This window comes from Pongo abelii, chromosome 23 (genome assembly GCF_028885655.2).
Source record: "Pongo abelii isolate AG06213 chromosome 23, NHGRI_mPonAbe1-v2.0_pri, whole genome shotgun sequence".
NCBI classification, from domain to species: domain Eukaryota; kingdom Metazoa; phylum Chordata; class Mammalia; order Primates; family Hominidae; genus Pongo; species Pongo abelii.
The window spans coordinates 46,056,371-46,197,556 of record NC_085929.1 but is presented as its reverse complement, the minus strand read 5'-3'; the positions used below and the strand labels follow the sequence as shown (position 1 = coordinate 46,197,556).

Genomic DNA, 141,186 nt, shown 5'->3' with positions numbered 1-141,186 from the left:
GTGTGCGAAAACACAGTAGCGACTCCAGAACTCTTCACTGAATATATTCAATCCAACCAAGCCCGCCCAGCAAAGGAGTATGAAGGCTGACCGCTCCTGCTCGAGCACATGGCAGCGTCACTGGGGCAGGGATAGGGGTGGAGGACAGCAGAGGGAAGGGGACGGCCCCGCAGTGCTTGGACAGGAACTCGCGAAGGCCCTGAAGAATAAGCTGTACTCAGGTTTATACTGCTTTGCAGCTACTTTTATTTTATTTTATTTTGAGATGGAGTCTCCCTCTGTCACCCAGGCTGGAGTGCAGTGGTGCGATCTCGGCTCACACTTCACAGCTACTTTTATTAAAAATCATGAATTCTGGTCAGGGACACTGTCTGCCTCAAATCCTAAAAAGCTGCCAAGCACAGTGGCTCACTCCTATTATCTTAGCACTTTGGGAGGCCGAGGCAAGAAGATCACATGAGACCAGGAGTGTGAGACAAGCCTGGGCAACAGAGTAAGAACCCCATCTCTATAGAAAATTTTAAAAATAAAAATAAAAGATTTAGCCAGTCATGGCAGTGCTCACCTGTAGCCTCAGCTATTTGGGAGGCTGGAGCGGTAGAATTGCTGGAGTCCAGGAGTTCAAAGCTGCAGTGAGCCATGATCGCACCACTACAGTCCAGCCTGGGCAGCAGAGCAAGACCTTGCCTCAAAATTAAATAAACGTCACGAATTTACAAAGTTCTTTGAAATTAATCCAGTCCTGCCAGTGTACGCACTGCTCCTCTTCCACAGCAGGGAAGGGGTGGTCTCTGAACAGCTGAGCCCACCCCTAAATGCCCAGCTGAGGAGTGCAGCCCCCAGCCTCTCGGCTACACCCTTTCTAAGCCCACTTCTGCGACCTTGTCTACGGGACAGGTGGGGAAATGTCCATGCTTCCCACGGGCCCAGCTGGGGTGGGGGTCGGTATTTCACAGAAATACAGAGAGAACAGCCAGGCCTGGCCCCACCCCTCCACCCTTGTTTCCTCGGGACACCTCCCTTCTCAAGGGCATGCAATGATCAAATGCATAATGCCCTGTGCCTCCGCCTGGCAAAGACACCTTTAGAGGAAACAGCACATCTTTCTACAGCGCTACCATCTCCCAGGTGTACAGGGCATTCCCTTAGGCTCAGGCTGAGCAGGACACAGACCCCACTAAGCAGGCCTGAGCGGGCATCAGGGGCAGCCTGCTCTTCGCTGCTCAGTCACAGAGGTGCCAGTGAGGGCTCATGGCCCCAGAAGCCTCACTGGTATCCACAGTGAGTCTAGGGCTCTCAGCCACCCTGAAGAATAGCATGGACAGGGACTACACAGTCCTGAGCCCAAACTCCCCTCTGCTACTACCAGCTGGATCACCTGGACTTGCTTGAACCTGAGCTTCCTCATCTGTAAGATGGGATCATCGCGGTGCTCGTGGCGCACGATCTTTAGAGGTGTCGTTGAGAGTCAGTGGAAAAGGCCTCGCACCGAGCCAGGTAAGCCAGGGCTATGCCACACACTGCAGGACTCACAGCCTTTATGCTGCTATATTCTGGCTGCCCTGTGAACCTGCAATGATTTCTGTTGCAGTGCCCTGGCCTGGGGAACCCAGGCCTCAGCTGAACCCCTGTGGCCCTGACCCTGTCTGGCTCTCCCAGGCCCGGACTCAGCCTGGTCCATCTCCTGCCGTCCCTCAGCCCCTGCCCCAACTCTCTTCCGGTGGCATCAGCCAGGACCACCCGCCCACCTGTGGATCCAGCCTCTCACCTCCCCCAGAGCCAGCCTCGGCCCTGCTCTAAACCAAGGTCCTCCTGCCTCTATGTTTGGGGAACACTTTTTAAAGATTGATCACATTTTTAGCAAGCAACTTGCTCCTTCCTGCCAGAAAGGTGCTAAATAAGTTTCGTGTTATTATTTTCTATTTTTAGTCATACTTTTAAAACTGAGACAGAAATAAAAAGGGCAAAAGCAGGAGGCTTGATGATAAGTTGGTCTCCATCTCCAGCCCCACCTCTTCCTCTCAGACAGCCATGGCTGTCCCTTCTGCACGCAGGAAAGGACCCAGCCCACCCGCCTCGCCCCATCCCATTCCCAATTTGTGTTTTACACAGCTGATCCTGTACCTGCTGTTTAGCCAAGCATCTTGCAGATCTTCTTTTATCAGATGGACTTGATTCTCTCTAAAGGCTTCCTGGAATTCCATTGTGTGAATGATCCCCGGTGCAGAGTGTCTGGATCCCTTTTTGATGGAACGTCAGTCTGCTTCCGCGCTGTAGTAAATAGTCATTCTGCGGAATACGCTCCTAAAGTTGGAATTGCTGGGTCGAAGGTCACAAGGCCTCCCTGTGTGCCGCTTACTAGCTCAGCCCGACAGTCTGCGGGGTGTCCTGCACTGGTCCTGCCTGGCCCTGTCCACCTCCAATGCCGACCTCACAGCCAAGCCCATTCATGTTTTGACTGTCATTCATTCATTCACTCATTCATCATTCATTCATCATCTCCCCTGGGCCAGGCCCCAGGTGCTGGGGATTCACACAAGACCTAGCCCAGCCTTCAGAAGCCTCCAGCCTGGGGCTGAATCTTCCTCTTCTGTGAAATCTCCTGGGATCCCCCCAAGCAGGGCCTCTGCCCCCTCCTCTGGGCTCCCGTTGCAGTGGGTGAATAGCTTACACAGGTTTTCATCTGTGATAGAGACTCACATGGGCACCTTCCAAAGAGACTTTGTTCTACCTCCAGTGACAAGGGTGTGCTCCCTCCCTCCAGGAGACCGCCCCCTGTCCACCACTGATCAGACCAGGGCTAATTGGACTCCTGTCCTGGGAAATCGGAGCAGCTGAGTGTCAGGCAGGCAGTGCTGGGCTTGGGAGTTGTAGAAGCAGAGGTAAGAGAAGCTGTAGGGCCCCACACACAACAAAGCTATGGGACAGCCAAAAGGGCCTTGTCAGGGAAGCCTGCCTGTAGCGTGGAGGATGGAGCTGGCAGATAGAAAGGGGCTGGGAGAGACCCTCCCTAACTGCAATTAAGTGTTGGGAGATCCCCCTAGAGCCTGATTCAAACTCACCTTATTTAAACAGGCTTGAGAGGGATTTGCTCCTTCCCATCCAACAAACCCTGAGAGCTTCCATCCTCAGCTGGGGAGAGTCTTCAGGGAAGGAAGCCAGGTTCATCCCCTTCTGCATCCTCTGCACCCAGCATGTGGCTGGAAAAAGGGAGGCTTAGAGCAGCAGCCAGTGGGCACTGACTGGGCACTTGCCTGTGTCAGGTGCTAGGCTGGGCATGTCATCCCTCTGAATCCCATCTCAGACCCATGAGGAGGCACCACCATGTGCCCTCTTTGCACTGCAGCTGCTTCTAACATCAATGTGATTGACTTCAACACCTCCACCTCCATCATCTCCACTTTCTTCACAACCACTACTCTCACCTCCACTTCCATCACCTCCACCACTGTCACCTCCACTTCCATTATCCCCACTGCTGTCACCTCCACCTCCATCACCTCCACCGTCACCTCCACTTCCATTATCCCCACTGCTGTCACCTCCACCTCCATACCTCCATTTCCATCACCTCCACCGCTGTCACCTCCACTTCCATCACCTCCACCACTGTCACCTCCACTTCCATTATCCCCACTGCTGTCACCTCCACCTCCATCACCTCCATTTCCATCACCTCCACGGCTGTCACCTCCACTTCCATCACCTCCACCATTGTCACCTCCACTTCCATCACCTCCACCGTCACCTCCACTTCCATTATCCCCACTGCTGTCACCTCCACCTCCATCACTTCCATTTCCATCACCTCCACCACTGTCATCTCCACTTCCATCACCCCCACCACTGTCACCTCCACTTCCATCACCCCCACCACTGTCACCTCCACTTCCATCACCCCCACCACTGTCACCTCCACTTCATCACCCCCACCGCTGTCACCTCCACTTCCATCACTCCCACCGCTGTCACCTCCACTTCCATCACCCCCACCGCTGTCACCTCCACTTCCATCACCTCCACCGCTGTCGCCTCCACTTCCATCACCTCCACCGCTGTCGCTTCCACTTCCATCACCTCCACCGCTGTCACCTCCACTTCCATTACCTCCACTTTCTTCACAACCACTACTCTCACCTCCACTTCCATCACCTCCACCGTCACCTCCACTTCCATTATCCCCACTGCTGTCACCTCCATCTCCATCACCTCCACTTCCATCACCCCCACCACTGTCACCTCCACTTCCATCCCCTCCACTGCTGTCACTTCCACCACCCCCACTGCTGTCACCTCCACTTCCATCACCTCCACTGCTGTCACCTCCGCTTCCCTCACCCCCACCACTGTCACCTCCACTTCCATCCCCTCCACTGCTGTCACCACCACTGTCACCTCCATTTCCATCACCTCCACTGCCATCACCTCCACTTCCATCACCTCCACTGCTGTCATCTCCACCTCCATCACCTCCACTTCCATCCCCTCCACTGCTATCAAAGCTGTGCTCAGCCTGCCTGACCTAGGCTTGAATCCTAAATCCCTCTGTTTCTTACTTCACAGAAAGGTTTGATTTGCATCAGTAGCATTTCTGAGGAACGGAAGGAATGTAAAAGCATATAAGCAAGGCCAATACCAAGGTCTGGAAAGAAGCAGGCTGGGCAGCCTTGTGCTACCCGTAACGGCTGAGCCTGGATGCCCCCTGAGCCTGTAAGGCGGGGGCTGTAAGCACATTTTCTGCTGCACACAGAGCCTTGCTGGGCCCTTGAGACTATGGGGTAATGAGGAAGACATGATGGAAACCAGCCTGTTCCAGAATGAGCAGGAAGTTTATTGTCCTTCTGAGGCTCCTGCAGTATGGGCACAGGGAACACTGCGTCTCAAAGGAGCGCACTGTGGCTACAGCTTATATAAGCTGAAGAATAAAAAAGCTCTCTCCCAGCGAGACATTTCCCACTCTCGCCCCGCTCCCCCCACCCCCTGAGGAGCAGGGACACTTCCTGCAAAGCAGGTTTCAAGGCACAGGCGGCCCTGTCCTCATCTTGACAAGGACCATCTGGGTCCTTGCCAGGTCCTCCTCTTGGGCTCCTAGAATCGGGGACCCACTTGTCCAAGCACCTGAGGGATTTCCGGATGGATCCGATCCTGGCGCCACTGGGGCCCACCCCAGGTCCTCCCAGTGAGAGCATGTGATGAAAACTAAAACGTTGCGAGTCTGCAGTGAGTGAGCTGAGAGCATGGGGACCCTAAGAGCTGCGTGGCCCCCTGCCATGGATGTGACATGTCAACCTAACAAACTGGAAGAGGCTTTCTACAAAAAATGAGGTTCATTTGGGAACGGGCGCTACGTGGGAATATGTGTGCCGTGGCAAACTGCGTGTGCGTCCAGGGAGGTCAAGGAATGCAAAGGGTTTTAAAGGAAAATGAAGAGGATTAGGTCATCATTTTGAGATAAGTATCCTTGGCTACTAGAATCAGGAACAAGGGTGGCACCAATCCAAGGCTGGACAGGCAGCTGCTGGGCCGATGTCCTCCAGGAGCGGTTTTCTGTGTAAGGTTGCAATGGCCTTTGTGCAAAGTGGTGGTTTTTAAAGAGACTTTTATGATAGTTCTTGGTATCAGGCATTCATGCATGAGAACCCTCCCTTTGTAGCCTTCTCTGGCTCTGTTTGTCAGGGTTTTAAACACAAGTGACTCCATTTTTACCCTGACAACTTTCACAAAAGACACGGTGAGAGCAGCTGTGCCTGAGCAGAATCTGGGAGAAAAGGCAGCTGGCCGAGCAGCTTTGGCCTCAGAGCTCTTTGCCCCGGAGCAGAAATCCCAGGTGGCACCTCCATGCCCTCAGGGCAGGGCACCTGGTGCCAAGGAGAGAGAGAGCAGAGCGGGTGCCAGGAGCTGAGGGGCATGTAACCTGGGCGCCCGGAGGCTGGCCGCCTTCTTTCAGGACCCAGCTGCTGCTGGTGCGGCAGCCTCTGCTGGTTCTGGGCAAGCTTCTCCTCTGTTCTGGGGGCTCCATCTGGGTGGAAGTTTCTGATCTATAGCAGGGGTCCCGGGAGTGGCAGAGTCGGGCAATCTCATGGGCTGGAATTTGGGACAGAGCTAGTGTTCTGGAGGAGATGGGACACTGGGGACAGACGAGTCCCAGACAGGCAGTGGCATTACCTTGTGCAGTGAGAGGGGAAGCGTTTTGCAGCTCGGGGAGGGCTTCCTGCAGAAGGCAATGCCACTGGAGCATCTTAAAAATTAGAAGTTCTTCTAAGACTCATAGGAATTCTTTGGCAAAACACAGGAGGTTGGGAGGGGAAGGACATTCGGGCCACCTGGGTGTGGGGTGGAGGACAACATAAGACCCAGAGCTGTAGTCAGCATGGTATTTAGAGGGGAGCCAGTTATCATCCCAAAAGACTTAGTCCCGGACAACTTCATCCTGAATGTTGAAATCCCAAAGCTATCACTTCTGGAAAAAATAATTTAAAAGTCTTTAAAAGACATTTATTTACAATTTTAAAAGGAGATTTATTTAAGAAACATATAAAAGCATGACAGAACACTTCACAGCCAGTTTACACCATAAAATAGGCAATAACACCATACATATTTTTGCAAGCAGAAACACCCAGGTATGCTAATGATGGTCGCATGGGTATAAAAATTATGAGCAGACAAAGCTTATTCATAAAGAAATAGGTCAAAAAGGAAAGTGTACATGCACATCACCAAGTATAACAATTATAAGCAGACAAACCGTATTCATAAAGAAGTGAGTCAAAAAGGGACAGGGTACACGCACATCACCAAGGGAGTGTGTGCACTCGGCTTCATAACTGTGGTCATCTGAAATATTACATGACGGACAACCTAAGCCTTTTGACGAAATTGACCAAAACCCACAATGGGTCGTCACGGCGTGTGCAGGCGCCCAAACTGCTGAGATCTCGAGAAATTTTATTTCACAAATGAAGGTGTACATAAAGGACATCTCTTCATCCATTGAGGAGGGTTCAATGTTTCTGTGTTGAAAACCAGGAAAGCCGATGGTCTATATCTCAGGCCGAGGCCAAAAGCCTCAAGGCACTGGGGCAGGGGGATGCTGGTTAAGTCCTGGAGTCCAAAGGTTAAGAGCCTGGCATTCTGATGTCGAAGGCAGCAGAAGGCAAGCCTGTTCCGGCTCTCGGAGATTCGACTTCGGCATTTGTTCTCTCCCACCCCTGGCTGCTTGGATGGCGCCCGCCAACATTGAGGACAGAGCTTCCTACCCAGCCTACTGGGACCCACACACTGGTCTCCCCTGGAGACCCCCTCACAAACACATCCAACACAGTCCTTCACCCGATCCTTCCTCCGGGCAAGGGGACACCTAAAATTCATCCACAAATCTACCCGTGTCAACCTGGCAACCGTACGCATGTCCTGAAGCCACACTTAATTTCCAAATAAAGACAATAGCAAGAGCATAGTTCTGCCTAACATGATGCAATAGCCTGTGACTGTGATTTTCGGGATTTAGAATTTAAGGATTTTAGACAATCGGGATTTAGACTTTAGGGATTTTGATCTTCGGGGATTTTGACCTTTTGGGATTTTGATGTCCAGGATTATGGCATTTGGAATTGTGTCTTTCAGGATTAGGATCCAAATCCCCTTTTGAGAGAAGCTTGAAAGAGCAGGCAGGGGGTGGCCGGTGTGAAGGAGCAGGAGCCTCCTTCAGAAAGCCCTGAGGCCACCAAAGGTGAGGGGCTGGGGGCTGCACTCATTCACACTTAACATGGATCCGGGGTGTGGGGCAGAGGGTAGGGTGAGGGGGGACCCGTGGGGGTGAGGGCCGACTCAGGACAGTGGTCTTGTCAGCAGAGACATTTAGGAGGCAAAGTTCTCTGTACTTGAACTTTGAGCCTCAGCCTGCAAATGGCAATGAGTGGTAATAAAACAGTCAAGGGTGGCCAGACGCAGTGGCTCACGCCTGTAATCTCAGCACTTTGGGAGGCCTAGGCCGGCGGATTACTTGAGTTTAGGAGTTCAAGACCAGCCTGGCCAATATGGTGAATCCCATCTCTATTAAAAATACAAAAATTAGCCAGGCGTGGTGGTGCTCGCCCCTAATCCTAGCTACTAGGGAGGCTGAGGGAGGAGAATTGCTTGAATCTGGGAGGTGGAGATTATAATGAACTGAGATCTCGCCACTGCACTCTAGCCTGGGCAACAGAGCGAGACTCCATCTCAAAAAAAAAAAAAAAAAAAAAAAAACAGAAAAGAAACAGTCAAGGGCAAGAGGTCTCAGGAGGCGACCAGGGCCACCATCACACCATCACACTGAGAGCCCAGGGGAGGAAGAGGCCCCACAGCTGTTAAAGCTGGCCATTAATCTAAGAGCATGTGGAATCTTCTCTAATGAGAGCCACAGGCTGTCCCCAGAGGCCTTGCTTCTGGAAGCAGGGTGCTGTTGCCAGCTCCCGTAACAGAAATTCCATTAACATATTATAGCTGCAGTCCTGAGAACCTGCTTTTATGTTCCAAAGACAGAGGATAAATGGCCTTTATCATTTTTATGTGGCTGGTGTCACCGCAGAAGCTATGCGTGGAAGGATCTGAGCTGCATTTGCTGCGTTTGTACCTTGTTTATTAGGTGTTTCAAGATCTTTTTCCAGGAAGAAGTTGCATCTGGGCTGAGAAATGGCTCGGCCCATCCCAGAGCTGGATTACACAGGCCTCATTCGACATGGTCCAACTCCATGGGGCCCATGTAGAGACACTCGTCACCTCCAGTTAAAACTGAAGGGGAAGTCTGTGTAGGGGTTGCCTGGGCCCGTCTGCAGTGACTGTGTCCACTCCTGGCCTGAAGCCTCGCTGAGTGTGGAAAGCCAGGCCCCTGGGCTCAGTCATTGTCTTTGCTGGGCAGACAGCCTCTCTCACCAGATGACCAGGTCAGGTGTCGCCAGGGCAGGAAGGCAAGATGCTGCAGAGGCATCTTGGTGGGAAGGCAATCACCAGCCAACAGTGACACTGAGACCTGGAGAAACAGAGTCACAGCCCAACGCCACAGCCCTAGAGCAGACATGGCCCCTCCAACCAGCATCCTCTCCTCCTCTCAGGCTTTGGTGAGCCTGGGAGGGCCAGGGACTTGGCCTTATGAGAATTTTTCTATTTCATTTTTCTTTATTTTTGAGACAAGTTCTCGCTCTGTTGCCCAGGCTGGAGTGCAGTAGCACGATCATGGCTCACTACAGCCTCAACCTCCTGGGCTCAAGTGATCCTCCCGCCTCAGCTCCCTGAGTAGCTGGGATTACAGGCATATGCCACGACACTGGGCTGATTTTTGTATTTTTTTGTAGAGACAGAGTTTCGCCATATTGCCTGGGCTGGTCTCGAACCCTTAGGCTCAAGAGACCCGCCCCCCTCGGCCTCCCAAAGTGCTGGCATTACAGGCTTGAACCACCGTGCCCCGCCAGATGAGAATCTTAAAGTCACCCCAAACTGGGCAGGGCCCCGCTGGGTTTGAAGCTGGGTGTATTCTGAGACGTCTGTCAAGGTCAGAACCAGAGCCACAGCGCCGTCTCCAAGTTCCAGACTACTTAGTCAGGGCACAATCCATTTTCTTCATTAAAGAGCAGGTTCCTTGTCCATCTTTCAAACTAATGAGAAATCTTGCTTGGGCGTGTTGAGCTGCTCCCTCCCCCGATTTTTTATTACTTTTCCCCAAAGCCTTCCCTGAATACAAATCTACACGGGGTGTGACTGCTCATGAGCTGTGAAGCCGAATTTAAGCCCAGGTCTGCTGAGCATCACCCCAGGAATCCAGGGCAGGGTCTGCTAGGTGGGGGCGGGGAGGACGCTCTCACTTTTGTCTACGGCTGCACAGAGATGCCACTCCTGTCTGTCAAGCACCGAGTTTCATGGGGAAATAAGAACCCTACAGATGAATCCTTTGTGTGCCCGAAACATGCTGTCTGCCAGCGGGAAGGGAGAGTCACTACAGCAAGGCTGCTGCAAAGCAGAGTGCCCCGAGGGGGTGGGGAGGGACAGGCTCCGGCTGCAGGACCTCGTGGACCACCAGGTCCACGATGGCCACACTAAGCTGTCCCAGGAGACGGAGATCAGAGCAGGATGCTGCCAGTGTGCGTGGCCCATCAGAGCCTACCCTGGGAGAGCTGTTTTGCATGAGGAGGGGACATCATCCCCATTGACAATGCAGGGGCCTCCGCAGGGCCCAGGGAAGCAGCACGCACTGGCCCTCAGAAGGCAGGGAACGGACACCGGCACCTGCACAGGGCTGAGCTGACTCAGTTTTATAGGCTTGGCTCCCTACTCGCCTGCCTCCCTCCCACCACCACCAAAGTGGGTAACAGCTCCTGCCCCTTTTTCTGGGAGAGGCTGGGGGTGGTGATACTGTTCATTCAAGTTTACGTAACTAAGAACAGAGCCTGTCTGAGCCAGGCAGGGTCTGCACACACAGCACGGCCATCTCAGCCCTCTTCCTAGAGAGGTTCACCCTCCCTGCAGAGGTCTGGGGAGCAGCAGGATGGACTGGGTCAGAGCAAGGGCCCTGGAGTCAGATAAACCTGGTTCAAACCCACCTGGCAACTGTGTGGCCTTGAGCAAGGCATGGACTTTTCCAGCATTCACCTTCTCACCTGCAAAACAGGGAGAAACACTTCCTGCCTCCCAGGCCACAAGAGGCCAAGTAGGTGCCCAGGAAAGCCATGCTGCCCAGAGCTGCCCTGTGGGGCCGTGCCCACACTCCCGGGGCACCCACACCTCCAGGAAGAGTACCCTGGCCAGCACGGCCTATGCCCACCTAGCTGGCGCTGACTCGGAGCCTGAGTCACGGGGCCGCTTCCTCCAGCACAGGAGCTTGCATGGGCACAGATGGATGGGCCCTGCCTGGGGGTGGCATCTGCAGGCTGTGGCGGACTCGAGCTGCGTGAAGCCTGGTCATCAGTTTAGGAAATTTCAAACGTCCCACTCACGCTCCTGTGGACGAGGCCCAAGACGCAGCAGACTTCCCCAGGGGGGCTTTGGATCCCAGAACGTGTCTCAGGGAGCTCACAAAATGCTTTCATGAGCATGGGGAAGTGGTGAGGTCAGCCTTCCTGGTCTTCCAGAACTTTCCCCATAGGTCCTTTGCCAGGCAGGAAGCAGAGCTCCTCTTGAAATTTACTTTGCGGCTCCTGAACAGAAATGGAATTCGCTTCAAGAATCCTAAACAGGCCAAGCGCAGTGGCTCATGCCTGTAATCCCAGCACTTTGGGAGGCCGAGGTGGGCGGATCATGAGGTCAGGAGATCGAGACCATCCTGGCCAACATGCTGAAACCCTGTCTCTACTAAAAATACAAAAATTAGCCGGGTGTGGTGGCACACGCCTGTAGTCCCAGCTACTCAGGAGGCTGAAGCAGGAGAATTGCTTGAACCCGGGAGGTGGAGGTTGCAGTGCACCGAGATCGCGCCTCTGTACTCCACCCTGGGCCACAGAGCGAGACTTTGTCTCAAAAAAAAAAAAAAAAAAAAATCCTAAACAGAAGTCTGGGCTCTGGAACTGGCCCTTGTGGCGCTGGCATCCCTGGCCTGCACACTGTGGCCTCAGGTGCCCCACTGTGCAATGGGGTCTCAGCCTGCCTGGAGCCCAGGGCCCAGGCCACACCTGCAGCTTTCCTCCTCCAGCCAGTCACTCTTTGGGGCCCCAACCCCTCCTGGCCACTCCGGGCCCACAGGCAGCCTGCAGGTGCCCCACTCGAGTGGGAACATAGGCCAACTTCTGACCCACCTGAGTTAGGCAGTCCAGGGACAGCAGGGTGACCGCACAGCCCAAGGTGGCTGCAGACGAATAGTCTTGGGCCAAATCCCATTCTGCCTCCCACGCCTGGTCCAGTCAGGTTCCGCATGATTCAGGATCATGGCCCTATCCCTCGCTGCCAGCGCCAGCTTCCAGCTCATGCAGACTTCACAGCCAAGCCAGCTTTCCTGGTATCCGGCTCCGTTTCAGCCCATTATTCCTCATTACTCTCCCAAACCGCTGTCTACAAAGCCTCTCCCTCCTCCACCTTCGTGCCCTTCAACGGTGTGCAACAGGACTCATTTCTTGGCTAAGGGACAGGCCATCAGTCTTCTTAATCTGGCCTCATAAATCAGCCACCTGAGTACCCCCAGGCGCCTCCACTGCCCACCCCCCCCCCCGAATTCCTGAATCCTCTGGCACCTCTTGGGGCAGCCCCAGGACCCCCAGCTCCCTCCTGGTGGGGGCAGCCATGACCCTAATATACCCAGCACTGTCCTTCTCCCCTCCCCTCCCAGGGCCTGTCCCCCAGGACAGGCTGAGGGCTCACAGCTGCTCCTGCAGGATCCCTGCCAGCAGCCTCAGCAGCTGCCTCCCCTGTCAGCAGGGCCTTCTCCTGGAACGGGACATCTTAAGCTTGTTGGGATCAATTGCCCGTGGCGTTCCAGTTAATCCCCCTGGCAGGCGACTGTCAGCTTTAGCGAGAGGAGGCGCGAGGACTTGTCAGGACGTGGCCTTCCCTTAGGGTATGGAGAGCAGAAAGGGGCCAGCGGGATCTGAAGCAGTTGGGGGCTAGTGGAAGCACCCCAGGGCCCATGATCCCATCTTTACAAAAGGCCCCTGGGCTTTAGCCCCCACTTATCCAGAGCAAAGGGCAGGAGGATGAACCAGAGTCCAGCACCTGGCCTGGTGCAGCAGGCACTCAGGAAGGCTGGTAAAAGGCTGTGTGGACCTAGGTGAAAGCTCCAGTGAAGAGAAAAGGGTGTGTAGGGGGGGAGCGCTGTGGGTGTGGGTGTGGGGTGTGTGTGTGGGGGCATGTGTGGGGGTGTGTGTGTTTCCTGGTGGGGGAGAGGGCCTAGAGGTATCCTTAGCCTCTAACCCCATCCAAAGATCCCCAGCCAGACGTGCCCTTCAAGAATCGCTTGAACCCAGGAGGCGGAGGTTGCAGTTAGCAGAGATCGCACCATTGCACTCCAGCCTGGGCAACAAGAGCGAAACTCCATCTCAAAAAAAAAAGATTCACACAGCCAGTCATTCAGCTGCAACTGATTCCGCATCTGCTCCGTTCTTAGCAGACCATGATAGAAACGCAGAGCTTGCCTGCTGAGGTGTTTCTGCCAGAAGGCTTCCTGGAGGAGGGGTGTTAACCCTGCAACAGGCTGAGGAGACGAGGGGGTCATCAGCTACAGCAGCGCTTCTCAGACTGGTCTGGGACCAGCACCTGGGAGCTTGTAGAAACGCAGATTCTCAGCAGGGATCAGCCACTCTGGGGCAGGGCCCAGCACCCGAGTCTTAAGTGACCAGGTGTTTCTGGGGAGACCCACTGGGCTGGGGCATGGGAGACTGGGTCCCAAGGGAACCAGCATCCAGGGAATTCTCTCCTTCGGCCAAGAGTTTGCGGCCTGACAGTGTTTTCTGCACCGTGGTCAAGGTGCTCGTAGGTGGACAAAGTGTGTACTCGGAGCACTGGCAAAGCAGAAAACAGTTCTAGAAGAATCTGGTATTTAGTATTTTTCCAGAAAGCATCAACATAAGCATCATGGGAAACACTAGTATCCTGATGGATGTTCAGCCTCTTTTATCCCCCAAATTAGGCATTAGGACAATTGTTCTAGGAAGTGAATGTGTGTTCAGGTTCTCCTGCACAGTTGGCCATTTCTTTGCCCTCTCACTCTTGCCTCTTGGGACCTTCCTTCTGGAAATATTTTCCTTTAGAAATGGCTCAAGGGAGGCTCCAAGCTCACTTGGGATTTGTCCGAAGATGCCGACATCTTGTTCTTGAAAGATATTTTTACTCAGTACAAATGCGAGGTGGACAGTTATTTAACCTGTTCATACCAGTGTTTGGTGACGTTGTTTTCCAGGCCTCTAGTCTCTATTAGTGCGGTCAGAAAGTTGGTCTGCCGCCTAATTGCCATGCATTTGTAGGTAATTAGTCTCCTCAGCAGCTTCTTTTGAAACCGTCTCTTTGCTATTGTATATCACTGTGTTGGGTCCAAGCATGGATTTTTTGTTTAATCCCTTGCTCAGGCTTTATCATGTTCTCTGAACTGAAATTCGTGTCTTTTAACAATTCTGGAAAATCCTCAGCCATTACCTCTTTGAACAGCAAGTCTCGCCCCTCTCCCTCTTAGCGCTTTCTGGAGCTGCGAGCGGATGAGCATTCTCGCTTCCCACTCTGACCTTCCCTCTGAGCTTCCACCTCGCTCATCCTGTCCTGCATTGTACATTCTGGCAGTTGCTTCAGCTCCATCTTCTAGTCCACTGATTCCCTTCTGCACTGAGTCCATTTGCTGTTCAGCCGATGCACTGAGTTTCTCATTTCACTTATTACATTTTGCATTTCAAGAAGTTCTATTTGACTCTTTTTTTCATATCTCCCTGAACACTTTTGTAGTCTGTTTTTCCTTGTCTATGCTCTCCATTTTTTAAATGTCTTTAGAGATGGAGTCTCGCTCTGTTGCCCAGGTTGGAGTGCAATGGCACCATCTTAGCTCACCGCAACCTCTGCTTCCTGGGTTCAAGTGATTCTCCTGCCTCAGCCTCCCGAGTAGCTGGTATTACAGGCGTGCACCACCATGTCCAGCTAATTTTTTGTATTATTAGTAGAGATGGGGTTTCGCCATGTTGGCCAGGCTGGTCTTGAACTCCTGACCTCAAGTGATCCACCCGCCTCAGCCTCCCAAAGTGCTGGGATTACAGGCATGAGCCACCGTGCCCGGCCTGATTTTTAAACTTATTTTTATTCTATTTCTGATCATTCAAACGTCAAATCTTTTGATCTAGTTTTACATGTATGTCTTCTTCCAACTGCAACTCACTGTGGAATGTTCTCTCCTAGGTTTTGCAGTTTGAGGCTGTGGGCCTGGCGGTGTTCTGTAGGGACCCGGTAGGACCCTGATGAGGGCTTGCTCTGGCCATGTGCCCAGGTTCACCAACCCAACACCTCTTTAGGTTAATTTCTTGGCTTGGGGTTTCTGGACCACTCCAAAAATTTGAACCCGATCCCAAGCGATCTGCAGCCTAAACTGACACATTCTTAGGAAGGAATCCTTTTATCTACATTGATTGCAGAGGCCAGGACAAATGAATATCATTGTCATTTTTCTTTGCTAGAAGGTTGTTATTTCAGAGCCCTTACACTGAAGGTACAGCCTTTGAGGACTCCAGCTTGAGATAAGAGTCTTACGTGCCACTCCCAACCTTTTGTCAGCTCAAGATAAGGTAGTGTCTTCTGTTCCCTGCACAAGGTCCCAGGCCCCAGGTGTGGGCAAAACACCTCGGGGCATCCAGAAGTCAGCGTTTGCTTCCTGTCTGGCATCAGTTTCCTGTTCATTTCTGGCTCTCAGAAATTTTCCTTACTCCCTTGCAAACTTAGCTGTGCATTGAATAAAGAAGTCTGTGGCAACTTGTCCTGGATTTTTAGGGGTTTTGTAGCAGAAGCCCTCCTACCTCACCCCCACCCCAAAAAGTCTGACTGTAGCAGAACAGGTCTGACTGCTTTACCAAACCATTTCTTCTTCCTTTGGGCTCACAGCTGGACCGCAGCGCCAGACTCCCCTGCACTGAGCACGGCCACGTGTCTGCGTTCTGTCCAGTGGGATGTGGGTGAGTGGTGGGCACTATTCCTGCGCCTGGCCCATAAAACCCTCCCACACAATGCTCCATGCCCTTCTCCTTCTTCAGTGGCCATAGAAGCCTCAGGGTGACGATGGCAGAGCCATGAGATAGGTGCACCTGGGTCCCTCGTCACTGTTCACAGGAGAGCTGCCTGCCATGTCAGGGGTTAACAAGCAGGAGGAAAACCCCTGGGACCAAGGGTATATCAGCTGGTGGGACAGCACAGTCCACGGGCTCACCATTTGCCAGAATCAAAGCCTCTCTTTGTGATCCCACAGCTTAGTGTCACATGCAGAATCGCTGTCTGGCGTAGGGACGTTAGGATGTTTATCTGGCCTGGCTCTCAGGAGGTGGGACGGCGGGTTACAGAGCCCAAGCGGCCCCTGGCACTGCAAATGGGACACTGGTGCTGAGAAAGATTCCCCCGCTTCTTCCCACAAAGGCAAAGCTCTGGGCCAGGCCCTGCACTGGCCACCGAGCTCCAGACAATGCAGCTGTGGTCCTGCTCTCCAGGAATTCCTAGGTAGTCGGGGACACAGGCACACACAAAGGCAGCCCAGGGACAAGAGGACGATGGCCACAGCGCGTCTGAGGACACGGGCCGTGTTACTCAGGCAACAGCACGTTCAGGCCAAGGCTCCAGGGCCTGGGGGAGGACTATGCCTGTGCAGGGACCACATGGTCAACAGCACTGGAGTCAGAGCACCAGGCGGGCCTCCCCTGGGCTGGAACAGGTAGGACTCTAGCAGCAGCCTAGCCTTACCTGGCAGAAGACAGTGCACATTCCAGAGATGGTATAGACCCAGGGCTAGCAGGACTAGAAATTTCATCTCCAAAGCCATCGATGACACCTTGCCTGCAGTCACTGGAGTCCTCAGGCCACCCACTATGCAAACATGTCATCAAGAAGCCATCAGAGCTCCAATGACTACAAAGAAGCTCTTCTCCCAGGAATGAGGACTGGCTTCCTGCGGCTGGCAACACTCCCTCAACAGGCTCTGCAGTGACACAGCAGGCCAGAGGACAGGTGTCAGGACGCCCAGCTGGGAACCCAATGCACGCCGCCTTCTCTGCTTCTCTCAGCAGCCCGCCAGGAGAAGTGCCACCAGCCTGCTGGCCGCCAAGGCTCAGGTGCAGCAGATGGGCCACCACTCACACAGGCTGGAGCCAGGGTTTGAACCCAGCTGTACCCTCTGATTTATGTGTCTGGCTGGGCTACGGTGCCCAGCCACCATAGCTGGCTGGGCTACGGTGCCCGGTTGCTCAGTCAAACGCAAATCTAGATGTTTCTGTGGAGGTATTTTGTGGATATGACTAACACCTACAATCAGTTAACTGTGAGTAAAAGCAATTACCCCTGGTCACCTGGGTGGGCCTCATCCAATCTGTTGAAGGCCTTCAGAGGAAAAACAGAGGCTTTCCAAAGAACATAGAATTCTACCCGGAGACTGTGACATAGAAATCCTGCCTTAGAGGCCGGGCCCGGTGGCTCACACCTGTAATCCCAGCACTTTGGGAGGCCAAGGCGGGTGGAGGTGATGGGGGAGGTGATGGAGAGTAATGGGGAGGTGATGGGGGAGGTGATGGGGAGTGATGGGGAGATCATGACGGTGAGTGAAGAAGGAGGAGGTGATGGGGAGGTGAAGGAGGAGGTGATGGGGGGTGATGGGGAGTGATGGGGAGGTGAAGGAGGAGGTGATGAGGAGTGATGGGCAGGTGATTGGGGAGGTGATAGGGAGTGATGGGGAAGGTGATGGGGAGTGATGGGGAGGTGACGGCGAGTGGAGGAGGAGGTGATGGGGAGGTGATGGGGAGGTGAAGGAGGAGGTGATGGGGAGGTGAAGGAGGAGGTGATGGGGAGGTGAAGGGGAGGTGATGGGGAGGTGAAGGGGAGGTGAAGGAGGAAGTGATGGGGAGGTGAAGGAGGAGGTGATGGGGATGTGAAGGAGGAGGTGATGGGGAGGTGAAGGGGAGGTGAAGGAGGAGGTGATGGGGAGGTGAAGGAGGTGGTGATGGGGAGGTGAAGGAGGAGGTGATGGGGAGGTGAAGGGGAGGTGAAGGAGGAGGTGATGGGGAGGTGAAGGGGAGGTGAAGGAGGAGGTGATGGGGAGGTGAAGGAGGAGGTGAAGGGGAAGTGAAGGAGGAGGTGAAGGAAGAGGTGATGGGGAGGTGAAGGGAGGTGAAGGAGGAGGTGATGGGGAGGTAAAGGGGAGGTGAAGGATGAGGTGGTGGGGAGTGATGGGAGAGGTGATGAAGGGGAGGTGAAGGGCAGGTAATAGGGAGTGATGGGGGAGGTGATGAAGGGGAGGTGAAGGAGGAGGTGATGGGGAGGTGAAAGGGAGGTGATGGGGAGTGATGGGAGAGGTGATGAAGGGGAGGTGAAGGAGAGGTGATGGAGAGTGATGGGGGAGGTGATGGGGGAGGTTTCCCCTACCTTCCATGCCGCCTCGGGAAACGGAGAGCTCCTGGACTGCACCTGCTCAGTGTTTATCCACAGTGACCGGGAGTTTCTTGAGAAAGAAAGTGCCACTCAGAAGCCCATCTGCTCCTCCTCCCCTCCGCCCCATGCGCCACAGGACACAAATCCCAGATGAAAAACGAGGCCAGAGCTGGGTCACACCCGGAGCCACCCATTGCCCCCATCGCTACAGGAGGAGGCTCCAGGGCCTGGGTGCAACCCACAGCCTCCCTGTCCACCTCCCGTGCTTCCTGCAGCCTGGGCCAGCCCTGTGACGTGATGAGGATCTATTTTAGTCGCTGCACTGCAGGGCAAAGAAAAATTGCTACTCCTCTGCACCGTCCCCTTCGGTTACCCCATTTCAGAGCAGAGCCCCTGGGTTTTAGGATGAAAGAGCAGTGGGAAGCTGAGAGCACGGCCCGTCCATTAATCAGCTGTTAAGGACTCCCAGAAGCCCATAGAGGTCTGGGAAGAGCGGTTTATTTTCCCTTATATCCTTAAAACCTGTGGCTGCAGCCAGAAAGAGCATGGGCCTCAGAGTCCGCCGGTCAGGGCTAGTCCTGGTGATGCCCTGTGGGTGGGGTCCCTGGAGAGGTTGCTTCACCTCCCCCAGCCTCCATTCCTCATTTGCAGAAGCGGGAAGGAGAACACCGCTTCAGCAGGCTGGCGTGCAGGTGAAGGGCCGTGAAGCCCAGGCACCCACCCCTGCACCCCTGCGTCTCTCCCCAGGCCCTGCCTCGGGCTCCTTCCTCATCTTCGCTGTGCCAGGCCCCCAGCCAGAGAGGGGATTTAAGGGAGAATCTGGAGAAGCTCATGGGGATATAGAACCTGTAACACCTAACACCATTCGGGGGTGCCAGGAGAGTGGGGGTGTTGGTCACAGAGGTGACCCCAGTGCCAGGAGCAGCATAGGCCAAAGCCCAGGGGCAAGAAAGCCCTGTGCTCGTCTCTGAGTCCTTTCCTCCATCTCTCCACTGTGCAAAGCGTGGGATTACAATGCACATTACAGGGGCTGGGAGACTTAGGGAGGCAGTTTCCTGAGCCCCGTGGATACTCTCAGAGATAGGCTCTGAGGCTTTCCTCGCAGGCCAGGGCTGTGGGGACCTGAACCACCTCCTTGCTTGCAAAGGGACAGCCTGAAGCCACAGCCCAGGGCTGCTGTGAAGTGGTGCATCTTTTCACCAAGTCACTTCTGGATGTGACACAGACTGGACCGCATGAGTGAGGCCCCCAGAGAAACCTCCCAGCCAGGTGGCCGAGCCCCACACCCAGAGGAGGCCAGCCTCAAAGGGAAGACACAGCCAGGAGGGGACAGCGCCTGCCCTTCCTCTGGCCACTGCACCTGCTGTGCACCGGTGCTATAGCACAGCTGGGCAGAGTGAACCGCTGTCACCTGACTTCACCCACACAGCAATTTGTATCTCTGAGACACTGGGAAACTGAGGCACAGGTGGAAATGGCAATCCATAGGTTAACACAGCTCAATCATTCAGAGCACCTGGACCTGGAGAAATCTCAGCTCTGCCACGTCCTTCTTGCATGACCTCTATGCAGTGAGTGCCCCGTGCCTCCGTTTCCCCATCTGTAAATTAAGACCCATCACTGCTTCCTTGTGGGTAGCGATCAGGATGGAAGAACACATTAAGAAGCCTCCTCAGATGCCTAGCATGTAAGAAACCTTGATTAGAATTACTACTCAGACCACAGAGCCATTTCATTATTCTTATTTTTGCCATTAAGCATGCTGTGAACATTTGTGAAATAAATGATTTTTCCTGGTGTTTTATGAAATGTTTAGACACACAACAAAGTTGAGAAAAAGCGTTTAGTGGGCCAGGCATGCTGGCTCACGCCTGTAATCCCACCACTTTGGGAGGCCAAGGCGGGCGGATCACAAGGTCAGGAGATCGAGAACATCCTGACTAACATGGTGAAACCCCATTTCTACTAAAAATACAAAAACTAAAAATAAAAATCAGCCAGGTGTGGTGGCAGGTGCCTGTGGTCCCAGCTACTCAGGAGGCTGAGGAAGGAGAATGATGTGAACCCGGGGGGCTGAGCTTACAGTGAGCCGAGATAGCGCCACTGCACTCCAGCCTGGGCAACAGAGTGAGACTCCGTCTAAAAAAATATATATATATGTTTAGTGAACATTCTTATGCCCATCACTTAGAATTCTACCATTTATGTAGAATAATACTTGCTTTATCATATATCCATCCAACCATCCCGCTCTCCACTCAGCAATACATCTTATTTTTCAATGCTTTTCAAAGAAAACTGCAGACATCAGCACACTTCCTCCAGATGCTGCAGTGTTTATTATTTCTCATGTAACATTTACATACAAGGAAATCTGCAAATCTTGAAAGACATTTTCTGGATGTTGACAAATGCATACGCCTGTGTAACCCAAACTCCATCAGAATGGACATCACTCACCATCATTCCAGCATGAAGCTTCTTCGTGCCTCTCCTCAGTCAACCCTGCCCCTACTCCCAGGAGGCGACCACCGTTCTGAGGGCTTTTTCCCACCATAGATTGATTTTTCCTGTTCTAGAATTCCATATAATATAGGGCATGATTTCATAGCACAGTACGGCGTGTACTTGTATTAGTTTATGCCTGTGAAACAAATTACCCCAAATTTAGCAGCTTAAAACAACAACATTTATTATTTCACAGTTTCTGTGGCTGGGAACCAGGATGCAGCTTGACGGGGCCACTCTGGCGTGGAGTCTCTCCAATGCTGCCATCCACACGTGGGCCGGGGCTGGCCGGGTGGAGGCTCTGTCCCTTGAGGGCTGTAGACTGAGGGTCTCCGCTCCTTGCTGGGTGTTGGCCAGAGGGTGGCATCTTCGGTTCCTCGGCTCGTAGGCTTCTCCGCAGGGCAGTTCTCACATGGAGCAAGACAGGAGCCAGCATCTTTCTGTCATCCACTCTCGGAGGCGGCATCCCACCACTTATGCCATATTCTACTCATTAGCAGGAAGTGGGTGACCAGGTCCCACTCACACGCCCAGGGAGGGTCATACCCAGAGCAGGGACAGAGCAGCCACCATTGAGACCCGTCTGAGCAGCCGCCCCTCGCAGTGCTCTGGCTTGGGTGGAGCACCTCTCACTTGGCGTGTTCCCGAGACGCCCGTGGCCCGCCCGTCACAGCTGCGAATGGCACTCCTGGGGCTCCCTCCAAATGCCCACCTGGCTGCAGGAGGGGGCCGCAGTGACAGACCTGTGCCCATGTCCCTCCGCGTGGCTGCCTGGAAAGATGCCCCCTCCCTGTGGTTGCAGGCGGCCTGTACCCTGACCTGCAGCCAACCGAAGCCCAGAGGTCCTGACTTTTGCCTCTCCAGGCCTCCCAGGAACATGTGCTTTGTGGGGACACCTCATGTTGATGGGGACACCCCATGTTGAGAGCATGTAGAGGGGGTGCCCTGGGGAATGGGGAGAAGCCCCTGAGCCCTGAGTTCAGCATCAGACCCAGTTCCGCACATGGTCCCTATCTGCCCAGTGAGGGTGACCCTGGGCCACAATCACTCAGGGGCTGACAGTGGGACTGCAGCCCTGTCCTAAGTGCCCCCACCTTCGCAGGGGATGACCAGGAATCTGGCTCTCCTCCCGAGATGGGCAAGCCCCTCCCTCTCAGGGAGGAAATGGACAGGAGGTGTGCAAAGTCTGCTCAGAGAGGCAGAGAGGGAGAGGGAGAGGGAGAGGGAGAGGCAGAGTGGGAGAGACAGAGAGACAGAGAGGGGGAGGGAGACACAGAGGCAGATGAAGGCGTGAACATAGAGAGATAGGTGAGAGGAAGAGACAGAGAGAGGATGGGAGAGAGAGGAGGAGACAGAAAGATTGAGGGAGGGAAAGAGAGAGAGGGAGGAATAAAGGGAGGGAGAGAGTAAGACAGACAAAGAGAAACAAAGCGAGAGGCAGAGACAGAGAGAGACAGAAGAGGCAGAGAATGAGACAGGGAGAGAGAGGTAGGGATGGGTGGGAACAGAGGCAGGGAAGGCTAAGGGCTGGGGACAGTGAAGGAAGAAGTCAGTGCCTGCAGGAGCCCGTCCCTCCCCACTGCCTCCAGGCACGTCCGAGGAGGCACAGAAGCCTTTTCCTGGAGTTCAGGGCCAGACCTGGAGATGAGGAAGGCCGGGGCCCCAGCCTGGCCCCAGCCCGTGAGCTGCAGGCAGGGTGGTGGGAGCTGCATATGGCCTGGCAGGTACCTGCTCAGGAGGGGCCTGGGCCCCGTCCAGCTGGGGAGTGGGTGCAGCAGACCCTTCAGCCCAGCAGGGCGCCTCCCAGCCCAGAAGCTCAGAGAGGCCCGGCCACCTCTCTGCCCCCATCCATCAGCCTGGCTCTTCCTCAGTCCACCCCTCCAGGCTGTGCCTCCTTGCACTGTGCCAGGGCACTGCACAGGGCCCTGTAGCCAAGCCCTGTGGCCTAAGATGTGTACCCCTCTTGCCAGCGGCCCTGGCTTCTTCCAGACCACAAGTGGCCCAGGGGACCGCTCTGCCCAGGCGGAGCCCCCACAGCCACTCCTCTTGGGCCCCAGCCCCTCTCTCCTCCTCCTCGCTGCAAACTCCCTCCTCTCTTTTCCGCACTCTCCAAGTTCTCCTTTGGGCTTCTGGAAACAAAGATCAGGGTGGCTCGAGGACCACACAGCAAGAGTGTGCCAGAAAGAGAGGAGGGGAGATGGAAAGAGGAAGGAACGGGAGGCAAAAACCCCACTGCACATCACCCATCCAAGGGTGAATCCAGCCTCACAAAGAAACGAATCGCCGAGGTGGGAACGGGGAGCCTGCCGCCCTGGAGGACAGCACGGCAGCTCCTCAGACACTTTAACCCAGAATCACCGCCTGACCCAGCAACATCACAGCCGGAGATGCACCCAACAGAGGTGAACGCAGGGACTCGGGAGCCATTGGCACACCCAGGGTCACAGCAGCACTCCTCACAGTAGCCAAAAGGTAGAAGCAACCAAGGGCCTCTCAACGGGTGGATCCAAACCCAGTGCAGTGTAGACACGCGACGGGAATCCCACTGCGCCTGAAGAAGGGAGAAAAGTCCGACACGCGTCACAGCATGCGTGAACCTCAAGGACCTCGTGCTAAGTGAAATAAGCAGTCATAAAAGGACAAATACCATGTGACTCCACTCACACTCGCAGTCCCCGGCGTGGTCACACTCATGGAGACAGTGGCACGGTGGCTGCCGGGGACTGGAGAATGGGAGTTCGTGTTTAATGCGTACCAAGGGTTTTGGTTTTGCAAGATGGAGAGTTCTGGGGATGGGCGGTGGTGATGATCACACAACATTAGGAACATTCTCTTTTTTTAACTTCTGGGATACATGTGCAGAACGTGCAGGCTTGTTACATAGGTATACACGTGCCATGATGTTTTGCTGCACCCATCAACCCGTTATCTAAGTTTTAAGCCCTGCATGCATTAGGTATCTGTCCTAATTCTCTCCTTCCCCTTGGCCCCCACCCCCTTGACAGGCCCCAGTATGTGATGTCCCGCTCCCTGCGTCCATGTGTTCTCATTGCTCAACTCCCACTTATGAGTGAGAACATGCAGTGTTTGGTTTTCTGTTCCTGTGTTAGTTTGCTGAGAATGATGGTTTCCAGCTTCATCCATGTCCCTGCAAAGGACATGAACTTATTCTTTTTTATGGCTTCATAGTATTCCATGGTGTACATGTGCCACATTTTCTTTATCCAGTCTATCATTGATGGGCATTTGGGTTGGTTCCAAGTCTTTGCTATTGTAAATAGTGCTGCAGTAAACATACGAGCGCATGTGTCTTTATAGTAGAATGATTTATAATCCTCTGGGTATATACCCAGTAATGGGATTGCTGGGTCAAATGGTATTTCTGGTTCTAGATCTCTGAGGAATCGCCACACTGGATTCCACAATGGTTGAACTAATTTATACTCCCACCATCAGTGTAAAAGTGTTCCTATTTCTCCACAGCCTCACCAGCATCTGTTGTTTCCTTTTTAATGATCGCCATTCTGACTGGCATGAGATGGTATCTCATTGTGGTTTTGATTTGCATTTCTTTAATGACCAGTGATGATGAGGTTTTTTTCATAAGTTTTCTTTTGAGAAGTGTCTAGGAACATTCCTAATGCCACTGAACTCTACACTTAATAAGAATTAAAATGGTAAGTTTTACGTCATTTGTGTATACTTCACCACAGTTTCTTAAATGGCTAATTTTTTTCAGGGAGGAGCTGAGAGTCAGAGGGTGGGAACAGCCTGGAGTGACAAGGAAGTTTCTCGAGACAGTGACGCCTAAGTGGGGGCTTGAAGGGTGAAGAGCCCAGCAGAGGTGGGAGAAGGGCAGAGCAGGGCGGGTCAGCATGGCTGGTCCATGAAGCCACGCTGGGCAGTGGGTGAGGACTGGAACACCCAGAGCCCTGCAGGCATCGGGCAGGTCCCAGGAGCCATGGAACCACTGCGCTGAGCTGCAGGGTGGGGTCAGCTGGTGTTTCTCCTTCACCAGGCTCCCAGTGAGAAGGGATTGCAGGGGCAAGGTGGGCGGGCGACCCAAAAGCAGCATCCCAGGAGGACAGGGCAGGGGTGCCAGGCAGGTGATCGGGCAGGGGTGCTGGGCAGGCGATCAGGCAGGGCACGGCCGCTCATGGCCCAGGGAAGTCACCCCCCACTCTCTGACAGGCTTGCCGACTTCACAAAGAAGAATAAGGGCAGTCAGTTAAATCTGAATTTCAGATAAGCAACAAATAACTTTTTAGTGTGAATATGTCCCAAATACTGCATGGGACCTGCTCACACTGTAAACGTGTTCCTGGCGTGTTCAATGTTCTCAAGTAGCCAGGTGCCCTGGGTCTCATCTGGACGCTGCCCTCTGAGGCTCCAGCCTCTCATCTGGAAAGGGGTGGTCACTGCCTCGGCAAGGCTCTCCCTTCTGGTTCTTCAGGAATCCCCAGCCAGTCCTCTCGGACCACCCAGCCAGGAAGACCCCCACCCCCAGCCCCGGTCACGGTCACTCCACCGGCTCTGCTGCCTTCGTGGCACTTGCAGGCTCTGAAATGGGCCAGCTGTGTGCCTGTCTGTCTGGGATCTTTCTTCCACTCTGAGGTGCGGGCTCCGTGAGCACAGGGACCCATCACCACTGTGTCCCCAGCACCTAGCAGAGGCTGGGCGCGTGTGGGTGTGCAGCCATGATTTACTGAAGATGACACGGACGCCTCCCTGGAGGGGCAGCCTGAGGGGGAACAGGAAGATGAGGGTGAGTGGGGCGGGGCCCCGTGCACCTGCTGTTTCTGCCCCACCAATCCCCTCCTGCTGATGACCGGCCCCCTGTCCTCTGAGGCTCAGGCTGGCCTCCGCCCAGGGGACGAAGCGCCCCTAGCTCTGCGCAGATGTGGGCTGGCAGATCCGCACCAGCCCGGCCTGGCCCTACCCCCACCCCTCCCGACAGGACCAGCCTCGCGTCCACAGATTCCCATGGCAGCCTGTTACCATGGTGACAGCAATCGGAGGTCACTGCGCTAGAAACTGGAGGATGCCTCCCTCCTGGAGCACCACAAGAGTCAGAATCTAATTTTCATTACAGCCATAATAGTGGTTTTGCATAATCTTACATATATTAATACCTAACATGCCTGTGTTTATTTGGTTAAAATTCATGAATTCAGGTCTAAATAAAAAGTGCTGATGGCTGAAGTTTTTCATTCTCTTAAAATGTTCTTGGGTTATTTTTTTTTTAAGCCAGTCTCTCTCCTTGGCAGCAACTTGCTTTTAATCCCATTATTAACGGGGAAGAGAGAGGATGACAAATCAGGGCTCTCCTCCCCAGGGGCCGCGCCTCTGGCTGCGGAGGTGGCATGCGGGTGCCCGTCATCCCTAGCCTCTGCCTCGCTGTGTGGCCCAGACCACACCCTGCCGCCTTTCTGGGCCTGTTTCCTCAAGTGGAAAAATAAGATAAGGCGTTAGTTGGTCTTTGAAATCCCTTCTGCTTCCAAAACACAGCCATGGAGCTGACATTTGCTGAATCTCAACCCGCACCAGGCTCCGGGCGGGAGGAGTAAACACGGTCCCTGTCCTTGGGTCAGCGCAATCTGATGAGGACTCACTCAAGAAACAGACAGTGCAGGCTGGGCACAGTGGCTCACGCCTGTAATCCCAGCACCCGAGGCAGGTGGATCACCTGAGGTCAAGAGTTCGAGACCAGCCTGGCCGATGTGGCGACACTCCGTCTCTACTAAAAATACAACAAAACTTAGCCAGGCATGATAGCAGGCACCTGTAATCCCAGCTACTCAGGAGGCTGAAGCGGGAGAATCGCTTGATCCTTGCAGTGAGCCAAGATCTTGCCACTGCACTCGAGCCTGGGCAACAGAGCGAGACTCCATCTCAAAAAAAAAAAAAAAAAGAAAGAAAGAAAGAAAAAGAAATAGTGCCAAAGGGTGAGTAGATTATTCTTCCCACGTGATCCTCTCGCCCGGGTCCAGCACCTCAGCCACAGCAGAAGAGTGTGGGAACCAGGCCCCCAGCCACCCAGCAGCCATGAGAGCACCCTGCCATGAGCATTGTTCTAGGTCCCCGATGCCCCAGGCCCCATGCCTGAAAATGGGGGAGGAGACACTGCCACCCCTCCCTTGAGAGAAGCCTCAGCTTGATACCCACCCCGCTGGGGAAAGAACAGCAGAGACACACGGAGAAATTCTTAAATAGGCTTCTGGGCTTTTATTCAAAACAACACTGGTGGTGGCTGCCGCTTGGTTTCTCTACACCCGGGCAATCTGGGCCAGCAGGTACCAGCGCCATCAGCAACTAGGAGGGAAGTTCATTCACACCATAGAAACCGTACAGCGACTGAGAGTGCTAGAGTCACGGCGGCGGCCCAGGCAGAGGGCTTCCTGGAGGAGGTGGCCTCTGCCTCCTCAGTAGGCTGCAGCTTGGCCCAGGCTCTGCCAGGAACACTGATTATTGCACAAAGACAAAAAAGAGTATGTGTATCTGGGCTAAAGAGCAGCTTCTAAGACCCCAAGCCCTTACACAACGCAGCAAACGGGGCTGGGGTTGGCCCTGGAAGCAGAAGGCTCTGAGCTGAGGATTTGGGGGAAGACAGGCAGATGGGCTTTACACACTTTGTCCTCTTTTAAGGGGCTGCCCGGTGCAGGAGAAGGTAGAGCAGGGGAGAAGAAGAGGGTTTGCCCAGACTGGGCCGTCTCTGCACAGATGCCAAGGTGCCTGCCCACCACTGCTGTACGGAGCCCAGCAGAGACAGCTCAGGGACCTGGGTCCCCACTTTCCCCACAGCCAGGCCCATGTGGGTTAGGGCAAATTTGTGCTTTTGTGATAGACACAAGGCTGAGGCCATGGCCCCAGACCACACGGTTGGGGAGGAAGGAAGGGCCCTTTGCCCAACCCTCACCCATGTTGACTTGTCCTGGCCAATGGATAACAGTTTCCCTGGTTCTCATCTCTGTCACCCATAGGAACAAGGTCAAGTGCCTGGGATCGGCAGGTGGGGCCTCCAGGAGCCTGGGATCGGCCAGGCCATCTCCCACTGCTCCCTGCAAGGAGCTTCTCTGCCTCTGAGCTCAGCTCTTCCACCTTCTCCACACGCCCTGCTCTGTGGGCCCTGGAGCCTTCGCTTGTGCCCATCCCTTTGCCTAGAACACCCGCCCCGAGGTGTCGGCTTGTTCCAGAGTCACACGGTTCAGGGTAAGGGGAGGTTTCACGTCAGACCTGCCTCGGATGTGTTCCCTGCTCAGCTGCTCTGAACCCATGTGACAGCAGGAAAGGCTGCTCAGCGGAGTCACAAGATGACCCAAGGCTGCTTGACTGGTGTCTGATCCCGTCAACTTGAAGCCCAACCTTCCACATGGTCTTCCCAGGCCACACAGCCCCTCTTCTGGGCTCCAATACACATGTCCCTCCAGCAACACGCGGACTTGCAAAAAGTCAAGTCTGTCTGCCTCCCTCCAACTGCGAGCGCTCAGGGTCAGCCAGGAGCAGTCAAGCCTGCCCAGCCCCACTTCTTCCTCAGACAAGGTACCTCGTTCCACATAAAACCACCTCCATGGAAAGCAAGGCAGGGCCAAGGCTCTCTGAAGCGGGCAGCGTTGGGCTTGGACCCAGCCATCCCCGCAGGTCTACCTGCCCCCAGGGAGGACCAGGCAGTTCGTCCCGCCACAGGCACCTTGCTCAGCATCACAGCTCTAGGGTGTGGAGTGAGGCCCTCCACGCCACCCCAGCTTCTTTGTTGCCAGGGCCCTGAAGGACCCTGGGCTGGCCACTTCCCCTCTCCGGGGCTCAGTTTCCTAGGTGGGCTTGACAACCCCTCCCAGCCCCCTCTCCCTCAGCCCAAAAGGGAAGGGTGCACCCCACACCCTCACCAGCCCGCCCACAAGCTGAGTTCTTCCAAGTCAGAGTTTGGGAACAAGGACAAGGCCCCCCCTCGGCAGGCCCCCCTGAAGCCCTCGGAGGGGGTCTTAGCAAAGGCAAAGTTATTGCTGAAGTACAGCATCTCCAAACTCGTGGCCTCTGCAGCCTCTCCAGATCACTGCCACCAACATGCTCCCAATCTCCTTCTTCAAACTGACTTCATGAAAGTCACTCCCTTTTTAAAAAGCAGCCTTGACCTAAGCAAAATGTCTGTGAAATCACGGGTTCAATGTATTTTTTTTCCCAATAAATAGTGAAATAAATGCGTAACTCTTCAAATCAAACACCCCCGTCTAGAACCCGTTTGGGAAGCACTGCTATAGTGAAAGCTGACCTGCAGTTAGGGGCAGCAGGGAGGAGAGACAGGGGCTGGCAGGAGGGGTGGGAGGATGTGGCCTCCAGGTGACGCGAAAGGCTGGGCATGGGGATGCGGCTGGACCCAGGGCCCAGGCAGGTGCCCCCACCCCTGCCTAGAATTTGGTCAGAGCTGCTTTGCCTTGAACCTACTGGGGCGGGGGCATAGTTGCTCAGGACGGGGACAGCACAGTGTCCAGGAACAGCCACAGCTCAGCGCCCATATTGGGGATAAAAGGCATTAAGTGACTGAACAACTAACTGCCTGAGCCCAGGGGCACCTGCAGGGCAGCTGGAGCCAGCTGAGACCAGGCGGGTACCCTGGCCCCCTCCAAGCAAGCCACGGCCAGCTCAGTCTCCTGCACCCTTCCTCCGCAGGCTGCCTCCACTCCTGCCCCACCCACCCCCTCCCTCCTGGGGGTGGAACCCACCCCCTCAGAAGTACTCAGGAGCTGGGGGCCTCCCCTGGGGCCAGAGCCCCAGCTCAGCCTTGGAGCTGCCCTCCATCCCCCACCCCGGTCCTGAGGAAACACAGCTACTCACCCCTGATTTTTCTAAAGAGACACATCTAACCGGTGGACTAAGGGGATGTGTGTGCTCTGGGGTGTCTACAAAAGATTTCACAATAACGAGACAGTCAGGATGACAGGACAGACACCCCGACACGTGGGAGCCACGTGGGATCTTAGCAGCGTTTCTTCTTTAAAGGAAAAAACACACACACACCCTGAATTGCACCTCTTGTCCAGGGCCTGGTGCCCTCAGAGGCCTGAGGGTCCTCTCCAGGCTACTCTTAACCAGGGAGGACACATCAGAAAACACAGCTGGGATGCCCCGGCAGGACATGTGCCCTGGGGTGGGTCTGGCCAGAATCCCAGAGCGTCAGACAAAAGCCCCGTCCAGGCCCTGGCCCACCTCCCACCTTTAGCACTTTCTGGAAGTCATAAGCTCTCAGTAAAAAAAATAAATATATATATATGTCTATGTGTGTGTGTATATACATATATATATATATATATCTGCATATATATATGTATATATATATGTATACGCACTGGAAGGGCCACCATGGGCCACGCAGGCCTGGCTAACCCAGACTCCGCTCAGCCCGGCTGTCGGGTGCCTGTGCCCTGCGGGCCCTGCGCGATCCCAGGTGTGGACGAAGTATTGCTGTCTGCTCCTGGCTCCTGAGGTAAAGAAGGTGAGACGGGGCGGGCGGTGGGCGGCCGGGGGCCCCTGCGACCCTCATCTCTTCCTCTTGCTGGCGGCGTCTCCCGGCTCCAGCTCTCCGGGGAGCGGTTGCGGCGGGGGCGCCAAGGGGCCCAGGCCCATGGGCAGCGGTGCCCGGCCCGGGGGGTCCTTGCTGCGGTCCGCAGCCCACGAGGGGCTCCGGGCCAGGCCGTGGGCCAGGGCGGCGGCGTGGGGGCGGCCGGGGGCGGCCAGGCTGCTGGTGCTGCTGAACTTCCTGGCGGGCGTGAGGCCGGGGGGCGGCAGCGGGGGCGGCGGGCAGAAGAGGGAGGTGAGCGAGAGGCTGCTGAGGGTCTCCGAGTGCTCGCTGCCCGCGCCCCCGCCGCCCGCGCCACCGCGGCCCTCCTCGTCCGAGGGGTCCATGGAGTCGTGGTGGGTGCAGCCCGGGCTGGTGGAGCCCCCGCTGCTGTGGCTGCGCTGATGCGCCCGCAGCCCCCGCAGGCTGAACAGGCCCCGGCCTCGCAGGCTCAGGCGGCGGCGAGCGGCGGGGGACAGGCCGGCCCGGGGTCCTGGAGCAGGTGCGGGCGGCCCCAGGGCGCGCCGGGGGCTGTCGCTCAGGGTCAGGCTGTCCTCGAGCGTGGTCTGCAGGCTGCCCGCGGAGCTGCTGGGGCTGGCGTCCAGCGACGTGTCGCTCCCGGTGGCCTGGGGGGAGGTGGGAGCGGTGGAGGCCGCCTGTGTCGGCCCCCACCCCAGCAACCTGGACGCCCCCCTCCCCGGCACAGCAGGCAGGAGGCAGCCCCCATTCCAGGAGCTCCCTTCAGAGCAGGGCTTCTCCCCGCCGCACGTCCAGCTTAGGCGGCAGTCACTGCAGGGCCTCCACCTGCCCCGAGAGGTCCCCCGAGAGGAGCTAGTATCCCCCTCAAACCCAGGTCAGACCCGGCCCCGCCCTTCACAGAAGGCTCCAGGCTCACTCCAACGGGAAGCCCTGGGCCCACCGCCCTGCCCCAGGGCACGTGGCACCCCCACCGCACCCCCCATGGTCTGAGGCGGCCCCAGCCCTGGCTGCTCCCACTGGTTCCGGTCCCTCCCACTTGCTCCGGCCCCTGGCCCCCACCTCCCGGCCCCGGGGACCTCCCACCTCCCAGCCCCAGAGCCCCCCATCTCCCAGCCCCAGAGCCCCCCCACCTCCCAGCCGCCCAGCTCCCACCTCCCAGTCCCAGGGACCCCCACCTCCCAGCTGCCCAGCCCCCACCTCCCAACCCCGGGGCCCCCCACCTCCAGCCCCTCCCCAGGAGCTGTTCTCCCTGCGTGTCCACCATGGAGGAGACTTTACTCTGCAGACATTTACTTTGGTTATCACCCCTCTTGCACCCCCGCAGCTCACTCTCAGCACTAAACAGTGAGCCCAGCAGGCAGGGAGTTTGTGTCCTGCCCGCCAGAGCACAGAGCCTGGTGTGACGGGTCAGACAGTCACCCAATGAATCAACCGCACTCACTGCACTGTGGGAGCCGGCACGGCCCCATTTCCCCACCCCCACAAGGGAGCCCTCAGTGCTTCAGACCTCTGTGTGCCCGTGGGTAGGAGGGCTGTGGCCCTGGCCAATCCGGAACGGGGGACCCTGCAGCCCGAGGCTTCTCATCCACCAGACCCACTCTCCTACCTCCATTCCTAGTAATCAAGCCCCCACTCACACCCACCCAGAGCACCCAGGGTGTCCTCCCCACTGCCAGCACCCTGCCACCCTGCAAAACCTCCAGTACTCCTCCTCCTCCCCTCCCCTCAAGCTAGGGATCACAGGCCTCTTCCAGACCCCCCTCGGGGTCCTCCCCACACTCTGCTGTCCCCAGGACCCAGCCCTGCCCACTCCATCCACCCCAGTGCCACCTCCCCCTCCAGTCTCAGTGTCACCGCAGCGTTCCCAAACCCCCTTGCACGGTGGTGCCCTGGGCCTTTGGTTGGGTCCTTCCCATCCCAGTCCCTTGGACTTCCAGGCCTGGCTTAGATCCTGCCCCTTGCCCACAGACCAGTGCTCTGGGGCCTGGGAGGTGTCGGTACCTGCCGGAAGAGGGTACAGTTGACCCTTGGTGACCGCAGAGATGCCCAGGAGCCCTGCAGCGCAATCTTGGGGAGGGTTCCAGTGCCGGTGCCCTTTTCTGGGCCTTTCTGGCTGGCAGACACTGCAGGGTGGAAGAACTCGGCTGGCATGGGCAGGAGAGGGCTGGAGGCGTCCGGGGAGAAGGGACTTGGGGGTGCTGCTGGGAAAGGAGGAGACACAGCTGAGGAAGCACGCTCAGGCCAGGGGGCAGCCCCTGGAAGGTGGCATTGAGCACCAATCTCACTGGGCCAGCAGGGAGGGGCCACCTAATAAACTGACTGTGAGACCGTGGGCAAGTCCACCCCTCTAAGCCTTTGTTTCCCCAAGAAGAGCAAGAGAGAAATCCTGAACCAGCCCTTTTGATTCCAGGGGGCGGGGGCCCTGGGCAAAGACACAGCTTTTGGAGGCAAGCAGACCCGGGTTCAAGCCTAGGTCTCTTCCTCTGCAAAAGGGAACAAGATGCCATCTTGAGGGGCATAATTATGGAGAAGAAACAGCTTGAAGCTCCCAGCTCAGCACCAAGTACACAGCAGGTGTTCACTAGGATCAGTCACCTCCAGGTCCTGACCCCACCATGGGGCCTGGCCAGGCCTGGGGGCCACTGTGGGACAGCAGGTAGGTTGGGGCATCCCAGCCCCGGGTCAGGCACTGCACTGGATGGCAGGTCAGTCTGGCCTGGTTGGCTGCACATGGTGAGGGGCAGGGACAGGGGTGGGGGGTCTGAAGGCTGGGGCAGGTCTGGGTGTGGGGGGCGTGGGGGGTAGCAGCAGCCTCTGCCCACAGTCCCCTCCACACCTTGCAGGTTGAGGGTGAGATAATGAAAAAATGTACCCAAGACGGCTGGACAGTCTGAATGTCCCGGCTGGGGTTCCTATGCCATACCATCTTACCATTTAAGGAAAACGTAAATAAATGGTTGGCTAAAGGGAATGAGATTGCATTCCACCAGAATGGCTCTCGGGTCAGCCCTATGCCCTGAATTCTGCTTTGGGAAGTCTGGGATCTTGGCACCTCAGCCACCCTGGCCAGCTGAGAGCCCATCAGCTTTAGGGAGGGTGACCAGGAAAGTCACCCCACTCGTGGCTCCTGGGAGGCGTCCCCAAAGGGTACTTGGGGTGGGCTCAGAGTCTTGGGCATCCCTCTTCTGCTGGGCTCCTCATCTCTCTGCCTCCCTCCACAGCCAGTGCTGTGAAACCAGGTTCCTGCCACGCTCCATGAGGACCACAACAAAGATGAGCCCATGATGGCAGGCCAGCTTAGTCCCCTGGCCCTGTGCCCAGAGCCCAGCCACGGGCCCAAAGCATAAACAGAACACTGCAGGTAGGGCTGAAGGATAAGTATCAGGAATTCGCAAAAGGGCTATTGAAGACACCAGGCTTTCCTATGTTTAACATCCCTGTGTATATGAAGATCTGTGGGCTACACACCTCTCAAATTCAGCTCTAGAAAAACACCACAATAATCTGGCAGCTTTCCTTCTGCTTGATAATGAGAGCCATGTGTACCCACCTCTTTCCCTTTTCACCATGGCTCCTAGGAAGCTCAGCATGAAGCTTCCTTTAGATGCTTAGGTTTTTGTTATAATTACCTCATCTTTTTGTGCTATTTGGCTCTTGATCTTTTATCATTGTTATATCAGGCCTGAGAGTCTATCTCTCATTGTCAGATATCCATCTGGTTCTTTCTGGACTAAATGTAATAATCTGGATAAAAATACTAAGGAAAAAACTCAGCCATCTCCCTCTGAAGCAGATGCTCAAGATGAGGGCTGTGGGGAGCTGGCAGGGCTCCCACCCCTCACCTTGACTGCTGTCATGTTTCAGCCAGGACCGGACAGGGCTGAATGGGATCTCCTCCATCTCACACAGGAAGTTCTCTGGATCCGGTGAGACGGCCGTAGAGGACAAGGGGAAGAAGCATTCGCCCAGGTCTCCCACATGCATGGGCTCAGGTGGGTCCAGCTCACCCTGCAAGGAAAGGGAGGTAGGATGGGGCAGGACTGGGAAGGGGGACAGCTCATGAAGGGACCCTGATGACCTGCTCCACGGCCCCTTGCTTAACTAGGCTACCCTCATGGCTAGTCTGACCTTCCTCTCACCTCCTCTACCTGACCACCTTCCAAAATCCCGTGAAAGGAATCTACCTCCTAACGCCCACTGGATGCCCCAGGCAGTTAGTGACTTCCCCTGGTACAGACCCTGGCCCAGCGAAGAAGCCAGGTCAAGGCTGGCGAAGGCATCAGAAGACAGGCTGAGTGGCCACACGAGTGTCCCGTGAGCATGACCTGGGGTGGGTCCCTTCCCTTTGCTGAGCCTGTTTCTGCATCCAAGGAGAGTAACGCCTTCCTTCCTAGGCATTTCCTGGCCCCCACATTCCTCAGCCCTGCAGCCCAGAGCGACCCCTTCCCAGAACAGCCGCTTTAATGCCCCCTCCAAGGCAGATGAAGTCGTGCCACCCCGACCTCCGATGACTTGCTGAGTCTGGCACAAAAGGCTTCACCCTGCCCAAGTCCAACTGAGTCCCAGAAACTGTGCACCCTGATATCCTTTGTAGGAGAGCAGTGTGGGGGTATGGGGAGCTGCAGCAACTGTTACCAATCAGGGAGGGGACCAAAATGACATAGAAGGGACAGGAAGAACTGGCCCCACAGCCTACTCTGAGCAGATGGAGGGCCAGCCTAGGGGGCAGAGGTGCCAAGCCCAGAGTATCCCCCAGCTGTCCCTTACACCCCCCACCCCCAGCAGGGCAGGACCACTTTGACCTTGAGATCAGGAGCCCGGGTCTTGAGGTCTCACCCCCTAAGACTGCAGGATCAGCAAGAGCCCCTTCCTGGCCTGCAGGCCTCCTCAGACTGACCCCCTGGGGTGCAGAGGTTTGGAGTCCAGCCTCAGGGGTGGCTTCCTGCTGTGTCATTCCTGGCTGTGTGATGTGAGCACCACCCCACATCTTGGAACCCCCATTTCCTCACGTGTGAAGTGGGGACAAATCATCCCTGCTGCACAGAGCCGTGGGGCAGACAAACAGCTGGCACGGGCACAGCGCCTGCACATAGTAGGTGCTTGTGCCTGATGCGACCCTCCCGTTCGCTTCAGCCTCACAGCCCCGCCGGCCGGGGATGACCCCCGTGGAATGGACCAAAAAATACTCAAAGCAACAAGAAGCAGCCAGTGCTGCTGGGTGCCAGGTTGGAGTGCTGACTGGGCTTGTGGCTGTGTGACCTCAGGCAAATCACTCCACCTCTCTGAGCCCTACTGCCCTCATCTGTCCAACAGGAGATGAAGGTCTAGCACACAGTGGGTGCCGTTTACATGGTAGACTGGAAAGACAGGGGGGTCCTGCCTGGGTGGGCAGGGGCCAGGCTTCGAGGACAGACCCGCCTGCTCAGGAGTCGCCAGGGGAGCTGACCTTGCTGTCTCTGGGGCCAGGTGGGCAGGCTGTGGGGTCCTCGAGACTCAGGTCATCGCCCAGCAGGATGGACGAGGACCTGTCTGAGTTCAGGGAGAAGGCTTCCGTCTCAGCCAGCTGCACCTGCAGGAAGAGGGGGTGGCCTCGGGTCACCCAGGTTTGGGATGGGCAGACCTGGGTCCTGGGGCGTGCAGCCACAGGCCTGAGGCTCTGAAGAGAGGCCGAGCAGTGGTCAGAAAGGTCCAGACACCTGCTGGACACGGATGATGTGTCCATCCTGTGCAGGCGCCCAGCCTGGGTGACATGCGATGGTGACACAGTGGCCGCCTCCAGTGGAAGCCAGCCCTGAGTGGCCCATCTTGCTACCTGGACCTGAGGGGAGGTGAGTTGCCGTGGGCTGTGAACTCCACAGCTGTCTGCTTGCCCCCAGAACAAGTGCCCGTCAAGACTGGGCTGGACTTGACTCATCTATGGCCCCATGTGGATGACCTGCACAGCGCGTCACAGGCAGGGGACACTGCGGGGCCCAGAGACACTGGAGAATCTGCAGCCACCACAGGGCAGGGATGTGGGGCAGCCCAGACCTCCAGCTCCTGCTGATGGTTCCTGGGGACCGGCCCTGCAGCCACCTGAGGCTGGAGCCACTCTGGGGGCTCGAACACCCCAGGGAGAGCTCAGGGGCCCACACTGCTGGGGAGAGGGGAGGGGGCTAACTGCGCCTGCACTGGAGGCAGGCCCATGGGAACCCTTGAGCTGGGTGAGCCTAAGCCCCGAGCTGGAGGCCAGGACAGGGCACCTGGAGGAGATTGAGTGCCAGGATGATGCCCTGGGGGAAGAGCGGGCAGATGACCCCTCACGTCACAGAAAAGGCAAGCTGTCCTGCAAGTGACACACAGGCTCCCTGCCTGGCACCTGCAGCACACAAGGTGGGGCAGCTGCCCTACCCAAGCACCTACTGTGTGCGGCACGGTGCTGGGGTCGGCAGCTGTGGCCACCACACCACAGGCCCACACCTGGCCCTGGCTCAGGGAGCCAATCTGCCCCAGCCATGGAAGCTACGTGTGCCCACGTTGACCCAGCCTGGTCTCTACGGCCCAGAGCCAGGCTCTGCCCTCGGGCAGGCCCCCCACCAGGTTTCGTGCTGCCCCTGCCACAAGGGGCCTTGCCTCCCAGGCTGCCATTACCTCTTGCTTGTCGTGGTGACACTTCTTGCAGCCGGCGGGTGACGAGTAGTGGTGGAAGATGGAGCCCGACAGGTTGTCGATGATGGTCAGCTCCCCCTCCAAGGAGTCCTTGATGATTAAAGAGACGCTGTCCAGCCACAGGTTCTCCTAGGCGGACGGGGACGGGGTGGGGACAGGCGGGATTATCAGCCGGGTCCCGGGGCTGCGGGGTGGGCAGGACACAGCTGCCCTCCCGGTTGGTTCTCTGCGCCCATGGCCTGGGACCGACCCCCTCATCACAGGGTCACCCCTTCTATGGAGCTGAGCAGGGTGGGGCCCAGAAAGACAGAGGTCTCTGTGCAAGGCCTCCCTGGCCCCGCTGCCCATCTGGCCCTGCAGTGCCTCCCCTCTGGCGACCCTCACACCTCTCCAGCCCCTGCCCACCTGGGCAGGCGAGTAGCAGCGCCGGCACAAGCCGCCCTCGATGTCGCCCCCGCCGCCCGCCCCTCCCGGCCCTCGGCCAGGGGCGCCCGGGGAGCCGGTAGGCAGCCTCGGGCCGGGGCCCAGGCCGTGGGCCATCTCCAGCTCGAGCTCGGCATCCATCTCGGCGTCCTCCTGTGCCTCCTTGTTGCTGTCGTCCAGGTGCTTCATGAGCACAGCCACCACCACATTGATGAGCACAAACTGCGCGGTGAGCACGAAGCTCACGAAGTACAGCGGCGACACAAACTGCAGGCTGCTCAGGCAGCTACGCTCGTCGTGGGTGCAGTCCCGCAGCGTGTCCTGCGTGGCAGGGAGGGCGGTGAGGGTGAGGATGAGGATGAGGACATCCCAGAGGCTGCTGGAGGCAGAGGCCAGCCCAGGGCCATGCGCGGAGGCAGCAAGACCGAGATTCAACCCCCGAGATGGCCCCTGGCTGCCCTGCCCCACTCTGCCTTGTGGCAACATCTGCCTGCCTCAGCTTCAGATGGCCCAGCCGCCATCTGTCAGATGACAGACGGATGGCCCAGCGCCCTCTCCTCCTCTCTTGCTCCTGCCCATGTCACCCTCCCCACAGCTGGCCTGCTTCCCCGGGACAGTCAGGCCTGAGAAGGGGCATCTGGGGCTTCCTTCAAGGGCCCCTGGGGAGTAGGGTGCATTCAGGACCAGGGCCTCCCTGTCCTTCCTTTCTGGTTTCTCAACTCAACCCCCAACCACAAAGCCCAAGAAGATTCCACCAGCTTCCCGCCCTGGGCCGAGGAGATTGGCTGCCTCTCCCAGCACCCCAGCTTTCTGCCTCCTTGCTGGGGGCACTGGGGGCTCTGCAGGGTTGGAGTGGGAGGCAGAACAGGCCTACCACTGCCCTCTCCACCCTAGGGCCCCAGAACCGAGGCCTCACCCCTGTCCTCTGGGAGCCCCTCCCTGCCCTTCCCAGCCCAGCCCGGGTTGCAGCCCAGGCCAGGGAGCCTCTGCCGGGTGACCTGGTCAGTGCAGCAATCACTAGGGGGCCTGGCCCTGGCCTTCGGGCCTGCCTGGGCCCCAGGTCCCCTCTGAAACTGGGTGGAGTTGTCTACCCTAGAATCTGAGCCCTGATCCCAGGCAACACTGGGGGATGAGGCAGTGTAGACAGGGGGCCTGTTCTGGCTCAGCTCTCCCCACTGTGCTGGTCCCGGGCAGGCCCCTCCACTCCTCCGTGCCCTGCATGCCCCTCCCATGTGTGGTGGGGCCCTGGGTGGGCAGAGCCCTGAGCAGCAGGACCAGCATCCTCACTGTCCCAGCACCTGGCTGATTTGTCCACCCCAGCCCGCCCAGGAATACCTTCATGATCCCATTCCAGTTGTCACCCGTGGAGACCTGGAAGAGTGTGAGGAAGGCCATGCCGAAGTTCTCGAAGGTGGCATGCCGGCTCATGCCCTCGCATGGGTTCTCGTCGTTGCAGACTGGAAGCAAGAAGGAGGTCAGCCCTGCCCGATGGCGGAGCGCCTGCGGGGCTCACCCTGACCCGGTGCCTCCCACCTCGCCTCAGAACCCTCATCACACCCTAGGAGGGGCCTGCAGACTGTGCCCAGCCCACAGGTAAACTGAGGCTCGGGGAGATGGCACATGAGCTGGGGCTCAGGTTTGGGTGAGTCTGGCTCTGCCCCCCGCCGAAGAATGGGTTTCTGAGAAAGAGGGTGAAATGGGGTGAGGGCCAGCCCCTCGGGGAACCCTGCTTTCCGGAGCCATCCCGGTGCAGGGCGGAGCTCAGTGAGCGCTCTGTTGCTCTCTCCCCTGCCCTGGCCACTCCACTTGCTGGGGTGGCGCTGGCTCAGGACAGGCACCAACACTGGGGTAGGGAGGGCAGTTTCCCTGGGAGACCAGACAGCTGAGGGCCCTGCTGTAGGCATCTCCCCAATACAAAGACCCTGATGTGATGGGCTCAGGGGTCTCAGGCCTCCCCCGCCCCCCGCCCCCAGTTCATCCTGCAGCCCTGCTACACCCCCCACCACGGGCCTGCTCTGGGAGTCACTCACCCAGCTTCCCGAAGAGCTCCACCCCGAGAGCAGCATAGATGAAGAAGAGCAGCATGAAGAGGAGGCCCAGGTTGCCCACCTGCGGGAGGACAGGTGAGGCCGAGTGGGGCTGGGAAGCGGGTGGGGGCGCACCAGGCCTGGGAAGGGTGGAGGCTGGGGCAGTGGGGGTGGGCAGCCTGAGGGTCAGAGCAGCTGTAACATTCCCCCAGGCTGTGTGTCCACGTCTGCCACCCCCACAGGACCTGGAGGGCAGGCTGGGTCCAGCACAGGGCTCAGAATAACAAGAAAACACTTGTGCCGCCTTTACCACAAGCTGCCCCATTTCCAGCATTTAAGGTTCCTGAGCTCACTTCCTCCTCACAATAATCCATGAACTATCTTTTATCCCCATTCTTCAGAAGAAGAAGGAGACAGACTGAGAAGTGACGTCACTTGTCCAGAGTCGCACAGCTAGTAACTGGTAGGACAGGGGTCCAAACCCAGCAGGCTGGCCCCACGGTCCATGCACACAATCTATGCTACACGCCTTGCGTGGCTACCAAGGTTGAATGGATGGATGAATGAAGGGAAGGGAGAAGGCAGGAGGTCTCAGCACTAACACTAGCTCCTCTACGAAACCACCGAAACGCACTTGTCCCTGTCACTGTCATCTGCTGGTCTGGGAAATCTTCAAGAGCAGGAACACAGCTGCATGAGGTCAGATTTGCCTCCTTGGGCCAGCATGAGGCCTGGCCATAGAGAGGAGGGAAGGCAGGAATCACACAGGCCCATGGGCCCCAGAAGCCTCTGCAAACCCAGCCACCCCCGTCCCACAGCTCCTGTGGGAGAAAGCGTCCCAGATTCCAAACCTAGTTCAAATCTATCCATGCACTGGAGACCACCTTTAACTCATGCTATGGATAAGATAAGGCTCAAACACATTCTTGCCCTAGAAATGAAATATCTCTTAGAACCTTCAGAAGGCCTTAGAACCCTCAGAAGACGTTCACATTAACTGCTGAAAAGTAAACCCCGTTAATCACCACTCCTCGAGTTTCTCTGCTCCACTCCAGAGCAGGGTTTCCTAGCCAGCCGTTCTACGCTGCTAGTGTCTGACTAATTAAATGATGTTCCCTTCATTAAGAAAACAAGCACTTACTGAGCGCCCGTGAGGCCAACTGTAAGGCCCTGACCGCTGAGAAGGATCTGGCGTGGTCGAGGCTCTAGGAATTCAGCTTTGTGCCCTGCACAGGCTGGGGCAGGCCTCATCTCTTAACCAGGATTGCCTTCAGCTTTTCTATCTGTCCCTTCCCTGCCGTCAGCATCTCAGAGCCGGCAGGGTTGCGGCAGCCTCCTCACCAGCTTCCCTGCCTCCAGCCTCTCCCTCCAATCCACTCTCCTCCCAGCCATCAGAGCCACCTTCTCAAAAGCAGCTCTGGCTGCAGCCTTCCTTGTCTAGAACCCTCCTGTGGCACCTGCTGCCTGCAAGATAAAGCCCAATTTTGCTGCCCTGGCATTGAAGGTGTGCTGTGACCTGGCCCCCAGGGGCCCCCTCCCAGCCTGATCTTCCAACCCCACACACTCCAGCCACACAGAAAACAGCCCCACAGTGCCTTGGCATATTATTTTCCCTCTGCAGGGAGGACCCTCTGTCTTTGCCTGGAAAATACCTCCTCCCTACCCCTCAAAGCCCAGTCCATGGGTCACCTCCCCTGAGAAGCCTTCTCTGATGCCTCCTCCCTCTTCTTGGGGCAGAGCCTTGTGGGAAGAGGCTGGAGTTTCCATTTTCGTAGCACTTTACATAGTATCGAGGAAATGGCCAATGTCCATACAACAACATGAGCAACAGCAAATGGATTTTGAGGGGTAAGCACCATTTCATGGCCAGTGGCACTTGGCACATGCTTCTTCTGAAGTGCTAATGCACTTGTAATGACTACCATGGGTCTCCTGCTGGAGGCTGGGATGTCCTGAACATCTTCACGTGCCATGCCCCATGCTAGCTCTGCAATGGATTTGGGAGTCATGATGGGACCACCCAGGGGTCAGAGCATGGGGAAGGAGAGTGGGAGCAAGGAGGCCAGGGAGGCCGAGCCACACACCTGCCATCCCATCCCTAGCAGCCTCTTCTTAAATGTCATTTCCCATGAACCAGGCCTCTTAAGAGCTTCATAAGCTTTAACCATCTGACACCTCACCGCCACCCTTTGAAACAAGCACTTGAGGGAGTGATGCTTCACCACCATCCTCATTTCACAGGCAAGGAAACTGAGGCACGAAAAGCTAAGTTGCATGTCCAGGGCCCAGGCTTTGCTCTCAAGCATTATGGCCCAAGCCGGGGCTCCAATCTACTTCCTGTCGGCACAGCCTGCAGCCCAGCATCACCCCCATCTCCCATGGGACAAAGTCCCCTGAAGGGATTTAATGTTAGGAAAAACCACATCTCTGAATGAATGCCCTTGCTTTCCATCCAGACCATGCCACTTTCCCTTTATACCGAGGCTGCTGGGAAGCTCACACCAAATTCAGGAACAGAACTCACCCGTGTCCTTAGCCCCAGTCCCCGAAAGAATTAGCTCTGCTTCCACCTTCCCTGGGCCATTAATCTTGTATCCTCGTTTTTAATGTGCAGTATCTGTGCCTTGTATTTTAAGTTCCTGATGACTCGATGAGTCATAATGAATAAATAAATGTGCCTGAGGCTCGGCTGAGAGCAGAGGCCACCCTGAGGGGAGGGGGAAGGGGAGCCTCAAGCAGTCAAGACAGCGGGGGAGGGAAGGACTGGGATTGCAGAATTCCCAGGAGGATGAAAAAGATGCCCTCTGTGGCCCTGATCACATCTCCCCTTTCACTAACCACAGGGTGCGGGTAGAGCAACTTCCCTAACTTCTCAGATCCCCACCTGGGTCAGGGTCTCATGCTGCCCCTCCTGGAATGCCATCTCGGAACTTCTCCACCCACACTGCCACCTCCTTCTGCCAAGCCACCCTTGGAAGTCAAGCTCAAAGGTCCCCTTTCCTAGGCTGCCTTCCCTGATCTCCCCAGGGAGTGTCTGGCACTCTTCTCTCTCTCTGGAGCATGCTAGAGGTCCCTCCCCACATTTCCCTGAAGTATCCATCTCCCTCCACCAGCCTGGGGGCAACCAAGGCCACAATGTGGACCTTCAGTGCATGCACAGAGCTGGACACAGAGTGGCACTGGCAACCACGTGGTGAAGCCGGAAGAAAGAGGCATAAAGGGACCCTTCCTGCCTCTCAGCCCCTGGCTCAAAATGCATCCCCAGAGACATCATCTGCCCTGGCTCTGGCAGATGTGAGGAAAAGGGAAATCAGGGCCTTCATGCCCCAGGGCCCAGCCTGACACCGATGACCCCTAGGAGGACTGCCAGAAAGAGTGGCTCTTACCTGGGGCAAAGCTTGCACCACCGTGTCCAGCAGGGCCCGCATCCCTGTGGCCATCTTCAACAGCTTCAGCACTGCAGGCGAGACCCAGCCCTGCCCACTCAGCCCCAGGCCGGTGGGGACGTGTGTGTGCACGCATGTGTGCACGTGTGTAAACTCAGGAGAAGAGAACATGAAGGCACGTGCAAGCAGAGTCCAGCTCTCAGATGCCACATTACAAGAACGTGGGTGCAGCCACAGGGTGAGTGGGGCATGCAGAAAAACATGTGGACACAAGGCGTGGGTGTCTCTGTAGAAAAGCCCCCGAGGATAGGGCATACTCATGGGAACTGAGGTCTATGAAGTGTGTGAATGAGTGTGCCATGAACTGTCATGGGCACAAAGGACCAGTGTGAGTGGCCACATCTTTTCTCTTCCCCTCTCGATAAAGAGGACTCTGGCATCACTCGCTGAGTTTCTGGCAGGCAGAAAAGCAAGAGGCACCTGGGCTCGCCCTGAGGCAGGAGGCTTTTAAAAGAAGTGTACGAACTACCTTGAGGGGAGGGAGAAGGGTCTCTGAAGACCGTGCGTCCCAGTCACTGTGTTTGAGAAATGCCAGCGAGGAGCTGGAGGTGTTTCACATCTTCCCAGTTGGACTGGGTTCCTTGCATCACACTCTGAGACTGGACCCCATGGGTCATGGCGTTATAAGGAAGTGGGAGTGTGTATCCATGTGTGCTATGCAAAGCTGTCTGTGTGTTGGGGGAGGTGTGTGCACACAGAGGGTGCATGCGTGTGTGTTGGCTGCGTGCCTCCCGGCTCCTGCTCACCCCTGCTCAGCAAGGAGCCCACCATGCCTGCAAACTCCTGCCCCCACCTCTCCCCATCCCACTTCTGTGTGCTCTCATCAGGCAATGAGGAGTCTCATCCCGCCCCTGCTTGTCCCCATTCCCTGTCCCACCCCTTGCCCCTCACCTCGGGCAATGCGCAGAACCCTCATGATGCGGATGATGGTGGGGTTGATGGGCAGGGCCGCGTTGATCTCGATCTCCTCCAGGGTGATGCCCATGACTGACAGTAGCACAATGGCCAGGTCCAGCTGGTTCCATCTGCTCAGCCGTGCATGGGAGGGCAGGAGTGGGCATGAGGAGGATCCCTCTGGTTCAGACACACCTTAGTGGGGGGAGCCTCCCAGGTCCTGACCCTTCTATTGTGGCCCATTAGGCTGTGTGGCTGCCCTCCCTTACTAGCCCCTCCTAACGCCACTGGGTCCAGGCCCCTCTCTGCTCCCCATAGCCATCACTCCCTCAAGCAAGGGGCTGATCGGGCTAAATAAATATCTCTGGCCTCCCACAGGAGAGGAGGCATGGACTGTGACTTCCAGGTCTAATCTTGAGCTGGCTGCTCTCTCTGTCTGGCCTTAGGCTAGTCCATCAACTTCTTTGAGACTCACTATTCCCTTCAAAAAGGAATATTAGCATGAGGCAGACCCTGCTCTGCCCATAGGGTAGAGACAACCTACCAAAGATGAGCCAAGAAGGGCCAGGTAGAATGCCCTACACCCAGCAGATGATACCATAATCATTTCCTGTTCAGAGCTATAAGCAGTAGCTGGGGTGCCTGTCCATCAGTGCCTAGATGCTTACTGGTTCCCCTCTTCAGGCTGCTCCAGGCTTCCCTAAGGGTCAGGACTGCTTCTTCATCCTGCAGTCTACCCTATTACTGCCCTAATCCAGCCTGGCCACTCACCGGTCCTTGAAGAAGCGCCTCAGACCAAATGCCACCAGCTTCAGCACAGCCTCCAGCACAAAGACAGTGGTGAACATATAGTTGCAGTACTTGAGGGCTGTCTCCAGGGACTATGGAGGAACAAAGAGAAGCATGATCCAGGGCACATGACCTGCTCCACAACCTTCCTCCACTCAGAAAGTCTCTGCCTTTTAAGGAGAGAATTTAGTCCATTTACTTTTAGTGTAATTATTTATATGCTGCTTTTATTCTTTCCATCTTAATGTGTACTATTTATTTTATGTTGCTATTCCTTCTGTTTCCTTTTTCTTATTTATGTGTATCTGGTCGAGTTGGTACCTTTGGAGGCAATATAGGGTATTAATGAAGAGCTACTGAGCCAGACTGCCTACATTTGAATCCTGGCTTAGTGCTCACTCCATATTCACCATATGATCTTGAGTAAGTCATTTCATCTTAGAAAGCTGGTATGCAAATTAAATGAGCTAATAGTTCAGTGCTGGAAACAGAACAATACTTGGTAAATGTAAGCTATTAATATTCCACTTTTCCTGTTAATTTGGAAGTTCTATAATTATTGTTTCATTCTGCCAATGGTTATCCTTCTTTTTTCTGCATTCATAATATTCCTCTCCCATCATTTGAAAGAAGGTATTAATTCCACACCTGGCAGCTCTGCTTCCCTCTTCTTCCCCTCCAACTCCATCAGGGTTTTTAGAATGCACTTGCTCCTCACATGCCCCTCACATACCCAGTCTGCAACAAGCTGGGAAATGGTCATCCTCACCCACCCCCAGTGTTTGCCTGAAATGGTCCTTCTACCCTTTTGCCTAGTCTCCAGATACCCAGGTAGTAAAGGAGGCTACATGGTAGGCTTTGAATGCAAATCTAAGTTCCAGACCTGGTTCCACTACCTATGGCTGAGTAATTTGGGCAGCATATTTAACCTCTCTAACCCTCAGGTTCTTCACCTATAAAATCTAGACAAGGGATTCCCCCTGCCAGCCTTAGGATTGCTGCGAGGATTAGAGAGTTCATATATGTAGTGTGCCTTGCAAAGAATCAATATTTAACACATCACAGTCATTGCCACCCATGTGCAAGCCACAGTCCAAATGCTGCCTCCCTGACCCACCTTCCCTCTGACCGTTCCCTTCCAGACTCTGAGCTTCCTGAGGGCAAGCTTGTCCGGCACCTCCTCCCACTGCAGTGCCCAGCATAGAGCCCAGCATGGAGGGGCTGCTCACATCCTGCTATCAGCTAACCCCTTCCCCACCCTATCCCTGGGGTGGGGCCCTGCGGAAACCCTACCCTCACCTTGTAACCTTGGGCTGGGAGGCAGACCAGGGCTCACCGTGGGCTGATTGTAGTGCTCCAGGGACATGGTGACCACGTTGAGGCAGATGATGAAGGTGATGAAGATGTCCAGGTAGTGGCTGGTGCACATGGAGTGGATGAGCAGCCGGGTGTGACAATAGGTGGCATAGTAGGGCAGCCGCTGGGCCTCTGCAGGTGGTGCAGGGGGAGTGGCACAGATGACAGAGGGTTGGGGTCAAGGGAAAGGGCACAGAGCACAAAGGACAGAAAGGTGGAGGAAAAGGAGGGGGCAAAGAGGAAGATGTTGATCCACCCCAGGCCCTGGAATCAGTGTTAGATCTCCTCCACCCAGCCAAAGCACCATGAGAGAAACTGTGGGGAAGGGTGACAAAGAAGGCAGGACATTCATTCTCTCCACCTACCCCAAATGAGCTTGTGGCAGGAGCTCTGGGCCTGCCTGCAGGGAGGGCAGGTTTCCCATGGCCCAGGGCACCCAGGCTCTGCCTTTGCCCTATGCCTGGGCTGAACCCCCAACGGCCTCACTCAGGGTGGCAGTGGCATCAGCCATTGGACTCTGGGTGGACACTGATGGGGCTCAGATCCCCTGGACAGGAAGATGCTGGGAGAAGTGGCTGAGCCCTGGGCACAGGGGCTGTATCTTTTGTTCTCTTCCAGCTCCAAAGGCTCAGGAGGCTGGGGTCAGGCCCAGGCAGAAGGGCCTAGAGCTGGGTGGCCCACGCCCTCCACAGGCACCCACTCACTCCGGCGCTTCTTCTCCAGGCGCCGCAGCCGCTTCTCCTCACGCCGCCGCGCCTCTTCAGCCTCCTGGTGCTGCCGGCACTTGTGGAAGTTCTCCACCACGACACCCACAAACATGTTGAGCACAAAGAAGCTGACGATGAGCAGGAAGGAGATGAAGTACAGCAGCATCCAGGGGTTGTGGTTGGTCACAGGCTGCAGGGGAGTCAGAAAGGGCTGAGGAGGCTGATGAGGCCCTACAGGGCCACGGGGAGGTGCCCATCCTGACTGAGCCTCCATGGAGTGGGGATGTATTGAGCCTGCCTCCAGGAAGGCGGCTGTGAGGTCTAAATGAGGCAGCAGGTAAGAAGTAAATATCCTGGGCATGGCACAATATGGTCCTCAGCCAAGAAAGCCACCTCTCCTTACCTGCTCAGCGGCTGCCTCCTGGAAACATCCATCTTCTTCCTCTCATTAACCTATCCATTCATTCACCTATGCATGCATCCATCCATCCATCCACCTACCCTCCCACTCACCCACCCATCCATCCACCACCCATCCACCCATCCATCCATCCACCCACCTATCCATCCACTCATCCACCCATCCATCCACCACCCATCCACCCATCCATCCATCCACCCACCTATCCATCCACTCATCCACCCATCCATCCACCACCCATCCACCCATCCATCCATCCACCCACCTATCCATCCACTCATCCACCCATCCATCCACCACCCATCCACCCATCCATCCACCCACCTATCCATCCACTCATCCACCCATCCATCCACCCACTCACCCATCCATGCATCCACCTTCCATCTACCCACCAGCCAGCCAGCCACCCATTCATTTATCTACCCATCCATCCACCCACCCCCCATCCACCCACCCATCCATCCACCCACCCATCCATCCATCCATCCACCCATCCATCCATTCACCCATCCATGCATCCACCCATCCATCCACCCACCAGCCACTTATTCGCCCATGCAGAAATAAGGCAGAAAACAAGGTGGCCAGCAGAGGGGAGAACTTGGACGCACAGATTCCTTGGTGGAATCCATGTATGCATGTGCTTGCGTGCACTGGTGGAGGTGAGGAAACAGAGCAGACAAGGAAATAAAGAAAGATGCATCCAAGTGTTCTCATTCCTCCCACACAATACCGCCACCCCCACATCCAGCTCCAGAGTCTTACTGGGTGGGACCCATGAAGCCAAGAGGTGGGACCTCTTGGGTGGGACCCAAGAGCCAGAGGTCCATTACCGGCCAGGGAGTTGCACACAGCCCTGCTTCCATCACTGAGTGGGCCCTGTTTTGAGCTAGAGAATCTTTCTGTTTCTTCTCCCAGTGACCCCCTCAGTCTGGACACAGCCAACCTTGGTCAGCCACACGTCTTGCCTAAAGTCCCCGCCTAGCCCCAGAGGGAGCCCTGCTCCCCAGGGGTCTCGGAAGCCAAGGCTGAGTCTCTTCCCTGACCTCCTCCACCCAATCCCCCTCCCCAAATCCATCTTCACCCAGCAGCCCTCAGGAGGCTGCACTGACAAGCAGACCTGACAAGCAGGGACACCACTCTTGCTGTAAGTCCCTCACTGGCTCTCTCTGCCCTCAGAATAAACTTTTGCCCCTTGTCATGGCACACTTGGGGGCTTGCAGACCACCTAACACTACCTGCCTCCTCTCCCCACCTCATGCCTCTCTGATTTTCTACTCCTGGCTCCCAACTCCCAATTCCCTAGACACATCACTCTCTCACCCTCTCTGTTCCTCTGCCAGCTGGCTCAGCCCCTCTTCTCTGCCTGCACTTGGTTCTCTACCCACCAGGCTCTGCATCCCTCCAGGCAGGAGCAGCTCAGATGCCTCTTCACACAGAGTGGGGGGATTTGCCAAAGCAAATGGAACGATGATTTACGCTACCCAAGGAGTGGCTGTAATGGTGAAGATTCAGGCCAGGATGTCAGGGGTGGCCTGTGCTGACAGTGGGGAGACACTGGGGCTGTGGGTCTCGTTGGCACCAGTTTCAAATTCAAACCACTGGACCCCAAGGACAGCATGTCCCTCCCTGCATCAAGACTTGGCCTGGTCCCAGCTACACCCACCTGCTGGTCCACAGCAACAGCATCCAGTCCATTGTACATGATGTTCACCCAACCATCCTTGGATGCCAGGACAAAGAGGGACATCAGAGCCTGGGAGACATGGGGAGGGGGAATGCAGGGGTGAGGACTGTGAGTGACTCCAGCTGCAGCCACCCCTCCTCAGCTCTCTATTCTTCTACCCCTGGGAGGCAGAGGGACAAAGAAGCCTTCTCTGTGTGGCAGAGCTGTGCCCTCATCCAACAAACTTTCCTAAGGATCTACTATGTGCCTGCCACATACTCTCGTAGTTGCTGTTATAGAAGAAAAAGTGCTGGACCCACGGTCCTGGGTTTTGGTCTCAGCTCTGAAATTATCCAGCTGTGTGATCTTGGGCAAAAAAAATTCATGAACTCATGTCCCCTCACCCACAGAATGGAGCTAACAAATACCTTTCTGGCAGGTGTGCTGGGAGGGCCAGCTGAGGCTCAACCAGACGGTCCCTGCCATCCTTACTCCAGTGGGTAAGACACGCTTGCCCCAGCATCTGAAAACAGGAGCTCGTGAGAGGGGTCAGGAGCCCCGGGTCAGAGCCCAGGCCGTGCCACTCACTGGCTATGTGATTTGGGGCAAGTTCCTCTATGTCTATGGGTCCATTTCTTCATCTGTAAAATGGTAATAATTCCTCTCCCTGGTTTTGAAAAGGAGGTGGTTCCCAGAACACAGCCACCCGAGGCTTCCACATGGATGGCAGATCAGCATCCTCACGTCCCTTAAGTGAGTTCACATCTGGTTCTGCAGCACTCAGCACAGAACCGTGCACACAGCAGGTGCTCAGTAAAGGTTTTCTGAACTGAACTTGAGCACAGCCTCCTGTGCCATCTTTGCACCAGTAGTTAGTAGGTTCACAAAGGGTCCCATCTCACCAGAAACTGCCCGGAGGTCACATGTCCTACTCAGGAAGCCCTCTCCCCAGGGCAGAGGTGGTCACACCCCCCTCTGTGCTCCTGCCACTGTGGGCCAGGGCATGGGGTTCCGGAATGAGTCTCTGGCCCCGCACTGGCCCCTCCTTCCCACCATCCAGAGCACAGACCCCTTCCTCTTCCCTTCCCAGGTGGGAATGGTGCCGAAGGTGTCCAGAAAGTGTTCAGACCCAGGAGCAGGGAGAGCAGAGGAAGACCCCCTGCCAAGGGCACAGGAGGCTCCTACATTCCAAGGACCTGCCATCACTGTCCCCGTTGACAGATGAGGACACTGGAACAGAGGGTCTGGCACTTGTCTGAGGGCACACAGCTGGTAAGGGCCACTGAGGAGTCAGAGGCTGCAGGCCAGGCTGGAACCCTCCAGGGGGCTCCAAGTGCGGAGAACACCCCATGCAGGGTTCCAGGAGAGCCCGATGCCAGGTAGACCCAGAAATGCTCCAAAGGGGTGGGGCTGGCACTGGAGCGGGGCCCATAGGTGAAGGGGATCAGGAGCACGGGCACAAAAGGCCCCTGGCAGGCTCCCCCTCAACTTTCTAAGACATCTTTTCCCCAGGACGGCAGGGGTAGTGACTGTCCTGGTTCCTGATACCCTTTCCCTGGGCACTCACTGCCCCTCCAAGGCCCCGTGGCTCCCCTCCCAGGTGCCATTGGGGGGCAAGCCCTCCAGTGGGATCTAGCTGGAGTCTGCTCCTCCCTGTGTGCCCTGGGGCAATGCGTGCCTACATCTGGACATACCTGGCCTCCTGGGCAGGCCCTCAAGAAATGAGAGCAGGGAAGGGGAGGCAGTCAGCCAAGGGCTATCACCTGGGGCACTGCCCAGATGGGTCACGCCTGGCAGGCCCCCAGAAGAGGAGACCAAGGGGAAAGCAGACATCAGGCAGGGGTCTGCATGTCAACAGAGCAAAGAGCAGCAGGTGGGTGACGGGAGAGGATACCACCCTGGGCCAAGGACTTGATATCCTTTCATCTCGACCGCAGCCTGCCTGGCAGGCTATAACATTCCCATTTCATAGATGAGGAAACTGAGGCTCAGGGAGGCCATACCTACAGAAAGCGGCAGAGCTGGATTCACCTCCAGGACTGCTTGATTCTAAAACTCCTGTCAGGGGTCCCTGGGTCGGGGGTGGGAGCCAAGAACCAATGTTCACAAAGCACCTACTAAGTGCAGGCGTTTGCTGGGCACTCTGCACACAGAGTCTCTAAGCCTCATCTCACCTGAGAGGTGAGTGCTACCCTTACCCATTTTGCAGAAGAGGAAACTGAGGCTTGGAGAGGAGAAGTCAGTGTCAGTCCTGGCAGTGCAAGACAAGCCAAGTCTGTGAGTCCCAGAGCCACTGGCATCCAAGAGAGGGGAGGGTCTGATCAGGGCTAGGAGGGCGGTGCTCACCTGGCCCAGGTTGTCGAAGTTGTATTTGTGATGGACCCAGCGGTAGTTGGCGGCCATGCAGTCCGAGCGGTTGGTGATGTTGCGGGTGTCCACGCCCAGACAGTGGTAGAACTTGCCCTTGAAGAGCTAGGGAAACGGGGCAAGGTTGGTGCTCTCACAAGTGAGGGTTGCAAGTCAGAGAGAAACCTGCCTCTCGATCGCGTTTACTCAGCCTGTCTTGTGCTCAGTCATCTGGGCCCACGTCTGTCTCCCTCCCTGGAGGAGGAGCCCACAGCTGGCAAGGCGCATGAGGTTGTAATGTGGAATCTCTCCCCTGGCTGTCTGAGACTTCCTTTTCCGCAGTCACAGAGCCCCGTCCCTGCCCAGACTGGGCACCCCTCACCTGCACTCCCAGGATGCCAAAGATGATGAAGAAGGCACAGCAGATGAGCACGATGTTGCCGATGGGCTTGAGGGAGGAGATGAGTGTCTCCACCACCAGCTTCAGGCCCGGCGCCCGGCTGATGACACTGAGGGCAGGGAGAGGCCAGGCACACATAATCCCTTGGCCAGGCCAGGAGGCAGCCCCTACTCAGCCCAGAGTCACCAGGGCTGAGCATCCCAGGGCATGAGTCCCCGGGGCTCACCAGGGCTGAACACCCTGGGGCATGAGGACAGTCGCCAGGAATGCAGAGAACGCGGCCAGGCAACCCAGACACGGGCAGAACAGGAGGCAAGCTGCACCCAGGCCTCAGATCTATAGCAGCAGCAGGGTACCTGCCCTCACCCCTCACTGTGCCCAGCTCCTCGGGGTCCACACCACACCCTGGTCTAGGGACTGATGCCCGGAGATGGCAACGAGCCACTCAGGGACACGCAGAGTGGGCAGCAATACTGGGGTCCAGCTTCAGCCCTGCTCTTCCAGCATGCCCCACCCCCAGGGTCTGCAGACCCCTCCCCCGGAAACAGCGCAGGGTGTTTGGCACTCACTATTGGAGGACCGAGTGGGCGGGTGGGGAGGGCGGAGTGAGGGCCCAATTCGACCCGTGGCTTCCCTGTACAGTGCATGACACTTTCCCCTATCTGCCCAGGAGGGGTCCTCACCGCAGGGGGCGTAGGGTGCGCAAGAGCCGCAAGACTCGGAGGACCCCCAGGATCTTGGCTCCCCCGGCCGAGGCCAGGGACACCACGATGTCGATGATGGACACGAAGACAAGAAAGCCGTCCAGCACGTTCCAGCTGCTGCGCAGGTACGCCTGTTCGCCGAAGTACAGGCCCAGCGAGACAACCTGGGGCGGGGGTGGGGCCGGGGTCAGGCCGCCGCGGGAGGGGCGGGCAGGTGGGCGGGGCCAGCCGGGCTCTACGCGAGGGGGCGGGGCGAGGCCTGAGCGGCTTTGGGGAGGGGGCCGGGTCCTGCAAGTGGGGGGGCCGGAGGGAAGGGGAGGGTTCAGGCCGCCCTCTGAGGCCGGTTGATGGGCGGGGACAGGGCAGGGTCAGGGCCCAGCAGGCCGCCCCGTTAGGTTCCCGGTGCCTCTGGCAAATCCAATTCAAAACTGCCCGCCCTGGGAAGCGCCCCAGCGGGATGCTTCCCCTGCGCCCCACACCTCCAGCAGGTGCCTCCATCACACTCAGTGTTCCCTGTACCCGTCTGTCTGGCGGGGTTGTGACTCCCGTGAATGGGGACGCGGCTGACCCCCTCCGGGTCGCGGGAGCCCAGCCCAGGGGCTGGCATCCGGAGGGGTGGGCCATGGGGCTACGAGTGGAATGAAGCCAATGGCAGGCGAGTGACAAGCTGAGGCAGGGGCTGACCCCGGGGCCAGGGACCCGAGCTGGGGCTGGCAGGGGTCCCGGGTGAAGCCGGGAGCTACCTTCAGTGTCATCTCGCCCACGAAGATGGCCGTGAAGATGTAGTTGGACACAGTGAGAAAGATGCGTTCCTGAAAGCATCGGAAGATACCATCGGCCCAAGGGCTCCCAGAGCTGCCCAGCCACTGGCCAGCCGCTGCTTTGGCCAAGATTCGTAGAGGAGAGGCTGCCACCTCTCAGTTCACTGACGCTTTCCCCGCCCCAAAGGCAAACTCCCCGTCCCGCCTCCCCACCTCGGTGAGGTCTCCCTGCCCCCCTCAGCCCTGGCGAGCTGTCCCTTGGCCTGGCCCCTGCCCTGCCCAAAGGCTATAGCCACTCACGGTGCTGCCGGCCTCGATCTGAGGCCGCTCCAGGGCGATGGTGATGCAGTTAAGAAAGATGAAGGCCAGGACGACGTAGTCGAAGAGCTTGTGGGCAATAATGGTCTGACACAGGACCCGGAACCTGGGCAGGGTGGGCGGGGGCTGCCTGAGCGTCAGCTGCCTCCCACCCTGGCCAGAAGGAAGGCAGAGGGCCCAGGCAGCAGTGCAGACCACGCTGGCCTAGAGGAAGCAACCCCTATCCTCTCCTCTGGCCAGGTGCCGACTCTACACCTGCTCATGGTGCCCACCTGGCACCGCCTTCTCTGACCATACACCCACACCATGAGGTCACCCACCTTTCCCTGGCATTCGAGGCTTCCCCAGCCCAGATCCCTGAGCCTGTCAGGAGGATACCACGCTGCCTAGTACCCTCTGCTTCTGCCCCAGGCCTTCCCTCAGGCTGCTCCCTGCCCCTGCACCAGCCTCCTCCTCTTCACAGCCCCTGATGTGCCTACTGGAATGCCACCTGCCTCCAGAGCCCAGCACAAAGGCCTCCTCCTCAGGAAGCCTTCTGATGTCCCCTCAGATGCAAGCCATACAGGCTACTTGAGAATGGTTCAACCTGGTGCCCAGCACAGGGATGGCCTACACTAGAGGAGAGCCCAGGAGAGCCTGGCCACCAACATCCATCTTGCCTAAAGTCCTCGCCTAGACCCAGAGAGACCCCTGCTCCCCAGGGATCTTGGAAGCCAAGGCTAAGTCTCTTCCCTGACCTCCTCCAGCCAATCCCACTCCCCAAATCCATCTTCACCCAGCAGCCCTCAGGAGGCTGCACTCTCCCCTGGAGTCCCCCACCTCTGGGCCAGGAGGGTCCGCTGTGGTCTGGGAGAGCGCCACCAATGGCCTTGCCTGGCTTGGCAGAGATCCGTCCCTCCCACGTCACCCCTACTGTAACCCTCACCCCAGGCCTGGCCCCGCCCACCTGTTCTCGGGAGAGAAGAGGTAGACAGACCAGTCTTCGCGGACCTCGCACCAGTCGGGCTTATAGACGTCGATCATCTTGCGGACGCGGAAGCACAGGGTCTAGCAAGAGGAGGACGGAACGCCGAGGGTCAGCGATGCGCAGGGCTGCCGGTCTCCGCCCATGCGGCCATCCCGCCAACTGGGGTCGCAGGGTCACCTCCGAACTCTCTGCCCACCCAGGGGCAGCCAGGGAGGGCTTCTCTCCCAGGAGCCGGCCCAGCTCAGGTGTGGGCAGTTCTGGCCCCGCCCCCACCCCCACCCCCCCCCCGCCTCACACCTGAAGCCCTACCCGCTCCGGCCACGCCCCGGCCACGCCCCCCGTGGGCCTGCCCGTTCGGGCCTCGCCTCCTGGGGGCCTCACCCGCTTCTGTCCTATCCCACCGCACCAGGTCCCCTTCGGCCCCGCCCCCACTCACGTAGTCGATCTCCTCCTCATCCTCCCCGCGATCCCCGCGGTCGCCCATCTTGGTGAAGACGTCCTTGGCGATGCTGGGCATCCTGCCATTGCAGTCCTCATGCCCGGGGGCCGGACCCGCCGCCCTCCAGGCGGCCCGGGGGTGGGCGCCCACCGTAGGCACCAGCTCGGCCAGGTCCACCGAGTCCCTGTTGTCGAGGGACAGCGTCCGGCGGTGGTGGCGGTGGCGGTGCGCCAGATGGGGCCCGTGATGAACGTGGTGGGCGTGCGGGGCATGCAGGGGTGCGGACCGCGGCAGCCCCTCGTCCGCGGCAACCTCGCAGACCCGGGCGCCAACGCCGCGCTCCGCAGAGAGCAGGGACTCATGCTCCGCCGACGGCGGCTTGTGCTTGAGGCTGTTCCAGCTGGAGCGACGGCTGGCCCAGGCCGCGCTGCGGCCCCATGGCCCGTAGTAGGAGCTCCGGGAGCTGGACTGGAAGGAGTTCCTGTTCGGGTCAGCGCCCCACAGGCACACCCACAGCTGGGGCACCAGGTGCCCAAAGGCAGCCTGCACCCCCGCTGTGGCTCTAAGACCACCCGCCTGGCCAGCGGGTGACGGAATGGGCTTGACCCTAGAGCTCCTCTCCCTGTTCCACCTCACTCCCATCTACATCCACAGGGACATGGGGGCACATCCACCCGGAGGTTACATCCCCTCCTGCCACCTCACTTCCCTTGAGGAAGGTACAGCAAGTTAGGGCCATCTTCCCATTTTGCAGGTAAGGAAACTGAGGCAGTAATTTGCTCATGGTCACACAGCTTGGAAGTGGCAGAAGGTGGATTCAAGCTGCAATCTGCCTGACTCCAAAGCCCAGCTCTTTTTACCCTACACATTGCTGCTGAGATGAAAATCTAATTCTCTGCACCAGACCCCACTGGCACTAGGCCTTCATTCATTCCTTATTGACAGGTCCCACTCTGGCACTGGGCACCCAGGAATGCAACAGACATGGCCCCTGCCTGACTTTGGCTGGGCACCAGAGTCTGAGGCTAGACTGGCAGGTACCTCTCTTCAGGGCCCCTCCACACACACCCCAGCAGGAAGCGCCCGTCCAGAGCTCCCCACAAGGACTCACCAGGGAGCGCTGGTCATAGCTCATCCTCCCTAGAGACATGACGCTGCTCTTTCGGGAGCCCAGGGCCACCAGCATGGGGTCTGGCTGCAGTGAGAGTCGGGGGGCAGGTCCCGCAGCCCCAGCAGGACCTAGGTGCCCACCCAGTGGGAGACTGGGGTCCAGGTGCCCATTGGGGGTCATGGGGATTGGGCAGAGCTTGGGATCTGGAGGAGTGAGATGGAGACAGAGGGAGGGACAGATGGCAGACAGGACAGAACAACAGCAAGGGAGCCACGAGACAAACAAACAAGGAAGGAGCAAAAATGGAGAGCTTTTCTGAGGAGGCTTCCTCTACCAGGAAGTCTTCCTGGTTGCACCTCATCACAGTTTCTCCCCTTCGCCCCACCTGCAGGGCTCTTAGCTTTATTTAGGTATGTGTGGACCCCTTGCCTTCTGTGCTCCGGACCAGCCTGACACCTCACTCCCATGCCCACTATGGGAAACAAGGCAGAGACTGTCCGCCTCGGTTAACGAGAAAGACACTGGGTTAGGGTTGGGGGATACTTGTTCCAAGATGCCCGGTAGTGCCAGGCAGGACCAGACCTACACCTTGACCTAAGGCCCCAAGGCTCTAACCAAGGGGCCCTGGTATGTGGAGGGATGCAGTGGGCTGCAGCTACCCCTGTGCCTAGAATCCCAGGGGTCCATGGGTGTCACTGACCTCTGAGATTTCACATATTTTCCAATTATGAACGTAAACAACAAACCATAGATAAGTAGCAGTCCCTGAGCCTGGGCTTGAGGGGAAGTCAGACGCTGTCCCCTCTGCCCACCTGGATCTGTGGGGAAGGCTCTGGGCTCTCTAGGTGACAAGCGAGGGCCTGTTTACCTCCGCTGCTGTCCAGGCCTTCCTGGAGCTTATCAAACTCCTCCATGTTGGATGAGCTCTGGTCCTCGTCCGAGTAGGAGCGATTGGCATCACCCTGGGAGAGCATCCGTCACGTTAGAATGCAGGTCAGCCCAGCTCCTCCCTTCCCATCTCCCTCTAGAATTTTTCTATGGATGTTTCCACAGCCATTTACAAACGGGAAAACTGAGGATTGGAAAAGAGAAGTGAGATGCTAACAAGAACCTATGCCACAACCCTACATCTGCCTGACTGCGAGTATCCCCAGAGCCTCAGAGAACAGAGGGAGCAGGGCCCAGAGTCCCTAATCTTGGGGGATTTCGAATCTCAGAGATGGAGAAGCCTAGTCCTACATCCCTGGGGGAGAGCAGGGATAGCAGACGCAGTCTCCATTTGCATGCTTCCTATGATGAAGAGCTCACCACCTCATCAGCAATCCCTTTCTTTAGGGATAGGTTGCCTGCTAGAAGTTTGAATTGCAGCCCTCCCCCATCCAGGCCACCTCTCCTTCGCCCAGTCTTTTGCAGGCCCTGTGGGGATGCTTCCTCTGCCAAGACCACAGTCACCTCCGCCTGGAAGCCCTCCACCAGGATGGCCACCAGCAGGTTGAAGAGCACATAGTTGCCGAAGGTCATAAGGGCGACAAAGTAGAGGGAGGCCCAGGGAGAAGTGGAGGCCATGCCATTGTAGAGAACGACGTTCCAGTCCTCCTGGGTGAGGATCTGTTGGGGAGACACAGTTAGCCCTGGGGTACCCCTAGTCCAGGGCTAGGCTCTACAGGGAGGCATGGGAGCTATCAGCCCCACCCCTCCCAGGCCTACTGTCCCATCGCTTCCCCAGCACACATGAACACACAGAGGCCACTCACCTGGAACACGGTGACGATGGCCCACAGCAGGGAGTCGAAGTTCTTCCTGTCGGGCACCGTGTCTCCAGTGTCCGTGCGGAGGCTGAACTTGCAGCCAAAAATATGCATCCCAAGGATGCTGGGGAAAGGATGGAAGAGGCTCATCGGACTCACATGCACCAAACTGCCCACCCACCTTGTTTCATTCTCAGTCAACTCAGTAAAATGCAGGGCAGAGGGAGGCGGGGCAGCGTTGGTCCCATTTTACAGAGGTGAACACTGAGGCTCAGGGGGTCATGCTTGCTGAAAGCCACAGGGGACTGAGGGACAGTGTCAGGCTTCACACCCAGGTCCAGGTGGCTTTGTCCAGAGAAGCACAGTGGGCCACATCCTCCCCCAGCCACAGCAGGTGGCTCCTGCCCACAGCCTCAGCAGGTGCTGAGGTATGGCCCCCAGTGGGGTGGGCTCACCTGAAGATGAAGATGAAGAGCATGAGCAGCATGCAGAAGGTGGCCACGTTGTCCATGGTCTTCATGAGCACCACGAGCTGGCGCCGCAGGGCAGGCATGAAGCGCACCAGTTTCAGCACGCGCAGCAGCCGGAAGGTCCGCAGCACCGACAGCCCACCATCCGCCTGCCCCACGATCTCCCAGATGCTGCGGTCCCGCAGGGCAGGCCCGGGGTACAGGTAGGAGGCAGCAGTAGGAGGCCAGGGGGAAAGGAAGACAGAGGGAGAAGGGAAAACAGAGAGACAGAGCTTCCATTCATCCATCCATCCAACAAATATGTTGGATGCTGCTCCACGCCACAAGCTAATCAGGGGCTCTTCACCTGGAGTCCATGGACCACCACCACCCCCACAAGAAGTCTCTGGCTAGAATCCGGAGGTCCATGGATGTCGCTGTCCTCTTTTTGAGATTTAACATGTCTTTTGGTTATCAATGTAAATAGGAAGCCACAGAGAATTAGCAGTACCTATGGCTTTGTGGCAATCAAAGTAAATGATATATTCACGTCACGTGACAGCCGATGCAGCTGTTTCCCAATATTATTTATGCCCATCCCTTCCTTGGAAAGATAGCTGTCACAGACCCGCTGCTAGATCGTGCTGTTTAACTTTACAGAAATATGTTGATAAATCACAAATGTTTGACTATTTCGATAATTGTTTCAGTGCAACGAGTTTCCACAGACATCTTATGTCCTTTATATACTGGCTGGGGTCTTTGCAGTAAATCTCCCCCCGAGCCACTCTGCTGCCGGGTGGGTTGGGGGAGGGGTACCTGATGATGACAATGATGCTGTCAAAGATGTTGTAGGGGTTACGCAGGTAGTCGAAGAGCCCAAATGCAGCCAGCTTCAGGATCATCTCCAGGGCAAACATGCTGGTGAAGACCACGTTGCAGATCTCCAGGATGTTGGTCAGCTCCTCCGGCTGTGGGACATTGCGGTGGGGAATGGAGACCCAGTCAGGCCAGAGGGCAGCTGTGGATCCCCTCTGGACACCCACCCTGGCTGTGTGACCCTGGCAGGTCGGTGTCCTCACCACAGCTCAAGGCCCCGAGGGCCCCTCTCAACTCTGCTACCTCAGGGTCCTGAGAGGTCTGCTGAGATGGTGAAGGTTGGGGGACCCCACAGGGCTGACCTTCCACAAATTTGAAAATGGGTCTTGTAGTGCACCACGAGGTAAGTGTTCTGATACCCATTTTACACATGAGGAAAAAGAGGCTTGGAGGCCAGCCTGAGGTCACACGACTAAGATGCAGAGCAAGACAGGAAAGCAGGACAGGCGTCGCTAGACGTCACTAACCCATTTAGTGAGCACTTACCACGTGCCAGGAACTGTTCTATGCATTTTACAGGCATCACTTCACTTAGCCCCTCACAAAAACCCATCTGCAGGCAGGCAAGGATGCGGGTTCACAGGACACCAGTCCCTTGCCTGAGGCCGCAGAGCTAACAAGTGGTGGGGCCAGGATTTGAACCCAGGCAGCCTGGCTCCAACACTCCTGCCCTTAACCCCCGCCTGTGCAGAACTTTTCTCTCCCCTTCCCAGCAATGGCCATCTCAGGACCAAGGGTGGCTGGGGACATCGTGCCCCATGAAAGGAGGATGGACACAATGTACCTGCTGTATGCCAGGCACAGTCCTGCACACAGAGCACCCATGGTGGCTCTTAGCACACCCAGCAGCTCTCGGAGGAGGATATTCAGACCCAGGGAGGTTAGAGGACCTGCCCAAAGCCACTCCTCTAGTCTAGGAAGACTAGCTCCCTCCTCCAACAGCCGCAGAGCCTCCCTCTGCTCCTAGAGCTGTTTATCCCTGGTTTTTAACTGATATCCTGCAAATGGCATTGTTCAAAGAACCCCAGTGTTTAAAGCAGGCCACACTAGAAGCCACGACTGGGGGCAGTGGGGGAAGTTGGAGGGGTCCGGGTTTGGTTTGGACATTAAGTGGCTGTGTGGTCCTGAGAAAGTCGCTTCCCCCCTCCTCTGGAGTTTAGTTTCCTTATCTATAAAACCAGGGGGTCAAGTGAAGGATCTAATTCATCCAAGCCTCTCTCTAAGGCTCCCACGAGGCCCAGCCCCTTCTCTCCCCGCCACGGCTCCCCCGGGACTGCTGAAGTGTCTGGTGTGTGCTCACTGTGGTGCCAGGTCATCCCTGCCTGAATCACAGAGAAGGGAAGCACTGTTGTTGAGACCTGATTTGATGCCCAACACAAGTTAGCCTCTCCGTTTTACAGATGAGGACACTGAGGCTGGGGAAACTGGGAGGGGGAATGACTTGTTCAGAGCCACCCAGCAGGGATGTGACGGCAAAGGCAGGGCACTGAACCAAGCTGGACTCCAAACTGCTCTCCTGTTACACCACACGGGGACTGCAGCCAAATTCATTCATTCATTCATTCATTCATTCATTCATTCCTGCATGGCTGCCACAGATTTGAATGACATGATGTGCTGGGCTCGAGCTACCAGGGTGGGCAATGGTGAGGGAGTCAGGGCACTGTCCCTTCCTTTGAGAAGCTCATGCTCTGGGGCCGAAGCCCAGTAAACCAAGTTAACAAACCAAGCTGGTATGTGCTGATGCCAGGAAAGCGGGGGGTGGCTAGGGGAGTGGTGCTAGTGGGGTCAGGAGGCAGCGACATCTCAGCAGAGAAGCTAAGAGAGAGCCGGCGCCAGGGAGCAGAGAAGGGTGTGCAGGTGGAGGACTCAACTGGCTGGGAGGTGGGAGAGCAGAGGACCAAAAGCAGGAGCCCCCTCCATCAGCAACAGGGAGCCGCAAGGACCTGACTCTGACTCCATGTGGGTTAAAAGGAGGATGGAAAAAAAAATAACAACCCAAGCGCCAGCTTCCAGCCTGATGCCTGGGAAAGCTAATAAAACTGCCAGCTCCTCTCAAGCCCAGATGAAAGGAGAAGGCCCATTTCCATCTGTAATTACATCTGACTCAAGAAGTCATCCCAAAAGAGGAGTGGGACCCTGAGAGGGACCCTCGGTGGGGAGGGCTGAGCCAGGGTCCAGATGCTGCTCAGAGCCAGCAATTTGCCAGCCCAGTAAGCGATGTCCGCAGAGATGAAAGCTGTAGGCGCTGACACTCTGTGATGACGATCAGCTGGCTCCGGCCGCACGCGCCACGCACGCACTCCCACCGGGGATGCGGTGAGCCACTGCCATCCAAAAGGTCACCCTGCGCCTCCTCCTCCCTCACAACAGATGTTTCTCCATTCAGCGCACCTGTTAATCTTTTTCTACTGGACCATCCATCACTCCCGAAAGCATTTCTCTGGGACAGAGACACACAGATGAATATAGACACAGCAAGTGGGAGCCCAAGGAGGAGGGGACATGGAGAGGGAGGGGCGGAGATGGACAGAGACAGACAGACAGACAGACAGATAGAGACAAGGGAGTGAGGGGCAAAGGTGGGGCACGGAGAGACAGAGACATGGAGAGAGGAAAGCAGGGACACGGATGTGAAGAAGGACCAGGACAACGAAGCAGTGACACCATGGGAACCATAGATACGGCCAGAAAGAGACACAAAAAGAGCAGGCAGACAGACAGCAGGACAGACAGACAGATGGCAGAAAGCTCGCTGGAGGTGGCAAAGACCACCCAGTGAAGGCGGAGGTGCTGAAGGACTGAAAACACCAAGTTCAGCCAGAGGCAGGAGGTAGGGGGCAGTAGTGGGAGCCTGCAAGTCCCTGCCCGATGCAGGTTTGGGTGGCACCAGGCTGCCCAGCCTCTACCATTTCTGTAGGGGTAGATAAGGGTGTGCAGAGGTCAGCTGGTCCCCTGGGAAGCCCTCCAGCCCAGCACCATCCCCATCATAATAATGGCAGCTAGCGTTGATTAGGCCCCTCCCATGGGCCAGGTGTGCCGAGCACGCCCCATGCATTATCTCCTCTCAGTCTCAAGCCCTATATTATCACCATTTCACAGACAGGGAGCCTGAGACTCAAAGAGAATCGACTGCCCAGGGTCATGGCCAGGCTGTGTTGAAGTCAGACCTCAAACCTAGGTCTCCTCCCTCGGGCCACATCCCCACCTCCATGGCCCAAGTGCCTTCACCTGCCCCGCTTTTCTGATGAGGACCCAGTTCAGCACAAATGTGTCATTTGCTTGCACGCCTTTCCGGGCTCCCCATTGCCCTAAGGATAAAACCGGCTCCAAGGTCCTCCTGAATGAACAGCCCTCCTGGCCTCCTGCACTGTCTGCCCTGCCCCTTGTACACATCCTTCTTGAGGACTCAGGGTCCTTTTGGGGGATACCTATGCTCCTGGTCCCTGTCCCTCCGTCTCGCCGATGAACTCCTAGTCATCCTTCAGGATCTGTTCCCAGTGCCATCACCTCCAGGAAGCCTTTCATGACTGCTGTCCATGTTGGTGTCTCTCTCCCTTGGGCCCCTATAGAGCTGGAATGTCAGCCACTAAGCCACCCCATCCTTCACTTCCCAGAGTCACCCCAGACCTGGATTGGCAGTGACTTGACACATCAGGGGCTGCTGAAGGAAGAATAAAGCCAGCTTTGATCCAGCCACTGACTCAGAGGCCTTGAATGCAGTCCCCTGGGAGCTGGGGCCAGTAACTATGCCCTGGCCTGGGGTCAGCCCTACCCAGGAGGCTCCCCGCACCCTGCCCTGCTGCCCATGCACCCCAACCTTCTGTTTTTTGTTCTCCAACTTGGTGGTTAGCCTCCAGCTCCAGGACATGATGAGGCTGCAGAGCAGCCCTGCCCAGCTCAGGAGGAGTCAGGGCCTGCATGGGTGTGTGCAGGAGAGACAGAAGCTGAGACAGACGCTGCTCCTAGGAGCAATGCCTTCCTCCAGTTCAGCTGTCCACAGCTGACCTCAATCTCTGGGAGCCCGGCTCTGTCGCTGCTCACCCTGGCACCTTTGGCAAGCCATCTGCCTCACTGAGCCTCAGTTTCCCCATCTGCCTGGTGGTGATTAGATGCTCCCCCAGCCTGCCCCACAAGACTGCCGGAGGATCACACCAGGAAGAGCTGTGATGCAATGACAGCAGTGATGATGAAAGAATCAGGCCTCCCTGGAGAAGCCTGGCCACCCCAGCTGACCTGTCCCACCTGCCTGTCACACAGCCTGGGCTACCCAGGGGGTGGGAATTTCAGCCCCATTTCACCACTTCATGAGTCACACACAGGCCCCTGCCTGGCCTACACCCTACCTCACCCATCCTCTCCTTCTAGGCCATGCCCTGCAAGAAACAGCATCTACTGCCATGAGGAACCTGGATGAGCAAGCTGTTCTCTGGGTAATGCCCCCAAGATTTCAGCAGCAGCGGTCATCCTAAAGGCTTGAGCACCTGCAGTCTAACCTGTCATTTAAGCACCCTGTGACCAGGCCCGGGGTCACTCTGCCCCACTTTACAGATGTCACACCCTCACCTCCTACCCCTCAGTGTCACAGAGCTCCCTGCCAGCCAGGATGGGGTATGGGGCAAGGCCCCCCATGCTGCCTCCCCTGCAGGAGAAGGGCTGAGGGAGTTCACCCACCCTCTCCTCCTCTCTTTCTCTCCCTGCACCCCCTTTGGAAGTCCTGGGCCACCTCTCTCTGCAAGCACCACCTCAGACAGGGCTGCTCAAAATAAACATGGGGGTGGATCATTTCCCGCAGAGCAGTGTCTGGGAGCTGAGCGAGTGGAGCAAAAATACCAGCGGGCCCATAGTCAGGCCCTGCACAGAGCCCGGGCGACCATGGCTGCCACTGGAGCTGCTTTATAAAGGACGTTTCAGAGACTCATCCTCCCCCTCTTACTTTAATTTTTTGAGGCTCCAGACAGAGGATGGTAAACGCACCCAGGGGTGGTGGTGTGAGGCTCAGACAAGACTCTGAAGCAGTGACTCATCAATGAGCACCTACTAAGCGCCAGGTTCTCAATGCAGTCAACCCTCTTAGCCACCGTGTGGGGGGATCCGTGCACCCATTTACAGATGGGGGGTGCCAGGTGAGGAAGCCAAGTGATGTACTCCGGGCCACCCTGCCAGTCAATAGCAGAACCAGGACTGGTTTGTTTGGCTGATTTGGAATTTTTTGTTTGTTTTGACACAGGGTCTTGCTCTGTTGTCCAGGCTGGAATACAGTGGCACAATCACCAATCACTGCAGCCTCAAATTCCTGGGTTCAAGCAAACCTCCCACCTCAGCCTCCCGAGTAGCTGGGACTACAGACATGCACCACCACACTTGGTTAATTTGTTTATTTTTTGCAGAGACGGGGTCCCACTCTGTTGCCCAGGCTGGTCTTGAACTGCTGGGCTCAATTGATCCTCTCGCCACAGCCTCCCAAAGTGCTGGGATTACAGGCATAAGCCACCAAGCCCAGCCAGAACCAGGATTGAAACCCAAACGTTGTGTAATCTATTTGCTCTCTGAGCAGTGGCCTTCCAAGGGTACGAGAGGGGCAGGGTAATAATACCTGCCTTGAGGGTGGCTGGACTCACTGGCACAATGCTGGCACAGGGCCTGGCCTGCAGTAGGTGCTCAGTAAATGGCAGCCTGTCCCTGTGAGGGAAAGACATCTGCTTAGTAGATGAGGAAATCAGGTGGGCCCTGTGACCAGGCAGGAGACGCACTGTGGGAACAGCCTCTCTCATCTCTCAGCCTGGTGAGGAAGCCACGTGAAGCCTGCTGCTCCCAGAAGAGGCTCCACCTGGCTGGGCGCGGTGCTCATGCCTGTAATCCCAGCACTTTGGGAGGCTGAGACAGGCAGATCACCTGAGGTCAGGAGTTCAAGACCAGCCTGGCCAACATGGCGAAACCCCGTCTCTACTAAAAATTAGCGGGAGTGGTGGCACACGCCTGGAGAATTGCTTGAACCTGGGAGGCGGAGGTTGCAGTGAGCCCAGATCACACCAATGCACTCCAGCCTGGACGACAGAGTGAGACTCCATCTCAAAAAAAAAAAAAAAAAAAAAAAAGCCTCCACCAGATTCGAGGTTGGAAAGCTTGCTCAGACAGATGTGACAGAACGAGGGAGAGGCAGATCCTGAGGAGGCGTGGGCAGGGACCGTGGCCTGGCCTGAGGCTGGACCTGCCCTGGCCATGGTGTTGACGTGGACGGGTTGGGTGAAAAGGCAGGGACCAGCTGTACCCTTGCAAAGAGCCCTCTGCAAACAGCCCTGATGTGTAACATCTGCCAATTTCCATGGTGTAAATACTGCCTCCATGGCCAATTTCAAGCTCCCAACTCTTTTGTCACTGGCTTGCAAAATTCCTGAGTGTTTGGAAATTGGCCCTCACCAGCTGGCTCCAGCAAGCCCCTGGCAAGGACAGTGCCGGGGCTCGAGGGTAGCAGGGCTGTGCAGGCCCCCTCGATGCTGCCCCACTTGGAGACTGGAGTGAGCCCCACGGCACTCATTCCTTGTGGGGCTTTCTGCAGGAATGCTGCCCTCCTGCAGACCTGGGTCAGGCACTGACCAGAGGCTGAACTCTAAGCAAGGGGGTCCTGGGGGCCCTGTCTCACCAGCTTTCTCCCCGCAGAGAGCCCTCCCGCTAGCCCTCCCCAGAGACCTTTTTAATTAAGCCAGAATGGCTGGCAAACGAACAGCTCTGAACAGAGTGTCACGGCAGCCCCGGGAGCCCCATTTAAGTAAATTGAATGGAGCCTGTGCTTGGTGAGCTAACGAAGAGGGAGGTGCATGTGCAGCCCCATGGAGTGCGGCATGCAGGGCCTCCGCAGAAGGAGGGCCGCAGGGAAGCAAAGAGAATGTCGAAATCCCAAGCCCTCCCAGGGCGTCAGTCTTGCTGCAGAAAGAAGTGGGTTCAAACCTGGCCCCCAGCTGGTGGCGGGACCTCGGGCCAGTGACCTCCCCCTCGTTGGGCCTCAGGGTCGCCAGCTGCTAGGTGGGAACCTTCACAGAGCTGGGGAGTGGGTTCAGGGAGCCACCCCATCCAGGGGCTGGTGGATGGCAGGAGCCGGAAAATGGTGTTTTTCCAAATGGGGCAGGACCGGACCTGCCACCCAGGCTGTCACCCCCACGTGGGGCCTGTGGACTGAGGCATCCATGCTAACCCCACTGCCCCTCCCTCCCGTGTCCCCAGAGAGGCCCTGCTCTCCTCACACACACATCCTCCCCCAGCTCCCATCACCTCCCAGAAGCTGTCGCCTCCCCTATGTACTATCCCCCTGGGGCCCGGCAGCCCTGTGATGGCCCAGGGGCCTGGAGCACACTGTTCAGCTCAGCACCCACTCCTCCGGTCCTCCCTGCTCCCAGCCCACAGGAGGGACATGCAGAGAGGACACACAGGACAACCACGGGGCCACTCGCCCTCAGTGCCATGGGGCTGTATCGGGTAGAGTCACTGGATGGGACAGGACACCCTGGCCTGGTGAAGGGACGTTGTGGCAGAGACAAGGGGCCTTGAGGGTCGTGGAAAGGTCTGGATTTTGTCCTGAGGGCAATGAGGAGCAACAGAAGTTTTGAGGCAGGGAAGAGCCCAACAAGACTGGCCCTCTGGAAAAATCACCCCAGCTGTTTGGGGGCAAATGGACAGAAGGGCCCAGGTGGCCAGGCTTGGTGGCACCTCCCTGTAGTCCCAGCTACTTGGGAGGCTGAAGAGGGCAGATCGCTTGATCACGCCACTGCACTCCAGCCTGGGCAGCAGAGCAAGACTCTGACTCTCTTTGTTTTTTAATTTTTTTTTTTTTTTTTTTTTTTTCCTAAAGAAGAAAACAGAAGGGCTCAGGTGGAGAGGTGAATAGAAGTCAGATTTGCAGGGACTGGCAGGGGATGCGCTGTGGTTGCCTTGGTGTCCAGGCTGAGCAGCTTAGGAGGAAAAGAGCCCCGGAGAGGCCCAGTCCTAGCCAGCTTCACTCGTTCACTCATCATTCATTCAGCAGACACCCGAGCCCTTCCTTCCTCTGAGCTTGGCCCTGGCTGGGCAGTAAGGTCACATGGATGAACTGGACCCAGCTCAGCCCGGCACTTCTAGGGGGACAAACACACAAACCCAGGCAGATGGATGGGGCTGCCCAGGCCTGGGCAGGGTCCTGGGGCCCTCACACCTCCCCCGCGGGCCCGGCCCGGCCCGGCCCGGCTGCACTGCACTGGCCTGCTCATGGTGCTCGATGCCCATGCTGACGGTGTTGACCAGGATGGCCATCATGATGCCCCGGTTGAAGTACTTGCTGTCCACGATGCCGCGCAGCTTGGCTCGCGTCTCTCGCCACACATCCCCACACAGCCAGACCGCCCCATCCGCCTGCTCCTCCTCCTCCTCCTCCTCCTCCTCCTTCCCCAGTTCCAAGGAGGCTCCGTCCTCGCTGCTCCGGGCCCCGTCCCCATCCGCCTCGTCCTCACCACCAGCAGAGCTCCCACAGCCCGAGCCCTCCTGGCCCGAGTCAGTGCTGCCCAGGCCCGAGGGCCGCCGGCCGGCCTCATGCTGGCAGCAAGGGCAGCTGGCGGGATCGGAGGCCAGCGTGGCGGGGATGGACTGCACCAGGGTGTGGGGCGCCGCATCCAGAGGGCTATGTTGCAGGCACAGCTCTGAAAAGCAAACAGGAGGGGTGTAGAGTCATTGCCCACACCAGGCCCAATCCACCCTGGGACACATCCCTGAGCGTGCTTGGCTCCCAGGCCCACAGGTCCGCCTGGAACCAGCCGACCCAGCCTGAAAGGGCGGTCGGATGTGCCTGGGGAAGCGGCTGCAGCTCTCTGAGCTTTGTCTGCCCCTGCTGTAGAAGTTGGGGCAGGAATGCCCACCATGCAGGCTGTAGGAGGATTCTCTCCCTTAAGGCACATGATGGGCCCAGCACGGTGCAGGGCGCGCATCCATGCTGACCAGCCGTCCCTCCCGGCCTAGGCCCTGGGTCAGCATAGAACAGACCCAGAGCCCCAGTCATGCAGCTTGGGAGCTAGATGTGATTCTGAAAGAGTCAGGCCAATGTGGGGGCAGCCCCCATCAGAGGAGGCCATGGTGACCTTGGTGTTCTCAAGTCTCCTGCCTGTACAGCAGGTAGGGAGCGGGGAAGGGGTGAGGTTTTCTTCCCAGGGAGGGGAGGAGGCATGGAGCCCTGAGGCAGGGGTAGACCCTCATTCCAGAAGCCCCTGGGACTTCCCTCCACACAAGGGGTGGAGGTAGGGGCAGTGAGCAGCAAGGGCTGCTGGGAAGAGGGAACTTCATCCCTTTGCTGCCCCGGAATCACAGGAGATGCCTGGGCTGGCCCTGGACTGAGTTCTGTGATCTGTGAAACATCTCAAAGAGGTGTCAGAGAGGCCTCCCTCTGCCTGGTTTAATGTCTTCTTTGGGTTTTCCTGTATATTCCTAGAATAAACACATTTTGCTTGTGTAAGCCAAAAAAGTAACATGAAAGGGAAAGAAAAGCATCTCACGCCTGCCCTTCATTTCCACACTTGCCTCCAGATGCCTCCCAAGCCCTGAATAAGCACCCCTGGCTCATTCACACCTCTGGAGCCGGGGCGGGCAGCCAGGAACCCAGGGGTCAGTCCCATCTCACCCCGGAGGACAGGCCCAAAGCCCTTCCCAGCACCGGCTCACTGCTCCCACCTGGACATGGGGCAGCAGCCAACTCTCGTTTTCCAGGGCAGAGGGGAGGCCCAGGGGCAAGGGGGCAAGAGTGCCAGGAGAGGGGGCTGGGAGGCCGCAGGAAGCCCGTTGGAGTGAACACTTCTCCCCCACGTCCTCCAGCAACACCAGTGCCAGCCTTGCCCGGCCCCAGCTCCTGTGTCCGCGTGCCGGGCCTGCCCACGGGCCACCTGGGGCCTCCTCCAAGCCCACGCCTGGATGGCTGGCACCCGAGGACAGGTGGGCGGCAGATCTGAGCGTGCATTCTTCTGCTTGCCTCCCAAGAATCGATTCCCAGACTTTGAGAGCTGGAAGGACGGGGCTTTCCAGAGCAGGGCCTGGGGTGGCTGACTCCCACCGCTGACGGCCATGTGCTGGGGGCCCCTGTCCTCACTTTACAGGCAGGAGACAGGCCTGCAGAGGGTGGCGGCTGCTCAAGCACAGTCCCCATGCCTGCTGACTTCCTTCTCGGCACCAACTGGGAGAAGTGGCATTGGGGCTGGGGGCAGGGCCCACATCCTGTGGCCCTGGCTTGCCTCTTCCCGAGTGATCATTTCCAGGGGAGGCAGGCCCATGCAAAGTCTGGCAATGCCAGCTTCCGAGATGTCTCCCTTCAATTCCCTGACCCTTAGTCTTCCCATCTGAAAAGTGGAGATAATATTACTATCTTCTCCCATCTCAGGACCATTTCCTGGAACAGATGAGACAATCAACAGGGCAGCCCCTTCCAAGCCTAAAAGCATAACCTCGACCAGGCACGGTGGCTCACGCCTGTAATCCCAGCACTTTGGGAGGCCAAGGCGGGAGGATCACGTGAGCCCAGGAGTTTGAGACCAGCCTGGGCAACATAGGGAGCCCCGTCTTTACAAAAAAAAAATTAAAAAATTAGCCGGGCATGGTGGTGCATGCCTGTAGTCCCAGCTACTCCAAAGGCTGAGGCAGGAGGATGGCTTAAGCCTAGGAGTTCGAGGTTGCAGTAAGCTGCGTTTGTGTCACTGCACTCCCTGGGTGACCCTGTCTTAACAGCAACAACAAAAAACAAAAGTGTAACTCTCACAGCCCCACGGCAAGCACAGAGCACAGGATGGCATGAGTCCCCAACATGCCGCAGCTTTGAGGGGCAGGCCCACAGCCCCTTTGTGCCAGGAACCCAGGGTCATTGCTTGGGTGTGCTGGAAAGCAGAGGACAATAGCAGGAACCCAGAGAAGGGAGTGATGTGGGCTGCAGTGGGGGAAGAATTTTAGCTTTCCAAGACTGAGGAGAGACACTTGTTCATTCCTCTCAAGTGTGGCTCCCGGGGTAGAGCTGCTATCTCCACACACACACAGGCATCAAATTCCTCCAGGGCAAAGGCTGAGTTCCCCCAGCCCCAGGCCCAGCCCAGCGCAGGCTCTGACAGGTGCCAGGAGAGAGCAGGCAGAGGTGGGGACAGAGTTCCCTGGGGGCTGTGAAAGAAACACTTGAGCATGAAGTGAAGACCTGGAATTCAGAGGCTGCTGGGCCTGCTGGACGTGCTGGAAAGGAGTGACACTTGGCACGCAGTGCCTGAGTGCCGCGTTGGACGCAGGGCCACTTACTGTAGTGCCGGGGCTCCTTGGCGTGGGGCCCAGGTTTGGCGGGGGCCGGGGCCTCTGGGCCCAGGGCCTGGCGCCGGCTCCGCAGGGCCTGGTAGAGGCCCAGGGCACGGCGTTTAGCCTTGCGCAGGATGTGGCAGACATACTGGAAGATCTCCTCATAGCAGTCGCCGGGCTCGGCGTAGCTGGCCACCGTGCTGGAGGACAGGTAGCGCTGCCGCTGCTCCAGCATCAGCCGGTGCTCCCGTTGCTTGGTCTCCGAGAACTGGGTCGCTATGACAACGAGGCACAGGTTGATCATGAAGAAGGAGCCCACCTGTGACCAACGGGAGGAGAGGACAGGGACAGGGATGGAGGGGACAGAAGGGTGAGAGAGGCAGAGTCATTGGGTGGGGACAGCAGGGAAACACGGGGAGAGGGAGGCAGAGGGAGATGGGGAGATGGAGATGGAGATGGCGGTACAGAGGCAGAAATGAAGCAAGGAGGAGGGGCAGGGACCAACCGGAGACACAGAGGCCAGAGCAAGAGCAGGTAGAGACAGTGAGGTACACAGATGCGATGACAAAGAGAGTAAGACGGGCTCAGAAAGGACAGACACAAGGAAGGGGAGATGCGGGGGACGAGTGGAGACAGGGAAAGAGAAGGGCAGGGGAGGTGGAGGGGCCCAGAGAGACACAGGCACAGACACAGATGGGGACAGGAAAAGATCGCTGAGGCCTCGCTCCAGGAGAAGGCAACGGCCCAGGCAGCTCCCTGGGCCCGACTGGGATCTGCTTCAAAGCCCAGCTCCCCTCAGACCCCTAGGCCCTAGTCTGGCCTCCATCCGCCTGGGACATCTGCACTGAGCCCAGAAAGGGAGGCCACAGCCTGTCTTGGGCTTCCCAGGCCCTGAGTCCTTTCCCAGCCCTGCCTTCTCTCTGACCAGAATCTGGCCTCAGCTGGGACCTCAGATGAGAAAAGAGAAGCTGCCTCAGGGTTTTCACGTGGCTTTATTTGTGCTTGCATGAAATGAAGGGGGAGAGGCTGCCCCGGTTGGCACTGGGGATCCCATCTCCTTGTGGCCCGATGGCTCCAGGAGTGGGGCTCCTCTCCAGTTTCCAGGCTTTCAGGGCGCAGCCCCCTCCCCAGCATTTGCTGAGCCTGGGAGTGAACCTGGCTGCCAGCCAGCCTGAGCAGATAGCTTTCATCCCCCTCGGAGGTGCCCGCCAGGAGGTTCTCCCCGGCTGCAGCCTCATCAACGATGATTGAGGAGCTAGGGTCTGGGAGGGTTGCTGGCCCAGAGGACTCTGGGAAAATCCTCTGCCTCTCGGGTAAGAAGATGACATCCCATCCTTGTCTCAGTCACCTCGTCCACAAGCACTTCCTGGGGAGCCGCCCTGCACTAGGCCTGCGTGAGAGTCACAGGAAGAGAGGGCTGGGCCCTGCCCTCTGGGACCACACGCTTGTCAGGCTCCTACCCGCCCCTGCCTCTGCAGCTGCTGCCCTGGACGACTCAGGTGGGCCTCCACTTCCCCATCTATAAAATAGGAGGCTCAAACCTGACGAGCCAAAAACTTTTTTAGTCAGAAGAAAGCCAGGTGTGGTGGCTCATGCCTGTAATCTCAGCACTTTGGGAGGCCGAAGTGGGTGGATCACTTGAAGTCAGGGATCAAGACCAGCCTGGCCAACATCGTGAAATCCGTCTCTACTAAAAATACAAAAATTAGCTGGGCGTGGTAGTGCATGACTGTAATCCCAGCTACTCAGGAAGCTGAGGTAGGAGAATCACTTGAACCCGGAAGGCAGAGGTTGCAGTGAGCCAAGATCAGGCCATTGCACTCCAGGCTGGGCAACAAGAGCAAGACTCCGTCTTAAAAAAAAAAGCCCTGGGCGCCAGGGGCTGCGGCTCACGCCTGTAATCCCGGTGCTTTGGGAAGCCAAGGCAGGAGGATCACTTGAGTCCAGGAGTTTGAGACCAGCCTGGCAAACATAGCAAGACCCTGTCTCAAAAACAAAATTTAAACATTAGCCAGGCATGGTGGTGCATGCCTATAGTCCCAGCTACTCAGGAAGCTGAGGGGGGACGATCGCTTGAGCCCAGGAGATCAAGGCTGCAGCTAGCTATGATTGCACCACAGCACTCCAGCCTGGGCGACAGAGCCAGACCTTGTCTCTAAAATTAAAAAAAAAAAAAAAAAAAAAGAAAGAAAATTTAAAGAAGGAGCACTAGGGCCTGGGCTTGAAGGCCAAGGACCCCTCACCTTTCTGGGGTTCAGGGTCCTCACAGGAGGTGACCCTGCAGGTGACATAGCAGTGCATATGTCCTGACTTTGCTCTCTGAACCCTTCCCAGTGTCTGAACCCTTTCAGCCTCTCACCAGCACTCATCGTCCTCTGACAGGGCCACCTGAGACCCAATAATACCAGCAATAATAGTAGCAGGGCACATGTACTGAGGACTCACTGTGTGCCAAGGACATGCAGGCTTCAGACTCTGTCTCACCTAACCCTCCTGAGAGCCCAGGAGCAAGGTACTGTCACTGTCCCCCATTTCACAATGAGCTTGGGGAGCATCGTGCTTTACCCCATCTGCACCCTTAGCCACCCTTAACCCCACAGCAAGAGCAGATGGAGCATCCTCCAGCCCCTCCCGGGAACTGGAGACTCCTCTTGCAACCCCAGTGGCTTGTGGCTCCCACACTGTAGGATCCTGGCCAGCTTCAGGGGCTCTGTGAGCCACCCCTGCCCAAGAGGCCCTTTCACTGCTGACCTCCCTGAGTCTTTAAGGCTCAATTCTGGCATCACCTCCTCCAGGAAGCCTCCCACCTCCCCATCCCTCCTCCAGGCTGGATCAGGAGCCTTCTCTGGGCTCCCTTCTATCATGGCGCCTAAGATGCTGTATGGTCACTGACTGCTGTCAGCCCATCTTCCCCATGAGACTGTGAGCTCCTCGAGGACAGGGGGTGGGCCTTACTCACTGCTCTGTTCCTAGCACTCGGCTCAGGGCCTGGTGCAGTGTGGGTTTCCTGAATATTCTGGTGAATGAATATGCAAGGCCATGGATGGCAATGCTGAATAAAATCTGGCCCCTCTCCTTTTACCTGGGGCATCTCCTGTAGGTCCAAGGCCCCAGCCTCCCCAAGAAAGCACTGGAGCTTAGACAACAGCAGGTGTCTCGGGTCACCTGCTGGTCTGTCCTGGGGCCCCAGGTCAAGGTCCTGCCAGCCCAGGATGGAGCACTGCCCTGGAGAGCCAAGTGTGCCCTCTCCCACCACCAGGAAGCCAGAGAACCCAACCTCGCAGCAGCAGGGATTCAGCAGCGACTCCTGGGAGTGAATCACCTTGACATTTTGGGGACTGTGCTGTGCTGAAGCTGCAGTCAGGCATGACGAGGTGGATGAGCTCACTCTGGGGAGACCGTGTGGGGGTGCAGGCAAGAGGAGCTGGCCAGGAAGAGGCGGGTGAGCCCACCTCCATCTCCAGGTTACCCCAACAAGACAGGGCTGCCCAAAAGATGGGAGTCCCTCTGAGAATTCCAGGGACCTCCACCGGGTCACTATCAGGCAATCTCCCTCAAAACCCTGCTCAGTCTCTGAGCATCTTGTCTTCCCCGTCCAGGAAAACAGGAAGGAGCTGCAGCCCTTCTGAAGCTCCCAGTCTGAGGCTGCTCCGTGCGTGGGGTCAGGTCATGCAAAGAATGTAGCCCAGAGATACGAGGCAGAGAAACAGGAGCAGAGCATCGGTGGGGAAGTAAGTGCCCAGACATGAGAAATGACAGCAATCGAAGGTGTTGGAGGCTCCCGACAGCCACCCCTGATGAGCCCCTTCAATTTCCCAGTGGTGCTGAGAAATAGCCCCTCCTGCTCCCTCATACCGGCTGTCCTGGCTCTGAGGGGCTCCCTGTGGACTCCCAAAGACCCTCCCTCCTCGGGTCCCCTGGTCCGTGGGTTCTGAGCGCACCTAGGAGCCCAGGCTCCCTGACACTTACTATGATAAGCAGGATGAAGTAGATGAAGTTGTAGAAGGAGTGAGCATCCATCACGTAGTACATGATCTCCACCCAGCCTTCCAGAGTGATCACCTGCAGTGCACAGAGGAGAGAGAGCCGAGAGGCCTGGCCCATCAGAAAGCCTGTAGCCCAGGCAGTGCCCCAGACAGAGGCCCCACTGTGTGCCAGAACACATCACACATGCTGCCTCGAGTCCATCTCACAGGGGCTAAACAAGGCACATCACATTATACAGGTGAGGAAACTGAGGCTCAGTGAGGGGAAGGCACTTGCCCACTGTCACACAGCCAGGAAGGGGTGGAGCCAGGACTTGAACCTTGGTCCCTCCAGTCTACCACACCAGCAGGAGGGCTGGAAAAGCAGGGAGCCTGCCCCCGCTCCAGCTTATCAGCTGGGCCACCCACCCTCTTTGAGTCTCAGCCACTTCTTCTGTATGTGGGGAGCCCACCTGGCAGAGCTGGGGTGCAGCTCGGTGGAGCCTGGGAGTGCACACTGCAATGAGGCTGGTATGACTTTGTCAGCCCCCACCCCACCCCAACTCCTTCCCAGACTGGGGGATGGAGCAGCCTTGAGAAAGACAAATGCTGGGTCCTTGTTGGCTTCTGGCAAATGCACAGAGTGGGACCCCCTGAGCAGCCACCCACCCTCCTGGGCGGACGGTTCCAAAACACAGCTGTTGCCATCACCTCACACCCTGCAGCTCTGAACAAATGATCCTGATGCTCCCCAGGGCAAAGTGCCCAGGGCAGCGGAGGCAGCGCAGGGCAGCAGAGGCAGAGGAGTTCAGCCCTCCCGCTGCCCCCTCAGGGACTTCTCAGCTCCCCCTCTGTCTGCTCCTGCCCCTTCTTTCTGAGGACAGCAGAAAGGTAACCTCCACCCAGCACTCTCTGTACACAGGGCTGGCTGCCCTGAGCGTGCCATCTGCTTTATTCTTAACAATGACCCAAGGTGAGGGGGGCTGTTATTACCTCATTTTAAAGATGAGAAAACTGAGGCACAGAGAAGCCAAGCAATACTGGCCAAGGTCCACTGCCCTAGTTCTTTCCCTACACACATCCCAGCCCATCCTCTGCAGAGTATAAGCTGACAGTCAGTGGAGTGGGGCCACGCAACAAGCCCTTTGCACACCATGAGGCTAGCGCTGCTTTGTGAATGTGTGTGCATTATGTGCACTGGTTGACAAGGCGAGACACATTTCTTACTGACTCCAGATGAGCTACCTGGCACTCCCTGCACCAGAATTTTGCTCAGGCTGTCCCCACCAGGAATGTCCTCCTACCCCATGATCCTGGCCTTGGTCAGCCAATCCTTCCAACAGAGCTTGAATCCTGCCTCTCCTCTCTGAACAGCCCTCCCTGCTGGGATCCATATGGCCCAAGGCAATCTGGGGCTCTGCAAAGAGCTCAGGCTTTGGGGTCACCCAGAGCTGGGTTAAGAGCCTATTTTTGCCATTTAATAGTCACATCATCTGTGGTCAATTAGCTTGCTTCCTTTGAACCTCGAGTTCTCTGTCTATACAATGGGCATGATAATGCCTATTCTGCCAGCAAGCTGGGCAGGTTTCAGTGAGATGGGGGCTGGCAAATGCCTAGTACAGAGCCCTGCCCACCAGGCAGAGCTGCCCACTCTAGGACCAGGCTGGCCCCAGGCCTGAGTGGCCTCACCTGGAAGATGACAATCCAAGCATAACCGATGTTGTCAAAGTTGATGGCACCCTTGTGGGGGTTGGCACTGCCCGTGCGGCACACATTGTAGTAACGGTTCCAGTTGACACAGAGGCCGCTGGCATTGAGGTCCTGGCGCCCCGCCCCAAAGTCGTAGACGTCGTCCTTGGACAGGCAGCACTCACGGCCCTGCTCCTTGAGCGGGGGGATCTCATGGCAGCCCATTATCCCATTGTCCCCCGACAGGGAGCAGATGAAGGGCATCTCATCGTCCTCCTCCGGCTGGTAGTATGGGGGCAAGGCCACATCCCCTTGTCTGTCCACAGGTGAGGGTGGGTAAAAGAGGGAAAGGGGAGGGGTCACTGTCAGGAGGATCAGGAAGGGAGAGGCCATGCAGCATAGCAGGATGGCCCAAAAAGCCTTGTCACTGCCTCCAGGCCTTGGCACATGCTGTGTCCCTGCCTTGGTCACCCTTCCCCACCTCTGTTACGGCCATGAAAACCCCCACTGGCCCACTGTGGTCCCCTTCTCTGGGGAGCCTCACTGTGCCTTGCACACACCTTCATTATGGCTCCTGGGGGAGATGCCCCCAACTGGACAGACATCTCAGCATCCCCAGGCCACACACACTGTTGGGTTCGCACAAACAGAGCAGGTGGTCAATAAACAAGCACTGGCTTTTACCGATCTAGCAGATGACGGGTAGTTCCTCCATCTGCTCCACCCACTTCCATCTAAGTGATCCTGGGCTGATCACTTCCTCTCTCTAGACTTCGTTTCTTTTTTTTCTTTTTTAGACCGAGTCTCACTCTGTCACCCAGGCTGGAGTGCAGTGGTGAGATCTTGGCTCACTGCAACCTCCACCTCCTGGGTTCAAGCAATTCTCTTGTCTCAGCCTCCTGAGTAGATGAGACTATAGGTGCACGCCACCATACCTAGCTAATTTTTGTATTTTTAGTAGAGATGGGGTTTCACCATATTGGTCAGCCTGTTCTCAAACTCCTGACCTCAGGTGATCCACCCACCTCAGCCTCCCAAAATGCTGGGATTACAGGTGTGAGCCACCAAGCCAGGCTGCCCCTCTCTGGACTTTGATTTCCTCATCTATAAAACAGACAACAATCCCTACTCTGACCATCCAGAAGGGTTAATCTATGCTTCACTGCAATCCTAATCAAAAATCCCAACATTTTGGCCTGTGGAGCCTGCCCAGATGGTTCTAGGATTTATTTGGATGGGAAAATAGTCAAGACAAGTTTTAAAAAGGAGAGAGATAAACAGAAACCAGATCTATAAGAGAGCAAAATACTCTACAACTATGATTGTTAATACAGTGTAGCACTGTGACAGGAACAGAAAGGTTAATGGAATGCCATAGAGCACAAAGACAAACCCATGTACAAAGGAGAACTTAGTATATCACAGAGATGGCTTTTCAGACCTGCAGAGAAAGGAGGGACCCATCAGTAAGTGGTGTTAGGATAGTTGCTATCTATTTGGGAAATAATAGTTAGATCCCAACTTCACACCATACACAAAAATAAACTTTTTGAAGACCTGGTATCCAAAAATAGACATATAAATTATCTCATTTTTAATTGTTATACTGATTGCACACTAAAAATAATATTTGGATATATTAGATTAAGTAAGATATATTATAAAACTAAAAGTAGTAAACTTTCAGTGGATTAAAAAGCATAAATGCAATAAACATCACCACAAAAACGTTATAAGAAAATATGGAATATTTTTTGTTAACTCAGGATAGGTATAACCATTCTGGGTAAGACAAAAAATCCAAGTTTTGTAAAGGAAAAGTTTGACCAGACTGACTACATACTAATGTAAAATTTCACTGAGACAAAATATACAAAGTAAAAAGACAAGCAACAAATTGGGATAAAGCAGACGTAGGCAAACTTTTTGTGTAATGGCCTGTATTCGCAAATATTTTTCTGCAGAGCACATGGCCTCTGTCCCAATAACTCAACTTTGCCATTGTAATCTGCAAACAGTTATAGGAAATAGATAAACAAGTGGGGATAGCTGTTTCAATAAAACTTTATTAACCAAAACAGGCCATAGTTTGCTGTTGCATGGGATGAAGTATTCGCAACATACAAAGGAGATAAAAGGTAACTATCTAAAGCAGGGGTCCCCAAACCCCGGGGCCACACAGCAGGAGGTGAGTGTCCAGCAAGGGAGCATTACTGCCTGAGCTCCACCTTCTGTCAGATCAGTGGTAGCATTAGATTCTCATAGGAGCATGAACCCTATTGTGAACTTCACACTCAAGGGATCTAGGTTGTGCACTCCTTATGAGAATCTATTGCCTGATGATCTGAGGTGGAACAGTTTCATCCCAAAACCATCCCCCGGCTCTCGTCCATGGAAAAATTATCTTCCACGAAACTGGTCCCTGGTGCCAAAAAGGTTGGGGACCGCTGATCTAAAGCATACGAAAATCTCCCATAACTCAATAAGGAAAAGGAAAAATAACCCACTAGGGGGAAAAAAAAAAGACAAAAGATAAGAACAGAAAAATTCACAGAAGAAATAAAAAATGGCCAATATATAGGAAGAAACACTCACCAATGGAACAAAATAACCAAATGCAAACAAAAAATAATGAGATCATTTTACACCTACCCAAATGGCAAACATTTCATGGTTGGTAATATTCAGCATGGGAAAGAATGAGTGTAAACAGACACTCACATACACTGTTGTGGGAGTATACATTGGTACAACCTTCTTAGAGGGCAATTTGGCACATCCATCAATAATCAAAATGTACACATCCAACCCAAATACATATGGTCACCTGAGTCTCACACAGGCACCCCTGCAATTCAGTGGAGAAAGGATAGACTTTTCCACCACTGGTCCTGGGACAATTGACTATCCACTAAAAATAAATCAATAAATCTTGACCCCAACTGGGGCCAGGCGCAGTGGCTCACGCCTGTAATCCCAGCACTTTGGGAGGCCAAGGTGGGTGGATCGCTTGAGGTCAGGAGTTCGAGACCAGCTTGGCCAACATGAAAACCCCATCTCTACTAACAATACAAAAATTAGCCATTTAATAGCGTGGTGGCATGCGTCTGTAATCCCAGCTACCCAGGAGGCCGAGGCAGGAGAATCGCTTGAACCTGGGAGGCGGAGGTGGCAGTGAGCTGAGATCATGCCACTGCACTCCAGCCTAGGCGATAGAGTGAGATTTCATCTAAAAAAAAAAAAAAATCTTGACTCCAACTACAAACCATACACAAAGCTAGAGATGGACCTCAGACCTACATGTAAAGGATTTTTTTAAAAAAGAAAGTTCCTAAAAGAAAGCACTGTAAGATATTTTCACAACCTCTAGAAAAGATTTCTTAAACAGGACACAAAAAACAATGCTAAAAAAATGATTGATAAACTGGACTTCATTACAACTAAGAGTTTCATTCATCAAAAGACATCGTTAAGAGAGCGAAATGTAATTCCTTCTTTTTCATGTCTGTGAGTATTCCGCTGAGTGAGTACGCTGCCACTTATTTATTCATTCTGCTGATGGTTTGGGGTTGTTTCTGGTTTTTTGGCTCTTATGACTCATAAATATTCTTGTACACATCTTTGGGTGTATATAAGCCATCCCTTTTTTGGGTAAATACCCAGGAGTGCTGCCAAATGACAGAGGCAAGATTTGACCCTGGATGCCAGGCTGGGGCTCCGATTTCTAACCCACACACCACACCGCAGCAGTGGGGCTGCCTCGATCAGGAGTACCCTCCCCACCTACTCCCTGTCCCCCCCCGACCGTCTGCCTGGAGACATTTTTCTTGAATCTTTTAGGTTCAGCTCAAGGTCACATCCTCTGAGAAGCAAAAAGTCCCACTGGTGCTCTGTGAAGCGAGAAGCCCCGTTGGTCCCCACCCTGGCTGGTCTTGTACCCCCTCTGGGCTTCCAGACCTCACTCTGCCAAGCCCAGAGCACCCTGAGGCCTAATTTTCAACACATGCAGTTCCCCAGTGAGATAGTAAAGAGGGCAGTGGCCAATAAAGGGTCTCTGCATCCCCAGGGCCCAGCATAGGGCCTGGACCCTGGAAGGGGTCGGTGAGTGTTTGTGGAATGACAGTGTCCTGACACCCACACAGCCAGGAAGAGGCTGGACGCTTGCTGGAAGCCTTGCTGTTGGCCCTGGGTGAGTCCCTTCCCATCTAGGCCTCAGTCCCCATCTGCATAGTGACGGGTTGGGCTGAGGCTTTCAGTGGCCCCATCTCCCACCTGTGCGTGTTACGCCCCAGGAGGGGCCCTTCTCCGCCCTGACGACTGAGCTCTGTCCATCTCACAGGGCCCACTGTGCCAGAAGCTACAGGCTTCCAGGCAACAGCCCGGCTGGGGAGAGCCCGAAAAGAGGACTTTGAGGAATTCCCCTGCCCAAGACCCTGCCTGGTTCCCCAAGATGCTAGCTAGGATCTTCTCAAATTCCAGCTTTCTGATCACCCAGAAGAGATCTTGCCGCCTCTTTGTGAACCCTGGTTACCAACTTCTCTGCTCCCTGCCCTAAACAAGCCTTGTGAGTTAAGGTCTAAGCCTCCCTTATTTCTACAGGAGTCACAGGCCTGGGATGACCCTGGCCTTGCTCTCCACCAGACGCGTGTGAACTTTACTCATCTCCTTTTTCACACAACACTGACCATCCCCCAGCCCAATAGGGCATGTGAGTTAATAACACCCACCCTAAGAGAATGAAGCCAGGAGCTCAGAGGGAGGCGCGGCAATCACCCGGCATCTTCCCTTAGGGCGTTCTTTCTCCAGTGACATTTCCTTATATTTATTATTCCCTTCCTGGGGCGGGGATGGGGGTGGACCAGATAAGGTTCCTCTTTAACACAGCCCAAGCACATCCACAGCATCCTCTCTCCAACTCCCCTATTGCAGCTGACACAGGGCTGGGGCCATCTCATGAGGCCTGGGGACGACCACAGTGTTGGAGACATCAGGGACCGGGACGCAGAATCTCCAACACGCCAGGCCTAGGAAGAACTGGTCCTCGCTCCCAGCCTGCCTCTGGGTGGTAAATGCACTCACACATCCACTCACTCACTCACTCATTCCTTCAACAATTAGTTGGGAGCACCTGTGCCAAGCCCTGCTCTAGGGCCTGGGAAGAGTTAAGCCCCAGGTGCCCCTGCTGTAGTAGAGAACTCACATTCCAGGGGCCTCCAGAGACCTCGGATGACCCCACAGGAGATGATTTCAGAGAGATGAGTCAAGAAGAAAACCCAGCAGGGCTGTGTGATGGCGAGCTTGGGGCTGGGGTGGTGAGGGAGGGTGAGGGAAGGCCTCTAGGAGGAGGCGTCGGGTGGGCTGAGCCCGCATAATAAGGGGCTGGCCACGGAAGGATCCAGGGAAAGAGCCTTGTGGGACAGAGGGGCGGAGCTCACACTACCCTGACTTCGAAGCAGCTGCCTCTCCACAGCCCCACTGCCCCAGCAGGGCCTGCCTCTTCTGGGGGTGGGCACAAGTGTAGACCTCCTTCCTGAACCCCTACTTGGGGCCCTTACCCACCAAGGTGCCCCTGCTGTGGTCTGCCCAGGTACCCTACTGTTCCCCCACAGCGATGGGTGGATGGGCCAATTCCTACCCAACTTTCACCCTTCAGCTCTGCTATCCTCGCCCCAACCAGACAGGCCGAGAGGGAGAAACTAGCCCTCACCTGTACAGTGTCCCCACGTACCCACACCTCCTACAGTCACCTTGGTCCATGATTGACAGACTGAGAGGCACTCACTAGAAGTGTTTGAGATCAGCTTCCAGCCCTGCGCCTCTCAAGGGCAGGGACCCCCTCTCCTGCCACATCCTGAGACCCGAGCACAGGCTCAACAAAGGAGAGTGAGAACATGGATGAAGATGCTCTCCTGTTTCTGACTCCCTGGGGCCTGGCACTTAGTTGGCGCACGCCATGCATATCTGAAATGAATGCATATTCACGTCCAAACACATACGCGTAGGTACATGTGTGTGCACACTTATCCCCCACCTCTACAGAAGCACGGGTTCTATAGGTGTCCAATTTTTCAGACAACTAAGCCCAGCTCCTCCAAGATCCAGAGCTTGATTTGTGTGTCAATAATCCTCTCTCAGAGGAATGTCTCGCCCCCTGCTTTCATACACAAGCGGCCAAATGGGAGCTCACCCTTCCTGGATGACTCAGCCACCAAGGGGAATGAATGTGCTGTGGGCGGAGAGCCAAGTTCTGTGCCTGCTCTTCAGGTTTTCTGTCTTCTTTTTCCTCCTGGGCATCACTTCTGCTTGTGTCTTAACTTCCCTTTCCCCTCCTACCTGACCTCTCTTTTTTTGCTGCTTCTACCCAATTGGTCCTGATTCCCAATGACCCAGAAGGTTAAAACTGTGTTTTAGTAAGAGTACCCAGAGCTGCATGGGTGGCAGGGGCTGAACTCACATGGTGAAGTTCTCCTCCAGGAAGCAGCGGTTACGCAGCAGGCCCGCCCAGAGCTGCACGCCTATGATGCCAAAGATGAAGAAGACAAAGAAGCAGAGCAGCAGGACATTCCCCAGCATGGGCAGCGTGTCCAGGAGCAGGTTCACCAGGATCCGCATACCTGGGAGGGGAAAAGGTGGAGGGATGGTCAGACAGGGAGCAGAGGTCCCAGAGAGGAAAGAGTGAGAGCAAGGTTAGAGAAACAGGGAGGGGGAGGGGGACGCACTGTCAGGGGCTCCTTGCTGTTCCCATCCTGTTCAGTGGCTGCCAGATACACCCTCTCCTTTGTATCTGCCCCTCCACCAAAAAACCATGGAAATGGCTCCGAGCCCCGCTCCACTTACACTAGATTGTGAATGAACAAGCAAGCATTTATGCAGCACCTTTTATGTACCAAGTGCTCTTCTGCATACTTGCACAAATGTTATCTTCAGTCTTCATGACAACTCTGTGAGGTTGGTACTATTATTTCTATTTTATAGAGAAGGCAACTGGAGACTCAAAGAACTGAAACTGCTTGCTGTAGGTCACACAGCTCAGAAGCAGCAGGGTCTAGATTTAGACCAGGTGTCTTGACACAAAGTCTAGCTGTCTTTTCACAACGCCCTTGTCCCAGCAGCCTGGGACTGAGGCTGGTTCACCTTAGTATGCCCAGCACCTGCACAGAGTGGTCGTAGTACATGCCCAGTGAATGTGTCCTGAATACCCTTTGTCTCTGGGACAGTCACTGTTCCCCTTGACCATGTCAGGACACAGCAGTACCAGCCAGAACTACCACTCCCACTGCATGATGGAACCAGGCAGAGCCCCCAGAGCCACCTTCAGAAGAGCCAAGGGCCTGCTAACGGGCTCTACAGAGAAGGCCCACACAGGAGTCCATAGCCCCAAAGAACATGAACAGCTGGTGGGGCACCTTTGAGTACACACCCTCCCCCTAAGATCCTGTAGAGTCCATACTGCCCACCTCTCTAGCTTCATACCTCTCTCAATTTGCAGTCTATGCCTTGCAGTGCCAAATTATTTGAAGTTCCCTAAACATACCATGAGATTTCACCTCCATGCTTTTATCCTTGCTGTTCCCTCTTCCTAGAACACCCTCACTCCTCTCTTCTGCCTGGCAAATCCCTATTCAGCCACCACAGCCCTGTGAAAGCTCTTTCTGTGAAGGCTTCCAGACTCTTACATCATCCCAAGTAGAGTTCATCCTTCTGTCTTCTGCTCTGGGCAATCTCAGCACCTCTGACCCAGCCTAGGCTGCCATGTACAGTTGTGCAGGTTGTATACTGCATAACCTAGGAGGTTCCATCCATATCAATATCTCGTCTTATTCTAGTCCTAATATATAGTTGTCTGTTTACTTTCCTATCTCTTCCACTAGGCTATAAGGTTCTGGGGGCAGGGCTCTTGTCTAAGCCACCTCAGTATTCCCAGAACCCAGCAGGTCCTGGTCCAGAAGACAGGCTCACCTACCATTTGTTCAATGACTACTCATGAATGAATGATGTGATAAGTCATGGGGAGGGAGTGGAAGATTGGAGAGAGGAAGATGGAAGGATGGTGACAAGTAGAACAGTGGCCCTGTCCAGATGGTTGTGTATGCTAGGGATGAGCCTGAGGTGGTTATTAATGAGGAAAATTATTTGGAATTTGCATCACAAACTCTGTGTGCAGTGATTTCCAATCAATAATTAATGCCCACCCTATCTTCCCTCTCCACAAAACTAGGTCAGCCTCCTCTCAGGAAAGACAGTGGAGCTTGCCTGCAGGCTGCTTCACCCCACCGAGAGCAGGCCAGGCTGAGGGCTCAGCTCCCCACCACCCTACACTCCCAAGCAGGGGAGCGAGGCGTGTACAGCAGAGGAAAGGGAAAAATAGAACGGGTGCCCTTGTAATCCATCCAGATGGATTCCCTGACTCAAGCAGGCCAACTGCAGGCCTTTCTGGTGCCCCATCATTCATTCATTCATTCATTCATGAAACACATAGTAAATGCCAGCTGCATGCCAGGCATGGCGTTGGGCACATGGGGAATCCAAAGACAAATAAGACCCATTTTTTACCTCCCCCCCAACCCTCCCCCGCCCACACACACACAGCTCACAGCCTGGCAGCAAGGGGACAGGGAACCAAGTGTTGAGCCAAAGGACCGTGTCTGGGGAGTGGGGCCGCTCCGGGCACATTTGCTGAGCTGGACTCCAGGATGCGAAGCCTTGGCCAGCAGAGGGACTGGCATGGGCAAAGGCGCTATTCCTGAAGGCTGTTGCAGGGGGCTCTGAGGAGTGTGGGGCTCTGTGCTGGGTGGCTGGGCAAGGGGGTCTGCTGGCATATTTCTAAGCAGGCAGAGCCCTTGATCAGCTCTGAGCTTCAAAAAAGAATGGGCGAGCCCCGAGGCCAGGACAGGGGCAGGAGGCAAGCACAGAGGGCCGTTAGCAGCTGGAGAAGAGGCTGGATGAGAAGGGCCTGGAGAAGGCAACTCCGCACAGTCCCAGCCTGGCTGCTTCACTCCCGCTCCTGCTTCTCCCTCGGGCCGGCCATTGTTGCTCAATTAACTACATCTCCCTTGTTCTCTGGGATATTGAAATTCCGAAAGGCTCCTGCAGACCTATCCGGCTGGCTTCCCTGAATGGCAGCCCCGTCCCTCCTCCCCGACCCGCCTCACTCTGCCCAGCTGGGCCCCAGCGTACTCCACAGCCCTCCCTGGGGCCCAGGGAGTCCCAGGGCCACAGAGCCCTGGCATAATTAGTGAATTAAGGACTTAGAACTACTTTATCTCTTCCTTGCCAGGAAGAGGGGCCACAGGATTAGGGAGTCAGGGAGGACCCCAAGAGACCACGGCTAATCTTCCTTTTATGCCCACGGTCAAGTAATTAGCCAAGACAGGTTGGCCGGTTACAGTCTGCCCTCAGTGCCTCTGGAGACTGGCATGGGAGGTGGAGGCAGGGAGAGAAGAGAGAAAAGCAGGCAGAGGAGAAAGTGAAACCAGGAGTGACAGAAACAGAGACAGAGGACAGAGAGGAAGAGCAGAGAGGCTACCTGCAATTCACCATCTGCCTCAAACCATCCTTTCTACTTCATCTCCTGCCACACCTTCCCCCGGCCAAACCCTCCTCCTCCAGGCAGTCCTCCCTGATTCTCACCCCCAGTTAGTCACGAAGCCCTCCTGCCTCTCGTTGCCCCAAGGCGCTCACTTACTCTCAGGACGGGCTTACCTGGTTCTGCGTTCTTAGTGTACCTTTTCAGGCCTGCTGCCTGGAGCAAGATGGGCCATGATGGGGATAGGCTATAGGCAGCCCCATGAGTGTGATTGAGAGCCCTGGCTCCCCAGCTAAAAAGGGGAAGGGGACCCTGGAGTCCTAAGGACACCTGATGCAGCCCCCAGCCCAGTGACAGCCCAGAGCACAGACCCAGGACATGACATCTGGGTCCCAGTCCCAGTAGGGTGGCCTTGAGGCAAAGCTTGCCTTCTCTGGGCCCCAGTGGCCTCATCTACAGAGGGGACAGTGGCTCCTGTTGAGCCAGCCCTTCAGGAATACCACGGGGCCAGGACACCTCTGATGGAAGATTCCCTGAAGTCAGAAGCCTCCAGCAGCCCATACACCCCATGGGAAAGTGCAAATCCTTATCCCCAACCTTCCTAGCCCCTGCTCACAGACTCCTCCCGAGTCTGGCCCCACCTCCCTCCATCCTCCCTGCCACATCTGAACCTGCGGCACCAGCCAGACTGGCAGTTCCCAGCATCCCCACTCCCCAGCCCTGCGCACACTCTGCCCCCACCCACGACGCCTCCTCCACCCTGCCATAGGATCCCGGGACCGCTGTGCTGCACCCAGCCAGCCAGACCCACTTCCGGTCCTGGAAAGCCCACTTTCAGGGCTGCCTCCGTGTCCTTGCACATGCTTGAAGGGCCATCCCTCGCCTCCTTTCTGGGGATCTCAGCTGAGCGGTCACCTTGTCTGGTGCCTCTGCCATGAGTTGCCACTGCCCACCCGCCCTCCATCATAGCCTGTGCCAGTTCCCGGCTCTGCCTCCTCCTCCTCGCTGGACACCAGGCATGCTCTGCACCCAAGGCCAAGGCGGCTGCTCTGCGTTCTCCCATCCAGACCAGGACCGGGCACAAAGCAGCCCCTTGAAGGCCGACAGCTTGAATGAGTAAAGGAGCAATGGGCGAGTGAATGGAGCCACTCAGCAAGTACTGAATGAGGGCTGGCTCCGTGCCGGGCACTGTGCTAGGCTCTGGGGATACATGAGTTGTAAAAAACCAAAACAGAGTTCTCTGTCCTCATGAGGCTCACATCCCAGGTAGGGTAGGGAAAAACAGGCAATAAACCACACGGGTGATACATAAGGACACGTCCTCGTTTGTTGGCTGAAAAGTGCTATGAAAACAAAACGGAGAAGGGGGAAAGGGTTGGGGGTTTGGCCTGGGGTCAGGTGAACGTTAAATACGGGGCCAGGAAAGGCAGGATGATGCTGAGCAGAGACAGGGAAGGGGTGGTAGAGTCGGCTGAGGGGCTGTCGCTGTCTGGGGGACAGCCCTCGAGTCGGAGGCAGCCTGGACAAAGGAATGGGGGCGGGAGGGAGTCAAGCACAGCCACAGCTCAGCAAGGAGACCATGCGGCTCGGGGGAAGCCAAGCAGGGATGAGGCTGGGGAGGAGACAGGGCCAGGGGGCTGGAAGACTTGAGCTTCTCCAAAGGGTCATGGGAGCCACCGTAAGGGTATAAGCAGAAGGGAGACGTGATCTGGGGAAGAGGTGAGAGAATTGCCGGGCTGCTGGGCAGTGAATGGATCGCAGGGGGCCAGGGCAGAGGAGGGAGAGCGTCAGCTGCACAGTCTGCAGTATCCTGTGCAGACGCCCCTGTGGACAGCGCCCCGAACGGCACACACATCTCTGAAAGGGGGCCAGGGGCCTGTGGGCTCCACAGCTGTGTGGTCTCTGCCTCCCGGGGGTCTCGCCTCGGACAGAAACAGGAGCGCTGAGAGTGTGGCCCAGGAGAGCAGTGGCTCCCTGCTCTGTGCCCTCACTGTTGAGATGGCCCAGGCCAGACACTGGGCCCTCTCCACCACCCTCACGGCCTGATGATTGGGCCTTCCGTCCCCCCTGCTCCTCTCCGTCCTGCCTGGCCGTCGTACACTCGTCATTGTGATAAACCGGAAGATGGTGGGGCTGGGCCCAGATAATGATGGCAGTGGAGTGGGGAACGTGGTGGATTCTGGAGGTATTTTGGAGGCCAAGCCAAGGGATAGGATGTGGATGTAGGAGGAAGAGGGCAGTTGGGGACGACTCCAAGGTTTGGGGCCTGGAGCCACAGAGCGGCCTTCAGCAGGGGTGGGGCTCCATCTGGAGATGTGGAGCTTGGGGTGACCGGGGTACATCCCCATGGAGTTGCTTTGCCAGATCTTGGGGTCTGGAGTTCAGGGGAGAGGAGTCTGGCCCAGGAGTGTCATGTGAAGCATCAGGGTGAGGACAGTCTCTAGACAGCACTGAAAGCTGGGGGCTTGGTGGCGGCAGATGGCAGCGGGCAGGTGGATGGAGCGGCTCACCCTTTTTGGCGACCCCTAGGCTAGAGCCTCTGCTTGAGAGAACCTGGGCAGCAGCCAGGCAGAGGCAGCCCCTTGGTGGCAGTAGGGACACCTGAGAGGAGGTAGCAGGAAGAACAGGAAGCACTTCCTGACAGGCATCACCTCTGGAGGTTTGGGGTGTTCTTGGCAGAGGGGAGCTGTCAGCCCAGATCAGTTCAGCCACTCTGCCAGGCCAGCTCCCGTAGAAATCACCAGACGCGTGCCAGCCTCTGCCAGGGCACAGCCCGTGGCCCAGAAGAGTGGAGTCGGGGCAAGGGGAGCCGAGGCTGTGGCCTGGCCACTGGGGGCCACTCTCCCTGGACTGGCCGGGTCAGTAAAGGGGCTGGGCGGCTGGGAGAAGCCGCCTGCTGCTCCTGCCATTGCCGGCGCCAACTAATCAGGGGCACAGTGGGCACCGGGAGGCCTGGCTAGGCAGCAGACGGCCAGGTTGCCGGGGTCACAGCTGCCAGCCCAAGGCCCAGCCAGGGAGGGGCCTGTGGGCTGGTGGAGGGCCTTGGTGCCCACTGCTGAGAAAGGAAGCCAACCTCAGCCAACCAGCAGCACACTTCCCCCATCCCAAGAGAGGCCTCAGGTCCCTCCCAGAGCTGGCAGCGCTCACACCCTCAGAGGCTGGCCCGGCTGTCTCACTGCAGGTCCCCCCAACCGCTGCGCCCCAAACCACTCCTAGGCATCCTTCAAATGTCCTACCACCTCCTCTGGGAAGCCTCCTCCTAGTCCAGGTAGGCGCCCTTTCCCATGGGCCCCTGCCCCCATCAGATCAGGCATCCCACTGGCCTGCGGCTGTCAGCCTTTGGGGAAGGGGCTGTGCCTGATCTTCGCCCCACATCTGGCCAGGGTCTCGCCCAGAGAACCCCAGGTGGATTTTACTTTGGATGAATGATGGAATCAAACCACAAGTCAGTGAATCCACAGTGGCCCAGTCCTTTGGTCTGGTGTCCTGTCCAGGACACTCCCTCCCTCCGGATTTGTAGAACAGAACGCAGAACTCGACCTGAGGGAGGGGGAAAGGGAGGCACTGCCTTTGCCCTGCCCCACCCCCAAGCACTTCTCCCTGCAGAGTCCATGCTGCTCTTTCCTGTTCCCAAATCCAGCGCTGGCCAGATGCTCTGGCCAGATGTTCTCCCACCCACCCAGCCCCGCTTCTTCCAGGAAGGGAGCAGCCCTGGGGAAACTGGCCCCCCTCATTTCATCTCCCTGTTTCTCTCCCTCCTTCCCTCTCTTCCTTCCCCATGGGGGCTGTCAGGCCTTTCTCCCTCAGGACAAAGTGGGAGCCCCTTGTGGGTGCCTAAAACAGACAGCCCCGAAGTCCAAGCTGTGGCCTGGCGGGGGCTGATAGCCCAGTAGCCTTCCTTCTGCTCTCCCCAAGCCGCGAGTAAACACATGCTCCAGGCGAAAATGCTGACACTTCCACGCCAACTATTTCAAGGTGCATCTCTCAGACCTGTCCAACAAATACCCACCAAGGCCCTTCCAAGAAGGAATCCTGAGGCCTTCCTCGCCCCTCCTCAGCACGGCTGGCCTGACCATGACCCTGGTTGGGCAGGCACCTGGGCAGGAAACGGCCTGGGGCGCGGGGTAGGCGCCTGCTGTGCACTAACCACAGTGCCATCCTGCCTCCTGTCCTGCCTCGTGTCTTCAGCCCGAAAGGGGATCAGCACCACGAGACCTGTGTACCCCAACAGTGAAAGGCACTCAGAGGTCTGGAGCAGACCAGGCTGAGGGGGGAGATGGAAGGAGAGAGGGCCTTGAGGCGTCACTGCAGCCCACGGGACCTCTCTCCTTTGACCCTGGAAGTGGGCAGGGGTGTTTCCTGATGTCCTGCAGACAGTGGGGACGGGGGTGGGTGTCTGGCGCCTACATGCTAAAAGAACGGAAAGGAGGTACTGAAACGGAGTGAAAAGCTGTAGGGTCAGGTGAACACGGGTTCAAACCCTAGCTCTGTCCGCAGCCACCTGCGTGGTCTTGGGTAGACTAGTCAACCCCTCTGCCTGCTTCCCTATCTAGAAAGTGGGTGTCACAATGCCACTAACTTCCTAAAGCTGTAGTGAAGATGAAATGACACTGCCCATGTAAAGCACTGTGATGAGCTTGTCGCAAGCACTTGATAAACGTTAGCCACTTATTGGGGGGATCTCGAGGTCCAGAGATCAAGACCATCCTGGCCAACATGGTGAAACCCCGTCTGTACTAAAAATACAAAAATTAGCTGGGTGTGGTGGCACACGCCTGTAGTCCCAGCTACTCAGGAGTCTGAGGCAGGAGAATTACTCGAACCCAGGAGGCGGAGGTTGCAGTGAGCCGAGATCACACCACTGCGCTCCAGCCTGGCAACAGAGCAAGACTCCGTCTCAAAGAAAAAAAAAACTTTAGCCACTTATGATTATAATTAACTCCCTAGAAGATGTGAACAACCCTCTCCTTTTCCCGCCACGCAGTCCCCTGCCCACCCACAGGATGCCCATCCCAGGATGACACCTCCACTCCACCTTTGCACATGCCAATCTATCTGCCAGGCACACCCTCTCCAACCCTCAGCTGATGAGTGTCTTCCAAAACCAGCCCCTAAGAAGACGTCCCTGACACTCTACGTCCACCCTCACTACTCCCAGCACCTTATCTAGCAGCAGCACCTGCGGATCGCGTAGGCACACGAGACTGCACGCAGCTCTCTACACCCACGGTGGCATTTCAGCCTTCCAAACCAGATGGACATCGGTATTATTAACTTCCCTTGAGAGCTGGGGAAATAGAGGCACAGAGAGGCACATGGCTTACTCAGGGTCCCACAGCCAGTGGCTGGAGGCCCTGGGACCAGAACCTGGCCTGACAGCACAGAGCAAACCTCCAGCTGGTGGTGCAGCTGAGGGGATGGCAGCCTTCCCCACAGCATTGTCAGGGACTGTGAGCTCGGGCTCAGGGCTGCCCCTGAGCTCCCCAGGGTCTGCCTCGCCCCTGCGCCACAGCCTGGGTCGGGGGAACTATCGCCTCGCTTTGCCAGGCCTTGGCAGTGACTGCCCTCGTTTCTTACTGGAGAAAACAGCTCTTTTCATATGTAAATGACTCAGGCAGTGTGCTTAGGGAAGCAAGGCAGTGCCTTGAGAGATGTATAGGCTGGGGGTGGGGTGGGGCGGGGGCACATTTAGAGATAATTCAGCCCCATCTTGCCAAGGCCCAGACAGAGGCAGTGACTTAGGAAAGGTCACACAGCGAGGAACCAGAACCCAGACTCCCAACTCATAATTCGGCGCTTCCTTCCTCCCTCCTCAACCACCTCTCTGCTGTCTTCCTCTCTTTATCCATCAGAGGCTGAGTGGCCTGAACAAGGACCTGCAGGGGTGGGGTGGAGAGACACGTATTTTATACGATTCTGTAAGCAGCACCATGATGTCCATGTCCCCCGATCATCCTGGACAAAGTTGAGAGCCACGCATTTAATCCAGTTTATCCTCCTGCTTTGTTTGTACGACTAGGGAAACCGAGGCCCAGAGATGCCAAGGGACTTCTCAGGTCACACAGCAGGCATATGGCAGAGCTAAGACCAGAACTTTTATTCCCTGACCCACACTTGCATCTTCCTGGTTGTTCGTGCTGGAGCTTTGCAGGCAACCAGCCCACTCCTCATGGCTTTGCAATTAATAACCCATCACTTGACTGTGCCCATCGCCAGCTCTCTAGCTTGCCCTCTGGTAATGAGACTAAAAGCTACAGGCTACTGTTGAAAAGACTGTGTCCCGGCTGGGCACGGTGGCTCACGCTTGTAATCCCAGCACTTTGGGAGACTGAGACGGGTGGATCACAAGGTCAGGAGTTGGAGGCCAGCTTGGCCAACACAGTGAAACCCCATCTCTACTAAAAATACAAAAATTAGCTGGGCGTGGTGGTGGGCACCTGTAATCCCAGCTACTCGGGAGACTGAGGCAGGAGAATCTCTTGAACCGGGAGGCAGAGGTTGCAGTGAGCCAAGATCATGCCACTGCACTCCAGCCTGGGTGAAAGAGCTAGATGCTGTCTCAAAAAAAAAAATTAAAAATAAAAAATAAAAATAAAAAAAATAAAAAAAATACTGTGTCCCAGGGCAGAAGCAACTCAAATCGTAAGTAGGAGAAATGTCTGCAGGAAAATCATATTTAAAAAAAAAAGAAAATAAAAAAACCAGGCAACCTGTGAAATCTCTCTAGGAAGCATTTCTAAGAGCCTGATCCACCCCTTCCCCACCTCAAGTCACTCATCCCCTGGTGGCTCTGGGCAGAGGACCTGGCACCTGAGGACAAAGCTGTCTGTCCGCTGAAATAAGGGTTAGACCAATGGACTTTCAGCCCCACGTGCTCCAACAGCCTGCGGCTCCTGTAGAATCGCCTGTGAGTATCTGCAGGGCCCTTCCAGGGGAACACCGGGTGCTGGAGGGCCAGTGCTCCCAGTAACTCCCCAATGCTGGTTCTGAGAGACTTTTCAGGCTGTCCTCTGAGAAGCGGAATCAGGCTCCGCGGTGGGAAGCAGACGCTCCCCCAACTCGGCGTTCCTTGCTGCCCAGCGGTGGCCACTAGCAGGAGGAGACCCTGAGGAAAGGCTCGGAGCCCGCTCGGGGCTCCCTCTGTAATTGGAGCGCACGGGGATGTTGGGCACACAGGGTCAATCCCTGCCTTCCCCAGAGGCCAGGGCAGGCTGGTGCTGGGGACCGGGAGTGTCCTCCACCTCCAGGGAGCAGTTTAATGAACTCCCCACACAGCGGGAGAGGAACCAGGAGGCAAAGAGGACCTGGAGGGAGAGGCACAGGCGGCCACACACACGTGCAAGGCGCGCACACGCTCTTCACACACACACACCCTCACAGGCGCGCGCACACACACACACACACCCCCTCACAGGCACACACATGCTCTCTACACACACGCTCTTCATACACCCTCACAGAGACACACACACTCTTCACACACGCGCTCTCACAAACACACCCTCACAGGCACACACACGCACTTCACACACACACCCTCACAGGCACACCCCTTCACGGACACACACGCTCAGAGGCGCACACAGGCACCCACACGCTCTTCACACACACGCTTTCACAGTTTCACAGACACACACATGCTCTACACACACGGGCACACACACACTCTTCACACACATACCCTCACACACAGGCACACACACTTTTCACACACACAGACACACCCTCACAAACACAATCTAACAGACACACACAGGCACCCACATGCTCTTCACACACACACTCACAGATATACACAGACACACACACCCTTCACACACACAGACACACACACAGACACACCCTCGCAGGCACACATGCTCTTCACACGCGCACACACTAACACACATGCTCACAGGTATACACACACCCCCACAGGCGCACACACTCTTCACACACACACCCTCTCGCATACCCTTTCACAGGCACACAGCACACACACACAATGATACACATGTGCACAGGCATGTACACATCCTGACAGGCACACCCCTTCATGGACACACACACGCTCAGAGGCACACACACACTCTTGACACATACACACCCTTTCACATACACACCCTCACAGGCACACACACAAACTTCACACACACACCCTCACAGGCACACCCCTTTATGGACGCACACATGCTCAGAGGTACACACACACTCTTGACACATACACACCCTTTCACAGACATACCCTCACAGGCACACACATTCACGGACACACACCCCCACAGGCACACACAGGCTCATAGACACACACATGTTCACAGGCACACATACTTTCATAACACACACATCCTCACAGCACACACACCCTCACAGTCACACACCCCTCACAGGCATACCCCCTCACAGCACACACACACAGGCACACACACTAATAGGCACACACACCCTCAAAGTCACACACCCCTCACAGCACACACACACACACACACACACAGGCACACACCCTCACAGGCACACACATCACAGCACACACTCTCACAGGCACACACTCTCACAGGCAGACACACAGCACACACACCTTCACAGGCACACACTCTCACATGTACACACCCTCACATGTGCCCATTCACGTGTGCAGGCCTTCACATTTGCTCACGTGTGCACACACATCCTCAGATGCACACATTGTCACATGCAAACACACTCTCCCATGTACTTACATGTGCACACCTCACAGGCACATACTCACCTGTGTACACCCTTCATTGCACACACACTCACTTGTGCACACACATGTCCTCACACGTGTTCTCTGGTGGACACACCCTCACACGCACACATACCCTCATACAGATGTAGAGAAGCTGGCCTGGCGAGAGCGAGGCCTCCGCCCCGTGTCCCGTCCCATGCCCCTGAGCCCGCCTCCAGCCTCAGCGGTCCCATCACAGTGCTGTCCCCTGCTGGGCAGACCCTAGACCTGACAGGAGGTTCAGATCAAGATCACGCACAAACATCCCTTGGGTGCGGCCCCCTGCAACGTGCACACACCTCTGGAAGGTGACGGTGCCTGTGGGCTCTGTGGCCTGGAGTGTGACCCCGGCCCCATGGCAGCTGCCTGCTGAGGGCAGCCCCCCGCCCTCCCCCAGGACAGAAACAAGCAGCACTTGTGGGTGGGACCCAGGAGTGACATGGCCCCCTGTGCTGCCCCCTGAAAGCCGAGGTCCCTCCCGCCCACCCAGGTGCCCACACTAGACACTAAAGGAGGACCTGGACTGGGCCCAGCAGTCACTCTCCCATCCATTTGCTGCTCTGTGTCCCGCCTGCCCTTGCCCAGTACCGGCCATTCGCTCACACCTGTTCCAGGAGCAGTCCCACGTCCAGCTCACCCCCACTGCCCCCCGCACCCCAGCCAGGGGTGTTTCTAAAGCAACCACATGCTAACCTCTTCCCACGCTCCCACTGCCCTCAGGCACATGGTCCATGCCCAGGCCCTGTCCTCTCCAGCCTCATGCCCCACCCCTTGGTCCACCCAGCCTGCAACCCCCAGCTCCTGCAGCTCCCTCCCCAAGCCCTGTGCACTCCCTGACCCCCTGCTACTGCCGCCCAGCCCTCCCCCTCCACCCACTCAATCCCCATCCTCCCCGGGTCTCAACTCAGACATCCCCTTCTCCCGGAGGCCTCCTGACCCCCAGCCCCATTCTCCCTGCCTCCTCATGCCCGGCACAGGAGCATGTATAGCTCTGTGGTCCTGACACAGTACATAGCTCAGTACACCTGCCGACTGTGTCCATTTCATACATGTCTTTGGAGCGCCTTCTGTCCGCCAGGCAGAGTTCTGGGTGCTGAGTGCACGGAGGCCACCTTTTGGCTCATTTCCCAGTAAAGGCAGGCGGGGCACATGGGAGAAAATCACACACTGTTGGAGAAGGTGTGCTGGTTTGGTTTGGTCCTTCCTGAACTGCTGTTTGGTCACACTGAATTGCTGTGCGACCCTGGACTAGCCACAACCCTCTCTGGACCTTAGTTTCCTCATTTGTTAAATGTGGGAAAGATGGTTTTGAACCAGGTGATCTTCAAGGAGCCCTCTGGGATTGGAGGGGATGAGAAGGACAGAGAGAAGCTGGCCCTAAAATGGCCTCTCCGCATGTCCCCTCCCTGCCCCCAAGGGGGTCTCTCCAGGGCAGTGGGTAGGGGCCGGGCTGGTAGAGCTGAACTGCCCCTCCCCCTCCCGCACAGCTTTGGTCCCCACTACTCACTCGCCCTACCTCGCCTCCCAACCCCTTCCCCAAGACCCTCACAGTAGCACTGAGGACCTCCAGCGTTTTCTATCGTATTGTGACCTTGAGACTCCAGTCCCCAGGCCCCCTCTCTGCCCTACCCAAGCCAAGCCAGTCTCTCTCAGAACAAAGCAGGATTGGGCCACCCTCCAGGCTCAGAAAGCTCTGCCACCCTCCTAATCACCTTGCTCCACAGATATTCTGAAGCATGGCCTCTCCTGCCCCGCCAGGCCTGCCCAGACTGACCGATGCATTCTGCAAGCCCAGGGTCAGGCCAGCCCCACGGGGTGCTCAGGATGGATGGGCCACAGAGGTTGGCTGGGTGGGGTGGGTGACACAGCCCCAAGGCCCCAGGGCTAGGAATTAGGGGAATGGGGACAGCACTGTCTGTGGAGGAGAAGCAGGTGCCGGGAGACCTGTACTCTTTGGCAGATGGGGAAACAGAAGCTCAGGCAGGGAAGAGAAGCAAGGGGTTAGACACAGCCAGGAAATAAGCTGGGCTGAGGGCAAACAGAACTCTATTCAGATTCCAGCTCTGCCGCTGAATTGCTGTGTGACTTTGTGTGAGTCACTTAACTTCTCTGAGCCTCCCACAGGTTGTTGAGCCATCAGATGTTAAGTTCCTGGACCATAGGAAGTGGGTAGATGCCTATAAAAGCCCCATGCAGCCAGGTGCGGTGGCTCATGCCTGTAATCCCAGCACTTTGGGAAGCCAAGGTGGGTGGATCACCTGAGGTCAGGAGTTCAAGACCAGCCTGACCAATATGGTGAAACCTCGTCCCTACTAAAAATACAAAAATTAGCCAGGCATGGTGGCACATGCCTGTGGTCCCAGCTACTCGTGAGGGTGAGACGGGAGGAGAATTGCTTGAACCCCGGAGGCAGAAGTTGCAGTGAGCCGAGATCGCACCACTGGACTCCAGCCTGGGCAACAGAGCTAGGCTCTGTCTCAAAAAAAAAAAAAAAAAAAAAAAAAACCCGGGAAGGCAGGCAGGGCCCTCATCCTCTCCTTCCCCAATCTTCACCACATCCCTAAAAGAGAGCAGTGAGGAGTCAGAAGACCTAACTGACTCCAGCCTTTGCTACTCACTGGCAGTGCGTCCCTGGGCAGGTAACCTTGTGTCTCCAAGTCTTAGTTTTTTCATCTGTAAAATGGCAACAGCTCACCTCCCTCAGAGTGACTATAAGGCTCAAAACAGGTCATGGACATGAAAACTCTACAAGACTGGGCAGATGTCTGGGCTTATGGTTGCAAGATAACCTCTCAATACTAGGTGAGCGGGCAGGTGGATGGATGTGTGGGTGGATATATGGATGGATGGACAGGTGGAAAGGTGGATGAATGGATGGACAGGTAGAAAGGTGGATGAATGGATGGACAGGTGGATGTCTGGCTGACTGTACAGATGGATGAATGGACAAATGGAAAGATGGCTAGAAAGATGAGCGGATGGATGGATGGATGGATGGATGGATGGATGGATGGATGGATGGATGGACAGGTAGATGGATGGACAGGTAGATGGATGGACAGGTGGGTGAATGGACAGGTGGGTGGATGGACGGATGGGTGGGTGGATGGATGGGTGGGTGGATGGATGGGTGGGTAGATGGATGGACAGATGGATGGGTGGACAGGTAGATGGATGGACAGGTAGATGGGTGGATGGACGAGAGGATGTTTGGGTGGGTGGGTGGATGGATGGATGGATGGATGGATGGATGGATGGACGGACAGGTGGATGGGTGGACAGGTAGATGGACGGACAGATGTGTGGGTGGATGGATGGATGGATGGATGGGCAGGTGGATAGGAGGACAGGTGGATGGATGAACAGGTGGCTAGGCGTATGGGTGAGTAGGTACATGGATCTGTAGTGGGTGAATGACAGAGCTCAAGTTCTAAGTCAGTCAGCACAAGTGAGGGAGTCAGGTTTCATTGCCCCAGTGAAATGCTCTACGACGTCCTCCTTCAAACTAAGCAGCTTCTTTTCCTATGGGTGCTCGCGTTGACATCCTATGAAGACCACTCTCCCATAAACCCTTTGTCCCTGAAAAGCCAGACTCCCCGGCATGCTCTCCAGGCTCTCCTAGGACTCAGAGGCATCGGGACCACTTCCAGTGTCCTCAGGCCCATGAGCTGTATGGGACAGGGCACATCTGTCCAGACACCACAGGATCCCTGAGCACACCCGGGCCCTAGTCAGTCTTCTCCAAGTGAATGAAGCAGGGTGGGGGGTGGGCATTGGCTTAGTAGGCCAGGGATGGGTTGGCCAGGGATGGATCAGCCAGGAAGTGTGGACAGGGAGGGGCTGACTCACTGGGCACACGGTTGATGGCTTTGAGGGGCCTCAGGACGCGCACGGTGCGGATGGCCGACAGGTTGATGTTCTGAAGGTCCAGGGAGTACTCGACCATCCTGCAGAGAAAGGGGAGAGAGTGAGGGATGGTGCTGGAGGCCAGCTGGGGCCAGGGCCCGGGCCACAGCATTCTCCAGCCACCTGCGCACATCTGCACAGACAGGGCAAGACAAGACAGCAGTTGGATCTCCAGCTACACCTGGCCAACATGTGGCCTGGGGTTGCTGGCCCTTGTCTCCTCCTCTGTAAATGGCGCTGGTGACAGATGTGGGCAAGGGCTGAGAGCATGAAGGGAGCACAGATGTTGGGCCCCCGCTGTGTGCCCAGCGCTGTGCCAAGTGGCTCCTGCCCTTCAGGCCCATCCTCCTGGCCCGTGGCCCATGTCAGCCCCAGCTTCCAGAGCAGCCTCTGAAAGCGGGAGGAACATCTCCTGCACCAAACAGCTCCACGCCCCACACCCCTTCCATGCTCAACTAACCCTGCAGCTCTTTGGAGGCAGTTTGCCTCCTCCAGGAAGTCTTCCCAGATCTCCCTCAAGAGGCAGACCTCTGAGGTCCCTTCATGGTGGAAGCACAGAAAACCTTAGTTGCGGAGGACAGGGAGATGGGCCCGGCCTGCATTTCCAGGATGACCCCCCTGCCCCCATCACCAGACCCTTCCCCTGGCACCTCCCACCCCAGGACTTCAGCGCTGCTGCCAGCTCCGCCTGTCACCACCCATGTCACCACTGTCAGTAGGAAATGAAGGCTTTTCCTACATGCTGCACAAACCTGTCCGACTGTTGTGAAGCCGCCGCCCCCTCCCGCTGCTTGAAGAGTCATTGAGTGAAAGCTCTGTTCGTTCCCTGAAATGCCACCACCATCCATCCCCCACCCGCTGGAGCGCATGCACACACACCTCCACACCTGTGTGCACACATGCTCAGTCACACACCTGCATACACAGAGTCACATACACTCACACAACCGCACACCCACACACACACACACAACCACACACCTGCTCACACACCTGCAGTCTCACACACACACACACACATAACCACACACCTGCACACACACACAGAGTCACACACCTGCACACAGAGTCACACACATGCACACAACCACATACCCACACACCCAGTCACACACCTGCACACAGAGTCACACACATGCACACAACCACACACCCGCACACACACAGTCACACACCTGCACAAAGAGTCACACACATGCACACAACCACACTTGCACACAACCACACACCCACACACACACTTGCACACAGACTCAGAGTCACACACATGCACACAACCATACCCCCGCACACACAAGCACAAATACACACACACAACTGCACACCTGCACACACACACTCACTCCCTTTTTGGACATCCTCATACATGCACACTCCTACTCAAGCATAAATTCAGATGAGGGGGAGTGACCCAAAAAAAGTGACAGAGACCTAGAGCTAGAGACAGAGACCTTGGGGACCTGAGGGGGAGGGAGGAAGGAGGGAGGGGGGAGCTGGCAGAGAGCAGGGAGGGAGGAGGGGGGCAATGGAAGGAGCAGGAGGAGGGAAGAGGGGGTTGGGGGAGGAGCGGGGAGAGGAGGCGTGCGGTGGGCGGGGGGCAGCAGCCAGGCAGAGAGGGTGAGGGACAAGGGTGACCTGGAAGGGTCAGCGAGGGAGCGGGACTGCATGAGGATTCTGTGCGTGGGTGAGCCCAACTGTCATTTTCACATTTTGTAGAAAGAGCTCTCCAGGCAGCCGGGAGACACGTGTGACGGAGGGGCTGCGGGGGTGGCACACACAGGCACACAAACAGGCGCTGGCACCCGTGGGGCCCAGGACTGCCGAGTCCCATCACAGGCAGCCAGGCCCAGCTCCAGCCAGCCCTCCCCACCATGCCCCACCCCCACAGACGCAGCCTCTCTTTCTCCTGCCTTGGTTCTCCAGATCCTGTGGGGGGCGGTGTGGGGGGAGTCAATCCCTAGGGAGAGCTGGGAACCCCCTCAGGCTCAGTTCATGCTTTGCTGGGTGAGCTGGAGGTGGGGGCTCCCAGCCCACACCAGACTGAACCCATCCACGTGCTGCCTTCCCAGAGCCCAGAGGGCACACCTGCCCAGCTCTGGCAGGCACTCATCGAGGACTTGTTCCCATCCCCATGAAGCCTCGCCATGAAAATAAACAGATGCCTGAAAGATGGATGGGTAGATAGAAAAGCAAGGCTGTTTGAGACCCTACTGGGTGCCGGGCACTGTTCTCTTTACCTGTGGGAAGCCATTTCAATCTCCATTCATTTGAGCACAGGCCCATTATTCTCTCCTGCCACAGCCTCCCTCCATTCCACCCCGGACCAGAGCGAGCCACATCCATGACTGGCTCATTGAGAGAGCCCTTGGGATGACCCCCTGCTGGTCCCTAACTCCCCTCCCCTACACGGCCACCAGGCTCCACCTTCCCCGCCCAGTCTAGGACTATTGGCTCTCAGTTAAGTGAGGACACCAACCACGGCCCCTGCCCCAGGATAGGCTGGGGGACAAGAATGCCCTCGTGCACAATTCAGCCCCTTGATGACAAAAAGTGTTTTCTTTTTCTTTTTTTTTTTTTTTTTTTTTTTTTTTGAGACAGAGTTTCACTCTTGTTGCCCAGGCTGGAGTGCAATGGCACTATCTCGGTTCACCACAACCTTCGCCTCCCGGGTTCAAGCGATTCTCCTGCCTCAGCCCCCTGAGTAGCTGGGATTACAGGCATGCACCACCATGCCCAGCTAATTTTGTATTTTTAGTAGAGACGGAGTTTCTCCATGTTGGTCAGGCTTGTCTCGAACTCCCAACCTCAGGTGACCCACCCGCTCTGGCCTCCCAAAGTGCTGGTTTACAGGTATGAGCCACCGTGCCCAGCCAACAAAGAGTGTTTTCTTATACTTTGTGTTTCTCTACAACAAGGGGTGGCAGGAAGAGACTGATCCGGGGTCCTCAATGAGATACAAGTTGTGACTGGATGTCAAAGGGGGGGCCCACGATGACCCAGTTAGTAACTTTAGGGTCTGAACACCTCCCAGACCCCAGCCTTGCCACAGGAGCCTGATCAGACACGTGTGCTCTCGGATACAGATTTGGGCAACCTCCCCGCCATCCGCCCCCATCTTGGAGGGGAACGGAAGCAGCCGCTGCCTGGCAGTGCATTTGAAGCTCCCAGACACTCTGAGCTGGTCCAAATAGGGCAGGCCTGGAGCAACACACTGGCCCAGCCCCTTTCCTTCACCCCATACATGACCCTCTGGGTCTTCAGCACGGGAACACACCTGCAGTCTATGTCTGTGGCAAACATTCCCCAAATTCCCCTGTGAAGCCCTCAGACCCCGGTGAAAACTCTCCCAAGAAAACGTTCCTGTAGAATCTGGTGTCAAGATCTTAGCTCTGAGCTTCCTGGCAACCAAGTCAAAAAAGGAAATGTGATATTACTGAGTTCTTAGCAGCATGAAAGATCTTGACACCGTAGATCCTTCCAGGGAATCCATTTGCTTAAATGTTTCTCCTGGGTCCTAACTCTCCCTTCTCCACTTCATGAACCATTTGCGGGTATTCTGGGGTGGTTGCATCTCCTGTCTGGGGGAATAAGACGGCATATAAATGCATTCAGTGAAGAAGAAACATAGTAGCTGCACAGTGAAGAATCGGGTAGTCCTCATTCTTCTCTGAGCAGAAGAGGATAGACAGGAGGACACAGGACAAGGGTGGGGAGAAAGGAGGGAAGAGGGAAGAGCACTTCGTTGGGAGGGAGGAATTGTGGGTTTAAGTCTGTGTCCTGGGAACCTCGCTGTCTTGACAATGACTCCATGCACCAACTGGCCCAACCTGGGACAGCTTGCTGACAGTTCCACTCTCCCTGTCCTATCCCGGATCACCCTTCCTCTGTCCCGACAGTGGCACAAGCCTCCCAAGTGCCCTTCTGCCCCCTGCTTCCTCCCCTACAGGCCTTCCTCAGTCAGCAGAAATCTCCTAAACTCAGACCTAGCTGTGTCACTCCCACTTAAAACCCTAGTGACTCCCCATTGCCTTCAGAACAAAGAGACCTTCAAGGGCCTCCATAATATGGCCTCAGTCCATCTCCCCCAAGTCTCTGCTCACCCTAGGTGCCGTGTCAGACATGAGCACCACGTCTCAATTTTTGCTGAGGGCCACCTGGGATGGAAGAAGCTATCTCCCTCCCCTTCTCCTCTTTCTATCCCAGTGACAGCCAAGACAGCTGGGACTTCCTGCCCACGTTCCAAAAAGAGAAGGTAAGGAAGGGCCGCCTTGTGGGCTGACTCCCCTCAGGCCCCAAATAAGACATCGCTTACAGGAGTGAGAAATTAATTCCTAATTACACAGTTACTTTCTCACGCAACTTCAGTGCTAAAAGTCTAAAAAAGAAATCAACAAAACCTCCCCACTACCTCCTGCCAGCTCCTAAGCGCTTAATTAGGTAAGAAATGTTGTTTTAAAGAGAGTACTTCCATCCTGAAGTCGCCCCAGGAGGAGGTGGCTGTCTTCTAGGGAGAGGGGCTCCCATGTGGTCAGGCTGGTAGACGGGCCATGCAAAGGAGGGCAGGGAGGGTGGACACCATTTCTTCCCAGCACCCTCTACTCCAACCTTATTCCTTGAAGAGCCTCCCTCCCTGGCTCCTGGCTCCTAGCAGACGTCCAGAGACCCAGGCCTGGTCCACCAGAGGATCCCATGCCCCCAGCCGGGCCACCATGGTTGGTTCAGGATAGGCACGTGATCCCAGGTAGGCCACAAAGGCAGCCCAGCCCATGAGCCGGGACTGCAGGGAAGAGGCCCTCTCCCTGACTAAGCAGCAGCCTGCAAACCCGGAGGCCACCTTGGCTCCATGATGGCCTGAGAATTTTGCCAACACAAAGGAAGGCTGAAGCAAGAGCTGGAGAGAGGCGGGCTCCTGACCACATGCTTGGAGGACCTCTCTCCAGCTGAGCCCAGATCCCGGACCTACCCTCTGCTCTCCCCAGTTACTTGAGCCAGTGCCTTCCTCTTGAGTTCTAGGTCCTGCTTGTACTGTGTTTCTGTCAGCTGGAACTCAGGGTCCTGGTTGGTTTAGAAAGGTTATCTTAGCACTCGCTACCTGCCGGGAGCTTCATACCTCTTCCCTCAAGTACTCCTCTCTCGGTTTACATCCAGTCGGTGGATTACAGCACCCACTGCAGATGAGGAAACTGAGACAGAAGGGGCCCATGTCAGGCCGAGCATGGTGGCTCATGCCTGTAATCCCAGTACTATGGGAGGCCAAGGCAGGTGGATCACCTGAAGTCAGGAGTTTGAGACCAGCCTGGCTAACATGGCAAAACCCCGTCTCTACTAAAAATACAAAAAAAAATTAGCTGGGCATGGTGGCGCACGCCTGTAATCCCAGCTACTCAAGAGGCTGAGGGAGGAGAATCGCTTGAACCCAGGAGGCGGAGGTTGCAGTGAGCTGAGATTGTGCCACTGCACTCCAGCCTGGGCGACAAGAACAAAACTCCATCTCAAAAAAAAAATGGAAGGGATCCATGTCCCACAGACAGGTACCAAGGGACCCAGGAGCTCTGTGTGACCTGCCCCCTCTCCCACTGCATCAGTCACCGGCAAGGCGGGAGCAGGCCAGCATCTCCGGCTCAGGAGCGTTACCCTCTGCTGACCAGGTAGGTGGAAGGCACAGTGCCCACCACAGCACTAGGACCAGGGCCAGCATCCTCCAAGGCAGTGCTACCCGATGGTCAGAGTACAGAGCTGGGTTCCAATCCCAGCTCGCTGCTTGTGTACCATGTGACTTTGGGCAAGTCACTGACCTGAAACGTGTTCATATACAGATCCAGTGCTCAGAACAGGGCCTCACACAAGGAACAGCCAAGAAATGTGAGCTATTATTGTATCGCAGCCTCAACTGTTACCTCAGCTCACACGCGCCCACGAATCACATGAGGCCCTCTCCAGACCCCACCCCCAGGCAGAGATGAGCTCTTCTGCCTGGTGTCCCACTGATCCTCTATGAGGGCACCTCTGGGCGCCTGTCCCTGTTCCTCAGAGCAGGGGCTGGCTCAGAGCCCCTGCTGGGTCCCCAGTGCCCAGCCCAGGTTCTGACTTAGAGGCGGATTCCCTGTGAGAGTTTGTCAAACAAACAATTTGAGGGACAAGATCAGAAAAAAAGAAAAAAAAAAAAAAAGCTTGGAGCTGACAAGAAGCCACAAGAAATGACTGAGATTTAACATCTTTCCAGGAAATACCCCGCCCAGGAGATGATTTCTGTGTGTGGCTGATAAAAATAGGGTGTTTCCTCAATCTTCACAAGGGGCCCACGGGGGCTTTCTTAAAATGTGATTTAAGATGTAGCTAATGGAAGGGAAGCTGAGATGCTGGAAATCACAGATCATCTGTCAGGAGGCAGCTCTGTGATGACTCAGGCTTGTGTTGGTTGCTAACTAGACCACCAGCCATTGCCAGTATCCGGGGACCCAGCACACAGTAGGTGTTCTGTGGAGGGATGGAGGGATGGAGGGAAGGAGGGAGAGAAGGAGGAAGGCAATAATGGAGAGGATTTGGGAGCAATGACATTAACCCTTGACTGTGGCCAGCACCTCATGATTTATGGGTCATTTCACCCATTGCTATGGTCTGAATGTTTATATCCACTTAAAACTCATATATTGAAATTCTATCCCCCAAGGTGATGGTATTAGGGCCTTTGGGGAGGTGATTAGATCATGAAGGCAGGGCCCTCAAGAATGAGATTAGCACCTTTTTAAAACAGGCAAAGGGAAACTCATCCACCCCTTCATGTGAGGACTCAGTGAGAAGACTCATCTATGAGGAAGTGGCCCCCACCAGACGTTGAATCTGCCAGAAACTTGATCTTGGACTTCCCAACCTCCAGAACTGTGAGAACCAGATTTCTGTTGTTTATGAGCCACCCAGTTTATGGTATTTTGTTAGAGCATGCCAAACAGACTAAGATACCTGTCTTAGTCCATTTTCTGCTGCTATAACAGAAGCAGAAAGACTGGATGATTTATTTTTTAAAAAGAAATTAATTTGGTTTACGATTCTGGAGGCTGGGAAGTCCAACATCAAGGAGCTGCATCCAGCAAGGGCTTTCTTGCTGTGTCATCACATGGCAGAAGGGCAAGAAAGTGTGTGTGAGACAGGGAAGGGGCCAAACTCATCCTCCGTATCAGGAACCCACTCCCACGATAACCATCCCACTCCCACAATAATGGCATTAATCCATCCACGAGGGCTGAGTCCTCATGACCTGGTCACTTCTTAAAGGTCCCACCTCTCAACTCCGTTGCACTTGGGATTAGGTTGCCAACACATGAACTATGGGAGACACATTCAAACCACAGCAACACTCATAGTCCCTCACACAAACCTATGAGGCCAAAGAACAGAGGTTATTAAGCCCAGTTGACTGATGCTTTGAAACCAACTCAGGCCAAGCTCAGAGTACAGGGGAGATTTGGGGGAAGAATGCTGGGTTGGCCACAAAGCTGAAGGATGGGCTGCAAAGACAGAACCCAGGCAGGTGAGAACCAGGGCAGCTCCGGGAACCTCAGTGGCAGAAGACCTGGATCTTCTCTCTCCAAGCCTCCATTCAGGTGACTTTACTCCAGTGGTTTATCTCTGGGTAGAGTTGCCAGATAAATAGAAGCTTCCCAGTTAAATGTGAGCTTCAGATAAACAATGAATAATTTTAGTGTATGCCTCATGATGTCTGCCTCCCGTGAAACTTAGCTCCATTACTCCAGAGTAGTCTTGGCAGCACGGCAGGTGGGAATGGCTGCTGGGAACCAGAGAGTGGGTTCTGTGTGGTGCAGAGATGCTTTTGGCTCTACCGGAGTCTGGGGGAGATGTTCCTCTCAGGGGACTCACCTCACTGCCTTCTGAGGGCTAGTGAGGCTTCCAAGTCATCAGAGGCAAATCAACTGCTTATATTTCAGCCTCTGGAAAGGTACAACCCCTTCATGTCATGAGTGAGCACGAGCCCTGGGGGCAGCCAGACCTGAGCAATCCCAGATCTGATCCATAAAGGCTGAGTGTGTCCTGAGGCAGGCTGCCAATCTCTCTGACACTCCATTTTCTCATCTGCAAAATGGGGTTAACAATACTAATTTCTGGGGATTGTCAGGATGTAATGCCATCATGGGTGTAAAAGAGCCCGGCTCAGTCAGTTAATGATAGTTCATGGTAGGCCACCTAAACGGCTTGGTTTCCACCAGCCAGGGCGCCCTTGTGAACTCCAGGAGTAACAAGGCCTGGCCTGGGATCCTTCCTGTCCAGCATCCCTTTCCAGCCTCCCTGACCAGCCTCCCCACCCTCAGCCACATGATAGGGGCACAGCTGACACATCCTGCCAGAGGTGAGCCTTCACCTCCGTCTGGCCTATAGGAGCTCTGCCCACCCCACCCTCAGTGATTGGCTTAGGAATGAGCACATGCCCCACACCAGCCAATCCAAGCCAAAGAGGCTCAGTTCCAGGACTGGTTGGAACTGCTAGGAAAGGAAAGGTGTGTCTGAACTGGAGGGAGTAGGCTCTGAGCCCCGAGCTGCCTGCCACCACCCTGCCACCGTGAGAGCTCCAGGGATGGAGGTCAGCACAGACTAGCAGAGCTGTGGGATAGGAGCACACACCATCTAGAGACATTTTTCAGGATTCCAGAGCAAGCGGGCCCTGAAGCTGGAGACCCCTTGGCTTTTCAGTAAAGGAGACAGTTGACTCCCATAAACCAGGTTCAGAGTTTCCGTCCCATGTAACAGAGATAGTCCTTCCCGATTCCTGATTGACTCATGTCAGGCACCTCAGCCCGTGGCCAGAGAATCTCTGGTGACTTCCCCCAACATCACACATGGCAGCTACCATCCTGTTTCCATGGAAACGAGCCTCCACAGTGACCATCACCCACCCCATCCCATATGCAAATGAGAAAAACACACTAAGGTTCCTACTGGAACCTTACCCGGTCCACGCCCACCCAACGGCAGCTCAGCTTAAAGAAAATGGCTCCAGATATCCTCTCCCCAGCTCTTTAGAGCCTGGGTGCAACAGACGGGAAACAAACATGTAATGATGCCTCCACAGCTCTGGGGACTTCAGGATGATGACTCGCCTTGGCCCTGCCCTCAGAGCACCCAGTGCATCTGAGCATCCACAGCCGCAGGGCAGACAGACCTGTAAGTCCAGGATAGATCAGAGTGTAAAGTCAATGACAACACCAGAAGGGTGCCCTGGGCTTCAAGACATTTGAAGGGCTTCCCTTACCCACCAATAGTGCACACAGAGCTGTGCAGGAAGGCCAGCTCCAAAGGCTTCTGGGCATCCAAGTGATTGCCTTCTGATCCCCATGACCACAGCAGGATCTGCTGACAGGTGCTGGGCTCTGTGGAGCTTGCATAGGTTGGTATTGACGTTAGAGATCTCAACAGAGCCCTGCCCCTGCGCCTGCCCAGCCAGCGCAGGCAGAGGTCCAGAAGCTCTAACCAGGGCTTGCAGACATGGTAGAGCCACAGCTTTGGCAGAGGGTGGGTGAAGAAACTGAGGCTCGAGGAGAGGAATGTGGCTGACTCGGAGTGCCCCCATGATGTGCGTTCTCTCTCTTGTGATCTTGCCTGAACCCAAGGAACAACTCTTGTTTGATTTAGCCAAGTTCAATGACGCTTTCTGCTTTCCTAGCCTTGCTGCCACTCAGGTGTCCATCAGACCCAGTTCTGGCCAAATGCACTAGGGAAGGGAAGGATCCCGGAAAGAAAATCTCATTTTCCTGATCCAAGTGGACATGCCCTGTCACTCTTCACCCTTCCTTCCTGTCTTTAATTCAGACATGACACCCACGGCTTCACCGGCTGCCTTGTGACCATGAAAGAAAGGCCTGGAAAATCACAAGGATGTCAGCCCCCACACTGCAGAACTATCACCAGTAACCAGAATTTTGTGTTATGTCAGAAAAAAAACGGATTCAGGATTTGCCTGAACCACTGTTGGTTGGGTTTTCTATTACTTGCAGCCAGATGCATCCCTGACAAATACACCCCGCAAGTCACACTGAACCAGGACCCAATCCTGGTGGAATTGGCAGAGCTAAGCTCCCTGGGTTCAACTCCTGACTCTGCCCCTTACCAGCCTGTGACCTCAGGCAAGTTACTCCTGTCACTGCCTCATCTGTGAGATGGAACTGACCACAGCCCTCACAGGGCTTATCTGACCATTCAACAGGATGATGCACCATGTGAGCACTCAGCAGTCAGTGTCCTTATTTTTATCACACTCCTAGAGGAGGCATCAGAGAATTAAATTACCTTTGCCTTTAAAAGTCCCACTGATGGGACACTTTGGAAAAAAGGAACTCTCAGCCAGCAACCTCAGCAGGGACATACCTGCCTGATCTTTCTAGAAAGCCCTAGCCCAGAGCTGAGGAACAATTCTTAGTGGCTTTTTGTTTCCCAAGAGTCTGTAAGAGTCAGGGTGGAGAAGCTGTTCCCAGCATTCCAGAGACCATGTTTCCTGGGTACAATAAATTTTTTTTTCTCTTTTCTTTTTTTTGAGACAGGATCTCACTCTGTCACCCAGGCTGCAGTGTAGTGGCGCAATCTTGGCTCACTGCAACCTCCGCCTCCCAGGCTCAAGCAATCCTCCCACCTCAGCCTCCTGAGTAACTGGGACTATAGACGCACATTTTTTTTTTTTTTTTTTCAGCTGTGGTTTCACCATGTTGCCCAGGCTGGTCTCAACCTTCTGAGCTCAAGCGATCCGTCCACCTCGGCCTCCCAAAGTGCTGGGATTACAGGCAAGAGTCACTGCACTCAGCCCAGGATACAAGTCCTAACCCAGCCTCTCCTTCTCACCCTCTAGCCAAGGTGCTAAGTTACTAATATTACTTTATTAATACTATTAATGATCATAGAAACTCTTTTTTAAAAAATGTTTTGAAGAGATAGGTTCTCGTTATGTTGCCCAGACTGATCTCTAACTCCTGGGCTCAAGATATCCTCCCACCTCAGCCTCCCGAGTAGCTGGAACAATTGACACACACCACTGGATTGGGTGATCACAGAAGTTCTTTTTTAGAGACTGAGGCTCACTCTGTCTCCCAGGCTGGAATACAGGGGTGCAATCTTGGCTCACTGCAACCTCTCTACCGCCCGGTTCAAGCTATTCTCCTGCCGCCCAAACAGCTGGGACTACAGGTGCGTGCCACTACGCCCGGCTAATTTTTGAATTTGTATTTGTATTTTTTTTTTTTTGGAGATGGAGTTTCACTCTCGTTGCCAAGGCTGGAGTGCAGTGGTGCGATCTGGGCTCATGGCAACCTCCGCCTCCTGGGTTCAAGCAGTTCTCCTGCCTCAGCCTCCTGAGTAGCTGGGATTACAGGTGTCCGCCACCACGCCCAGCTAATTTTTTTGTATTTTTAGTAGAGACAGGGTTTCACCATGTTGGTCTCGAACTCCTGACCTCAGGTGACCCACCTGCCTTGGCCTCCCAAAGTGCTGTGATTACAGGTGTGAGCCACCGCACCCGGACTAATTTTTGTATTTTTAGTAGAGATGGGGTTTCACCATGTTGGCCAGGCTGGTCTCAAACTCCTGACCTCAGGTGATCTGCCCACCTCAGCCTCCCAAAGTGCTGGGATTATAGGCATGAGCCACAGTGCCCGGCCAATCACAGAACTTCTTACATAGAGTTCCCACTGTTCTGTTCATAAAGTACTTCTACCTGTCATGAGAATTATTCAAATCCTGGACACAGATGCAGAGATGGAGCCCTCCCTATCTCTCTTCCCCTTCCTGCGGTTCCCAGACTGGGAATCATGACCTCTACCTTTCAGTGCTCCTGATTAGGGGCTGTTGTGACAGTCGAATGAGCTGTAGTTTCTCCATAGGTGGCCCACAGACCACATCAGGGCCACCTGGGCATTTGGTTAAAATGCAGATTTCTAGGCTCTGCCATGCCTGCTGGTAGTGGATCCCTGAGCTAAGGCCAGAAATCTGCTTTTTAACACATGCCCCAGTGATCCTGCTGCTCCCTGATGTTGGAGGAGCATTGAGAAGGGGTGAAAGGCTGTGCATGTGTTTAGGGAGTGGGGCGGTTCCCGTTCCTGATCTGTGCACACCCTGCACTCAGCTGTTCCATTCTCCACACAGTCAGAAGCTTTCGAAGTCTTTCAGATGTGAGGCACCTCCTGTTCTCTGTACTCATCCAAGACAGGGCCCACATCAGCCATGTCCTTGGCAAGCCTCATTCTGGAGAGATCCCAGTAGCCTCACCCTCCACCCCTGGCTCACCCCCAGAGACCAGACATCAGAATTCTTGGGGAGGCTTTTAACAGAAGTGCCCAGGCCCCTCCCCACAGGTGGCAATGGCCATTTTGTTTCTGGTTGGGGGAGGAGATAGAATTACCAGCATGATGCACCAAGGGAGATACATAGATAAAGAACGTCTCAAGTTCAGCAAGAATGTGATTGAATAGTTCATGACCTCCTAATGGACAGAGGCAGAAAAGTGTAGCTTAAATGATAAGACAAAGAGTTGGGATTGGCCAGACATAGTGACTCATGCCTGTAATCCCAGCACTTTGGGAGGCCGAGGAGGGGGGATCACTTGAGGTCAGGAGTTCAAGACCAGTCTGGCCAACATGGTGAAACCCCATCTCTACTAAAAATACAAAACTTAGCCAGGCATGGCGGCACATGCCTGTAATCCCAGCTACTCGGGAGGCTGAGGCATGACAATTGCTTGAACCTGGGAAGCTGAGGTTGTAGTGAGCCAAGATGGCGCCACCGCACTCCAGCCTGGGCAACAGAGAAAGACCCTGTCTCAAAAAATAATAATAAATAAAAGAGTTGGGTTCAAACAAACACAAATAGACATGATGACAGGGGCTTTGTCACACACTGGAAGAGTCTAGTGCGGTGCCACAGGACTCACTATCCTGAGCTGTGCGAGTACAGGAAGCACATGGAGTGAGTGGCTGCCTCGGGACTCCAAGAGGCCACAGTGAGACGAAATCAACAGCAGTAAGTGCAACGTTTGTCACGTGGGTTTTAAAAATCACCGACTTTTAGTTCCAGGGTGGGAGAGACCTGGTTTGGAGAGTGAACATGACCTGATGGCAAAAGGGAGCATGGCCACTCCCCAGGTCACCGCAATCCCACACATCACTGGGGCGAGGGCAGCCCATTCTCTCTACCCCATAAGCTGTCATTGGGAGGGTGGGATCCCGTTCTCCTGCCAGGGACAGAGACAGCCTGAAGCGAGTCCAGCAGGTGAGGGATGAACGCTGTCCTTTGACAAACAGTGGGAGGGCTGGGGACATTTCATCTGGAAGGGGAGACTTGAGGAGGACAGGAACCACCCCCCAACTTCTGAAGGACAGCTGTGAGTTTGTCAGTGACACCATCCCTGCAGCCTCTGGACCTTGCCTGTGCAATCAAGCCCTTGCCCCTTCTCTGGCCTCATCTCTTAGCACCCACCCCACAGAAACCCTGGGCTCCAGCATCCCCTGTCACTCACCTTTCCCTTCCTCATGCACCCCCTCAGGCCTCCTGCATGCTTCCCCCCTGCCTGAAACTCCCTTTCCCCCAGCTCTCTGCCTGGCCAGCTCTTACCTACCCCAGGTCTGTCCCTCAGGGTGACATACAGTGACACCCCCCCCATTCAAAAGCAGGACCCCATTGCATGACCTGATGGCCCTCTATGCTTCCTAACAACAGCATGGATCCCAATTTAGACTTTAGCTGTGGTGATGTGTTTTATTTCTGTTTTCCAAACTGAAAGTTCCATGAAATCACAAAGGGCCTGTCTTGTTCATCTTCATGCCCCCACTGCTCTGCCCAAGGCCTGGCATGTAGTAGATGCTCAGTAAAGGTCAATTTAGTGAATGAATGAATGAATGAATGAATGAATGAATGGTACCATCCGGTGGGAGCCACAGGAAGACCAGTTTCAGCTCCATGAAAGAAAGAGCTTTCTAGTGCATTTGGATGTCCTAGTTTGAGACCAGCCACCTGGTGAGGCACTGCGCTCCCTGCAGGGGCAGCCTGGGAACACAGGCAGGCCCCAGTCTCAGACACACCTGCCATGAGGGTTACACCAGATGTGGAGATGAAGGCCGTGACCTCTAAGAAACCTTCCAACTCGGAGGTGCTATGTCTGCCTCCACAGCTTGAAGAAAGAGCTAGTAATTAATTTGGGGAAGGGGAGGTAGAGGAAGGGAGGAAATAGGCCGGTTACTGGGGAAACAGAACATTTATAGCACCAGGCCTGGGTGGGACTGGGGGGGATGGGTGGGCAGCTCTGGGGATGGGTCTTGGGTGAGAGGGGGACTGGAGGGCTGGGCTCTGGAGCCAGGGTTGTGACTCCCCGTCCTGTCCTCTCCACCCACGCCATCCCTGGGCACAAAGGATGGGAACAACCTTGAGCACGGGGTGGTCCTGTTCACCTGAGTTCCCGAATCCAGCATATAGCTGGGCAGTGAGAGTGCTCATGACTCTAGCAAAAAAGTCAGCTGAGGTTGTGGCCACACCTGTAATCCCAGCGCTTTGAGAGGCCAAGGTGGGAGGATCACTTGAACCCAGGAGGTCACATAGTGAGACCTTGTCTCTACAAAAAAATTAAAAAGTAAAAAAAAAAAAAAAATTAGCCAGGCATGGGGCATGTGCCTGTAGTCCCAGCTACTTGGGAGGCTGAAGTGGGAGGATCACCTGAGTCCAGGGAGGGTGAGGCTGCAGTAAGCTGGGATCACACCACTGCACTCCAGCCTGGGTGACAGAATGAAACTGTCTCAAAAAAAGTCTCCTTTGCATCTATCCCTCAGCCAGGACCACCTACATCATTGTGGGGCTTGGTGCAAAGTGAAGATGCAGGGCCCCTTGTTCATAAATGATTAAGAATTTCAAAATAGTGACAGCAGAGTACAGACCCAAGCGTGGGGCCCTGTGTGACTGCACACATTGCATGTCAGCCCCATGCCCAGCCCTCCCTGATCTCCCAAGGATGCTGGCCTGCAGACCTCGCCTCATCCAGCCCCCATCTCAAGGACCAAAAGAAGATGTCAAACTGAGAGCTCGCCACGATGCTGAAGCTAGGCAGCTCTTCACCCTGCTCAGCTTAGAGCCTCATCGTCTTTATTTATAAATATGAGCAGACAGGAAAGAATCGCTAAGCAATACAGAATGCTTCAAGTCAAAAGGGCAGCGTGGGGGTGCCCATGGGAGTCAGTCAGTGGAGCCAGCAGAACAAATGACTTCCCTGAAACAAGAGTTAGGAAAAATTATCCTAGAACTTGGAAATACAGCAAAAGGAGGGCACTATTTCTCACAATGTCATTTTGAAGCATAATTTAACAGGCCACTTAAAGATTATTTCATTATCCAGGGAGAATATACCTTTGTTTGATTCACAATGTCCTGTTCACTAAAGGTCTGGATGCTGTGAAGTTACATTTTAACTTGTAGATTTTTATCTGGCAGAGATGTATGTGATTTCTGCCCAAAAGATAACTCCAAAGGTTATGGTTTATTACCCTGTAGGTTATTAACCAGCTTAGACTCTAATCTCACTTTCTTCCTACATTCTTTCTCCAATGTCTGTTTTCCTAATTCTGCTGATTACCATCTGCTGAGTCCCTACTCCTTAACGAGCTGGATAAATCTGCCGTATACGTTCATTCTAAGATTTGTGTAAGGGTCACTTTTTTTTTTACCTTTTCAGAAATTATACTTTGATACAGGGTTACTTCCAGAATCATGAAAAGACTTTTAAGAAGCCTAATTAGTATATAAGGAGATTCAGGTGAATATTGTATTTATCAAACAAGAGCAGGCATCCATAAAACAAGAACAGGCATAAGGTACTCTGAAAAACAAGAAATCCAAAAACAAGAAGCGTTCTTGAGAATTAAAAAGACACTGAGGAAATGAATTATTCCATAGGGGCAGTAAATAGGGGAAAGGACATTGCTGAAAAGCCCACTTGTGATTCAGAAGCCCGAGTCAAAGATTTCTCATATTACAAACAAAATCTGTGAAAGAAAAGGGGAAAGACATGGACAAAAGATAGAGGACAGAAACATCTATATGACATGAATTCCAGAAGGAGACAGCAGAGAATAATGGGCCATAGCCAAAGAAGAGATGGAAGAACTTTCTTCTGAGATGAAGGAGAGCATGAAAGCAAAAAAAAAAAGTTTTTTTTTTTGGTTTTTTTTTTGACAGGGTCTTGCTTTGTTGAAGACTAGAGTGCAATGGCACGATCACTGCTCACTGCGGCCTCAACCTCCTGGGCTCAAGGAGCCCAGCCTCCAGCCTCAGCCTCTTGAGTAGCTGGGACTACAGGAGTGTACCACCACACCCGGCTAATTTTTTATTTTTTGTAGAGATGGGGTCTCACCATGTTGCCCAGGCTGGTCTCAAACTCCTAGGCTCAAGGAACCTTCTTGCCTCGGCCTCCCAAAATGCTGGGATTACAGGGGTGAGCCACTGCACCTGGCCAAAAGCACCAGTCTTGAGTTCTCTACAGTCCCACTTAGATCTTCCCTAGAGGAAGGTCTGATTCTGAAGGTAAAGAGAAAAGCCCACAAGCTTCTAGTGAGGAAAAAGAAGATCATCTTCCAAGAAAGAGGAACCAGATCTGTACTGGACTCACCTGCAATACTATAGTGTAGGTTTGAATGGCAGGATGTGTGCAGTGTTCTGACTCTACAACAGCACAAATAACTGTCCACACTCAAAGATCAAAGGAATATATGTTTGGACAGGCAAGATTGAAAAATGACACTGTCCAAACACCTTTTCTTTAAAAAAAAAAAAAAAAAAACTACTTTAAAGATGTTCTCCAGCCAAACCAGAAAAAGAATGAAAATGAAGAACGTGACTAAGAGGAGGATACAGTGCTCAGGAAACCACAGGAAACCAGAGTAGCTTCCATATAGGTCTAAGTGACTGTTGACAATGTGTTTGTAAAACGGAATACAGTGATTGAGAAAAGATGCTTAGAGGCCAGGTGCGGTGGCTCACACCTGTAATCCCAGCACTTTGGGAGGCTGAGGATAGCTTGAACCCAGGAGTTCAAGACCAGCCTGGGCAACATAGTGAGACACTGTCTCTATAGAGAAGAAAAGAAAAATTAGCCAGGGTTGGTAGCACATGCCTGCAGTCCCAGCTACTCAGGAGGCTGAGGTGGAAGGATCCTTTGAGCCTAGGAAGTCAAGGCGGCAGTGAGCTGTGATTTCATCACCACACTCCAACCTGGGTGACAGAGTGAGACCCTATCTCAAAAAAAGAAGGAAGGAAGGAGGAAGGGAGGGAGGAAGGGAGGGAGGGAGGAAGGGAGGAAGGGAGGGAGGGAGGGAGGAAGGGAAGGAGGAAGGAAGGAAGGAAGGAAGGAAGGAAGGGCAGGCAAAAGAAAGAGAGAGAGAGAGAAAGAAAGAAGGAAGGAAGGCAGGCAGGCAGGCAGAGAAAGCGAGAGGGCAAGCAAGCTTAGAAGAGGTGTAACTTTTTTAAAACCCTAGTGAAACAAATCACCTCACTTCAGAACATATCTGTGGAATTTAGCAGATACTTGATGGGATTCTTACACCCTGATTGCCCGTCTCAGCCATGCGTCTACTGAATCAAAAAGGTCACACCTCCTCGATAGCATTCTACACACGAGGTCGCACACATACACTGACACACACACTCACACATCCTCTCTCGCACACACACTTACAGCCTCCAGCCTTTTTCTCTCTCCTCTGCCCTAATAACGACCCACTCCTGGGCACGGTTAATGTCTCCTCATCCTTCAGCTCTCCCGTGTCACCTCCTCAGGAAGCTCTCGAGCCCCCAAGTCCCCAGCTTGGCTCAGTCAGGCTCCTGTGTTAAATGCTCTCAGCAAACCACATGCTTTGCCCAGCGCCCTGGTCCCCGTGTGTGAAGGCACACCCACTGGTGTAGCAGGTGGGTGCCTCCCCGAGACAGGAGGAGGAAGGACAAGGCCTGTGTCTGGCTTGCTCTCCTCCTTGCCCCCAGCAGCTAGGACGGCGCCAACACTGGGGAGCAAGTTGTTCAGTCCCTGGTTGGTGGATGAATGCATGGATGGGTTTGACCCAGGAAAGCAGGCACAAGGCCCAGAGCAGGGTCCGAGATGCTCCAGATCTGCTCAGCTGTAACCAGGCCTGTCCCTGACGGCAGCTTGTGTCTCGGTAGAAATAACCACAGTCTGTGCTCGGTCTCTGGCATGACGAGAGATCCAGGATAGCAATCCTAACAGCTAGCATTTATTGGGTGCTCATTTTGACGCAGCTACTATTGTTATTCCCCTTTTCAGATGAGGAAATGAAAGCTTAGAGAGCATCAGTGCCTCTCTCAAGGTCATATCATTAATTAGCATAAACACACCCAGTATCCGCTGGCAGTGCTGGAGGACGCACAACTTAGGAAGGGAGAAAAGAATGTCTGTCTGTCCATCATTCCTCCCAGCCCAGGGGTCCAGGAGGGTCCCACGCACCACCGTGATCCCCCTTCATCGCCATCGGCAAGAAGCCCTGGATTCTCTCAATTATGCCTGGTGTGCACCAGAGGCTAGGACCTGCCTGGCGGGCGCTACCTACCCTGCCATGACGATGAAGAAATCCAGGCGGTTCCATGTGTCCCCGAGGTAGCACTTCTTGCCAAAAATCCCCAGGGCCACCATCTTGAGCACCATCTCCATGGCAAAGAAGATAAAGATGAAGTCATCAAAGACCTGCAGGGGCAGGAGGAGGGAAGCAAGGGACAGGGTGAGGTTGCAGAGCAGGGCCCAGGGGTTGCAGCCACAGTGTGAGGTGGGGACACCGCATGGATGCAAGGGGCTTGGGAAATACCCAGAAACTCCTCCTGGGCAGGAGGAGAACCTCAGTGATCCCAGTCCAATGCAGTCATTTCATAGATGAGGAGACTGTGGCCCAGAGAGGGGAATGAGTTTGCCCAAGGTCATACAGCCCGTTCTATCTGTTCCCTAAGCCTGGGGACAGATAGAAGAGCCCCAGGTGGGGGTGGGGTGAGGGGCTGTCCCATATTCTCCCTAATAATTACCAAGCACTGGCTACACACTTGACCCCCATTCTCTCTCCTAATTCTCCCAAGGACCCCATGGGTAGTCCCATTTTACAGGTGAGGAAACAGAGACTCAGAGAGGTTAAGCAACTTGCCCCACAGGTCACACAGCAGATAAGTGGCAGAACCAGGATTGAAACTCCGGTGGGTCTGACCCCAAAGCCCCCATGGAAGCAGCTGTCTCAAAGTAGCCCCCAGGCACAGGCCTCAGTGTTGCCTTCCTCTGCCCGCAAAGGAGGCTATGAGATTATGCTTCCTGAGGGCGGGGCCTGGGCGGAATTCCTGTTTCCAGGATTAGTGAGGGCTGCAGCCGACTGAATTTAACAAACAGGTGCCACATACCTACTGTGTGCCAGGGCTAGGCCAGTGGTGAGGACACAGAGGTGCTTGTTCAGTGAACTCACCATGACACTAACCAGGCCTGGGGCTCAGGGCTGCTGAGGAGCTTGTTACCCACTCGGACCCCAGACTCACCCAGAAATTCTGCTTCAGCAGGTCTGAGATGGGCTCAGGGGTCTGGATTTTTACCAAGTGCCCGGGGAGACTCTGGTCCAGTGCTGCCTGGGAGCTACTGAGTCCTATAGAAACCGAAGAGGCAGAGGCCGGGCGCGGTGGCTCAAGCCTGTCATCCCAACACTTTGGGAGGCCGAGGCAGGTGGATCACAAGGTCAGAAGATCGAGACCATCCTGGCTAACACGGTGAAACCCCATCTCTACTAAAAATACAAAAAATTAGCTGGGCGTGGTGGCGGGCGCCTGTAGTCCCAGCTACTCAGGAGGCTGAGGTGGGAGAATGGCGTGAACCCGGGAGGAGGAGCTTGCAGTGAACCGAGATCGCGCCACTGCACTCCAGCCTGGGGTGACACAGCGAGACTCCGTTTCAAAAAAAAAAAAAAAAAAAAAACCCAAGAGGCAGAAAGCAATGCCTCCCGGGAGGAATCTGGCTTTCCCAGGGAGAGGCACCGAGTGTTTCCACATCTGTAAAATGGGTACAACCCTAACATCTGTGCTACCCGTATACATGCTCTGCACGGGGTTATGTCAGGTACCAAAGGTCAAGCCCAACCCCAGGACCTCAGGAGATAACAGAATGTAAAACTAGAGGCCCGCTCCTAAAGGGCGTCTAGGGAGGGGTGTGAACTCGGCCTCTACTCCAAGAGCACGGGGGAGGAAGTGCAGGTTGTGCAGGTTGTAGGCAGAGGAGAGTCGGGGTCACTGTGCTTTGCAGGTGTGCATGTGGGGGGTGCAGGAGAAGGCTGGTGGGGGCACCCGGGTGGGAGAAGATTGAGGCCTGGACTAAGGTAGAGGCTCCAAGGTGGAGAGGAGAGATAAAGGGAAGAGAGGATCCAAAGGGCAATAGGTAAGACCAGCTGGGAGTGAGGAAGGGTCAGCCAAGTGAGTGCGGCTGATGGAGGCTGAGTGCGGCAGCACTTGGTGGGGCAGCGCAGGACAGGGAAGGGCACGGAGCACGGGCGGGGCATGGAGTGGGCGGGGCAAGGCCAAGACACGGGGCGGGGGTGTGGAGTGGGCGGGGCATAGGCCGGGTCCTGGAGGATGAGGCCGGGGCGGGGCGGGGCGGGGCGGCCGGCTCACCTGCAGGATCTTGCAGCGGTCGGACAGGCAGTCCATGTCGTCGCACGGCTGGTACATGCCAAGTGTCACGCAGTTCAGCAGGATCACCAGCATGCTGACACATTCAAACCATGTGCACACCAAGTCAAGGACAAAGCAGCAGATGGGACCGCCCGTGGGGGCTGGGGTGCACCCTAGAGTGTAATACCCGCAACCCACCACACACACAGGCAGTCATACACCCCATTCCTCATTCTTCTCCCTCTGGGTGCCATCCCTTAAACAGCTCAAAGCCTGTGGTGCCAGTCTGCCCCTATCACAACAGAGATGGCCATATGCGCCAAATCCACTAGGCCCCCAGTTGCAGGACCCCACTCCTTGCCCCAGCCTGAGAGCTCCCCTCAGGCCCAGGGAAGGGAGAGGTTCCCGGAAGCCTGGCTGTCAGGGAACTCTGGGCTATCCCAGCCTCTCCACCCCAACTACCACCCTCTGACTGTCACTGCCTCCTCTAACCACCTTTCCCTCGCCTGACCCATGTTCCCTCCATCTCTGCCAAGGTCTGGGTCTGGAGCCCGCAGAGGGCCCTCCAGTGGGGCTGAGATTGGCTGGATGGCCCCGTCCTTCTCTCCTTGCCCACTGCCAGGGTTAGGGCTCAGGTAGGGCTCATCACCTAACTCCAAAACATCTGCACCAAGCCCAGCCCAGGCCTGCACCACAGGGGGTGGGGCTGGGCCCCCTCAGTCCTGGCCAGGCAGAAGGTCTCCTGCCGCGGAGGGGATCCAGAGCCGGCTGTGAACCTGGCCTTGGGCAGGGCCTCTGGGCACAGCTTGCAGCTGGGGTGAATGGGCTCCCCTCCTGCACCTGGCCAGGCTGCTCTCCTCACCACTGCTGAGAGCCCTTCCACGAATGCCCTCCTCCCTCCCTCCCGGGCCATCTCCTACCCATCCTTAGGACACAGCCCGCAGTGTTCAGTCCCGCCACTCTCTATCCTCCCAGTCACAGGACCAGGGAGGTCAGGCCTCAAGGAGCTCAGGGCTGTGTCACTCCCAGCCCCCGCCTGTCATACCAATGAGAAATCCGAAGCCTGCTCAGATCTCCCCAACGGGGATCTCCAGTTGACTGAGTCCCGGGGCCTCAGAAAATTTGTGCCCACTTGAAAAGAGGCAACCCAGGATGAAATGGACTTGAGCCGCACATAGTATGAATGACTGAAGTCAGACACCCAGGTGAACTTCCAGACCATGCAGCCTGACTGACCTTAACAGGCAATGACTGGAGTCAGGAGTAGGTTCTCCTTCTGTAAGAGGAGAGATGCTGATGGAACTCACCACACCCCACCTATGCAACCCCCTTTCCTCCCCCAGAAACTGAGTGTCAGGAAACAGGGGCTCTCATGCAGTAAAAGCAGCAAACAAGACAACGAAGCCAGGAGACCTGCATTTGAACTCCAGTCCCAGCACTGACTGGCTCTGAGGTCTTCGGCAAGCCCCTCCCTGTCTCTGAACCTGGAGGTCCTACACCGGATGACCAGGAGCCTCCCCATCGGCACCCTGGGTCTGCCCTGGCCTCCCCCCCAAACCACCCTTCCTGCAGCAGCAGTGGGCAGTTAAAAACATCAGCAAGACCACCTCCCTCCCCAGCACAAAACCCTGCCCTTGCTCCTGGGCTCTCTCAGCACAAACTTTGAAGCCCTTGCCTGGCCTGCAGGGCCCCACTCTGACACCCCATCTCCTTGGGCCCTGACACCCCATCTCCCTCCGCCCTGCCCCCCATCTCCCTCCGCCCTGCCCCCCATCTCCCTCCGCCCTGCCCCATCTCCCTCCGCCCTGCCCCCTATCTCCCTCCGCCCTGCCCCCCCATCTCCCTCCGCCCTGCCCCATCTCTCTCCGCCCTGCCCCCCCATCTCTCTCTGCCCTGCCCCCCCATCTCCCTCCGCCCTGCCCCCCCATCTCCCTCCGCCCTGACCTCACTGGCTCCTGCCGCTCCGCGGACACACAATGAGTGACATCAGGACACTCCACCTCAGGGTCTTTGCATGTGTTGTTCCCACTTCAAGGGCTGAGCTTCTAGCATCATGGTCACCTCCTCTGAGAAGTCTCCACCCAACCTCATCACCCCCAGCTGCCACACGCCCTCTTCACGCCCTGCCACTGTCTTGCTGACACGCTCATTGTCTCTGCCACTGCTCTAATCTGCATTCCAAGGGGGACAGGGACTTTACACTCACGGCCCTAACATCTAGTAGGTGGCTCAGTGAACATCTGTCGGATGAACAGATACAGTTGTCCCTCACTATCTGCCGTGTCAGTTACCCATGGTCCACTGTGGCCCAAAATTAGGTATGAGTGCGGTACAGTAAGAAATTTTGAGAGAGAGAAAGAGGGAGACCACATTCACATAACTTTGATTATCGTACATGATTATTGTACGTGTTCTTTTTTTTTTTTTTTTTTTTTTTTTTTTTGAGACGGAGTTTCACTCTTATTGCCCAGGCTGGAGGGCAATGGTGAGATCCTGGCTCACTGCAACCTCTGCCTCCTGGGCTCAAGTGATTCTCCTGCCTCAGTCTCCCAAGTAGCTGGGATTACGGGCGCCTGCCACCACACCCAGCTAATCTTTTGTATTTTTAATAGAGACGGGGTTTCACCATGTTGGCCAGACCGGTCTTGAACTCCTGACCTCAGGTGATCCACCCGCCTCGGCCTCCCAAAGTGCTGGGATTACAGGCGTGAGCCACTGTGCCCAGCCTAATTGTTCTATTTTATTTTATTTTATTTTTTATATTTATTTATTTAGAGACAGCGTCTTGCTCTGTCGCCAGGCTGGAGTGCAGTGGCGTGATCTCGACTCACTGCAACCTCCATCTCCAGGTTCAAGCGATTCCCCTGCCTCAGCCTCCTGAGCAGCTGAGACTACAGGCACGTGCTACCATGCCTGGCTAATTTTTTTGTATTTTAGTAGAGACAGGGTTTCACCATGTTGGCCAGGATGGTCTCAATCTCCTGACTTTGTGATCTGCCCGCCTCAGCTTCCCAAAGTGCTAGGATTATAGGCATGAGCCACCGCACCCGGCCTGATTGTTCTATTTTATTATTGGTTGCTGCTCATCTCTTACAATGCCTGATTTATCAATTAAACTTTATCCAGGTATATAGGTATAGGGGAAAAACACAGTAAATATAGGGTTCAGTGCTATTTGTGGCTTCAGGCATCCACTGGGGGTCTCAGAATGTGTCCCCTGTGGGTAAGGGGGTGTGCTACTGTAAATCTCTACGGGCCCTGCTCACTCCAACATCCGGGGACTCGGGAGTGTCTCCAAGCAAACCCCTCACCCCTCCATTTCAAAGCCCTTGCCCTTAGCTGGGATGTAGCCACACCAGCCAAACCCTCAGCAGGACCCCACCCAGAGAGGAGTGGGAGAGGTGACCTGGTTTCCATGGCAACATCCTCCCTCCCATCCCCAGCCCTGCCCACTTTGGGATGCTGCCTCCTCGTGGCCACTCCTCAGCTCCTCCTGGCCCCAGCCCTGCTCCTCCCTGTCCCCTCACCCCACTGCCACTCTCCTGCCATAGCCTGTAATTAATTTCAGTCGCTGCCAGGGCCCCCTTCGAGCCTGAGCCTGGCTCCAGCAGCAGCTTCATCATTAATTAACTTTTTTGAAGTTCAAACGTTCTAATTACCAGAGAACATCCCCCATCCCCCTCGCCTTTCCCCTCTTCCTGTCGTGTGCTCTCTCCTTCCAGCCCCATCCTCTGCTCCCTCTGCCCTTCCTGCCAGTTTCAGGCTCAAAGTGCACTTAGCGGTGTCTCCCAGGAGCCTGGTGCCCCTGCTGCCTCCTCAACAAGGCCCTGAGCAGTGGAGGTCAGCAGGCCCATTTTACAAATAAGGAAGGCTGAGACACGGGGAAATCAGGGGGCTCTCCTGGGCTTCACAGCTAGGAAGTACTGGCACAGAGATTCACACCAGGCCTGCTGGACTCCAAGGCCAGCGCTCTCCTCTGTGAAGTACGACCTGTCTCTGCCCATGGCTCTCCTCCCTCCCGAGGCCTCTCAGCCCATCTTCAGTGTGTCTCCCCAGGACCCTGACCCAGCATCCTCCTTATCCCCCAGCTCTGCTCTCTGCCCCTCCAATCTGCCCCACACGATAACCAGGCAATTGCTGTGGCCCAACACAACTTGAACACTTTCCAAATGTTATCTCATTTAATCCTCACGGCTCTATTATAAGCCCCATTTACAAATAAGGAAACCAAGACACAAAAGGGAAACAGATTGGCCCAAGGTCACCAGCTGGAAAAGAGCAGAGCTGAGACACAAAACCTCAGGCTGGAGGCTTTTCCTGCCTCCAGGCTGTTTTGCCACTGCCAGGCTAATCTGCCTGAAACACAGTCTCCAGATGCCTCTCTCCTGCTCAAGAACCTCCCATGGCTCCCCATCACCCTCCCGAGCCTGGTACGCAAGGCCTAGACTCTCGCCTCAATGAATCCTTGCAGTCTTACCGCTCACTGGCCTCAGCACGCACTGAACTCCTCGCTTTCTCCAAACACACCCTCTGCCTGCGCTCTCCCTTTCCTCCACCTCTCCAGCAGGCAGACTCTTTCAGAGCCCAATTCGCAGGTCACCTCTTCTTGAAGCTTCCCCGGATGTGCCTCTTGTCCCTCACAAGGTTGTGGCTCAGCCTCTTCTCCAGAAGCGCTCCCACCTGCCCTGGCTAGCACATACCACGGTAATGAATTTGGCAGTAACTCTGACGACTGTGTACCAGACACCCTAGGGACATGACCTCAGCTCTCACAATCCCCTGGGGACGGATGAGGAACAAGCCTGGAGAGTTGACACCACTCACACAAGGTCACCCAGTCCCCGAGCAGCCCAGATTGCCTGATTCACGGCAGTGCTGGTAGCCGCTGCACAGCACTGCCTGTGTGGCTGATCTAACTCGCCCACTGCACTGGGTCCCCCCAGGGGGCAGATGGAGTGGCTTTCATCCCTGGGCTGCTCAGCGATGGACGGTCTCAGCCCTTGCCCAGAGGTGCCCGGGGAAATCCCAGATGGCATAGCTTGGGCCCCTTCCAAGAGCCCAGGAGGCTTAGAAGTCAGGCCAGAACTGGCATCACTGCTTGCAGTTCCTGACACACTCCCCACTGGCTCAGGGATCAAAAGCACCAGCCCTCCTTGAAGTTAAACCAGACAGTGCAGCGTGGGGTAGGAGGGTGGTGGGGGGAGTCAAGGTCTCCGGCTTGAGCCACTCTGCAGCCTGGCCTGACACCTCATGCTTCCACCATGAGTCACAAGTGTTGAGGTACTCTCTGAGAACACAGGCAAGCGAAGCCATGAGGTTCGGGGACAACCTGAAGGAAGCTGGAGCCCCAAGGTGTAGCACAGGATTTCTGGGTGACAGAGGGGGCAGGGCTGGAGTGCTAGTGCCACGAGGGCAGGACGTCTTTGATGGCTCCCAACTGCCTCTCACAGCAAGGCTTAAAGCCCTGCAACGGGCATCTGAGGCCCAGCCGCCTCGCCTACTTCACCCATCAGGCCCTCACTGCAGTCGGGGTGACCTTTGCCACAGAGCAGCCCTGCCAGCATCGTTAGAGAACAACGGCTCCAATCCCTCATTCCACTGATGGAAAACAGGGGCAGAAACCTGTCCCAGCTCCACAGCAAGCCCAGAGCAGAAGTGACTCTCAGACAACAGACTCCCCACCACCCACGGGGGTCCCCAAGCCACAGTCGATTTTTCAAACTCACACGGAAACCCTCTGCGTTTCCCCACACACTCGGCACAGCCACAGCACCATCACTTTAAGCTGATTAGATCCCTGACGGGCAGCCCTGAGCGCCTTTGAGGAACACAGATGGAGAAACAGATCAATGGTGATGTGATCAATCGAGTTTCCTTGGCAGGCAAAGCCGTCCCAAGCACGCAGGCCTGGGGGAGAAAAACATTCAGGGTCCTTGGGTGCTGCTCCAGAGCCTCCCAGCGCCTCAGCACAGCCTGGGCCCTCAGCCCCACTTCCTACCCATGTCCCCCCCACCACATCTCTCAAAGTCTTCAGAACTGGGATCTCAGAGCTGAGCAGGGGGAATGAATGTGCTTATATTGTATGCCTGTTGTGTGCCAGGCACCAGCCTGCCGGTGGTAATAATGGTGACAATCGCAAACACTTCTTCAGTGCCCCTGAGTGTCTGTTTGCCAAGGAGCCTCCAAATCAAACAGCATGCATGGCCAAGCGCAGTGGCTTATGCCTGTGATCTCAGCACTTTGGGGGGCCGAGGCGGGCAGATCACCTGATGTCAGCAGTTCAAGACCAGCCTGGCCAACACAGCGAAACCCTGTCTCTACTAAAAATACAAAAAATTAGCTGGGCATGGTGGCAGGCACCTGTAATCCCAGCTACTTGGGAGGTTGAGGCAGAAGAATCGCTTGAACCCGGGAGGTGGAGGTTGCAGTGAGCTGAGATTGCACCACTGCACTCCAGCCTGGGTGACAGAATGAAACTCCATCTTAAAAAACAAAAACAAACTGGCGTGCGTTATCTCATTTAAACCTTGCAGCCAGCACAGGAGGCAAGAGCCCCAGTAGCTGTGGGCTCCTGGGACCAGGGCTTGCCACGCTGTGTGCACCAGAGAGCCACTTTTATTGTCATCCTCTCTTATAACAGGACCAAGGGGTCTCTCATTGTGGGCTTTAAAAAAAAAAAAAAAAAAAAAAAGGAAAAGCCACCTCCCCAGGAGAGGACTAAGAATCTCACGCTGGTATTACCCACTGGTTACTTCATATTACCTTGAGTAGAAAATAAGAGATGTGGCCAGGCATAGGGGCTCACGCCTGTAATCCCAGCAATTTCAGAGGCTGAGGTGGGCAGATCACCTAAGTTCAGAAGTTCAAGACCAACCTGGCCAACATGGCAAAATGCCATCTCTACTAAAAACAACAATACAAAAATTAGCTGGGCGTGGTGGTGCGCACTTGTAATCCAAGCTACTCAGGAGGCTGAGGCAGAAGAATCACTTGAACCCAGGAGACAGAGGTTGCAGTGAGCTGAGATCGCACTCCCGCACTCCAGCCTGGGTGACAGAGCGAGACTCCATCTCAAAAACAAAAAAAAAGAAGAGATGCTAGTACAGTCCCTTTGATTGACATCTGTCCTGTGGCATACTGAATCTTCACCCACAGCCTTTTGTAAAGAATCCAGGCCGGGCCGGGTGCCGTGGCTCATATCTGTAATCCCAGCACTTTGGGAGGCCGGGGCGGGCAGATCACTTGAGGTCAGGAGTTGGAGACCAGCCAGGCCAACATGGTGAAACCCCGTCTCTGCTAAAAATACAAAAATTAACTGGGCGTGGTGGCGGGCATCTGTAATACCAGCTACTCAGGAGGCTGAGGCAGGAGGATTGCTTGAACCTGGGAGGTGAGGAGGTTGCAGTGAGCTGAGATCGTGCCATTGCACTCCAGGCTGGGCAACAAGAGTGAAACTCCGTCTCAGAAAAAAAAAAAAAAAAAAGAATCCAGGCCAGGTGCAGTGGCTCACATCTGTAATCCCAGCACTTTGGGAGGGCAAGGCAGGAGGATCACTTGAGCCCAGGAGTTTGAGACCAGCCTGGGCAACATAGTGAGACCTCATATCTGCCAAAAAAAAAAAAAAAATTGTTTTTAATTAGCCAGCTGTGGTGGCGTGTGCCTGTAGTCTCAGTTACTTAGAAGGTTGAGATGGGATGATCACTTAAGCCCAGGAGATGAAGGTCGCTGTGAGCCAAGATCAAGCCACTTCACTCCAGCCTGAGCGACAGAGCGAGATCCTATCTCAAAAAATAAAAATCAAAAAGAATCTGTCAACCAATTCAGGCCTAGCAATGAGCAGGGTCACCCTGCAACATCAGCAGAGTTCTCCCAAACTGGCTGATACCACCGTTATCCCCACTTTACAGGAAAGGAAACTAAGGCCACAGGAGCTGGTTCCAGGGTCACTCACGTGGTATGTGGCAGGGGCAGGATCTGCACTGCCTCTCACTGGCTGCAAATCCCATGTTCTCATCCACACATCCTGCCATCACCCAGCTCAGTGTCTGCGATACGAGGGACCCACAATTGAGATGGGTTTCATGGAATATTTGCTCTTTCCTCCCCTCCCACATTGTCTCCCTCTGAGCCTCCCAGCCAGGCAAAGGGAAGTGGAGGCTGGGTCAGTGGTGAGCCCAGCCGGCAGCCCGTCTGGCTGTGTCCCTGCTGGGGGCCCAGGCCTGTGTTGTATGCAGTGGGGTCAGGAAGAGGGATGTTCCAGCCCCTGCTGTGGTTTAGAAGGAAAGCTCTACCTGCAGAAAGAAGGGGAGGGGAAGCCAGCAAGGGCATGTTTGCCTCAAGGTCCCCCAGCCAGGAGGAGGCTGAGCCGGATCAAAACCCGGCTAAGCCAGATCATAACCACACCACACCCTAGCCACCAAGGCCTGAGAAGGTCAGGATGTGGACTAAGGGGACAGGGTCACCAGGGAAGCCACTATGCTGGGGCTCCCTCAAACCTGCCAGTTCCCAGCTAGAAGAGCAACTGTGTGGAGGGGCAGTGCCCGGCGCCCGGGCAGGCCCCGCAGGGCAGCCTCCTCTCCAGGAGCCGAGCCAGAGGCCTGCACGGTTACCATGGCGACCACCACCCTCCTTCTGCAGGCCCAGGCGACAGTCAGTTTCTGTGATTCGGGGGGCTCTAGGAGGCTGGTGGGGGCGGGAGAGCTGGGTTTGGCGGGGGTGGCCAAGTTTGTTTTTATTTTTGTCAAATCTAAAATCTGATCCATATCCCAGGGTGCGTTTCAGTTGTCTAAATAAATCAGGTGGAGAAAAGGGGCTGGGGGGGGTCCATCCTCCTGGATCGGGGAGGTAGGGAAGGTGGACCAGCACCTACACGGAGTGTCCCTCTCCTGCTGGTCCCCAGTGAACCCAAAGGAGGGGGAGCTCAGGCCTCAGGCCCTCCAGGCCTGAGGTTCCAGATCCCAGTTCTTGGGCCAACTCCGTGCTCCTCTGACGCCAGGCCTACAAGCATCCAAGGACCACCTGCTGAATACATGGCCTGTGCCTCAGGGTGCTGAGATGAACCAGGCTCAGCTCCTTCCCCAAAGGTGCCTGTGTGCATCCCTGTTCCGGGACCACCCGTGATGTGTGACGGTGTAGCATGTGTTTGAGCAACAGTGGCCGCCATTTTGAACATCAGCTGTTTCAGAGCCTGGGGTTTTGGGAGGACACTCAGTCACACATTCATTCGTTCATTCGTTTATTCATTCATTGAATAAACGAATGAATTTCATCATTCATCAAAAGATCATTGACTGATCTTTACAGGCAGCAACCACTCTGGAAGGCTGCTCAGCAGCTTCTACTAAAACCAAACATAGGCCCATGCTAGGACCCAACAGGGCCACTCCTGGGTGCATACCCAAGAGAAATGCTCACACACCCCGCAAAAAGCCACGTCCCAGAACAGGCACGTCTGTGTTATTGGTAAGAGCCCCAACCAGGGATAACCCAGGTGTTCATCAACAGAAGAATGGGGTAGGGTGGTGGTTTTCAACTGGGGATGATTTTGTCCCCCAAGGGACATGTGGCCGTGTCTGGAGACATTTTTGGTTGTCACACTTGAGGGGATAGGACACTGGCATCTAGTGGGTAGAGACCAGGGATGCAGCTAAACACCCTACAATGTACAGGACAGCCCCACAACAAAGAATCATCCAGCTCAAAATGTCACCAGTGCCACACATGAGAAGCCCGCATGGAGTACTACTCAGCCATGAAAAGGACAGGCGACTGAAACACACAACAGCATGGAGGGATCTCTACTGGGAAACAGAAGCCAGATGCAGCAGAGCAAACAACGCACGACTCCAATTACATGAAGTTAAGAGCCAGGAGAAGCCAATCTACAGTGAAGGAGGTCAGAAGAGCAGTAACGTTGGGGAGTACCCAAGGCGGGTGGGGGACAGGGAAGCTTTGGAGACTAGAGATGTTCTTCTTGACCTGAGTGGTGGCCCCAGGAGAGGACTTATATGAAAATGCCTTGAACTGCACACTAGGATTTGTGAGTTCAACATGTACATTTAACCTCAATAAAAAATGGAACAGCTGAGTGTGCTGGCATGCACCTGTGGTCCCAGTTACTTTGAAGGCTGAGGCAGGAGGATCACTTAAGCCCAGGAGTTCAAGGCTGCACTGAGTTATGATGGTGCCACTGTACTCCAGCCTGGGTGACAGAGCAAGACTTTGTCTCAAAAAAAAAAAAAAAAAAAAAAAAAAAAAAAATGAAGAGCAACTGCTTTAAGGAAAAACAAAAATGCAACTATTGAAAAACCACAATCAGCCAGCACAGTGTCTTACCTGTAATCCCAGCCCTTTGGGAGGCCGAGGCAGGCAGATCACATGAGGCCAGGAGTTCAAGACCAGCCTGGCCAATATGGTGAAACCCTGTCTCTACTAAAAATAGAAAAATTAGCCAGGTATGGTGGCGCATGCCTGTAGTCCCAGCTACTCCAGAAGCTGAGGCAGGAGAACTGCTTGAACCCAGGAGGCGGAGGTTGCAGTGAGCCGAGATCACGCCATTGCACTCCAGCCCGGGTGACAGAGCAAGACTCTGTCTCAAAAAATAATAATAATCATAAATCAAATAAAATAAAATAAACCACAGGCACCTGTTAGGGCACCTGCTATTGCCAAACCCCACAGGAACCTTTACAACAACCTGCAGGAATGGGCATCATCTCTGTTCCTTAGCCTTGCCCAAGGACACAGCCAGTGAGGGACAGAGCCAGGATTTGAACCTCATACCCTCCTGTCTTCTAATGCTCCTTTAAGCCTCGTTCCACCTGTGGCCACAGCTGCCTCGGGAGACAGGCATGGCAGACATTATTACACCCCACTTTATGGCCATGAAAATGAAGGCCCAGAGAGGACAGCACTTGCCCAAGATGACACAGTGGTTGAGCTGAGACAGAAAGCTGCTCCATAAAATGAAGAGACCTGCCAGGCAGATGGTCCCAGGCCTCTCTCCACTTACATGCCTCCAGCGACAAGGAACTCCCCACATGACAAATGGCATGATTGGTTCTGCTTATAAGCTATGCCATCTCAGTGCATTGAGATCTTTTGCAGGAGGGGACAAGGGAGTGAGCCCTTCCTTGTTCCTACCACAGCCCCACTTCTTGGAATCCCCATTGTATAAGAAGTCATTGGATTTGGTCAAAGTCTCTGATTCCCAAATACCTAGCAAGCTTCATTACCCAGCGCAGACAGCGGAGTAGGGGAGGCAATGGCAGGAAACAGAGGCTGCCAGCTGGGACGAAAAGCCAAGGTGGACGGTCCACAGGAAGGATGCTCCAGCTGAAGAGACTTGCCAGACACAGCTGCTTCCATCATTGTTGAAGAGAAGGGCCAGGCAGGCCCCTGGGGGCCAGGGTCCCACTGTCTGTGGGCTGATCCAGCCTCGGGAGCCCAATCACACAGAAAGTATGCAGGCAGGAAGCCTTCCTTGACTCCTGGGCAGGGGCTGCAGATGCCTCCTCTGGGACCTTGCCGTGCCTGGGATGCCCCCCTTCCCCCAAGCAGCCATTGAAGTGAGAGGGTGAGGGCTACACCAGTGTGGATTACATTCTCCTCCAGCCTCCCTGGAGACCTGTCCTCCACCGCACGTCTCCCCTGCCTGCCCCTGAACACACGTACGTGTTCACGTGTGCATTCCCAAGGAGAGCTGCCGCCCCTCATGCACCTGCACCCCTTATACACGTGTGCACACAGATGCAGCAGGCATTCGCACTCGCACGTGCCAGCAGCACTGGGCATGGCTGACCCTTCTTCCAGAACAGGGGTTCTTAATCTTTTCTGTGCCACAAGCCCCTTTTCAGAATAAAGTTATTTATTTATTTATTTATTTATTTATTTATTTATTTATTTATTTTAGAGACGGAGTCTAATTCTGTTCACCCAGGCTGGATTGCAGTAGCGCGATCTCGGCTCACTGCAACCTCCGCCTCCCAGGTTCAAGTGATTCTCCTGCCTCCGCTTCCCAAGTGTCTGGGACTACAGGCTTGTGCCACCATGTCCAGCTAATTTTTGTATTTTTAGTAGAGACGGGGTTTCATTATATGTTGGCCAGGCTGGTCTGGAACTCCTGATCTCAAGTGATTCACCCACCTTGGCCTCCCAAAGTGCTGGAATTACAAGCGTAAGCCACAACACCCAGCCAGAATAAAGTTTTTAAATGCCTTTTTTTTTTTTTTTTTTTTTTTTTTGAGATGGAGTCTTGCTCTGTTGCCAGACTAGAGTACAATGGCACGATCTCAGCTCACTGCAACTTCTGACTCCCTGGTTCAAGCGATTCTCCTGCCTCAGCCTCCCGAGTAGCTGGGATTACAGGCACATGCCACCATGCCTGGCTAATTTTTGTATTTTTAGTAGAGACGGGGTTTCACCATGTTAGCCAGGAGAGTCTCAATCTCCTGACCTCGTGATCCACCCACCTCGGCCTCCAAAGTGCTGGGATTACAGGCGTGAGCCACTGCGCCAGGTCAAATGCATTTTTTTAAATGTTGAAGTGTAGGATTAGTAAACCAGGTGCAGTGGTGCACTATAGCCCCAGCTACTGGGGAGGCTAAGGCTGGTGGATCACTTGATCCCAGAAGTTCAAAGCCAGCCTGGGCAGCATAGTGAGACCCCATTGAAAAAAAAAAAAAACTTTAAGTTTTTGTTTTTTTTTCTTTAAGTTTACAGCGGGCATGGTAGCTCATGCCTGTAATCTCACCCAGCACTTTGGGAGGCCAAGGTGGGCAGATCACTCGAGGCTAGAAGTTCGAGACCAGCCTGGTCAATGTGGTGAAACTCCGTCTCTACTAAATACAAAATTTAGCTGGGCGTGGTGGCTCAGACCTGTTATCCCAGCTACTTGGAAGGCTGAGGCAGGAGAATCGCTTAAAATTGGGAGGAAGAGGCTGCAGTGAGCCAAGACCGCGCCACTGCACTCCAGCCTGGGTGACAGAGGGAGACTCAGTCTCAAAAAAAAAAAAAAAGAAAGAAAAAAAGTCCGGGCCCAGTGGCTCACACTTGTAATTCCAGCACTTTAGAAGGCCGAGGCGGGTGGATCACCTGAGGTCAGGAGTTCAAGACCAGCCTGACCAATATGGTGAAACCCTGTCTCTACTAAAATGCAAAAAAAATTATCCGGGCACGGTGGCACATGCCTGTAATCCCAGCTACTTGGGAGGCTGAGGCAGGAGAATCGCTTGAACCCAGGAGGCAGAGGTTGCGGTGAGCCGAGATTGCACCACTGCGCTCCTGCCTGAGCAACAAAAGCAAAACTCTATCTCAAAAAAAAAAAAAGCATAGAACTAGAAAGGAAGGCAGTTATGTTAAAGTAGTTATCAAAATATTTTTAAAACAAATTTTTGATAGAGAAACATATATTCTTTGTTATCAACACAATAAGTAGCAAGCTCCGGTGCTGGGCTGGATACTAAGTGACTCTGCCTGAAAGTGATGGCTGTAATGATATTCTGAGAGCTCTACAAGGACTATGATGTGACATGGAAATATTGGTGATTGCTACAGGTGACAGCCACAGGAGTCGCTAATAATACCAGTATGGTTTGTTTCCTCCATCCATAACAGAAAGAAATGCTAAGTTTCAGTCAGGGGTCAGTGAAAACAAATATGCAACTTGGGCCCATGCAAGCTCATGAACCCCAAGTTCAGACCCCTGCTCTAGAAACTCTCTTCCCCTTGGGCCCCAGGAGATGCCACAAGCCCCTAGACTGCTCTTCCTTCCACTTTGTGGTTCTGCCACTTAAATGCTGGGCTCCTCCAGCCCCCAGCCCGCTGGTCTCCCATCTCCTCTCCTTGACTCCATACCCACTTCCACAGCCTAAATGACGACGGCGGAGCAGGTCCCAAGTCTGTCCCAGCCCCAAGCACCCTGACTGCTGAGCACCAGGCCTCCCAGATACAGTGCTGGGAAGTCTCTGGGAACCTCAGATTAATCACGTTCAGAAGAGATGTATCATATTCTCCCCAGACCACTAAATTCTCCCCCAGCATGTTCCACCTCCATGAAGGATGCACCCCCATCACCAGTCCTGGAAGTTGTCCAGACTAGAACTATCTGGAACCTCCCTTCCCCTTGCCCACATCCATCACAGAAATCTGTCCATTTCACCACCTAAACCCTTCCTCTCTGTCCACTCCTCAATGCCCCATTGCCCCAGGCAGGCTGCATTCTCTCCTTCCTGAACAGCCTTCTCTTGTAGCCTTGTATCCTCTGATACATCCCCCACCTCCATGGCAGCCAGAGAGCCCTTTCAAAACCAAAAGCCTTCTGTGGCTCCCCAATGCCTTCTTTCCAAAGTCCTTAGCTTGGCATACAAAGCCCTTTGTGACAGCACTCTTGGTCTCCCTCCAGCCTCATCTTGGGCCGTACAACCTCTACCTCCAACATTGCCTGCCAGGATGCACCTCATCAAAAGCTGTGCTGCACACCTACTATGTGCAGGGCCAGTGGCCAAGGTCTAGGGAAGAAACAGGCACTCTTGGAACATGGAACCCATCTTCAAGGAGCTCACAGTCCAGCAGAAGGTGAGGAGAATAAGCCAGATACAAAAGGCCTTGTGAGTGGTACAAAGGATGAGTGATCGTGCCCAATATGGGTTTTTTCTGGGCATTCAGCAGATAGTAGAATGGATGAGAAATGTGGGAGGATAATCAACAAGCATCTGCCAAACAAATGAATGGATAGATGAGTGGATGGGTTGATGGATGTGTAAATAGGTTTTTGGGTAGCGGGCTCAATGTTGATTAAATAGGTAATTGTTAGGAAGATGTGTGGATAAAAGCATGAATGTAAAGGTTGAGTGGAGGGATGGGTGGATAAGGAGATGAATGCATGAAGAGATGGAAAGATAGGTAAATGGATGAATGGCTGGATGGATAGGTGGGTGGGTGGTTGGGTGGATGGATGGATGGATGGATGGATGAATGGATGGCTAAATGGGTGGGTGGGTGGATGGATGGATGGATGGATGGATGAATGGATGGATGGATAGATGGTTGGATGGTTGGCTGGATGGATGGATGGTTGGATAGATGAATGTATGGTTGGTTGAATGGACGAGTGGTGGAGGGTTGGATGGGTGAATGAATGGACAGTTGGATTGATGGATGGATGGATGGATGGATAGATGGATGGATGGGTTGTTGGATGGATGGATGGATGGATGGACAGTTGGATGGATGAATGGATGGATTTTGGATGAATGGATGGATTTTGGATGAATGGATGGATGCATGGATGAATGGATGGATGGATGGATGGATGGATGCATGGATGGATGGATGGATGGATGGATGGATAGTTGGATGGATGGACAAATGGATGGATGGATGGATTGTTAGATGGATGGGTGGATAGTTGGATGCTTGGATGGATGGATGGTTAGATGGATGGATGGATGGATGGATGGATGGATGGATGGATGGATGGACAGGTGGAGTGATAAAGCAAAGAAGGGTGGGTGGGGAGTAAAGATGGGTGAGTGAGTGTATGGGGGAAAGATAGGTGGGTGGGTGTATGGGGGAAGATGGGTGGGTGGGAGTATGGAAAGGTGATTGGGAATCTGACATTTCAGTAAATGGTAGCTCCAGGGTTCTAATCCAAGTCTATGTGACTGTGCCATCTCCTCCTCCTCCTTCAGGAATCCCCACTCTCAGTCTTGGTGCCCTCCCTCCAAGGCCCTTGACTCCATACTGTTCCACACTTTCAGAGCTTCAAGAGATCTCAGAGACTGCCTGGGCTGGGTTTTTCAGACTGAGTGCAGCTGAATAATTCTTTGTCAGCGGGGCTGGATAATTCTTTGCTATGGGACTCTATCCTCTATCCTGTGCACTGTAGTGTACTCAGCCTTTATCCACTAGAAACCAGTAGCACATCCTCCCCACGTTGGAACAACCAAAACTGTCTCCAGACATTATGAAGTGTCCCCTGGCAGGCAAAGTCACCCTGATTGAAAACCACTGATATAGCCCACCCCACCCCAATTTTATGAATGAGGAAACTGAGACCCAGAGAGGAGGGGTTACTTGCCTGAGGTCATCAAGCTTGCACTTGGTGAAGCCCAGACTGTACCTTGGGGAGAGTCAATCCACAATCACCCTTTCACTGTGACATGGGTGTAGGGCTGGGAGCCTCCCCCACTGCTCCACTGGGAAAAGCCAGGTATAGTCCTCAGCACCCCCTGCTCTGTCCACCTCCACCTCGGCCCTCTTCCCACGGCTCTGCACCACAAGCCTTCACATTCGCACAGCACATCTCAGCCAACCAAGCCTTCTCCTCCTGCTTGGAAGTGCACTCAGAGAGGCCAGGTAGCTTGCTCAGCATCACACAGGATAAGCACCAGTGTCAGGATTTGAACTTGGGGAAGAAGAGGAAGACTAGAGAGCAAAGCACGGCTCCACTCAGCAGATGAGGATGGAAATGTGAAAGGTGGTCCTATAGGAGAGCTGGAGACACATTAGCAGAAGACATCGTGGCTGATTAAAAAGACATACTGATTTCTCTCCAAGGAAAATAAATGAGGCTATTTGTCTCTCAATGGGATCATGAGGCAGTTTGAGGGAGGCAGCAGGGCAGAAGCCCGGACAGGACGGACCAGTAAAAATCCAATCGTGTCTTAAATTCCCTGGCAGGGGCTGGCCCTTCAACAGCCGGCCAGCTTGCTTTCTAGTTCTCCTTCAATTACGAGACTTCGCATCCCATCAGGTCTCCCACCCAAGCCCCCACCAGGCTGGGTGGCCCAGGACAGGCACTTAGCCTCTCTGTCAAACGGGCGACTCAGGGCCGGCTCAGCTGCTGGGAGCAGGAACAGCACCCAGCATACAGAAGGCCCCTCATCCACACCGGTGCCTCCCCTCGCAGTCTTCCCTTCTGCCCTCCAGAATCTGGACCCCAAATGTCCTTCCATCCTCATGCACATCCTCTCCCAGCCCACACACCAGGCTATTAGCAACCGTGGTGACCCTAAACTCAGCTCTGAGCCCTTGATCAGGCTGCTTCCTCAGCCAGGAGGCCACGCCCCCTCCCACTTCTCTGCCTCCCCACTTCTCGCCTCCCACTCTCTCCTGTGCTAGCTCCGAGGCTTCCTTCTTCGTGGGAGGAGGCTCCTGTGGCATCCCCACTCAGAACAAGCTGGCTGCCCTGTTCTCCTGTCACTCATACCCCCCAGAGGGTCCCTCTACCCAGCCTAGACTCCACTTTCCTTCAGAAGAGTGTGATTCGGGTGTGGCTCTGCCTCCTCCATCAGGCTGGGCACTCCTTAGGGTCACCACTGGGTGCCCAGGCCTGGTGTACTGTGGTCCCACATGACATGGTTGAACAGGCCTGGGGGCGCCTCCACGTAAGTCCAGACCAGTGTCCAACACATAGCTGGGCTCCAACACTTGTCGAATGAATGGGTGATCAATCCATCCATCAGTATCCATCGTAGAGGCCTCCTACCTGGTTTCTAGGCCTCAGTCTTTCCTTCAAGCATCCTCCAGTCTGCTTTGGGAGTCACCATTCTAATAAGTGAATTTGCCCAAGTCCCACCCCTGCTAGACACCCACCCATGGCTCCCCAGGGCCCACAAGACCAAGTGTAAGCTCTAACCTGGCATTTGACACCCTGCCATCCAGCCCCTGCCCCACATGGTTCCAGCCTCACTAAACCCCTCCCTGTGCCCTACCGTGTTCCCTCTGCCTGGAAAACCCTCCCTGAACTGTTCTGGAAAATTCCTATTTATACAGCAAGACCCAGGCTGAATAGCCCCTCCCCGAGGCAGGCTTCACCAATGCCCCCAGGTTGGATCAGGGACAGCCTTGCAGTTCTCTTTACACAAAAACCTCCATGCCAGGGTACCTGAGGTTGCCCTGGGGGTCAGGCTCCTCCAGTGCCTGCTGGGCCCACCCTGCTGGTCAGTGAAAGTGCAGCCTCCGCTCTGGCCCCGCTGAGCATCCCTGGGAATGGTGCCTGATGCTGACTTTTATTTCTGAGAAAAACAACTTTCTCCACAGCAGATGGAGGGAAACGGACAATTTCCCAGACATGTGTTGCTGCTTCCAGTAATGCTGGCCTCCCGTCTGGACAGCCCATTAGGCCAGGACTGAAGGCGGAAGGGACACCTCCCCCTCTAAAGAGCCCCTTCCCCAGAGATATGGCTTTGATGTGTGTCTCCTCCAAATCTCCTGTGAAACACAATCCCCAATGCTGGAGGTGGGGCCTGGAAGGAGGTGTTTGGGTCATGGGGTGGATCCCTCCTGAGGGACTCAGTGTCCTCCCCTGGGTAACAAGTGAGTTCTCTATTAGTTCATGTAAGAGCTGGTTGTTTAAAAGAGCTTAAAAGAGGCTGGGCGTGGTGGCTCAGGCCTGGAATCCCAGCACTTTGGGAGGCCGAGGCTGGTGGATCACTTGACGTCAGAAGTTCCAGACCAGCTTGTTCAACATGGCAAAACCCCATCTCTACTAAAAATACAAAAAAATTAGCCGGGCATGGTGGTGGGCGCCTGTAATCCCAGCTACTCAGGAGGCTGAGGCAGGAGAATCACTTGAACCTGGAAGGCAGAGGTTGCAGTGAGCAGAGATCACGCCATGGCACCACAGCCTGGGCGACAAGAGCGAAACTCTGTCTCAAAAAAAAAGAACTTGAAAGAGTCTAGTACCACTCCCCCTCTCTCCATGCGACACACCTTCTCCCCCTTGCCCTTCCACCATGAGTAAAAGCTTCCTGAGGTCCTTACCAGAAACAGATGCTGGCAACACGCTTCTTGTACAGCCTGCAGAACCATGAGCCAAATAAACCTCTCTTCTTTATAAACTACCCACCCTCGGGTCTTCTTACACAGCAATGCAAACAGACAGATACACCCAGCCATAAGCAGGATAGCGTAGGGATGGCTCTTGCCTGACAGTCTGGGTCCTGGGCTTGCCTTCTCTGGCTTTGCTGCTGACTCAGTGTGTGGCCCTAGGCATAGCATGCTCCCTTCCTGGGCCTCAGTCTCCCCAGCTGTGGGTGGAGAGTTGGCATTCACTGCCCTGTACCCTCTTAGGAAGTGCTCAGAGAGTCTGATGGGTCATGGTAGGTGGGAAAGAGCTCTGTGAACTGGAGAGTTCCTGAAGCTTGGGAGCGCCAGGCCTGTGCTGGGCATTGGAGACATGGTAAAGTCACAGGCGTAAGCCCTGTCTTCCAGGATGTCATAGCCCAGTGCAGGGGACGAAGCTAGCAGCAAACAACTACTGGGAGGACAGGAGGGCAGGACCCACGTAGGGCTGAGGAGGCTAGTGAGGAAAAGGGAAGACTTCCTGCCAATGGTGCCTGGAAGTTGGGCTTGTGGGGCTGATGGGGTTGAGAACCACGGCGATGGGGAAGGGCATCACAGGTGGTGCCCAGCAGGAGCAAAGGCAGAGGAGGGGAAAAGTTGGGAAGCCACAGCAGCTGGCTGGGGCTTCAGAACAGAGCACTGGACCCCAAGGGAAAGAACGGGAAGAACAGGGCTAGAGGATAACTGGCAGATGGTGGAGACCTTGAGTCCAGGCTCAGTTAGCCGATTCCCGGGAGCTACGGGGAGTGAGGAAAGAATCAGCATATAAACGAAGGGAGGCAGGGAGCAGTGGAGCTGGGCAGGGACAGCAGCCCCTCTGGGTACACAGCACTTGACAGCGGACAAACCCCCAAGGAGGAAGGTGAACTGGGGAGGAGGGGGGGGCCCAGGGGAGAGGTGACTGCCAAGGTCACACAGTTTTGGGCGCCTGGCCCAATGCTCTCTCTGCAGAGCAGGGGAGGAGGACGGAGGGTGGTACCAGTCATCACATGGGGCAAGGTCCCAGGAGCTGCCTGTGTAGACAAGAAGAGATGGAAGAACCCAACCCCAGACACTCCCAGTGGCCCCACCAGAAAGGACTGGGGGCAGGGAGGATGGAGATTAAATTAAGGGAGGACTTCCTAATAGTCCAGAGCTCCCAGAGAGTCCCAGAGGCCTTTATCCAAAGGCCTGAGGCCCTGTCTGGAGCAGAACTGAGAGGTGGCCTGCTCAGAGGCAGAGGCAGGGGCAGGGGCTAAGTGACCAGGGCAGGGACAGCAGGCGATGGGAGGAGGTCTTCTGCAGAGATGGCGCCATTCCTCTCCCAACACACTTACAGCTCTCCAGGCCCCACTCCCCACCTTCCTGCCCTCCCACCTCCAGGAGCCAACAATTTCCCACCCCGGCCAAACCCTAGGCGTCTCAGCCCATTGCAGCCTCAGGACCCTGCCAGCACCACCGTCAGCTCCAGTGTGCACACAGCTGCCACTCAGCACTTAGTTTGTCCATGCTTGCCCAGAATTCTCATTGGACCCCCCTTAATATCTCCAACTGGGGGTCACTGTGGCCCCCATTTCACAGATGACCAAACAGAGGCTCAGCAAGGGCAAGGGACTTGGCCAAGGCCACTGGTCTAAGAAGCCAGGAGCAGATCTTCCTTCACTTGGCAACCAAGCCACGGACCCTGGGGGTCACCTGTGAGTCTCTATCTCCTAACACCAACCCTAAAGGAGCCATAGCTGCACCAAGCCCCCTCTCCGGGCCCTCAGCTGGCACCCTGGTCCACCATCGTTTCTCGCCATCATCCCACAGGCACCTCTCGACGGGTCTCCTGGCTGCACAGCCAGAGCAGTTTTTCTCCTGTACAAAAAGGACAGAGCTATGCTCTGTACAGTGCAGGCTCACAGCTCACACTCGGGAAAGGCTTGGTGGATGTACTAATGACTGGAAGGACAATAGATGAACACGAGCCATTCCCTCCTTCGACAGCCTCAACCCTCGTCACGCGCAGCACAAGACTGGGCTTTGAGGGGCCATGAGGAGACCGGGCGCCCTGGCCTCTTCTTGCCCAGTGCCAGATGAAATCAGTGGGCGCGAGAGGCAGGGGTCTCCACCAGGTACATGGGAAGAACCAGATGGCCGCTTAGAAGCACAGACATTGGCTGGACGCAGTGGCTCCCGCCTGTAATCCCAGCACTTTGGGAGGCCGAGCCAGGCAGATCACCGGAAGTCAGGAGTTCAAGACCAGCCTGGCTAAAATGGTGAAATCCCATCTCTTATTAAAAATTCAAAAATTAGCCCGGCATGGTGGTGCACTTCTGTAATTCCAGCTACTCAGGAGGCTGGTGAAACCCCGTCTCTACTAAAAACACAAAAATTAGCCGGGTGCAGTGGTGAGCGCCTGTAATCCCAGCTACTCAGGAGGCTGAGGCAGGAGAATCACTTGAAACTGGGAGGCGAAGACTGCAGTGAGCCGAGATCGCACCATTGCACTCCAGCCTGGGCGACAGTGCGAGACTTGGTCTCAAAAAAAAAAAAAAAAAAGAAGAAGCACAGACATCCAGACCCCAGCCCTGGCAGGCAGAAAGCTGGAGCCAGACAGGGGAGCAGAAGCAGACAGAAGTCGGCAGAGGGGCAAGGCAGGGTCAGGAGAGAACCAGGACCACGAAGGCACAGAGGCGGGGGCCCACCCACGAGGAGGGCGGCCGGGAAATGGGTGCCCTGGACAGCCCCTTCCAGACCTGGTGCCCAACTTTCCCCATCCCACAGACAGGCAGACGAGGGCGCAAAGGGTTATTGGGCAGCTGGCCTCTCCTGCTTTCCCCCAGGCTGGCGCCCTCCCCTTCCCCGAGCAGAGAGGCGGCCTTCACAGCCGACTGGCTTCCCCACTATGCATCACTGCTTCCCACCACAGCAGAAGCGCTGGCTCAGCACTGGCTGGCATGCAGGAGGCCCAGCCCAGGAGCATGCCAGGAGGGCAGGGGGCTGCAGACTTCTCAAGGGGTTCACTTCAGGCAAGCCACAGAGAGGCAGCGGGACCCTCGCCCCACTGCCTGGAAACGGGAAGCTCCTCTCTGCCCTGGTGGAGTGTGGAGAACCTGGTGTTTCTCCAGACTCTGCAGGTGGCAATGTTGTCCTGAATAAAAGCCAGGGCTGGGGAGGCACAGAAATCGGGGTTTTGATGCCAGCTCCGCCACAGCCTGGCTGTGCAACCCTGGATAAAAGTGACTCAACCTCTTTGAGCTTCACTGTCCTCATCTGTAAAATGGGGCTATGAGAGCCCCTATCCCCACGGGTGGTCATGAGGGTTAAAGCTGACAAAATGCTTTCAGCAATCAGCATCAGCTCTCATCCTGCACATTTCTGTGCTGGACACACCGCTGGGTGCTTTACAGAAATCATCGCTAATCATCTTTAATCAACCCATTAAAGAGATGAGAAAACTGAGGCTCAGGGAGGGGGAAAAGGAAGTGAGTGCAACCCACTCTGGCCCTTCACTCATATGCAGCCAGCTATGCTCCTAAGAAAGGCTCTGAAGGCCGAGCACGTTGGCTCATGCCTATAATCCCAGCACTTTGGGAGGCCGAGGCGGGCAGATCACTTGAGGTCAGGAGTTCAAGACCAGCCTAGCTAAAATGGTGAAAGCCCATCTCTTATTAAAAATTCAAAATTAGCCCAGCATGGTGGTGTGCTTCTGTAATTCCAGCTACTCAGGAGGCTGAAGTGGGAGAATCACCTGAACCCAGGAGGCAGAGGTTGCAGTGAGCCAAGATCATGCCACTGCACTCCAGCCTGGGTGACAGAGAGAGACTCTGTCTCAAAAAAAAGGAAGGAAAAGAAAGAAAGACTCTAAAAGTCTAATCTAGGGTGGAAAATAATAATAGGTTTCAGGCTGATGGCTCCTCATAGCTGCCAGAGGTGCCCTGCTGGAGAATGCCGGGAGGCTCGATTAGCAATGTCTGCACTGATGGAGGCATGGCCACTAGCAGCAGAACAAGCTCAAATTCACCTAAGTT

General features: G+C 55.4%; 2 protein-coding genes across 2 annotated transcripts; both read right to left on the bottom strand.

Moving 5' to 3' along the window:
• Window positions 1–26,749: 26,749 nt before the first annotated feature.
• On the bottom strand, window positions 26,750–65,128 carry CACNA1I (calcium voltage-gated channel subunit alpha1 I). Its single transcript, XM_054543484.2, has 30 exons — window positions 65,011–65,128; window positions 61,822–61,901; window positions 60,797–61,033; window positions 58,531–58,772; window positions 57,718–57,903; window positions 57,269–57,386; window positions 56,967–57,122; window positions 56,383–56,476; window positions 55,515–55,717; window positions 54,401–54,871; window positions 53,944–54,044; window positions 52,980–53,103; window positions 52,662–52,730; window positions 51,898–52,082; window positions 51,197–51,323; window positions 50,815–50,940; window positions 48,469–48,558; window positions 46,376–46,568; window positions 45,652–45,803; window positions 44,298–44,407; window positions 43,524–43,657; window positions 42,573–42,643; window positions 39,190–39,268; window positions 38,495–38,616; window positions 37,142–37,480; window positions 36,719–36,865; window positions 35,535–35,657; window positions 33,931–34,096; window positions 32,090–32,289; window positions 26,750–30,735 (listed from the first exon to the last, which is right to left on the bottom strand). Exons 1-30 carry the CDS (start codon window positions 65,126–65,128, stop codon window positions 30,091–30,093), a joined length of 5,208 nt encoding a protein of 1,735 aa, XP_054399459.2. The 3' UTR covers window positions 26,750–30,090.
• A 1,326-nt stretch (window positions 65,129–66,454) lies between these two features.
• Window positions 66,455–118,461, bottom strand: LOC129052671 (voltage-dependent T-type calcium channel subunit alpha-1I-like). The gene is made up of 8 exons (XM_054543485.2): window positions 118,346–118,461; window positions 116,269–116,402; window positions 97,625–97,722; window positions 81,976–82,135; window positions 75,522–75,837; window positions 73,837–73,929; window positions 69,874–70,186; window positions 66,455–67,256 (listed from the first exon to the last, which is right to left on the bottom strand). Exons 1-8 carry the CDS (start codon window positions 118,436–118,438, stop codon window positions 66,685–66,687), a joined length of 1,779 nt encoding a protein of 592 aa, XP_054399460.2. The 5' UTR covers window positions 118,439–118,461; the 3' UTR covers window positions 66,455–66,684.
• Window positions 118,462–141,186: the final 22,725 nt, after the last annotated feature.

What these genes read in the sequence shown, in the direction of transcription:
- CACNA1I (XM_054543484.2), bottom strand. Translation starts at nt 65,128, where the DNA reads ATGAGTGCCGTGGGGCTCACTCCAGTCTCCAAGTGGGGCAGCATCGAG. An exon ending in TCATCAGAAAAGCGGGGCAG is followed by an intron (nt 61,034 to 61,821) that starts GTGAAGGCACTT and finishes TCTCTGTCCCAG; the next exon opens with AGAAATGCTTTCGGGAGTGA. An exon ending in CTGTTGCTGTGGACCAGCAG is followed by an intron (nt 46,569 to 48,468) that starts GTGGGTGTAGCT and finishes ACTCCCCTGCAG; the next exon opens with CCTGTGACCAACCACAACCC.
- LOC129052671 (XM_054543485.2), bottom strand. Translation starts at nt 118,438, where the DNA reads ATGCTGGTGATCCTGCTGAACTGCGTGACACTTGGCATGTACCAGCCG. An exon ending in CTTGGATTGTCATCTTCCAG is followed by an intron (nt 73,930 to 75,521) that starts GTGAGGCCACTC and finishes TGTGCACTGCAG; the next exon opens with GTGATCACTCTGGAAGGCTG. An exon ending in CAAGGAGCCCCGGCACTACA is followed by an intron (nt 67,257 to 69,873) that starts GTAAGTGGCCCT and finishes TTTGCTTTTCAG; the next exon opens with AGCTGTGCCTGCAACATAGC.